This window comes from Pinus tabuliformis, chromosome 8 (assembly GCF_031772625.1).
Source record: "Pinus tabuliformis cultivar Carrire ecotype Pingquan chromosome 8, CPIR1, whole genome shotgun sequence".
NCBI lineage: Eukaryota > Viridiplantae > Streptophyta > Pinopsida > Pinales > Pinaceae > Pinus > Pinus tabuliformis.
The window spans coordinates 1,177,815,736-1,177,959,914 of NC_142294.1; the positions used below are offsets into that span (position 1 = coordinate 1,177,815,736).

The 144,179-nt window shown below is 39.1% G+C and overlaps 1 protein-coding gene across 5 annotated transcripts; it reads left to right on the top strand.

Annotated features, from left to right (window-relative positions):
* The first annotated feature begins 18,181 nt into the window (after positions 1–18,181).
* On the top strand, positions 18,182–85,502 carry LOC149239538 (cyclin-U4-1-like). Of its 5 annotated transcripts, none has more exons than XM_089373457.1 (5): positions 18,182–18,557; positions 18,667–18,815; positions 83,581–83,648; positions 83,744–84,176; positions 84,468–85,502. In XM_089373457.1, exons 4-5 carry the CDS (start codon positions 83,770–83,772, stop codon positions 84,745–84,747), a joined length of 687 nt encoding a protein of 228 aa, XP_089229583.1. In that variant the 5' UTR covers positions 18,182–18,557; positions 18,667–18,815; positions 83,581–83,648; positions 83,744–83,769; the 3' UTR covers positions 84,748–85,502. The 5 variants fall into 5 exon arrangements, with proteins under 5 accessions (XP_089229583.1, XP_089229581.1, XP_089229579.1 ...); XM_089373455.1 differs by having other exon boundaries at positions 18,182–18,452; positions 18,597–18,815; XM_089373453.1 differs by having other exon boundaries at positions 18,182–18,452.
* The last annotated feature ends 58,677 nt before the right edge of the window (positions 85,503–144,179 follow it).

Sequence of the window (144,179 nt, forward strand, 5' to 3'; positions counted from 1 at the left end):
TATTTACATTCTATGGACATAAATATATAAATAAACATCTAATAAGACAAAATAACAACAACAACAACAACAATTGAAGTGACACATTTTAACTAAAGGACATCACCTAACTAAGGGACATGACCCATCAATGTTATTGCCTCGTCAACACATATAACTAACAATTGCCCCTAAAGGTGCAAAAATACAACGAAGGAATAGAAAACTTGGGAAGATCATCTTGAAAAACAAAATCATTAAATATGAAATCTCTTATTTTTTAGTAGAATAACGAGTTATTTGGATAGTTTCAAAGTGAAAGTTCCACCATGCTTCTATATTATGTATTTAAATGAGAGTCAAACCTAGGATGGCGGTAGGTAAAAATGGGTTACAAACCCTTTCTACTCGTGATATTTTCACTAGACGGAGGAGGAAAAAATTGAGACATTGGGATTCTGTGGGATGAACAATGTTTTCCTAACCCAACCACCTTCTGTATAATTACACCTATCAATCTTGGCTTAGGTGTGCTAAATGAATTATTAAAAGTCTAACCCTTATTATTCATGAGGCCTTCGTACCACCTAAGTGATGGGCCCTATTTCTCATTTTATGATAATATTGAAAATCATGTATGATAATACAATACTTATATATAATTTATTTATTTGATTATATGAATATATTTTCACATAATTTTAAGGGTCATTTTAATTAATTATTAATACTATTATTAGATATTTGATTAAATTTATAATAATAAATTTATATATAAAAAGTTAATAAAAAATATTATTTATAAATATAAAAATGTGAAAAACAATTTTTTTATAAATTAAAATAAAAGTGAATTAATTTTAAATATAATGTGGTAGGCAAATATACAGTGAGATTCAATTTCCACGCATATAGTAGGCAAAGATTACACATTGTTTCAAAAAACCATGGCACAACCACCTATTGCTTCCCATGCTCTCCCAGTTGTTGCCAAGTAATGCCATGCAGGTTGGATGTAAACCCAGGTGGCAGCCATGCATACTGGTTGTTTGGAAACTATGCAAAAGGACATTTCATTTGTTATAACCACAGTTCAATTAAATATCCCTGAAATCAACCATGGTAAACAACACATTAATTGTGTCTATGTTCTGGAAAGTATCCACTTCTCGTGAAGATGGGAAGGGCATATTGAATACCATAGCATTAACTTTCAAGTCTAAGGTAGTTTCTGAAAATGAGAGGACGCTCGCATATGTCAATGAGAATTGAAGCTTTTCGAACTTTGCGAAGGAATTCACCAACAAGTTTTTTTCTTCTTGAAATGGATTTGAATGATAACCTTTTTATTAGCCTCGCTCGCCTCAACCTCAGAAGTCAGCCCTCCTACAAAAAATTTCTCTAAGGTGAGGCAATTATTCATCTCAGAAGAGGAGTAAATGGGAGAATAGCAAATTTCTTTGTCCATGTCTTGATCATCGACATAGAGTTCTTTCTTGTTAATATATAGAACTGAATGCATAGTCTTTTCTTGACGCTTTTCTTCGAGTGCGTTGATCCTATCTTGCAGCGGTTGCACATACTCGGTGTATTCCTTGAGTATTGAGGTGTTGTCCGTCTAGATTAATTCATCCAATGAGAACCTAATTTCCTAAAGAAACTAGGATAGCAAGTGATCCTTAAAAAATGATGAATAATGCAAAAAAAATTGTATTCCTTGAAAAAAATTGATGGTTAAAATGAGATTAATGTTTAGTTTTTTTTTTTTTTTGATAATAGGATGAATATTTTGAGTCTATAAATTTACCTACGAAAAATATCATCAACCATGAGGGAGGTTCGAATGGCCTCAAGGAAGAAAGGTCTAACCATTGAAGAGGTAAGGGTTCATTTATTTCCTTTCAATTTATTGTGTGGGTCACTTGTTTGGTTTATCGGGATTATTACCCAATGTTTCATTCGTGCCATTGATTGTAGGGTTAGGCTCTTGCTAGAGGATCGAATGAGCCAAAGGAAGCAAAACGACCTCTCAGGCTCGAAAAATTTGAAATATCCTTTCCTCCACTACCAGCTCCTGTGAGGGCAAAAGATTCTACACTTACATAACCTTCATCGTAGTTGCCAATGCATATTATGTATTTGGCATCGTTGGTTCTAGTGATGGCCAAAAAATAGACCTCGCTCACTACCTCCTTCGCCTTCTTCGCTAATATAATGCACAAAACTGGAAGTATATAATCTACTCATTAATTTATCTATTTTCTTAGGCATAATCCCCCCCTGAATCTATATGTTCGATATATCTCTCTCATTTACTCATCCATGATTGACGTTAATATGAACTAATCATTTTCATTGTCAAGACTTTGTTACATCAATGAGATTATCCCCTCTTCAATTTACTATGATTTTTTGAACTTGTGTCCGTGTGAGAGTGGGAATATCTACCATAGGCGCGGGTCTCTTCAATTAAGATGGTACACAATTTCACATGACTCTGCAGTTACTAATCACAACTCCTCATTTGGTCTCTAGATTTAGCAATTTTGACTAATGGCAGAATTAATTAAATATTGTCTGCTTGCCTATTGAATTGTTCCAGGAATTATAATTATGGAACGACGAGGTAGGACATTAGGTTCGAAGGGATTAAAAACTCGGAGTTGGTGCCGCAAGACATAACCATCTCCTTCAAGCTAGTCGTAGGGTTCTGGATGGAGAACTTACACTCTAGCATAACCCTAGGGAGGGCTTCACTGCCACAATCAGAGACAAAAAAATATGGAGCATTATCTCCACTCACTTGAGGAGCATGTTCTTGCAACCACAGAAAAATATTGCAAGGTTTCCAAAGAATTCAAGTCACAGGAACTTGCGTAGTGAAATTCATGGCACGCACAGCCCGAGCCACAGGTGGTCCATGAAACGGACAATGGATATGACGCACAACCCGAGTCGTAGGTGGTCCATGAGACAGACAATGGAGATGAGTAAACATGGAAACCACTCGCCAAATAAATGTGAAACGACAATTGCGGGTGGTCCATGAGACGAAAATGGAGATGACGCACAACCCGAGCCATAGGTGGTCCATGAGACAGGCGATGGAGATGACTAATCATGGAATCACTTGCCAAATAAATGTGAAATGAAACCTAAACATAAAATTATTGGCAAATTCGCAAAACCCTTTCCACGTGTCAATTTTTCACTTGATAAGAAGACAAAAATAGAGCTTCGGGATTGGCTGGGATGAACAATGTTTGCCCAAACAACTCCATAAAGGGACACCTTTGGAGTAAATATATAGTCAAGTAGCATTTTATCAAACAATCCAATTATTTACTATATTTATTATTTAATTTTGTTATACTAAACCAGTCCATAATCAAGTCATCATGGGATATTTGGTATAACTTTATTTTACAGAATCCAATTTCGGTCTACTTTATGGGGTTGGAAAGAAGACACAAAAAGCTACATCAGGACATAGTTTCAAGCCTTGGTAGGCTTAAATCATAGTGATATAATAGTTTCAAGATCAAGCTCCTAAAAGTAAGAAAAAAGTGTGTATTTTTTAAAATTTGCATAACTTTTGCTTGAAAAAGCAATTTGAAGTGATTCAAAGGGCATATTGAAGCATATATATCATTATTTGGCTCTAAAATTCCTTGAAACAAAAAAATGGATAAACCCAATAAGACAACATAAAGCTCTACTATGACACATGAAGAAGAGGAAGAAATGCAACATGATATATCAAAATTACGAGACCAAGTGCAACAAATTTCTCTCTTGCAAAGAGTAACCAAAAATGAATTGGAAACAACGATTAATGTTAAGCTGTATGGTTTAAAAGGGGGCATGGATGGTTTAGAAGTAATAATAAAGAGGGACACAGAAGGTTTGAAGGATGGTTTAAAAGAAAAAATGGAAGATTTGACAAAATTGCTGCAAGAAATGCTTCCTAATGGTGACAAGTTATTCCATGAAACTCATGATGAGAACAAAATGAATGTGAATCATGATTTTAGAGACTCTAACTTTGGGTCGAAGACCAACCAAATTCCAAATATAGATATGAGGAAGTTTTATGAAAAGGAATTGGTAACATGGATACTACAGATGGAACAATTCATTAATCTACATGATGTGCAACACACACAAAAGGTACACATTTCATCTTTATATTTAGATCCCAATCAATTTGTATGGTATTGATGGCTTTATTATCGTAAAACACTAGTAACTTGGACAATTTTTAAGGAGGAATTGATAGCACATTATGAGGATACAAAGAGAAATACTTTTTAGCCAAATGATAAATCTCAAACAAAAGGGCTCAGTGGGGGAGCATATTGAGGACTCCAAAGATTGAATACCAAGGTAATTGATATTTGAGAGGAGCATCTAATTGATGTCTTCATAGGGAGTTTAAAGGATAACATCCAACATGAGGTTCAACTTTGGGAACCTAAGTCATTGGAGAATGCATTCAGGGTGACAAGAAAAGTTCAAAGAAAAATTATGGCAACAAGGAGGTATACCAACTATAAATATGGAAGTATTGTTGCAACTAGCTTCCCACAACCTACAAGGTTGATACCACAAAAAATAGAGGAAAAAAAAGAAAAAGGGCTTTGTTATAGTTGTGATAGCAAATACACTAAAGGTCATAAGTGTATTGAGAAGATTTTTTTTTACATAGATTGTGAAGAGGAGGAATAAGAGGAATAAGAAACATTAAAAGATGAAGATATACACCAGGAACCAACCTCCGGGGCTAAAAAAGAAGAAATGAATCTAAGGCATATCTTGTAATGCATTGGTGGGAGTTACCATTCCTCAAACTCTCAATATAGAAGGATATATCAAGAAGAAAAAGCTAATAGTGCTGATTGATTCAGGTAGTACTCATAATTTTATTCATTATAAGATGACCAAGGCTTTTAATTTCTTTCTATATCCAACACCAGAGTGTCGAGTGATGGTTGCAAGTGGAGGAACTATAAATTGTTCAGGGAAGTTCCATAATATCATTCTAACCATGGGGGAATATGTATTGAATACACCAATGCCTTCCATTCCAATGGGTGGTGCAAATGTTGTATTAGGAGTCCAATGGTTACAACATTTGGGGATGATATGTTTTACTTTTCAAGAAATTTTCTTGAAATTTTTCTTGGAATGAAAGGAAATTGAATCAACGGGTATTACAAGGAAACCTGGGGAGATAATCAACTCTAATGGCATGACAAAGCTTTTGAATAAGTAACAATATGAGGTAATTACACAATTATGTTCACTAAATGTTCAAACATCTAAGTCTTCCATTTCTCTAGATCTCTAAAGAGTCTTGACAATCATTCCAAGGTATTTGAGACTCCCAAAGGTCTCCCACCTATTTGCGATCATGATCATGATATTCACGTGATTCCAAAAAGTGTTCCTACAAACGTTAGCCCTTACAGATAGATATCCCTGTGCCTAAAAGAGTGAAATTGAACGTATGGTTGCAGAAATGCTACAGGTAGGTATAATTCAACCTAGCCAAAGTGTTTTCTCTTCTCTAGCAGTATTGGTGCACAAGAAGGATGAACCATGACGTGTGTATCTGGATTATATAGAGCTAAACGAACTCACTCTTAAATATGAGTTTTCAATTTCTATCATTGATGAGTTGTTGGATGAACTACATGGAGCAATTTACGTCACGAAGTTGGATCTTCATTTAGGATACCATCAAATTAGAATGAAGACAAGAGACATTCTAAAAACAACATTTAGAACTCATGAAGGTCGTTATGAATTTTTGGTCATGCCTTTTGGCCTTATTAATGCACCTTTCCACATTTCAAGGTTTGATGAATTCCACTTTCAAACCCTTCCTTAGAAATTACATGTTAATATTTTTTGATCATATACTAGTGTGTAACAAGTCTTAGAAAGATCATGTTCAACATGTTGACAGGGTGCTCAAACTATTGGAGGAGAAACAATTTTATGCAAAATCCTCCAAATGATTCTTTGGGGTACAAGAAGTGGAATATTTGGGCTATATTGTATCCCATGATGGTGTTAAGGCAGTCCTAACAAAATTAAAGCCATCAAAGAATGGAAAATCCCCACAAACTTAAGGCATATTTGAGGATTTCTCGAGTTGACAAGGTATTCTCGCAAGTTTGTTAATAATTATAGGAAGATAGCAGCATCTCTAACAAAATTACTGAAGAAAGATGCATTTTTTTGGATTCCAAAAGAAACTAGGGCCTTTGAACATCTTAAAGAGGAAATGTGCCAAGCTCCAGTATTAGCAACACCGAACTTCACAAAAACCTTTATTGTGGAATGTGATGCCTCATGAAATGGCATTGGTGTTGTTGTAATGCAAGAAGGGTGACCCATTGCTTTTGAAAGTCGTCCAATCAAGGGAAAGTATTTAAAGAAACCTATTTATGAGAAGGAAATGTTAGCAATACTACATGTACTGAATAAATGGAGCCCTTACCTAATGGGAAGACACTTCGAGGTAAAACTAGATCATGATAGTCTTAAATACTTCTTGGAACAAAGATTAGCTTAATAAGAGTAGCAAAAATGGGTCACAAAGATGTTGGGTTATGACTTTGAAATCATCTACAAAAAAGGGAAGCAAAATGTTGTTGCAGATGCACTCTCAAGAAGGGAAGAGGATGTGGAAGCATCGCTCTATGCCATTTCTATTATCCAACGTAATTGGATAAGTGAAGCAAAGAGGAACGAAAGAATGATGAAGAGGTATGGGCACTCATTTAAAAGTTGCAGCAAGATCCCAATGCATCAGATTCATTTCTTTGGAAAAATGATTCACTGTGGTACAAATATCTCTTATATCTATGTAAGAAATTCCAACTTAAACAAAAGGGTATTTTTGGAATTGCACACCTCTCCTATAGAAGGGCACTTACAATTTTTAAAAAAATAGCACAGGGTCAAAAAGGAATTTTTCTGGGATAGAATTAAATCTGATAATCAGAAGTTTGTGGCAGAATGTTTGGTTTGCCAACAAAATAAAGTTGAGACAATTAAGACCCCAGGTATTTTACAACCATTAGTCATTACAAGTTAGCATTGGAAAGGGGTAACAATGGATTTTATCCCAGGTATACCCAAATCTGAAGGAAAGGGTGTCATCATGGTGGTAGTTGATAGACTTACCAAGTATGCACACTTTTGTGCACTATCTCATCCTTTCAAAGCCAATACAATCGCTATTACATTTGTGGAAATAGTTCAAAAGCTACATGGAAACCCAAATATTATTGTAAGTGATTGAGATACCCTTTTCGCTAGAAATTTTTGGACAAAATTATTTTCTTGTCTTGGTACTTAATTAGCTCATAACTAACCTTATCACCCTCAATTTGATAGGAAATTGAGATAGTGAACACATGTTTGGAAGGATATCTTTGTTTCTTTGTTTCTGATAAACAAACACAATGGGTTAAGTGGTTACTCCTAGTAGAATGGTGGTATAACACTTCCTTCTATACCACAACAAAAATAACCCCATTTATGGCGCTTTATGGATATCATCCACCATCAATCACATCATGTTTAAGAGACGATTCTAAGGTTCAAGTAGTGGAAGATCACATCAAGCATCAACAAGAAGTTCTCCAAAACTTAAAAGATAACTCGACTCTAGCGCAAAATTAAATGAAACAACAGGCAACTCAATATAGTAGTGAAAGAAGTTTTGATATTGACAATTGTGTATTTTTATGACTACAACCATAGAAACAAATGTCCTTTAATAAAGTTAAGAAGGATAATAAATTATTGCTCAAGTACTATGGGCCTTACAAGGTTTTGCAAAACATTAGTACTATGGAATGCAAATTGGAGTTGCCTGCATCTTCGCGAGTACACCCAGTTTTCCATGTTTCATGCTTAAATAAGGTTATAGGTGACAAGCTTCCCATTCAAACTATATTTCCAAAACTTGACAAGGAAGGAATAGTCATATTGGATACTGAAGCAATCACAGAAATAATAATTCGTCAGCTACATAATAGATCAATTTCAAAGTATCTCATTAAGTGGACGAACTTGCCAGTTGAAGACTCCACATGGGAGGATGAGTATTTTAGTCAGAAGCATCTATAAGTATTGAAGCATTGAGGACAACATTTTTTTGAAGGATAAGGGCATGTTATGTCCCTATAATACTAGTGTAGCCCCTATATTGTTATTGTTATGCCCCATAGAAGCCCACTATTGTTATTGTTGTGTCCTTACATTATTATTGTTATGTAGGCTCTAATTATATTTTGACCCCTTAGACTCCTATATATACCAAGGAGGTATTGTCATTTGAATCATCCAAGAATTTTTCATTTATGTGATGTAAAAGGAGGTTACCCCCTCGAAGAGGTTTATTTTCAAGTCATTGATCTATCTTTTCTTATGTTTTTGTGATTTGGTTAAATAACAAATTGGAGTGGCACAATAAGTATTACACTCTATTAAAACCAAGAAATCATCAATGATGGTCTTGAAGTTGGATCTTTCCAAGGCCTATGATAAAGAGAACTAATTATATGTGATGTTAGTGTTGTTTCCTAATAATCTCTATGTTCATATGGTGAACTATATTATGGGATGCTTATATTAATGTCACTTGTTGTATTAATTAATACTTTAACATCTAGTTTCTTCAAGACCTTCTAAATGACTAAGATAGGGCTATATATTATCCCCTTTAGTCTTTTGGTTATAGGTAGTTGAATTAGTAGGGAAATTGTGGAAGCAAAAGGGGAAGGGGACCATAAAGGAATCAAGTTAGGAAGATCTCTTTTCTGACCTTCTTGCATTTCATTGATGATACATTTTTGTTTAGTGAAGGATCTTGGAGAAATGCAAACAAACTCAAGGAAACATTCAATTTATACATTATAGCATCTAGGATGAACGTTTTATATGCGAAATTCTTATGTTTCTTTTAATGGGGTGGGATATGGCTATGCAAGACTTCTTCAAAATTTTCCCTACCATCATATTGGTCTTCAAGTAGGGTTCAAGAATTTAGGTTTCTTTTTACAACTCAATGATTATGAGAAATTGACTGGAAATGGAAATAAAAAGGGTATAAATAGATTTATTTAAAGGTGTAATAGATGGATTTCCTTGGGAGGGAGGATAACCCTAGTGAAATCTATTATGGAAGCAATTCTAGTATATTGGCACTCATTAGCCTATATCCCCATAAGAGTTATGGAAAAGGAAAGGAAGAAAAGATTTTTTTTTTATGAAATAATAAAAGGAAAAAAGATGATATACCATTAGTCGAAGGATAGGCTATAACTAAACCAAGGGATGCAGGGAATGTGGACTAAATAATATTCATCATTTTTTAAAGGCTTTGGTTGTTGAAATTTATGGAGACTCATATCAAAGGATGTTTTATGGAATCATGTCATCATTCAAAAATACATTGAACCTTGTATTGTTGAAGAGTTTATCACAAGACTCATCAAACTCATCTATAATGTCTCCTTAATATGAAAACATTTTATGTTATTCTTTCTGTTGATATAAAATTTAGTTGTTTATAGGGTAAGTAATGAAGAAAAAGAGAAAAATTTACAATAGGGGTGGACCCATGGGTGGGGTGTCGATGTGCACAAATATTATTAGAAAACCTAATCACCTCGCTCAAAGTGACAAGAATTTATAATTGAGCTGAAGTTGCTTACCCAATACTCACAAATATTTGGCAATAAGGTTGGAGAAGTGAAAATATTCTAGGTTTATAAGGAATGGAAGGTGATTGGTGGGGGGCTTATGTAGAAAACTTAAAGGTAAGTCATGTTAGAATTAGAGATGTAGAGGATGAATTAGTATGGTCTAAGAATCCAACATTTGGGGATTAGATTGCCAAATTAGGGTATAAAATAATATTTATAAAGGAAAATCGAGGAGATGATTAATGGTTGTGAAATCCTTTATAGGAGATAAAGGTACCTTTGAAGATAAGGCTATTTGTGGACGGACATTATGAATATATCTTAACTTGAGAGGGCATACAATGAAGAAATGAACAAGGCCCTAGCATATGCACCTTATGGAAAACGAAGATAGAAGCTTTAAACCAACTTTTAATATTATGTATGTATGCCCACAAAGTCTTGGTGGAGATGGATTTTATGATAGGAGTTAGGGGTGGTTGGCAAGGTGAGACTATTGCAAAAATATTGAAAAACTGGCATCAGGAAAAAGAATTAAAAGTGTTCAAGATGGTCCCTTTGGTTGTGGCATGAATGTTGACACTTCTAAAGATAGGTTCATTCCCCCTTTTTAGTGTGCATCTCAAATAAGGAAAAATATTTAAAAATTCAAGGCCACTCCAAGGATTTATATCTCGAGATAGTTGATTCATGAGCCTATTGATAAGTAAGAAGCATTAGGGTACTTCAACGGTGCTAGTCAAGGTACAACAACTTTTTGTTGTGTGTAGGGGGTATATTTTTTCTTAAATATGCTCTTTCCATAAGGTTTAAAGTAGGAATAGAATGGGGTTCAAATAATTATGATGAAGATTTGGCCCTAAAGTTGTTATTGGAACTATCAAAAGAAAAAGGTGTGTCAAAACTTTAGTTCTTTGAATATTTCTCAATGATTATAAACAAGTTGAATGGGACATTTAAAATGCATGATTTTCATTCTAAGTCCTATGTAACAACAAAACTTATTCATCTTATAAAGTTTTTGACGGATACCTATCTACTAAATTATTATCCACTTATCTACTAAATTATTATCGAGGATGATATACTATAAGCTCTTAAAACTTTCTAAGAGTTGAAATTATTGTTTTATTTTTTTTTTCTCGGTAACAAAACTATTCTATTAAATATTTACAGAGTACAAAATACATCAGGTTAGACCCGTTTGCTCTTGTCCATACCTAGACAAAACAGAGACAACACTATGACTGTCCATCGACACATAAGCCCGCGCAGGGGATACACAGAAAACTAACACCAGAGACAACACTAACAGCAATGACACGAAAGGACTATTCAGGTCATCTCGCGCAGGGGAGATACAAAAAAACCATCTGCTTGGACATTCTGAGAGCAAAAACATAGAATGAAACACAAACAAACCAGGAGACGGCGGCGTGCTTGCGCCCAAGTGAAGTAGGGGCACCGGCGAGTTAATCACTCTCATCCAGTTTCTCCTCCACAATTGGGCACCAGCCATAGTAATCTGGTTCAGCTTGAGAAGGCGAGACCGCTTCTGCTTCTCGCGCGGTGGCTGGTGGAGCATTCTGCGAGTGCTTGGTAGCATCCTCAATCTTTGCCCGGCTCTTGTCTTCCTGCTCCATCTCCGCAGTCGGAGCGTGGTCTGCATCTTCCTGGTGTTCCTGCGTCCTCTGCTCCTGAGTATCCATGGGGTCATCCGCCTCCGGAGGGGTCTCAATGAACAGAATGGAGACATGAGCACTAATTCTCGGATTTGCGGTGGAGCTGGTGAAGTTGAAAATCGTGGAACCGAATGCTGGCAAGGAGGCCGAGCTGGAAGCCTCAGCATCCACATGATGGCCTGAGAGCAGGGGAGCGGCTCCAATCGAGCTGACGAGATTACAGTGGCAGCAGTGCCTCACTTCATTCCTCACAGGCCTGCTCGAGCCCCCGCCTCTGGAGGGACCACGACGGCTCAACATCCTTTGTCTGGGCTTCACCATATTGCCTTGAGCCTCCCTGCCAACTGAAAGATGAGCCGAACCGTCACAAACCAGAACCAGCACCGTAAAATGCTCCACCGCCTGAGAGGGAACCGCTCCAACACCAGAGAGGCTAGTCCAGTTCTGAATGTCCATAATTCCTTGCGCCCTGCCGGATATAAGCTCTCCAACATTACCAACCCGCCTCGAATTTCCCTCTGCCATTACTGCATCGGTGCTTTGGGAATTCCTATCTGCAATTCCCCGTCCCTTCGAATTAAATCCGGAGTGTGCCATCCTCCGTCCTTTTGCATGGAAGGCCACGTGATGCCCATGGAGCGGCATGTGGCTGGCTTCCTTTACCTGTCCTATCACACTAAACACCCACATCCGGGGGGAAATTATTGTTTTATTATTATTATTGTTTTTTTTCTTTTCTTTTCAAAGATTTGCAAAGGATCATTTTTTATCTAGTAAGGGGTAGATATTTTCTTACTAGTTTTTTGACTAAAACGTTCTTTAATAGGATAGAGACAATGGGAAAGAAAAGTGGTTACAGGCCCCATTTTGTGTTGTTAAAAGGGATTGGATAATTGTGATCTTCTCAAATGCTATATGTAACTTTAACATAACTTGCATAGAAATTTTGAACAATTGAAAACTTCCTTTTTGGATTTTTTTTTTATAAGGGGGAAGCTTAACAATGTATTTCTACAATTTTGTCAAGAAGGCAATATAATTGAGAATGCAAATTTCCACAATTCATCATATTGATATATAAGCTTTTGGATTATATTTTGTGTTATATTTTTTAAATGTTTTAATATCTAATATAAGATACACTTTAAAAGCTTCTATACCAAGGTAATATAAGTTTATTTATTTATCTTTATTGGTTTTAATTATTTTGGCCTAATGAGTTCATTTTCCCTATCATTGGAGAGTTTAAGATTAATGCATCAATTTTAGGAAAACAACATGTGCTTCTTAGTAGAGTAATTAATGTTATATAGGCTAGGATACATATTGTTCAATGATCCATAAATTGTCGCGGATATTCCACTGGACGGTTCGTCACAACAGATCTAATAATATTATATTAAAACTCTGAAAGTTCTACACCATTACAGTTTCTTAAACTTTAATATCTGTTAACTGTAATTAGTGCATGCATGCGAATGGAAATTATGTAGAAAAGTAGAGAATGACAAAATAAGCACACACACACACACACACAAGACACAAGATATGCTCTCTGGGAAACCCTTTTAGGAGAAAACCCAACTGGAAGGTGAGGCCGCTTCACTCTCTTTCTCTGTCTGGAAATATGGCTGCAAGTACAAAGAAGTAATGCATGTGGCCTGTGGGCTACTACAGTGCACAAATCCTCTTTGTGTGCTCTACCTCCTATCTCTATTGGCTATCTTTGCTTAGCTATGGAACAAAATGCTCTCGAAAGAATGAAATGCCTCTTCCTCCTAGTGGCTTGGTTATAACACAACTCAATAGCCTACTAGTGGTTAATTTTGACTACATCAACTCTTAACTATAGTTATAATATAGAATCTTCTAGATTATTTTACATCACAAACACGTGACTAACCCCTTTTCCATGAATAATGGGGGTTGATGCGACATCCTCTCGAATTATAGGTGTGGAAATAGGGTCAACTTTTGAGTGGCATAACTTTTGCATACAAACTCTGATTGACATGCTTCTTGCGTCGTTGGAAAGGTCTCTGTGTGTAGAATAACATGAAAATGTGCTGGGATAAAGTGGAAAAATTTTACGTGCAATATATATATATATATATATATATATATATATATATATATATATATATATATATATATATATATATATATATATATATATATATATATATATATATATATATATATATATATATATATATATATAATTGTTTGATGCCTCAAAACGCTCCCAGAAGGTTTCAGACCCCATTTCGTCAAACTAGGTCCCACTGGTAAAAACAGTATCTTGAGACAATTTATCCATTTTTCCACTCCAAATGCATCAAGATGGATGAAAAATAATATAATGATCCAATTAGGATCATTCAATACGAAGTACATTGATATTAGAGAGTATATTTTCCAACTTATACAACATTAATTGCTCTAGTATGAGTTGCATATTGTTAGTCTTAGACTCACAACATTTAGATTGGTATCCTTTAATCTAGGATTCATGGATGAGGTGTATCTATTATGCTAAATTCACTCATGTTTTACCCTTGAACCTAAACACTATACAAGTATAGATGCATAGTAACACAAACATCATTGAAGAGACTTAAACTTTCATGGAACAATCATATTACTCTACTTTCACCAACCCAACAAATGACCATGAACTAAATAATATAAATGCTCGAATAATCTTGCCAAAGTAATCCATTATTCACCCTTTATCCCCATCGTTATACAAGTATAGGTGCACAAGTATAACCACATACATCATTGAGTGGAATTAAACTTTGTTGAAACTATAATTATGGATTCTCTATTTAACAACTATAATTATACCCAACTTCACCAACCCAACAAATGACTATGAACTAAAAAATGTAAGTGTTTAAATATCTATACCAAATTCATCCATAATTTTCCCTCGACTCTAATTGTTATACAAGTATAGGTGCACATCAAGCATGGGACAAAAACATCATTGAATAGATTTAGACTTTCATGAAACAATTGTATTACCCAAGTTTCGCCAACACAACAAACAACTATTAACTAAACAATATAATTGTTTAAATATTTATTTATAAAAAAAATGAAGTGTTCATATTCGACTTCATAAAATGAGGTATGCTTATGGCCCTGGAGGATGATCTAAAACTGCTTCCCCTTGTCTAAGGGCTTGTCTTTCTCGGGCATAAGGAAATAGGTTAATGACCCATGACCCAAAAAAATATGGTAGGAGTGAAAGTTTGCCTCCTTATGCACTACCAATGGGTTATTCCAGTGGGTGTGCCTTTCCTTGAATAACAATGACAAGTTAGCTTACATTTATGGATAATAGCCAATGATCGCTATCCCCACTATTGATTTAACAACTAAGTTACAATAGGTTTTCTCACTACTTAAGAGAGAAGGTGAGGTATGCTTAATCAAACCGAATTACCTTTTCTACCTTGGGAATACATATATTTTCTCCATCCAATACAATCATCCACATCCATTCGATAAACACCAATAGTTTAAATGATGGTACAGAGATGATGATGATGATAATAATAATAATAATAATAATCTATTTTTAAGGTCACAACCAAGCCAAATACCAATTTAATTTATGAGACCCTCTTGTTTGTGGAACAAAGGACCTATCTTCACGCAATGATTTGACCACTAAAATCTATGGATAGTGACCTACATCAATATATGTTTAATTTTGAAAACACTAATGATTTAAGTGATATTATAGATATAAATGATGATAGTGACTTACACCAATATGTTTTTTATTTTAATCAATAATATTCTTATCTTTATTATATTTTAGATTATTTTCATTAATAAATAATTAAACATTTAATAAAAATATATATATATATATATAATCTATTAATTTATTTAATTACTTAAATGTAATTTAAATGACAAAACATATAAACATGTTATGTAAAATATTATAAAATCTTTAATTAATTCCTCTAATTCACAATACACCTAATGATTATACTAATAATAATTAAAATCGACCTATGTCATATAAATAGGTAGGTGACCACGCCAAAAAAACAATTCCACTATTTTCTTTATACACACATAAACCATCTAAAATTTAAAAGGATTAAAAAACATTCTTAAAAATAAATAAATAACTTAAACATAATCCCACACCACCATCTAGAATTATTGAGTTACAAGTTACTACCCTACCTTTATTGAAAAAAAAACAAAAAGACCATCCATTTAACACTCTTGCATAATGTACACTACCATCGAGAATCATTGAATCACGGCTTACAACTCCACTTTTATTAAAAAAACATAAAACAACACTTGCAAATTGTACATATTAGTTATACTTACAATCGAGGGGTGGATAGTATCATGCCATAAGAATATTTTTTAGGCATTTGCATTTGTAGCGTGGATCTATGATATTATAGTTTCACCTACCTTTAATGATATTGTTAGATAGCGTGTGGGATGAAGGTGGTAGGGCCTACATTCATTTTTTTAAAAGAGACAAAAAGAAAATCGATGCGTGAACAATGCACCATAGTTGCCCCTTGATATTACATAGGTTTAATGGTCCACATGGTTGTTGTACCAAGTACACGGCTTAAAAGAGAATATCTATGGTCCACACATGGATTTGGATAAATCATTCCTTCCCCTTGTGTCCAATTTTGACATTATTACATTCATTCCATGTTACTTTTCCACATTGTATTACAATTATTACTGTGTTAATGGTCACCCATATTTATCAATAGTGTTGTGTGTTAATGGTCACCCATATTTATCAATAGTGTTGTTTTGATTTGGTAATTCTTTTATATTTTTTATAAAAGTTTATATATATTTTAATTAAAAATGATTTTATTATTATTTTAATTTATTTAATAATATATATATATATACCATATTTATTTCCAATCTTAATAATTTAAAGTTTAAGAAATTATATATAAATTAATATACTTTCTAAATTAGTGTAAAAGTATATTATATAATAAGAAATCAAAATATAAAAATAATCAATTTTTTGAATTATCACTCATTTAAAAATTCTCATAATCTTTATTTTCATTACAAAATTTAAAAGAAATGTTATTTTTTCATTAAAGAATTGATTCAATTAAAATAATTAAAATTATTTTATCTATGATTTCTTATTTGACTCATTTATTATTTAGACATTTCATGAGTAGCACATAAATATTGTAGATTTTCCAAAAAGCATGAGTACCAAATCTCATCTATGATCCATATCACACATTTTTCTTAGAGAGCATACATTATTACAAATAAATATTTTTATCAAATTTAAATGCTAAAAAAAACATTTTCCCTATACTTTTTTTAATATACATTTGGTTGAATGTAAAATTTTATTTCATATCTTTTTTCTCATAATTTCTCTTCAATGCACTTTTGATTCATATTTGCTAGTTTATAGTGCTAGATTCATTCACCAAAGCTCCCACCAACTTTTCATTGAGACATGTCACCATATTCTTTTGAATCATTATATTTGCCAAATCTTCTTCTTAGTGATTAAGCTTGAGACCCACTTTATAGTCCAATGCTCTCCCTATTATAAGATAAGAGGATGGTTCTTTTGTTTCTCCTTTATTGGTTCAATATAAACACCCATGAAATTTATAAATATTTAACCCTCTTTGTGTGGGTGATGTTTTACCTCCATTCTTCCTATGGAAGATGTTTGACCTTTATTAATGATTTCACATAGCCCATTTCCTCAAACTGACATGCACTAGGTTGATTGCTTTTTACTTCCAACCCTTTAATAATAACAGAGAAAACCTCCATAATCAACCTCTAAGCTCACATAATAATCCTATGAAAAATCATAAACCTAATAGCTACCATGGTCTCATACTCATCATATATTTCTTTGTAGTTTTGAATATTAAAAATACTTCTTCATAACTTATTTGTTATCCCTAATCTCATTACACTGATTCTCCCAATAATTTTTTTTCTTTTATACTTTTTAAATAAGTTAAAAAAATACTTACTTTTGTGCTAGTCACTCTCTAGCCTAATATGAAAGCCATGTTGTAATGTCGTGTTATGTAAACATTTTGATTCGGTAAAATTACATAAAAATAAAATAAAAGTTAAAAAAATAAAATTAATAATTAAAATAAACCTGAGGTAAAATAGTCAATTTATTGTTGGCAGTTTTTAAACTTCACAACCCATGGTTTTGCAAATGGTATTTTTATGTAAAATTAATAATTAAAATAAACCTGAAGTAAAATAGTCAATTTATTGTTGGCAGTTTTTAAACTTCACAACCCATGGTTTTGCAAATGGTATTTTTATGTAAGAAGAAATATAAATATATATATATTCTATTAGCCTATATCCATCTTAACTCTAAATCTATTAAATGTTAAAAGGGATCAAAATTCTTTTCAAACTTTGAATCTACCAAGTATTGAGAGGGATCAAATCTATTTTCAAACTCTGAATCTACCTCAATTTTTTTTTCAAATCTAAAAAAATTACCACTTAAATTTTTAACCTAAAATAAATCTTAGCGTTAACTTTTACTAATTAAAATTAAATTATAAGATGTGACATTTTGAAGTGGCTTTCAACATCCGTCTACCTTGACTCTCATTTCAACGCTCTTCTTGGAATTCTATCGCACAGAAAATTCATATCAAGTTCACTCGAGCACGTCGTTACATTCGCCCAAAGAGTGGAATAAATCTTAATTAGGAATGAAACCCCACCGTATAGATCGAGATATGCCAGTCAGGAAATACTCGGTAATAATAATTACATACAGAACAAGAAAAGTGAGGAATCGCCCACAAACAAAACGCTAATCGACGAGGACACTCTTGATTCATAAACAAAGCTGCTCCGCTGTTGTTGATGCACTCCCTGACGCGTTTTGGATTGTTTAAAGACACAAACATCGGGAATGGCGATTGACAGAGCTTTGACAATTAGTATAAGTGCGCCCCCATAAAAGTGCACCCAACTTTCCAGAGTGTACATTATCCATAATGAGATCTAGGTGCCCCTCTTCTGCTGTTGCAACAGCATTCGTCGTCCTTTTAATAATCTCTAAATCAGATGCTCCCGTTCTTGAATAGATTTGTTAAAAATTCTCGTTGCCTGTGTAGGTTTGATTTGATTTTTTACTGGGTTGCCTGTGTAGGTTTGATTTGATTTTACTGGGTATTGAAAAGCACGCTGAGATTGTTTGGCTGGGTGACTTGTGAGTGCAGTCAGAGTTTGTGGCGGGAGACTTGGAAGTGCAATGGCCCTCTGGACTCCCGTTTCACATGGCCGGTGGTGGGTTTGGAGGGAGTGAAGTGAAGTGGTGTGTTTCGAGTAGAAGTGAAGTGGATACCCGTCTAATTGCTTCCACCGGGCTGTAAGTATTTCAGTCATATTGAAAACAGATGGAATGAAATGTCAGGTGTGCGGTTTGCATATTTATATTTTCCGATACGACGGTCTGGAAATCAGATGGTCTTAACATATTACATGGTTTAGCCAGATTTGAAATGCTTAATGTAATACCACATTCAATCACAGAATAGTCTACAAAGAGTAAAATACCCCCTTTTTCTGTAGCCCTTAGTCTGAACCCCTTTGTGTTTGACATGGGTCAATCTTCATTTGCAGTTCTTACAATCCAGAAACAATGTGGGATAATGGGGACTAAGAGGGATCAAATGTAGTTAATTATAGTTGGTTCCATCTCGTTAAAATATCTTCATTTTAGGTCACCTTGAAATTAGTTTAGTTTTGGTTTGAACAAAAGGCGGATTAGTATTTCTTGCTGGGGCATCTTTTATAAATCTGTCATTTGTGTATTGGATCCTGCCTTCGGAGGTGTTGTTAGCAATATTGGATCCTTTTAATCAGATTACCCTTGAGTGGGATGTATCAGTGGCATTGCATTTTGTTCACATTGGCATTCCTATTCTGCCCAAGAAGCTTTCATCCAAAACTAATTGAATCTATCATAAGATTACTGTGATTTCTTGTTTCTGACAACTGCCAGGCAACTGGTATATGGGATGGGGCGCAACATCCTTATCTTTTGAATCTTGATTCCGCAAGATAGTTTTTAGTTTAATGTATGGATATTTGATGTATCAGTCAGTGATTAATACCTTTTTTTATGGAATGTAAATGTCGTTGTTTGGGTTTGCTGCCAAAATACCTTTTTTTATGGAATGTAAATGTCGTTGTTTGGGTTTGCTGCCAAAATATTGGTGTATTTTAAATTTTAGGTGATTTTCAAATTTTCGAGTTATTCCAGTGTTTGTTTCCTAGTTTTCCAAGTTCCCGAGTTATTCTAAAATACGAGATTAACAACCTTGCTCCTTGCTCCTAATCATAGCATAGGATGGGTTTCATGTAATAGGTGATTTCAACTCAGTTAAAGAATGACCTCATTGCAGTAAGTGTTTGCACTCATCAGCATTCTGCAAACTGTGTCAGTCTGGCTGTATGCTTTTAACCGTATCTCAGGCAGAGGTGATTACCATTGAAAAAGAGACAGAAGATGGAAATAGGTGTTTCTAGGCAATGACTGTATATTTAAAGGGTTATTCAAGAGTTTTAAGCACTTTACCTGTTCCAGAATTTGAATGGAAATCAGAATCTTTGTCAACTTACTGGAAATAATGATGTTTCTAGATGAGTTACGTATTTTTATTTTTGTTTTCTTTTGGAGATTTATTTATTCCTGGTCATCCTTTTCATCCTTCCAAGTTCAAGTCATGTGTTGGAGTAGTTGGGTGGCTTTGAATCTAACCAATTTGAGACTATTATTAAGTTTTTTTGTACAATTATTCGAATATGGACTAAAGACCACAAGGGAAATGTAACTAAAGCCATATAACTGGCTAATTGTTGATTGAATTACAGAATAGGTGCTTTGGACATAAACGAAAGGTGAAGATAAGATAGGATAATTTTATTAATATCCAACAATTGACCACAAATGTAGGTCATGGGACCCACTTGGATATCTGCACCCATATCACTAATTTGAATGACAAAACTATTGCAGGCTGGGTAGGGTAAGTGTACAAGTTCGAATGTAAGCAATTTTGAACCTTAACCATCTGTTCAAGATCAATGAGCTAAAAGTCATATTAAATCTGATTGAATACTTATTATTTGAATAATTATGCACATTGGATTTGAGAGTATGATTGATGTTTTCGATTGTCAAAATGAACATTGAATTTGAGAATAAAATTGATGTTTGTCTTATGCCAAAATATACGAACGGGATCAATGACTCTAGTATCTTCTTGATTTTCATAAAACTATTGGCTCATAGTCCAGTTGAATCTTATAGACCATAACAATTTTGCCATTCTAAGTGTAAGCATAGAGTTTTTCTCACATGATCTTCTTGGACTCATTCACTCCGTCTTAACTCCTAAGAAAAGGATTGAGAAGGCTTCCAGAGGACATATTCATGATCCTAAATCCTGGAAACATATGGCCATCAACCAAAGGTGGGACACCATTTGTGGTTTTTTATCTAGAGGGGTGTTGGGTCACTGGGCCTCACTTGACAGCTATGAAGTTTCTATTGCCTTTGTGTTCGTCCTAGCAGGGGTGATCTGATCACTTTTGTGATATTTGAACACTTGTGGGGGTGAACCAGCCACTTTTATGAAATTCAAATCCCTGTGGGCGCTTGGGCCAAAGGCAATACAACTGCTAATAAAGATACATTGAAACTATTGATCACTACTAATTGCCCATCCAAGACAAGTCTCTCTAAAATGAAAAGTAACTTAATTATTATAAAGAGTGAGGGATTAATGTGTGATGTGTTTCAGTTTCTGCGTATAGATCAGACTAGGCAGTTTTGAGAGTAAGTTAAAGCTTTTCATTTCTAGCTGTTAGGGTTCCAATATGCCGCAGTAAACTGTTAGGATGAGCTGAAGATTGTAACCATGCATTTCTGAAACCTTCCAGGAATTTGTGTACGGTAGCAGGGCTTCTATATGGGATAGGGAGTTGTCAGAAGGTTTCAGGTCTGTGATGCTCAAGATCTGTGTTTGAAAAAAGCATCGTGGACCTGTGTAGGTTGTTTTAAACTTTTAAGTTTCTGATCTGTTTTGACTTTAGCCTATTGGCTTGTTCCAGGAGCCGTATGACTACCTTTAGTCTCCCAGATACAAAGATAGGTTGGAAGGATTTTCCAACTTTGTCTCTGAAAGTGTCGGGGTGCAAATGCTTTTGGAGTAGCATGAGTTTTGGCATCTTGTGAGGAGAATGTTATACTTCTATAGATGTTGCTTTGTTAGAAGAGTATAATAAAAGAAAGTCAAGGTGAAACAGTTCATCCTTGACTCAATGAAGGATCACCTAATCCCTTACATTGTTGGAAACAAGACTAGTAAGGAGATTTCTACTGCTGTAGTCAGTTTATATCAAAGTGAGAACACCAGTTGGAAGATGCTTCCAAGGAATAACTTAATAAGTTTAGAGCCACATGGATGAGAAAGACAAATACCATAACCAGTTATTTGATGAAGATTACTGAACTTTGTGGTCAACGTGCGGCAGTTGGAGAAGAGGTCAAGAGTGAACAATGAGTACCCATAGTCTTGTGTAGGTTTTCATCTTCTAGGCAAACTTTGTGACTGGGGTGTCTATGTCTGAGACAAGCCTCCCTGCTTTGAGAAGCTATGGTATGATTTTGTCCAGAAGGAGATTTGATTGAAGACAGTTGTAGGTATAGAGGAGGAAGAGTAGAATCTAACCTTCATCTGTAGGATGAAGAAGGAAGGTAGGAGAGGAAGACCTGGGAAAGGTCAGAAGAGCAAGGAGGAGGAGTCAGATTCATCAGGCGGGGAAGAAAGTCTTGATGAGCCACTATGCATGTCAGTGTCCTGAGCGGAAGAAAGCCAAGCAGCAGCAACAGGAGTTTGCAGCAATGTTGCACGAAGCAGGGGCGAAGTGGGTGCGTTTTTGAGAAGTGAAGCATCAGAAGGGTCATTTTCCAAAACTGAAATTCTAGCAGATGTATGACATGTCGTATTATACCCTCTCTGCTAGATGCAATCATTGGAACCCTTTATTCTTCTTATCTGTTACAAGCTTACAAAGCATTTGAGATAAGACTTCTGTAATGTCCCAAACTAGATTTCACAAAAGTCTTCACAATTACCACTGAGGTATTTTTAACTAGCACTTTGCAAAAATGACATTACCAATGATTTTCTGCTAACTATTAATGTAAGGACATTTTGTCAAACATATAGCATACAATTTAACACGAAACCCTCGTTTGACAGTAAGCACAAGCAACAAACTCAACCTTATTATATTAAATATGAATCTGATTATACATGGGAACCTGTTAAGACAATGGCACAAACGGCTGAAGATATAAATGGCAGACAATGACCTCTCCAATAAATTTGTTGATGCGGTTTCACTAGCCCTATAGTGTGGTTTTTGTAATTATGAAAAAGATAGATTGTATTCTGGATCTGAGCCCAATGAAAAACCTGGCTGGCTCCTCCTTCAAGACTAGATAGGGTGGAGTCTTTCACCACTGAAGATTAGTTATTTTAATGAACTAGGGTGGGTAATTGTTCCACCAAACAAGATCATGATTTGGGTTATAAACCTTCAAGCAAGCTCCAAGAGCCAAAGTACACAATCCATCAAATATCCAGACGAATGATTTTGAGCTCCCTTTTATAATCTATGGCCACCCCAATACCATTGCCAATACCATGGGCACCAATACCATGGGCAAGTAAATACATGATACTGTGACTTTATAAAGTTCCCCCTTGTTCCCCTGACTACATTTTAATCCAATCAAATCAATCGTTTCCGAAATGGGTATGATTGGAAATGTCAACCCTGAAAAATGGAAATGCCCCTCGAAACGTCATATATGTGTGTGTGTCTATATATATATATTACAAATAAATTAGTAACACATCATCTTGCAAGAAAAGCAAGAATGAGACACCAAGATGACATTTTGGAAGGAAAAGTAAGTTTATACTAGCTCTCGTAGATGATTACATGATGCAAAAATCCAAAATTAGCCTTTATAGATGAGCCTATACATCGAAGGTTCCAAAATCAACCTTTATACAGGAGGCTGCATGTGCTAAAATTGAAATAAACATGAACTAAAGAGAAATATGGACTACGTATTAGTAATAATAACAATTTTCACCCTCATCAACAAAAATATAACAAGATGCTTGTTCGACAAAAGAGGCAATTCTACTAGTACTTCCATTTCCACTTGCATCACCACTAATATCGAGAGCAACAAGAGAGAGCTCTAAGTGTATTTTTTAAACTGAAATTAGCTTTAGGAGTGAAATAAACTTTATAAAAATGCTTAATTAAGCGTTTTGGGCCATAAAAGGGAACCATGACCTTCTTGAGCAAGCCTAGAACGACCACTTAACTTGCTGAAACATTGTAGCTTTTGGCCGAAACGACCTCAAAACGCCATTGGCCATACAGTATAGGTTTCAAAATTGCGAAACGCCATACTAGTATGACCGATGATGTTTTGGTGAAGTTTTGGTCGAGTTTTGGTGTTTTAGCATGTTTCTAGTACCAGTATGCTGCCCAGGAAAGTGTTTCGTGCAACATAGCCTCCACTGCTCCCTTTGTTTGCCTTTCGGCTAGTGGTCTTGCCACTTGTGCCACACCTCAATCTTGACTCATGTGTCCAACTGCCAACAACGGCCTAACAACCCTTGTTGTCGCTGTCGTGCCTTACACGTGTGGGCCATTTATCTCCTTAGCTTGACACGTGCCTGCCACTCGACCCCTGCTTGTTCAGATTTGATCGTGGCCTATCGACCACCTTCTGCAGTATGCACACCTATGTTTGAGCTGTGTCAACCTTGACCTTCTTGTTTCTGGTGGGTTGTTGGCTAGTTGGTACCGAGCATCACAACCGCCGACCTGTTCCTTTTCTTTTTCGTTAATTTCGTTGTTTCCTGTGGTCTGTTGGCCCCTTGATGTCTATGTATAGCTTTTTTCTTTTTTTTTGATTGAGGCTTTAACCAACTTAGCCCATCATATGACGTACGGCCTAAAAAAAGTTGCGCTTCGTACAATCGCGGCCAAACATGGCCTCGACAAACCCTGTATTGACCTGGCTTCTTGGGTGATTCAGAGATCAGTTTTCAGAGTTTCTAGCTTTGATACCATGTTAATTTTTCCTTGAACCTAACACTTGACAATTCATTAACCTGGCAGATTGCAGATCTACTTAATGGACGCATAGCTAAGTCTTTAACACAATTAGCTAAAGCAAAATTACACATAACCAATCTCAATCACAATGACATAAATAGATTTTGCCCAATCAATAGTTCTTCATTAAAATTTTTAACTTACTTGGGCTCTTGTCTTAGGATAATGGCCCAACTGAGAAAATTATCGATACAAAATGCTTTGGGTCTGATGCAATATATTAGGCCCTAGATTTGTCCTCGATCTCCTTAGCTGATTTGGATCTCCAATGCTGCCCTTTTGCACTTCCTCAGACTTGACACACTAGAGTATCACACTCTTCACTTGTGAAAATCCCTCTCAAAGGCCAGTGCCACTATATTGTGTGTTTTCTCCTCTCTTTATCCTTGCTTTTATAACTTTACGTTGAGGTAAATCCCTAACTCTAATCTCCAAAGTGATTTGATAACTGAGATTAGATCTCACCTCACTTGTGATCAACTGTTGGGATTAAAACATAATCACTAAATTTATTTACTTTACTTTTCCTAAGTTTCTTTAGGTCAATTAGCCAACATAACAATTTTGTGTTTTTCCTAAGTTAGGCTAATTTACATTAGCAACTTGCTCACACTTGAGCAAGTGTTCGAAGGATATCTTATGCAACTTCTTGCATGTCTAAACACTTAATCCTGTTGAAAATATAGCGATGGAAGGTCTTCTGGCTTGTGCCTTAGCCAGTGAAGACCACAAATTTGTCTTTCTCTAGCATGAGTGTGAGTTCATGAGATAGACTTCAGTTACGATGAGTTGATTTCCAGTTTACTAGAATGGTCATCAAGTTTTCATGCGTAGTGTTGGAGCTTCAGTTAAGTGGAGTCTTCTTCAGTTAGACTATAGGACAAGGTGGCAGTGACAAGTTCAGTTAGAGTTTAGTTAGAACAAGTTAAGACTTCAGTGTTGATTGGAAAGAGAACGAGTTAAGACTTCAATGTTGATTGGAGAGAGAATGAGTTGAGTTCTCAGTTAACTCGCAATCACAATTGAAGGAAACTCGAGTGAACTACTAATTGAACTAGGCCTCCTTGCATGGTTCAAATTCTATCTATAAAGAGAAGGACAAAGGCATAATCGAGATCATTCTTTGTGTTTGTGTAGTGCGCATTCTTGAGGAGCAAGTGCGCATAGATTTAGGAGCCACAAGTGCGCTAGGAAATAGGGGCAATTGTGCACTAGGAAATAGGAGTTTGTGCGCAAGGAAATACGGGCCAAGTGCGCAAGGATTGTGGAGTAGCGATCAAGGTTTCTCAGGGTAGGTTGAGACTATTTCTTAGAGACAGATTGCTGGTTGCAGAAGCAGTGTGAATTGTAATAGATCCAATTGCTCAAGAATAATCAATAAAATACCACAACAAAGAAAACATTTTTTCCCTTTTGGGTTTCCTGGGTAAAACAAGCGTGTCAATTTTGTGTGCATGTGTTTTTATCTTTGGTGTTTTTCCGTTGCTTATTGATTCTTAAGAAACTCTGTATCTTGGTGAAAGTAAATTTGGTTTCAGTTTTCAGTAGCCTTGTTTTTAGTAATTCATCTATGTAGTTGCAGAGTTTCGAGAAATTTAACAAAGCCTGTGCAGAAGTACTTTACTGAGCTATAAACAATGAACATCAACATAGCACTGCCATATCAATAAAATTATGGGCTGATAGCATAATGCTATGCGTGCAGGATGATTGTAGAGGAATTTCTACTTTGTGTAATGGAGGGTAGAGTTAGAAAGGCACATGACGACTTGAAAGAGTGCCACACCATCTTGATGATGTTAGTATTGATGACTTAGGAGCAGGGATTGATCAAACCTTGACATGTGGCATGGGTGACGTTAGCATAAGAGGATTGAGAAGATAGGTGGTAACTCCATAGAATCCTAGTAGGCAACAATGTGCATCTCATAGGGTAAGTCAAAGAGCTCTTTTCATTGAAAAGGATTCTAAGTATTTTTCTCTTTGATTTAGATGATGTTTCATTGGAATTCAAATTATTTTGGGTCCACCAAGCCAGGGGGATTTTTCTGAAGCGAACAAAGTTCCTTCTTCAGATTAATTACTTTAGAAGACTTGGAATATAAAGATATCCATGAGGATACAAATACTATATATTAAATGTGTGAATAAGAATGATACAATGAGAGTGAGAGGCTTGCTTATATAACAAGAGCACCACTCTCTTCAACAATGTTTGGCATTATCAAAGTCAAAGCAGTTGGTCTCTCATATTCAGGTACATGTCAAAGTATGGTTTGAGCCTAAACATGATTTTATCTGTCATCTTTTTATGCACATGGATCCACTGGAAGTATTCCTATATTTGAAAGATATTTTCTTTCTTTCAATTAGAGTAGGATAGAAGAATAAAAGGAAAAAAGGAAAAAGAGGAAAAGAAAATAAGAGAAAAAATAAAATCTCAAGTGAAAACCTCCTTTGAGGCGCCTGAGATTGGCTTATTGATTGAAAACCTCCTTGAGGCGGTCAGTGGCTTGGAAAGAGAAAAAAAGAGAAAAAGGGAAAAGATCATAGGTGAAAACCTCCTTTGAGGCTAATAGTAGGCCTAAGAAAAAAAATGAAAAGAAAAAAAATCTTTGTTCCATGTATCTCTCTCTGATGAATGTAGGTGCTCTCTTCATGGAGAGTCAAGTCTCATTTAGACATGACTCTTCAACCTAATTACTAATTAACTAATCATTATTTATGGTTATTATAATTTACATTATTTTACATTATTTCCTATATATTTATTCATAACATTGCCTTCCTCCTCAAAAAGCTTTGTCCTCAAAGCTTGTCGATGAAAAAGGCTTGATCTCTTTTTCGGTTTCGAATATCTTCTCGTCTCGGAACCATCAGCTTCATTGATACAAGTTGATATGATCTTCTAAGTGACAAACAAAACTGTCACACTGAGAAGGGATCACGACTCATCCCTTTAACCCGGTGTCAAATTTCAAATGAATTTTATAATATTTCGTGGGCTGCAAGCCAGGCAGATCTCACCTCTTCTGTTTCACAGATTGTACAAAGCCTCCCATTGACCCGATGCTTGATTTAGTGGGACTTAATAATATTTTGGGTTCGTGAAAAAAAAGGAGACTACCAGGCTTTGATGAAAAAACACTGCCCTTGCTACATGGCAATGCTTAAAGGTCCATGTGGTAAAATATCATTGGTTGCAATTACCAAGGGAAATCAGTGAAGTGACTAGTGTAGCATCATACATTCAGTACATTTAAAGTACCAATTTGAAAGGCTTTGGTTGATTTGGTATTAGAGGCTACATTATTTATATTGAAAAGCCTAAAAGCTCTAGGCTTAGTCATTTTCATAAGTCTCTTAACTTTTCTGATGCTTGCTGCTCTCTTGGAAGTTAGTACTTATTAAACCCTTGTGTGCTATTTTTGGATGCTTATTTGAAACACTATAAAGGGGGTTGTGAGTTACTGAATCACTGGAGAAAAAGTCCTTTGGTAGGGGTGCATTCTACCACCCAATGCTATGACATAGGAATCCTCAAATACTCTTATGTTGACCTTGCCTGGATGTTAGTTAAGCTCTGGTTGTAGGAAAATACCTCCAGATTCCTGACAATTTTCGTTTACATAATTCACAAATTGTAAATAAGAAGAACCCAATTACCCTTGACTGGGGAACACTTATCTAAGAATGTTGTCTACTAGAAGGACTTTGAACAGATGAACCACTTTGCAACAACCTACCTAGTAATTGTGATATACTTTTCGACTGACTATCCTGGAATCTCAAAGAAGAAGCAGGCAAATCATGAAGATCATCTAATCCCGTTTGGTACCCCACACTAAGAAAAGATAAAGGATTTAGAGACCTTTATATTGTACACTACAAATTTGTGCGTTCCGTCAGAATACTCCTCACTGGAAGGGATCCTGATAGGTTAACAGATGAAGCCAGCGAGGTCCTCAAAGGAAGAGCTGATTATTTTGTGGATTCTTCAAACACCTATATCAAATCCTATGGCTCACTTGTCCATCCATATAACCTAACTTGGTTTGTCTGTGACATATTTGTACTTGTAGAAGTAGCTAGATGGTTTGTACTTAGTCACCACAAAGCTTCTGAAAAAAATTAGTGTACTCTATCTCCATATCATTTGGATTTAAAAGAATTAGATACATTAACCAACCATCTTAAAGTTGCTGAGAGCCTGTCGAAGAGAGAAAGTCTGTATCATTATGACCTCTTACCTCTCTTTTATCTGGTGTACATATAAAAATTTCTTCACTTACATTTGTTTTTAGATGGACAGGATAGAATGAAGAGAGACATTAATATCTCCATCACATCACTGAGTTTTCTAATTTGCCTGCTTTGTCACTATCCAGTGCCAGCACTTCATGGGAAAGACTATGGAAAAACAAAAATGTGATACCCTGATTTCACAGAGACAAAATCAGGATTTGAGAAAAGATTTTTGTATCAGCAGTAAGAGGCCTTTGGCCTGTCCAGAGTCCACTACCAGTAATTTCCGCATCCTATCATTTTTCAGCAAGGCCTGGAGCTCTTACTCCTTATCTTGAGTTGCCAATGGAAAACCTGGCCAAGTTACCCTGTTTGGATACAGCAATTGCAGGAGTGGCTGCAATACTATTTTCAAGGATTGTAAGTTGGCTAATGCCAATGCTTGGAAAGAATTTGGTGTTGATAACCTCACAAAGGAATCAGAAGTATGGAATGATTCTCTTAGAGCAAATGCGGTTAAGTTCTGTCAAGAAAATGCCATGGTTGGGGATAACCATACTTTGTTTGGACAGTCTCGAGCACCTTCTTGATGAATGACTTTAATCTCTAGGCTGCAGACATAGAGTACCCTCTTGTGTTACAAATTATTTGTTTACTGGTGGAGCTTTGGCTGTAAGATCTCATAAGCCATTGCAATATTGTGGAGTTACTCACATCCTGTGCCTCTGTCCAAATGAGTCCTTCATTACATTGCTTCGCATGAGCTCCACATAACGGTTTTTGATTACAGCGCACAAGAGCTGTCATCATTGTTGAGGAGTGCCGCGGGCAGCTTCTCCTGGCTTGATTTTCCACCATGCCCATATGACTCCTAGGAATGAATTTACGGTTGAGCCTGACTAGACGTTACGAGGGTTTGACGGCTATAAAGAATTTGACCAGCCATTGCTTTATTTAATTAAGTAGCAGGACCTTTTTGATGAATGTTGGGTTATTATCTTGAGGGTTAATCCACCTTTAGTGGATGGGAATCCATTACTATAATTGTACATGTGGGTAAGCCACCCTTTATTTATTTTATGTCTATGCAATAAATTTTTAATTCTAGAAGATAGACTAGGTCTAAGAAGCTTCTTGGAAATTATTATATTGTAAAGGAAGTTCTTACCTCCTCTATATAAGGGAAGGACTTCCTCATTTGTAGTCATGGTTGGATAGTGGGAGTATTCCTCTCTCGAGGGGCTCAATAAACATTTTCTTGTTGCCACTGGTCTTTTGGGTTTGTTATGTGATGCATGTATCGACTTAGAAGTCTTTATTTTCCTGGTTCTATTTGCAGTGTTTTTTTAAGGGTTAATTTGTGGGCAATTCAAGATCATCACAAGGCTTAGTGTGATAGATCGATTGAGGGACAACGATCACGTGGAAGGAGAGATCAGAGCATTAGACGTCATCTTGTCCTTTGTTGGCATGAAGTAATAATCGAGCCTCTTTGCTAGGAAAACCCTAGAGGGGGTTCCCTTAGTAAATGCTTGGCTTATTTCATGCCATAGTTGATCCTTGGGCTGGGGAAATCCCATTGAGGAATCCTCTCTAGTGGGTTCTTGGCTTTGCAGTTTACCCTGAATGGTTCAGAAGTTACCCATCTCTCGAGATACTAATTTCTCCTCTCCGACCCATTGTTCTAAGAAATCAACCTAAGAAGGGTCATTCTTCTTCATATCCTCTCATCCTAACTGTTGTATCTTTTTAGATAGTTCTAGGATGGAGAACTGTGCCAAAGCATCTAAGTAAGGGTTTTAACTGAGTTGAATGACCAATGCATTAAACCTTTAATGCTTGTAAAATCCAAATATTCTTGAGAAGTTCGAAGGGCTAATTTTTGTTCATAACAACATAAAATCTTTTAATTGATTTTGAAAGTGGAAAATGAGAAGATATGTGATAAATTGATAATCAAACATTCATATTGAATACTTAATTAATCAAATACAGTTGATGCATGCAAAAGAATTCTACAGCCAAACAATATATATTCAAGAGATGATAGAAGGCAACAATTTAAAGATGCAAAGGAACTAATTTAAACAGATTGTTCAATTAGTTAATCTCCATAAAGATGATAACTTTGCAACGGGCTTTTAGGGAAGTTAATACTTAACTTAGCCTTACCCTAACTCCTATGTTACCTTGAATATATGATGAAAAACATAAATGAATAAACCAGAAAGACTCACATGAACACAAAAGCTGTTAAGAGTGAAGTCAGAATCCTTTGATTATCTTCAGAAAATTTTCAGAATAGTACAATAGTGTCACTGGATCATCACAAGGGTTCAACCCTTCTTACTTCAAATTACAAAATACTTATAGAGTGTAATTCAAAAATATCTAAATCTAATATAATTCTTTTACAAAATACAATATTATCCAAATTGATTTGGATTTTTACAAAAATAGAACATAAAAATAGACTTTCTGAACTGATTTTGACTAATCAACACACTATTTGAGGGTGTTGTTTGATGACTGCTGCCTCAAATTGAATTCTATGCTTTATGCTCCTGTTATCTTGTTTTCTGCTCCTTTCACTGCAACTGGTTGCTGAAATCCTGCATTCTGCTCCCTTTTTCACTGCAACTGCTTCTGAGAAATTCACCTTTCCTATTCGATAAGCTCAAGGAATTTATCCCATTCCTCTTCACTGGGGCATGAAAACTTAATGACTTTTCTGTAAGTTTCATCCACTTCAATATATTTCTCAAATGTAGGTTTAGTTAGAAAGAGGTGGTGAATTTCATGTTCAATGAATAAATCATCTTGCAGACCTTCTAAGAAAGCTTTACCACTGATCATTCCTTTCACCTTAGCAAATTTGGAATTATCCTTTGCTATCTTGTATAATCTCTCCTGGTAACTTTCTTGTGAAATTAGTTGATTATTCTGATCTATCAAAGAAGGAAGACCTCTACTAAGCAAAATAGAGAATTTTTGTAAAATTTATTTATCTGAGCTTTCAGACTTTGGCACTTATTTTCCAACTATAACATGAGATTTTTGTTTGTCAAAACTCTCCTGACCGTGAAGACTATATCAGTTCTGTCCTTGATCCCTAACTCTTCTAGCTCTTCTTTAGTTTTGGAATTCAAGAATTTTATAATCCTGGTAGCCTCTCCAGGCTTGTGCTCCAATTCTTCTTTGATTTGTGCTATGGCTTCATTTGCTTTATTAACAAGTTGCTCTTGTTCAAATATAATTTCTATTGAAGTCCATAATTCTGAAAAAGTTGAATTGATATCTACCTAGATTTTCTGCTTGGCTTCTGTTAATTTTAGAGCAGTGGCTGACTCATTCATGTATTTTTCTAGCTGTTTAGTTATTTTGAAGCTTTTCTGTACTTCAACAAGGTATGCATTGTTAGCCTTTATTTTATTGCCTTTGGGCCTTCTCTAATTGAGCTCTTAGCTTCTTAATCTCCATGTCCTTTAATGATAGGTCTCCCATAGCCTTTAACAATTGTTGTGCTGGTTTCTCACTGGTAGACTTTGTTTTTGCTGTTGATATTGCCGCTGCTGTAGATGTCCCTACTCTAGTGCTGATTTGAAGTTCTCTTTCCTTGATTAATTTCTCCATCTCTGCCTACATTTTCTGGATCTGCGCATTCTGTTCCACAATCATATGAAACATGTTTTCCTTTTCCTTTTCCAGCTGTCCCACTTCCGTGCTTGAGGGTGTTTAGTCGTTGGTAACTTCAGTTGTTTCCTTAGGTCTTGAATGCCTGCATTTCTTCTTTTTATTATTTCTTCAGCTGCTTTTACATCTTTAGGATTCAATCCTAACTTTATAACCAGATCTTCTAACCCCTTATCTTGGTATCTTTAGCTAGAGAAGACATCTTTTGTTAGCTTTAGTTGGGAGTGGATGTTGTTTAATGATGCTTGTAGTTTGGATGCTGCCATGACAGAACTTGTCAATGATGTATAGATCATTTCTCCTGCTTTGGTTGTTGAAATCCTACATTCTGCTCCCTTTTTCACTGCAACTGCTTCTGAGAAATTCACCTTTCCTATTCAATAAGCTCAAGGAATTTATCCCATTCCTCTTCATTGGGGCACAAAAACTTAATGAATTTTCTGTAAGTTTCATCCATTTCAATATATTTCTCAAATGTAGGTTTAGTTAGAAAGAGGTGAATTTCACGTTCAATGAATAAATCATCTTGCAGACCTTCTAAGAAAGCTTTACCACTGATCATTCCTTTCACCTTAGCAAATTTGGAATTATCCTTTGCTATCTTGTATAATCTCTCCTGGTAACTTTCTTGTGAAATTAGGTGATTTTTTAGATCTGTTAAAGAAGGAAGACCTCTACTAAGCAAAATAAAGAATTTTTGTAAAATTTATTTATCTGAGCTTTCAGACTTTGGCACTTATTCTCCAACTGTAACATGAGATTTTTGTTTGTCAGAACTCTCCTACTGTGAAGACTGTGTCAGTTTTGTCCTTGATCCCTAACTCTTCCAGCTCTTCTTTAGTTTTGGAATTCAAGAATTTTATAATCTTGGTAGCCTCCACAGGCTTGTGCACCAATTCTTCTTTGATTTGTGTTATGGATTCATTTGCTTTATTAACAAGCTGTTCTTGTTCAAATATAATTTCTATTGGAGTCCATAATTGTGAAAAATTTGAATTGATATCTACCCAGATTTTCTGCTTGGCTTCTGTTAATTTTAGAGCAGTGGCTGACTCATTCATGTATTTTTCTAACTGTTTAGTTAGTCTGAAGCTTTTCTGTACTTCAACAAGGTATGCATTGTCAGCCTTTATTTTATTGTCTTGGGCCTTCTCTAATTGAGCTCTTAGCTTCTCAATCTCCATGTCCTTTAATGATAGGTCTCCCATAGCCTTTAACAATTGTTGTGCTGGTTTCTCACTGGTAGACTTTGTTTTTGCTGTTGATATTGCTGTTGTTGTAGATGTCCCTACTCTAGTGCTGATTTGAAGTTCTCTTTCCTTGATTAATTTCTCCATCTCTGCCTCCATTTTCTGGATCTGCACATTCTGTTCCACAATCATATGAAACATGTTTTCCTTTTCCTTTTCCAGCTGTCCCACTTCCGTGCTTGAGGTTGTTCAATCGTTGCTAACTTCAGTTGTTTCCTTAGTTCTTGAATGTCTGCATTTCTTCTTTTTTATTATTTCTTCAGCTGCTTTTACATCTTTAGGATTCAATCCTAACTTTATAACCAGATCTTCTAACCCCTTAATCTTGGTATCTTTAGCTAGAGAAGACATCTTTTCTAGCTTTAGTTGGGAGTGAATGTTGTTTAATGATGCCTATAGTTTGGATGCTGCCATGGCAGAACTTGTTAATGATGTATAGATCATTTCTCCTGCTTGTTTGTGGAGATCAATTTGATTTGTAGGATGTATCTCTTTAGAATCAAAGTAAAATACAAGAGTTTTATAATCATCAACACGCTAGAGAAGACATCTTTTCTTAGCTTTAGTTGGGAGTGGATGTTGTTTAATGATGCTTGTAGTTTGGATGCTGCCATGACAGAACTTGTTAATGATGTATAGATCATTTCACCTGCTTGTTTGTGGAGATCAATTTGATCTATAGGATGTATTTGTTTAGTATCAAAGGAAAATACAAAAGTTTTATAATCATCAACACTTCTAGGGATAGGGACCTTTGGTTCCAGAAATGCTAGCTGGAACTGTCCTTTTTCACTATCTAAGGCAAATAGCAACTTGGTCTGAGTTGTGGAAGATTTCTTCCAGAACTCTGCATATGTTGAAGTCTTCAATGCCTCATTTTTCTTTTTCATCTCTATAAATTTTGCAAAAATACTTTGTTGTCCTGAAGAAGAAGGAGAATCTATGATGGTTTCTTCTATTTGCTGTAATGAGAATACAGGCTCTCCTGAAAGTGTGATTGTGGTAGGCTCTTCAGAAGTTTGGACTTCTAATGAATCTTCTTCAACATTGATGGACTTTCTTCTCTTAAACACTTTGAATGCCACTTTCTGGAACTCTGAACCTGCTGGGGATATCCTTTCTCTCAACCTTTTCAATTCTTTTTCCTTCAGCCTAGGAGTTTCCAATGCTGTCTGATTGGAAACTTGCTCTTCAACCTCCTGCAATGTGTTCTCTTCCCATTCCTCTAAGTTAGCATACTATTCAATTTCAGGCTTTGCAATGTGCACATATGGTGCAAACTTCTGTTCAACTCTCATGGATGATATTACTCCCAATGGGTCATATGACCAACTAAAACTTAATTTAAATTTCATTTGTTTTAACAAATCATTAACCTCATTTTCTGTAGCTCTGGTATTGACTATGAATGGGCCAACCTGTGCCTTCAGTTTAAAGTGAGCTTTCTGCTTCCTGGAAACAAAATGAGTATCATCCATATTCATCATTTGTTTGATATATTCTAATGCAAAAATCCTCATGGGGAGGAAAATTGGTAGTTTGTAAGGTGGCAACTCACAACCATAGATTCTAATCTTTGAAAAGTTCTGGTATAGATACTAGTCTCCAACTTTGGACTGCTCACTTAGGTGTAGAATCCTTTTAATCTTTGTAGAAATCCTAGGAACTGCATCATTGCTTAACAAACAAATTGCCATATGCAAGAATTGGTTGACAAAGTCACTAAAAGAGAAATCTTCAGAATTTTTCCTCACTAATGAGGTCCAATGAATTACTGACTGTGGCTTTCCTTCAACATCCAATCTCTGTAGAGGAAACTTGAACCTTTCTGATTGATGATACAAAAACAAATAAACCAAAATTGGCTAGTGCTTGAATGATCCTTCAACACTGAACTTTAGGAACTGATCATGAATTACATCTGACAAAAATTGATTGTAATTGAACATAATTGAGGGTTTCTTGCCGGATGAAAACACTGATAAGAACCCTAAGATAACCTCATCTACCCACTGATCATTTGGATATCCTAACAGACAAGAAACCATGGAAATTACCTGCCTAGACATCTCAGGAAACATTGCAGAGGGATAAGGTGGGTTTGTCCTAGGTAATTCAGAATTCTCTAGTAGGAATGACTCAAAAATATGAGCTCTCTGTGAGAAAGAAAGCTTCTGGTAAATCTCCATAAGTGCATCAGTAGAAAAAGGGTGAAGGGAGTCCTAAGGTTTTAATTGCAAGGCTTGACAAATCGATTTAGAGGTTATGGAGAAAAGAGTCTCATTATTTTGAGCAACTATAGCTCTTTGACTTGGGAGGTATCGGGCTTCACACCAGGTGACAAACTCTGGGAAATGGTGTGTTTGAGGGAAACAAAATTGAGGAAGCAAGGAATCCCAGAAGGAGAATTCGTCGCTGGCGTCCTCATACTTTTGGAATGCCCAATTGTGAAGCTCATACAAATCGAATTCATAGTTGGTTTCAGTGACCTTAAAATGGGTATCAATGAGAGGTAATTCATCTAAATTAATCACAGGATGTAACAGCGGATTCTCTACAAATACTTTGGATTTTCCTTTATGGGCAGCCATTTTGGTAATAATCAAAACACTGAGAACAATTAAGAATTTACCGAGAGTGGTGGTGATTGATAGTTGTTGGTTGCTGGAATTTGCTCGGATCATGTTCTGAGAGCTCTGGTTGCAGGATGAAGGTAAAATAATTCGGTTTAACGGGGTAATGGCTTTATTATTTTGTTCATAACGGTTTTTTGCTGAATTAACCGCTATAGGCGCAGAGGATTAAATGTTTTGAACGTTGGCGGGAGTAATTAATGCGACAACGGTTGCCTGGGTAGTTTGGCGGGAGAGATGGTTGCGACTAGAAATGGCGGAAGGTTGGTGGAGGGTAGAAATGGCAGAAATAATAGCGGAGGAGGATAAGCAGTTTGCAGGGGGGATAGTGGCAGTATATGGTTTTTAGTGAGGGCGATCGGAGAACCGCTTGCGGACAACCCCCCCCCCCCCCCCCGTCCATTAACTGTTGGGAGTGTGGGGGGTGTCGCAATTCATCTGCTGCTGTCGATCTAGGCGCGTGGCATCGTGACCGTTGGGAGCTGCGTACAAATTATGTCTTCGACGACAATCAAATCAAAAGCTTATTTTCAATATTTTATTTAAAAAAAATATAATTGCCGAATAAAAATAATACAATTAGCGACATTTAAATTTGCGCGCTTATTCTCAAACATAATAATAATAATAATATATATATATATATATATATATATATTTTTTTTTTTTTTTTTCTCTTTTTTTCTTTTATTTCTTTATTTATTTTTTCTCTTTTTTCTTTTTGATTTCTTTTCTTATTTTTATTTTTTATATTTTTTTGCAATGAAAAGAAATTTGTAAAACAATTCTAAGGGTAAAAATAAGTTACAACACTAATATTCTCTTAACTCCATTGCCCTTGAATGTTGGCATTGGTCTTCACATCCCTCTGACACCCCTCCTTTTATCCATTAAAATCCCAATTCATTAATTGTGGTTACTCACTTGTTCTATATTGTTTATGCCCCAATGAGTTTTAGGGGAGCCCCCCTTAAAGTTGGAGGAGCGTCGACCTAAAGAGGCAAGGTAGGTCATCAAGGTGATAGTGGGTGATCTAGTAAGGTTCTGCTCAGATTGTATGATGTGGGTTGGAGCTTTCATCACTTTAACGTATCATTTGAATGGCCACAACTAAAAAAAAGAAATAACATTGATGATTGGGACATTGCTTAGATAAGAAAAGATAAGATAAGATAATTTTATTAATGTCCAAAGAGTGACCATAAATAGGTCAATGGGACTGAAGGATACGACCAATATGAGTACAATGTGGGAGTGCAAATGCAACTCCTAGAAAATGCCAAAGCTAAATCTAACATAAAATGAAGTAAAAAAAATGATACAATAATAGGATAGCCTCACAAACATGTATAGAATCGGATCATGTAGAGGGCTAAGTGAATAAATCCAGGGTTGGAGTGTGAAAATTTCATCTATCACAACAACTGGAAATTATTTTTCTAATTGTTAATTTATTTAACAATTTATCTACTGTCTGCTACAACGAATATCAAATAATCACACTATGATTTTCACAAATAAATTGCAGAAGAAAATAGTACTGGAAATTGAGAAAATCTAGCACACACACACACATAAATTTTACACAGTTATTTTTGGACAAATGTCCTCGAAAAAACCCAATGTGGGAAAACCAGTGCAACAGTGAGGGTTTTTATTATTATGCAACAATGAAATTCTGAGTACAATCTGGATGCTGAAAACTGGCAATCCACAACAAGAAAATCTGGCAAAGATATTCCCTAAGCAACCTTGACACTCGCGCTGCTTGCACTCGTGCTGCCCGCACTTGCGTGTTCTTGCACTCGCGCGTTCCTACACTAGCGTGTTCTTGCACTCGCACGTTCCTGCACTGGGAATAACTCAGCCTCTTGCTGCTGCCTCTCCGGATCTGGAAATCTTCCTCTGGATCACTGTCCTTGCCCCTCACTGACACTGCGTCCCTCTCTGGCTCAAACTCTATTGTTGCTAGCTCGATCTGCACAAGGAATTGCTGCTCAAGTGTCTCATCTCCATCACCACATCGATCCCTTCTTATATCTACCTGTTGGGACTCCAATAACCAAGATTACATTTTAATTGATGGCTCAGATAATTTCTGGATTGATCCGTGTGAGTTTCTAGAGAATTCTCACCTTGACTTAATTAATTATGATTAATTAACCAGTTTTCCTAAGTTTAGACTTAGGAAACATTAAAAAAATAGGTTAATAATCTAATTAAGCCATCTCTAGGTGGAATTTCCAAAAATGATTATGGGTTATGGAGATCTCATGTATTCTAGCCTCTCCACCAAGTTTCGTGACTAGAACACATCCGATGCTACAAAAACTAACACTCCCTCTTAGCGAGGATTGTGTTCTAGTGCTGCACATCCTGCCACAACACCCTGTCTCTGTACCATCTCCTGTCATGCTGCTGATGTCTGGCCATACTGCCCACCAACCACCACGCAACTCTGATGCTGCATCTGTGCTATTGTTGACACTACCATACCGCTGCCAACTCTGCTTCTGCACCGCAACTCCCTCTCATCTGTTGCTGTTGCAACTGAGAAGCATCTGAAATACTGAATCAACTGTGTTCAGTATGATGCATTTGTCTCCTGAGTCCCGACTGCTACCAGCGTCTACACTGTCCATTGGGAATCTGCGCTGTTCCTAACTCTGTATTGAGCTTCCTGCTCTGCTGTCAACACTGCACTGTGCTCCTCAGTCCCTGATTGCTACTAGTCTGCAACTGTCACTCCGGATCTGACTGCATCATTGACATTGATCCATCCAGCTACTGAATACTGTGGGTCCCTGTAGCAAGGTAATGATCCATGAGGAGGACACCTCAAGGATCCTGCCCAAACTCTGCGACTCTAAACTCTGATCTACTTATACCGCTGCTGCTATTGCTCTACTTCTATCTCTGCATTGTTGTTGCAACTACTGCAATAGTGAATTTGATCTCCCCAAATCTTGAAGCATTAGCTTCCATAGGGATGCCCCCTCTGAAGTTAGACTCCCTCCGAGTCTCGATCTCCCTATGGGAAATCTATCTGCTCCCTCCTGGCAACTCGCATTGTCCTCTTGTATTGGAAAATGGACTGTGTAGCTTTGTGCTGGGAATTTACTAGTTGGAACTGAACCTGCATACTGCGATTGGGTAATTCGCATTGCCTGTGTAACTGTATCTAGTTCTACAACTGTCTCCCGGGTACTAACTCTAACTAGATTTGCAACTGTCTAATGACAAATTGTGTTTGCTAACAACGAACCTGCTACTATGATACTGTGGGCTCGTGTAGCAAAGGTGATGGTTCCGTAGCAACAATCTAGAATTGATCTCGCTGGTCTCCTTGTTGCAACTGCGTTGGACCTTGCCCATCTGGCACACTGGAGTTTCATACTCCTCCTGGATCTAGTGCCCAACTATCTCCTTTCAAGCCTATTCCTTGGCTGGGACCCTTTGCTTTGCAACTCTCACTAGATAACTCATACTTCCTCCAGCACTTATCACTGGCAATTGGAAGTCAATCTCCTGCCCATATTTGCATTCTAGATAACTCGTGCGGCCTTTTTGCATAGCTGCAAAATCCCACGAAACTCAAAAATTGGAGACTGTTGCCGCAAATATCCCTCTTCCCTCTTGCTCAACTGCTGCTCTGCTCCTCATACTCCCTTCTGGAATGCGCAGACCTACTAGTTGCTACTGCCAATCTGTAATGGAAAATCAAACTTCTGAAACTCGAAGTTCCCTGAGAGAAATTTTCCCTCTGTTGTGTGTGCTTTTCTCTTCCACTCGACGATGACTCTGCAACTGCAACTTGCTACAAAACCCTTTGCGTCCAACCAAGAAATTTGCTTGCGAAAATATGAGCTGCTGCTGCTCACTTTGAATGTTGGAATCACTATCTCGAGCAAATCGACTTTTCTGCCAACCTGCAACTGAAAATCAAACCCTTGCCCCAACAATTCGAACTGCCAAACTAGGTACTGCGTAGCCTCTGAGAATATTGGGCTGCTGCTCCCTCTGAACAACGAAATTCCCTTTTCTGCTTTTGAGCTTCCTAGTTGATCACTCACGCTTTGATACCATGTGAAAATTTCATTTATCACAACAACTGGAAATTATTTTTCTAATTGTTAATTTATTTAACAATTTATCTGCTGTCTGCTACGTCAAATATCAAATAATTCACACTCCGATTTTCACAAATAAACTGCAAAAGAAAATAGCGCTGGAAATAGAGAAAATCTAGCACACATATACACACATAAATTTTACACAGTTATTTTTGGACAAATGTCCCCGAAAAACCCTATTGAAGAATGTAATTAGGTTCGGTCTTCATAATTGTATAATGTAATTTATTTGTCAAATAAATTTTAGTACTAATAAAAATGACTTATTAAAGCATGGATTTCATGCTTGGGTCATCATTTTTTAGATCAGAGCCTCCATTGTAGGCTTCTAGGTTTTATATTGAGTTAATAGAGTCATTGTCAATTTTATTAGACCCTTCTTGGGCTTTTGTATCATGTAAAAAGAATTATTTTTGAGTCAAATAGGTCATTTGACACCTCCACACCAAGTTGGCCCTATCCTGATGAAGTCAGCCTACATTAGGGCAATTCGACCCACAAAAGAGGCTATATATAGAGAAGCAGTTCGATCCATTTGAATCACTCACTCAACAAGTTCGATACACAAGAAAGAGAGGCAAAAAAAGTGCGAAGTTGCTAGAGAAGGAAGAAGATTGCAGGAGAAGACAAAATCGAAGTTTTGGGCTATTTTTCTCTCACACGTGTGAAGTTACTGGGCTATTGCTGGGGCCGAAATTTTGAATTCTATTGCAGGTTGAAGTTCTGCTGTTGGGGAGGCTGAAATTCTGCTACTGCAAGGTCGAAACTCTAGGTCGAAGCTGCTGCTGGAAGACTATCACTTGGAGAAGAAGGAAGGGCTGACTTGGTGATTGGGGGAAGTCTGTGTCTAGGTCAAAAAGTCTTGGACTATCTCATCTTGTCTTTGAATCTACTGAAGGAAGAGTTCTGACTGGGTTTTCCCCTTATAGGGGTTTTGCCTTGGTTGTCCGCCTACATCTTGTGTCTCTTGTTCTTGTGATCTTCATATACACATAAATTGGTAATTGCTTGATGAAACATAATATAATAAAGAAGTAAAAGAAGCCAACATAATTCACAAGTAATTATCAAGAAGAGAAATCAAACCCTAATTACTACTAGCATTGATTTCTCAACAAAACCCAATGTGGGAAAACCAGTACACCAGTGAGAGTTTTTATTATTATGCATTTATGAAATTCTGAATACAATTTGGATGCAGAAAACTGGCAATCCACAACAGGAAAATTTGGCAAAGATATTCCCTAAGCAACCTGGCATTCACGCTGCGTTCGCTCGTGCATTTCTACACTCGCATTCCTACATTCGCGCGTCCCTGAACTTGCATGTTCTTGCACTTGCGCATTCCTCCACTTGCGCGTTCTTGCACTTGCGCGTTCCTGTTCTCGAGTTCCTGCACTGGGAATAACTCAGCCTGTTGCTGCTGCCTCTTCGGATCTAGAAATATTCCTCTGGATCACTGTCCATGCTCCTCACTGACACTGCGTCCCTCTTTCGCTCGAACTCTACTGTTGTTAGCTCAATCTGCACAAGGAACTGTTGCTCAAGTGTCTCATCTCCATCACCACATCGATCCCTTCTTATATCTTCTTGTTGGGACTCCAACAACCAAGATTAAATCTTAATCAATGGCTCAGATCATTTCTGGATTGATCTGTGTGTATTTATAGAGAATTCTCACCTTGACTTAATTAATTCTGATTAATTAACCAGTTTAGAGTTAGGAAACATTAAAAAAATAGGTTAATAATCTAATTAAGCCATCTCTAGGTGGAATTTCCAGAAATGATTTCTGGGTTATAGAGATCTCATGTATTCTAGTCTCTCCACCAAGTTTCGTGACTAGAACATATTCGATGCTACAAAAACTAACATGGAGGCCAATGATGTCAAGAATACTCAAGTCTGATAGTCCACGACGAGGGGGGTGACAATGGTGCTGGCTCGCTATCAGAGTCCCCTAGATCCAATGAGGAGTTTGGATATATGATCAGGGGGGATGTGTTGATTTTTTGTAGCATTGGGAGGTATTCCCACATGGCAAAGGGTCTCCAAGTTGGCCTAGAAAAATTAAAATAAAATTTATTTTTGGAGTGACATGTCGGTCCAACCAATGAAAGGGCGCGTCCCTTGGTTATTTTACCCCAATTTGGCAAGTATAAATAGAAGATGTGATGCCTCATTTTTTAGCGCCAACGAAGAGCAAGTTTCTTCTCTCTCATTAGCATTCTTGGACAACTGCACGTGTGGAGAAAGAGTATCTGTTTGACTGAGTTTGAATGAAGTTGACCTAGTTGATCTGTTTGACCATTGACTAGGCAAAAAGGGTTGACCGCAGTATGAATTTGACCAAGTTGATCGCAGGGCAGAGCTTGACAACAAGTCAAAGTTTGGTCATTTTGACCAACATTGACTTGTTGCTAGTTGACTAGCTTTGTCTAGTATTTGGACTTGGATTATTATTGGCACAAATTTGTAGACAAACTGCTAATTTGTAAATATTGCTGAAGAACAATTTCTCCTAAAGAAAAGTTGCTTAGTTTTCTCCCAAGGTAAAATTATAGTCTCTATTGTGCGTGGTTGCCCTTTTGTGATCTTTATTGTTTATGCTATATTGATTGTTGAGATCAGTGTTGCGAGGGAGCGCCCCCCCCTCGATCCCGCTCCTAATCCGCGCTCCGGGCGGGAGCGATTTCCGGAGCGCGCTCCCTAAAATTTTTTTCCCTCCCTTTCTTTTCAGGAGCGTTTTTGGGAGTGTTTTGCCTGTTTTGCAATTTTTTTTTTGTAGTAATGTTCGAAATGCAATTTTTTTTGAAAGAAACAAATAATTTTTGAGTGGGGCAGCTTAATGATCAAGTCTAGGCCTTAGTATTGATATGCTATTCATGGTAATGTTAAATTCTTAAAGTAAAAGTGACATTCTCCTTAATTTTCATTTTCATCCTTTTACTTAAATTTTTAACATTACCATGAAATGACTTAGGATGTTTGAGAGTGGTTCCGACCTCATTGGATTTCATATGGAGAAAGTAGAATTTTAGATTTCATTTAAAATCCAACAGACTTATCAGTTTTTCAAGATTTCAGGATTGGGGGATTGCAATGTTTCCATTGAATTTTGTCATGTATTAGGGTATGGAACTCGTATTTAATCAAGAGCACCAATCCCTCTATGTACCTTGATGTTAGTGACATTGGTTGTCGAACTCCTCTATCATGACCCTCCTAAAAATGTACACATCACTCAAACAAAATCTTGACTTGACATGCTATGCTTTTTCTATCTTATGTTAATGCTTAGAGGGTGATATTAATGACAAAGATCCCTATACAGATACAGAGGTAATGTCAAAGATACCTTTGGATATTAATGCTTAGAGGGTGATATTAATGACAAAGATCCCGATTTTCCAACAAGACTAAAAAATTAGACATTTCTCGTGGTGGCAAGAGGCCCAAGCATAAGAAATAGATAATAGATTTACTTCTCTTTTCTAGTTTCTAGTAGCTTTTATAACTATTGACTCTTTCATTTTTATTATGATATTTTTTTAAACAATATATGACGATTTAAGTTTGAAGTTGGCAATTATAACTCATTAGTAATGAATTATGAATATGATGCTTCATGAAAGTTGTTTCATTTCATTTCATTTTATAACATTTCATTTCATGTTAGATATTATTTGTTGCAATGGTTACACTTAGCTTACAAGTACAACTTTGGTGATCAATGATGATAAATGTTATATATTGAATTTTGAAAGCTTGAAACTTTAAGATTGATGAATCATGAGACTCAATATGTTGTATGTTACTATGTTACTAACTTGTGGATGTGGTTGATGAAGATTATAACTTCTAGATGATTGTTGTTATATGGTTCAATCTATGTTTTTTTATGTTTTTTTATATCTAATTCATTATTCTACATGTTTTTGTTGACATATATGTATCAAAATATAAAAAATATATATATTATATAAAAAACGCTCCGGGATTCGCTCCCAAACCGGGAGCTTCTGAAAATGTCGCTCCCGCTCCCCGCTTTCGCTCCCGCTCCCAAGTAACACTGATTGAGATGTTCTGAAGTGTAATTATTCAATTATAGCAGTGGCATAAAAACTGGTTGAAAATCATTAAGAAGTAATTACCTGACAAAAAATTATATCTACTACACTCTTGGATAGAAAATTCAACATGGTATAAGAGCTTTGTTGAAAGATCAACCATTGAAGTCAGCCTAAGAGACAACATTCAACAACTTGATTGGTTTTGGAGCTCTTGTCAAAATGGCACCAAGTTTTAGATAGGTTGGATGGTGCCACCAATTTCAGATCTTTGAAGACCAAGATACTTCTTATCTTGGAAGAAAATGAGCTTCAGGATCATGTGGAGAAAGTTATTCTAGAACCAGAGGGAGTTGAGGAGAAAGCCAAGTATAAGAAGGATGAAGCCAAGGCTAAGAGAATCTTGATAGATTCCATAAAGGATCACTTGATTCCTCATGTTGCTGGTTTGAAGACTGCCAAAGAAGTATATGATGCTTTGGTGGGATTGTACGAGAGTAGCAACACTAGCAGGAAACTAACCTTGAGGCATCAAATCCGTAGTGTCACGATGTCTAGATCAGATTTTGTTATTTCTTATGAGAGTCTCTCACTTGAGAGATGAGCTTAGAGCCATTGGAGATTCTATTGATGATACAAAACTTGTTACAGTGACTCTCATTGGATTCCCCTCCTCACGGGATCCATTTGTTCAAGGAATTTGTGCACGAGAAAATCTGCTCAAGTTTGATAAGCTATGGACTGATTGTGTCCAAGAGGAGGCCAAAATATTGTCTAAGAACAACTTGAATCCAAAGGATGAAGAAGCTCAAGCTCTTGTAGCTCATGCAAGGAAAGGAAAAGGAAAAAGAAATTTTGGGAAGTTTAATAAGAAGAATACAGGTAGAAGATCCCCTCAAGTTCCAAATCAACAGAAGAAGGATATGTCAAAGATCAAGTGCTTCAATTTCCATGATTTTGGACACTATGCATCTTGGTGTCCTAAGAGAAAAAGCAAGGGAAAGCAGCATGCATCAACAACCGATGTTGATGATGATAATGATGAGCATCCACCTCAGAAAAAGTCAAAGGAATTTTTCTTTCCTCTGCTCTTTTAGGTACCATTACCAATAATAGTGATGTTTGGCTAGTAGACAATGGTGCTTATAGGCAGATGACAAGTTTTCACGATTCTCCTATTGATTTGATGGAGGAGGATTTAGAGTGGTAGGTGGAAGTTGGAGATAATGTCGAGTATGCAGTGGAAGGAATTGGATCAACTTTGCTTTAGCGAGGGTCCAAAGATTTACTACACATGAGAGATGTATTGTTTGTAACAGGATTGAAGAAGAACTTGCTCTCTATCTCAATATTGGCGGATAAAAGTTACAAAGTTACATTTGTAGATGTCAGGCTCTTGTATGGCCTAATGGCTTGGGCATAGACTTAGGAGTAATTGGTGTTCGAGAGGGAGGACTATAAATTATTAACATGACTAGCCCAAGCCATGGCATATGACAATATCAGCTCCTGTGAGTCTCATATGGAGATTGATAATGAGGAGTAGGAGGCTCTGAAGGATGCAAGCACAGGTCCATCTATTCTAGATGTTCATCCTTCAAGAAATGTTGCTAGCACTTTGTAGGATGCAGAAGGGCATGCAACTCCCATAAGTACTTTAAGGGAGAGTAAACTACCATAGGGGTTCTTGAGCTATACAACATTGATGAGCAACATCATTGATTCTGAGCCTTCTAGTTATGAGGAGGCAACATGCCAACAAGTTTGGAAGGATGCCATGATGGAGGAGTATCAGTCCATCATGAAGAATGATGTGTGGGAGATAGTTCTGAGACCAGAGGGGAAGTCAATGGTGACTTCCAAGTGGATCTATAAGATCAAGCATGCAGCAGATGGCAACATCGAGAAGTACAAAGCGAGGTTTGTGGCGAGAGGGTTCTCCCAAAAAGAGGGAGTGGACTATGATGAGACATTTGCTCTAGTCGCCAGGTACACTTCTATCAGGACTATTGTTTCTCTTGCTTCTGTTATGGGTTGGAAGATACATCAAATGGATGTAAAGACCGCGTTCCTCAATGGTGTAATTGAGGAGAAGTGTACATAGAGCAACCTCAGGGCTTCAGGGTACATGGGAAGGAGTCCTATGTTTGTAGATTGAAGAAGGCTTTGTACGGACTCAAGCAAGTACCCAAGGCGTGGTATTCTAGGATTGATGGATACTTGATGAGCTTGGGCTTCACCAAGAGTGTTGCGGATCTTGACCTTTACTTCATGGTTGTTGATGGCGATCCTTTGATCTTGGTGCTGTATGTGGATGATCTGTTCTTTACCGGGGTAGAGAGGCTCATCGTTGGGTGTAAGAGGGAGTTGGCCTCAGAGTTCGAGATGAAGGATCTTGGCTTGATGCACTATTTCTTGGGATTAGAGATGTGGCAGAAATTTGATGAGATCTTCCTCGGACAAGGGAAGTACACTGTTCAAATATTCGGTATGATGGACTTCAAGTCCATGGCTACACCTATCGTGACCAATTTGAAGAAGCTGAGTGAGTCTGCTTCAGATTCAAATTTGGTGGATCCCACAATGTACAAGCAGTTGATCGGATCCTTGATGTACTTGGTTAACATTAGGCTTGATATTTGCTTTGCAGTGAACACCTTGAGCTAGTGTATGGTTGAGTTGAGGCAGGTACATTGGGTTGCAATGAAGCATGTGTTGGGGTACAGTTGGATATGGTTTGAGATATGTCTCAGATGGTGAAGTAAGGCTGTAGGGATATACAAATTCAAATTGGGTTGGGAATGCAGAGGACAGAAAGAGCACCTTGGGGTGCTACTTCAACTTGGGATCAACTATGATATCCTGGTTTAGCAGGAAGCATACTTCCATTGCACTCAATACAACAGAGGCAAAGTATATCGCAACTAGTGCTGCAAGTCAGGAAGCAGTGTGGCTTTAGAAGCTACTTGTAGGGCTATTTGATTAGGAGCTTGAGCTGACCTTGATATTTTGTGATAATCAAAGCTGTGTCAAGCTTTCAGAGAATCCAGTTTTCATGACAAGTCGAAGCATATTGAGATCAAATATCACTTCATCTGAGACATGGTGCAGAAGGGAGCAGTGAAGCTCCAGTACATATCCATAGATGAGTAGATTGCAAACATTCTCACCAAGCCTCTGTCTAGAGCGAAGTTTGTATACTTTAGAGACAAGCTTGGCATGATGCAAAATGTCTCCCTCATTGAGAGGGAGTGTTGATGTCTTTGCAAGATCGAGCAAACCATCTCCTGAGAAGCCATGTTGATTTGACCAGGGGAGATGGATACATTCACCTGAGTAGCCATGCTGATTTGGCTGGGCCATGTTGACTTAGCCAAGGGCGAATGGCCCAAGGGCAGACCGTCCCCTGAGAAGCCATGCTGATTTGATCAGGGGAGTTGGATACATTTACTTGAGAAGCCATGCTAATTTGGCCAGGGGTAAATATCCTAGGTTACTCACATTGCCTGCTCCAAGATGGAGTGATCTATATCTATAGACGTGCATGTGAGAGGACACTACATCAACATAGCAAGCTCATGAACTTTTCTTGAGGAAGGAGAAATTTCAGCTAAGGGGAAATTTGTTTACAACTAAGGAGAATACCTCCCTCACTAAGAGGAAATGTTGATTTTTTGTAGCATCGGGAGGTGTTCCTGCATGGCAAAAGGGGTCTCCAAGTTGGCCTAGAAAAATTAAAATAAAATTTATTTTTGGAGTGACATGTTGGCCTAGGAAGTCAAGATGGCCCAACCAATGAAAGGGTATGTCCCTTGGTTATTTCACCCGAATTCGACGAGTATAAATAGAATATGTGGTACCTCATTTTCACCACCAACAAAGAGCAAGTTTCTTCTCTCTCATTAGCATTCTTGGACAACCGCACGTGTGGAGAAAGAGTATCTGTTTGATCGAGTTTGATTGAAGTTGATCGAGTTGATCTGTTTGACTGTTGACCAAGTCGAAGGGTTGACCGCAATACAAATTTGACTGAGTTGATCGCAGGCTGAAGTTTGACTATTTGACCGTCGTTGAATTGTTGCTGTTTGACAAATTTCTAGACAAATCGCTTATTTGTATACCTTGCTGAACAATAATTTCTCCTAAAGAAGAGTTACTAGGTCTTCTCCCAAGGTTGAGTTTCCCATGGTAAAATATTGTCTCTATTGTGCAAGGCTGTCCTTCTGTGACCTTTACTGTTTCCACTATATTTACTGGTGATATTTTCTGAAGTGTAATTATTCAATGATAGCAATGGCATACATATTGGTTGATAATCATTAGGAAGTAATTACTGGCGGAAAATTATATCTATTGCTCTCTTGCATAGAAAATTCAACAGGATGTAGGGGTGAGGGATACTCTTAACATCTAAGGCCACAGGAAAGAAACTTTGGATAAGTCTCTGGTTGCTTTGTTGAGGCTGGGCTGGAACTCATCAGGGTGGGGGGTGGTGGGCTTTGTTTAGGAACCGTCTGGTACTAAACCCTCTAACGCGTTGGATGTCAGTGAACTGATGTGCTGCTCGACACCTCCACAACGATCTCGAGGGTATCGATTGGACTCCCAATGGAGGGGGGCTGAGGGGAGACCCGAGGTCTCGTTGCTCTACTATCTAAAATACCCTGGAACTCAACTTGTCGCTTGTTGCTCTGATCAACCGTATCGATGTGAAAGTATGATGTGATCATCCAAATCATCTCCGAGTGAGGTAGGGCATGTAGAATTTGAGATCTGTGTCGAAATATCTCCTTGTGAAAAGGGCTAGGCATCTTTGGTTAGGATATCTGAAGAAGGTAGAGAAGGATCCTCTAGATTCTCTATATAGGCAATGATGTCGTCCTCTAATCTCATAATGTAGGGGGCATCAAAAAATGAGGTGTATCTTAGTCTCTGACTCTTGTAGGTGGCACAACTGGAAGACCCTATAGAATTGTGGTATATGGTGATTTGTCTTCGCGCGAAGTCGATGGAAACCAAATCAAAGCTGCCCCTGTGGGATCTTGAGTGAGTGCATCCAATGCTTGTGAGTATTAAGGGGTGTAGACAATGAGGCCATCCTGCAGCTGCAAAAAATGATTTAGGTAGAAGGACATCTTTGGTCCAAGGCTGACCAAGGGGGATGCCTAAGTGACTTGAATGTATAATCTGTAGATAGCTTCTCTGATGGCTTGATTCAGTTTCTATTGAGTCGATAAGAGATGTGTTGGTCCATCAAGGGAGAAACTAAATGAAGGCGCTCTGGGGAGATGGTCATCGACTGAAGGAGCTGGGATGCCTTTGTGAACAATCCATGAGCACGACCTGAGGGGTTATCCGAAGTGATGGCCTTCGAAGAGCAAAGTGCAAGTTAGGGGTATCTCTCTCCTAGTAGCAAAGTCTTTGTAAGCCCAGACTCTATGGAGGAAAGAGACCAAGCGGAAAAGGACCTCAAGGTGAAATGGGTGGACCTCAAACTTTGCTTGAATAATGGGTTGCAGAACTATGCGTTTACAGCAGATGATATGACAAAGAAGTAGGGTTTGGACTCTCTCCATCATGGTCCAATTTGATTGTAGTAAACTGGGTCCCCAAATTTGAAAACCATAGAGGACCGTGGGTCTGATAATGGCCTCCATGAGGTGGAGCTTGGACAAGATGTCTTGGAATTGTGGCTGGAAGAACTTTGCTTGATGAGGGCTAGGGAGTTGTAGCCTTTACTAAGCCGAGTTTGGAGTGCTTGCCACATACCAAATCTGGGCCCTGTGAATTGTACCCCCAAGTAGGTGTAAGATGTGGTGATCTCAATCTTTGCCTCGCTGTAGTAGAAGTGTAGGTCTGCAATAGAGTTCTTCGAGGCATTGAAGATCAAAACCTTGGTTTTACCCAAGTTGACCTTTAGTTGTCGAAGGTCACAGAAACTGGCCAATGCGTCAATCTATCTCTGTAATCCCTTAGGAGTAGAGGCCAACAAGACCAAGTCATCAACGAAGAGGAGCAAGGAGATCAAAACATGGTGCAGTAGGTAGCCATCACTCTCTGAGAAAAAGAAATAACAACCAACCCCTAAGCATGAAGAAGAGAGATCAAGATGATGACAACAACGATGATGATGATGAGAAGGAAGATTCTAGAGGGTTAAAAATCGATAGTTGAGGAGGAGGTTAGATTCCAATGTCTATTTGCTTAGTCAATTTTTAAGTTTACTCCAACCCCTTCTAGAAATCGAGCTTTCATGTACATCGCTAGATTGTCTTAAGATGTAGTGTTTATTGGAATTTCATCCTTTACATAATCTTCTATAACAATAGTACCAACACGTGTAGGCCCAAATGGCCAAGCTTTTGTTGCTGAGAGTGTGCCTACAAAGTTTGCAGTATATACTAACTCACCTGTTCAAGAAACTGCTTCAGGAAATCAGGCAAGAATTTTGTTGCTGCAAGGGAAAGTTTAGAATCTATTGCTAAGGCAATTATTGTGCATATTGAGACAATTCCCTCCTCGCTTTTAATCTTAGTCATTCATATAGAGGCAATGAGGGTGGAGATGGGGTGAGAATCCTGGGGAAAATAAGGAGAGAGAGCATACAGTGGAGACCCTAGGTTTCATTATGAAAGTGATGATTAGCACGACCAAAGTTTAACCAACCTCAAGCCCTAGTCCCCTTGCAAAAACTTAAGTAAATGTCAATCCTTCAGATGCTCTAATATTTGAAGGGACCAATATTAAAGAGCCAGGACATGAGATTAGAGGATGGATGGTGGATACACTTAGAGAGGAAGTTAAACAAATGTTGGTTGTGCCTGTGCCACAAAAGGAATTTGGAATTAGAAATATACATAATTTGAAATATGACAACGCAAGCATAAATATATTAATCCGATCATCTAATCCAAAAGGTAAAGGCAAGTTGCAAACTATTGTTATAGGTACACAACAAATTGATGTGGTTCTTTTGGGTGTAATGTCCCCAATTGATTAGTTGCCACAGGAAGATGAAGTAGCCTATCCAACCTCGTAGGATATAGTCTTTGATAAAGGGGAAAACCCAATTATCCAATGTTTGGGGCAACATTGGGTAAATAATGGGGTAGCTGGGGCAAAAAATCCCAAATTGGGGGTTGCACATGAACCCCTCACATTTGATTAAGGAGGAGATGCCCCCATGAGGAAATTTATAAATAAAGGAGAGTTGGAATTCATTTTATCGTCATCAAATTGGAATTGAATTGTCTTTGTTTTCTTGAGCCTGAGGCTCTAAGGGTTTTAAGACCCCTTCTTCTTGAATAGTTTCGGTGGAGGTGATCCCACCCGAGCTAATCCCTCTGTCTAGTTTCAGTGGAGTTGATCCCACCATACCTAGACACCCTTTTTTCTTTGTTTCCTACATCTTACTATTTCTGGACAATTCTAGTTTGATTCAGCACATTGAGATGTGGTCCTCTGCATGATAATTTGTTTGGTCAAAACAACACAACGAAAGTCATTTTTTGTGGCATATAGATTTGAGCTGTTAAAGGTTTAAAGGTTTGAGGCTTCAATTCGTAGGGCCACAGATCAGTCTGGCCACAAGGTTGCAGACCACTCTAGCCGTAGGGCTTGAGGAAAAATAGACCAAAGCAATTTAGGAAACTAAAATCCTTGTTTTATTGTTCTGGCACATCATATTGTCTTGGAGAAGTTCAATTTTGTTCTGGCTAAAGTAGGGAAGCTAACCTCTGTGATTTCTTATTGGCCAATGAGTTCTGTTTAGACAACGAAGAATTTTGTTCGGTTAAGAAAAGTCTGAGGTGCAGTAAGACCCTCTGAGGCACCAAAGCCAAGCAAAAAGGCCTTTCCCAAACAACAAGGCTGTTTTTGTGGTATATTTCGGCTGTACTAGTTGCTGGGCAACGTATCATCATATTTGTTGAAAATGTAGTGAGTAAAGGTCTTCTGGTTTGTGCCTTAGCCAGTGAAGACCTCGAATTGTCCTTCTCCCAATATGAGTGCGAGCTCATGAGTTAGACTTTAGTTAGGATGAGTTATTTCTAGTTTAATGGAATAATCATCAAATTATCATGCATAGAGTTGGAGCTTCAGTTAAGTGGAGTCTTCATTAGTTTGACTACAGAATGAGGTGGTAGTTACAAGTTCAGTTAGAGTGAGTTAGTCTTCAGTCTTGATTGAAGGAAGAACGAGTTAAGAACTCCAGTGTTGATTGGAGAGAGAAAGAGTGTCACTCTCAGTTAACTCGTCAATCAGAACTCGAGTTCTAAAATAGAATTGGGCCTCCTTGCATGTTCGAATTGGGTCTATAAAGAGGAGGATGAAGGCACAAGAATTAATAAGTTTTGTGCACAAGGTTTGTGAGACAAGACAATTCACGAGTTTTTGAGTGTCTTTGTTTGTGGAGAGCACAGATCTTGTGTCCTGAAATAGGAGATCGCAAGTGCGCTAGAATTTAGGAGATTGATTGTGCAAAGGGTTGAGGAGTTGGTGTCTTAAGAAATAGGAGGCAGGAAGTGCGCAAGGAAATAGGATGAATTGTGCAAGGATCTAGGAGGCTTCTAGTGTGCAAAGATCAAGGAGAAGAGAGCAGGTTTTACAGAGCAAGTCAAGGAGGCAACAAAGGAACAGTTGCGTGATAGAGGGCCGAGGTCAAGCAATGATCAAGGCAACCCGAGATCAATTGTATCAGCTAAGATTTGTGAGAAGAAGCATAACGCTTTCTTAGAGAGACATATTGCTTTGTAATAGATCTAATTGCTCAAGAACAATCAATAAAATTCCACATCAAGGAAGTAGGTTTTCCTTGTTGGGTTTCCTAAGAAAACAAGTGTGTCAATTTGTGTGCATGTGTTTTTTATCTCTGGTGTTTTATTCCACTGCTTATGAATTGTTAAGAAACTTTGTATCTTGGTGAAAGTAAACTAGGTTTCAATTTTCAGTTATTCATCTAAGTAGTTGCAGAGTTTCATGGAAATTTAACATGGTATCAGAGTAGAGATCAGTATAAAGACCAACACCAAATTGACCAGTTAGTGGACAATGTAGATCAATCAGAAGGCTTGCGCTAGAGTTTGAAGAGTAGAGAAATTCTTTGGATAGTAGTATGGCATTTAGATTCCAAGGACTAAGGTCAGATCACAGTTTAGAACTTTTGCTCATTGGTGTTGGAAGATAATGGAGTGATCGAGTATATGAAGCAGGTAATAGCTCCACCTCAAGATGCCCAATAGTTGATCCAACATAACAAGAATGACACCAAGGTGAGGAGTATCATTCTTGAGGGGATCAAAGACCATATTGTCCCTAATTTCCATGAGAAGAAGACAACATATGAGATGTTTAAAGCCATCTTAGATTTGTATCAGGGTTCTTGTGATGCTAATAAGATTGCTCTCAAGGAGAAGTTAAGAAGCATCCAAATGAGCAAAGGAGGGCCCATCATCACATATCTTTCAAAGTTCACTTAGGTTCGGGATGAGCTAGGTGGTGTGGGCATCACTGTAGCAGACAATGACCTTGTGAGTCTTGCGCTTCTGGGACTTCATAAGTCTTGGGAGAATTTCTAGGATGCAGTAAGTGGTAGAGAGAATATTCCCAGTTGGGAAAGACTATGGAGTGACTACGTTCAAGAAGAGATCCGGAGAGGGATGAGAGTTGGGAGATCAACTCTGGAAGAGGACGAGGAGAACTTTGCCCTGGCAGGCAAAGGTAGCAAAGCCAAGGGCAAGAGGGGCCAAGGAGAGGCCAAGTCCAATTAGAAGGGCGGAGAAGAAGAAGGATCTGAGTAAGATCGAGTGCTTCCATTGCCTTGAGTTCAAACACTGTGCCACTAAGTGTCCTAATCGGAAGGAGTTTAGTAAGGATCATGTAGTTGCATCAGTTGAGGTAGATGCATTTTCTGCCTAGTTCGAGAAATATTTCTCATTGATAGCTTGCATGGAAAGCTCAGTAGACAATAGTGTATGGTATATTGATTCAGGAGCATCCTTCCACATGACCGGGAACAAGGAGTATTTCAGCCACCTGAAGGAGAAGGACACACAGTTTCAGATTGAGGTAGGAGATGATGGCAAGAACTGAACTAGGGAAGTTGGTACCATTAGTTTTGAGAGGGAGTCAGGTAGCTCTCTCCATCTTAGAGATGTCGTCTATGTTCTAGGCTTGAAGCAGAACCTTGTTTCAGTAGCTACCCTTGAACACAAGGGTTATGATGTCATCTTCAACAGAGGTAAGGCTTACCTCAAGCACTTAGCTTTTGGATGTAAGAAGTAGATAGGTGTGAGGAAGAAGAATCTGTACCTACTACAGGTTGAGACAAGCATAGCCTTGAGAAACAAGGCAGGAAGTACGCAGAGTAGAGACATTAGGGTTGAGGAGAGCAGGGCTTTAAGGGAGTCTTTAGAGCAAGAGCAGGTTAGAGCTCCTGAGAAGGAGCCTCAACCAGTATCACAATTTGAGTCTCGACAAGTTGGCAAGTGGGCAGACCCGTAGGATGATGAGGAGAAGAGACCAGAACAAGTGGAGGCATTCACTCAGGTAGCGACTCTTAGTACAGGGAGGAGGAGAGCAAAGTGGGATGATCAAGAGGCCCAAGAGCGAGTTGAGACTCCTAGTTCTATGTTATATACCTAGGGGGGATAATATGGGGTACCAAGGGAGGTACCCAAGGTAATAATGTAATAATGGGATGGGCCATAGTAATAAATAAGGTGGTTAACCCATGTCATGTAAGGGACCACAAGTAGTTAATAATAATGTAATGGGCCCATGGTTCCATGTCCAGGTAGAGTAAGCAACCATAGAGGTACACCAGGTATATGGCACTGATCACTGAGTTGATAGACTCGAAGCCATAGGGCAAATCAGTTGTAGGCTCAGGTGGGGTGTACAAGGTGGATCATAGGATCATGGTTGGAAGGAATAGGTCTTCAGACTAGATTCCATAGTAGAAAGCAAGGAAGTTTTCTAGTTCAGAGGGAGCAACTACAACAATGGATAATGTGGTGGTGTTGAAGACAGATCTAGGTGGACAAGGTTCTTCCAAAAGTACCTTCCTCTCTAAGAGGGAGTGTTGAAAATGTAGCGAGTAAAGGCCTTTTGGCTTGTGCCTTAGCTAGTGAAGACTTCGAATTTTCCTTCTCCTAGTATGAGTGTGAGCTCATGAGTTAGACTTTAGTTAGGATGAGTTATTTCCAGTTTACTAGAATAATCATCAAGTTAACATGCGTAGAGTTGGAGCTTCAATTTAGTGGAGTCTTCATTAGTTTGACTACAGAACAAGGTTGCAGTTACAAGTTTAGTTAGAGTGAGTTAGTCTTTAGTCTTGATTGAAGGAAGAACGAGTTAAGAACTCCAATGTTGATTGGAGAGAGAAAGAGTGTCACTCTCAGTTAACTAGGCCTCGTTGTATGTTCGAATGGGTCTATAAAGAGGAGGGCGAAGGTATAGGAATTGATAAATTTTGTGCACAATGTTTGTGAGACAAGAAATTCATGAGTTTGTGAGAGCCTTTGATTGTGGAGAGCGCAAAGTTTGTGTCCTAAGAAATAGGAGATCACAAGTGTGCTAGAATTTAAGAGATTGATTATGCACAGGGTTGAGGAGTTGGTGTCCTAAGAAATAGGAGGCAGGAAGTGTACAAGGAAATAGGAGGAATTGCACAAGGATTTAGGAGGCTGATAATGCGCAGAGATTAAGGAGAAGAGAGCAGGTTTTGTAGGGCAAGTCAAGGAAGTAGTAGAGGAACAATTGCGTGCTAGAGGGTCGAGATCAAGCAGTGATCAAGGCAAGCCAAGATCAATTGTGTCGGCTAATATTTGTGAGAAGCATAATGCCTTCTCAGAGAGACAAATTGCTTTGTAATAAATCCAATTGTTCAAGAACAATCAATAAAATTCCATATTAAGGAAGCCTGTTTTCCCTGTTGGGTTTCCTGAGAAAACAAGTGTGTCAATTTGTGTGCATGTGTTTTTTATCTTTGGTGTTTTTATTCCACTGCATATGAATTGTTAAGAAACTTTGTATCTAGGTGAAAGTAAACTAGGTTTTAGTTATTCATCCAAGTAGTTGCAGAGTTTCATGGAAATTTAACATGGTGTTAGGGCAGAGATCAATGTAAAGACCAACACTAGATTGATCGGTTAGTGGATAACGTAGATCAAGCAGAAGGCTTGCGCTAGAGTTAGAAGAGCGGAGCAGATATTTGGATAATAGTATGGTGATCCAAGGATTAAAATCAGATCACAGTTTAGAGGGAGCCTCAAACTTCTGTTGATGGAAGGAGTAGATCTTAGTGTTGTTGGAAGATAATATAGTGCTTGAGTATGTGAAGCAACAACTCCACCTCAAGATGCCCAACAATTGATCCACCATAACAAGAATGACACCAAGTCGAGGAGGATCATTCTTGAGGGGATCAGAGACCATATTATCCCTCATCTCCATAAGAAGAATACAACATATGTGATGTGTAAAGCCATCTTAGATCTATATAAGGAAGCTTGCTCTCAAGGAGAAGCTAAGAAGTATCCGAATGAGCAAAGGAGAGTCCATCATCACGTATCTTTTAAAGTTCACTTAGGTTCAGGATGAGCTAGGTGGTGTGGATGTGACTATAGCAGACAATGACCTTGTGAGTCTTGCTCTTCCGGGACTTCATAAGTCTTAGGAGAATTTCTAGGATGCAGTAAGTGGTAGAGAGAATATTCCCTGTTGAGAAAGACTATGGAGTGATTGCGTTCAAGAAGAGATCTGGAGAGGGACAAAAGTTGAGAGATCGCTCCGGAAGAGGACGGGGAGAACTTTGCCCTGGCATGCAAAGGTAGCAAAGCTAGGGGCAAGAGGGGCCAAGGAGAGGCCAAGTCCAGTTAGAAGGGCAAGAAGAAGAAGAAGGATCTGAGCAAGATCGAGTGCTTCCATTGCCATGAGTTCAGACACTATGCCGTTAAGTGTCCTAATCGAAAGGAGTCTAGTAAGGATCATGTAGCTACATTAACTGAGGTAGCTGCGTTTTCTGCTCAATTCGAGAAATATTTCTCATTGATAGCTTGCATGGCAAGTTCATTAGACAATAATGTATGGTATATTGATTCTGGAGCATACTTCCACATGTGAAATTTTTATCTATTGTAGCAACTTGAAATTATTCTTCTAACTGAAAAATTAATTATGCAGTTTATTTGCTACGGCAAACAACGAATAAAATCACAACTGCAATTTTCACCATAAAACACTGCAGAAAATAAAACACTGAAAACTGAGAAATTCTAGCACACACACATGAATTTCGACAGTTAGTTTTGGTCAATCATCCCTGGAAAAACTCAATGCAGGAAAACTAGTGCAACAGATGAGGGTTTATTATTATTCTTCAATAACAATTCTGAGTACAATAATTTAGATGCCCAACTGGTAATCTAATATGAGGAAGATATTGGCAAAATTATTGTGTGAATTTTCTCTCACCCCACAGCTAATTTCTGCACTGAAATCACCTCCCTAGCGTCTGCGATGAGCCTCTTGCGTCATCCTCTGCGCAAAGCTTATGCTGGCCCTGTGAGAATTTCGGCCTTCCTTCCTTTGCCTCTTCCCGGCACTGGAAACCTTCCTCTTGAAATGCCGCTGCCCTCCTCTTCCACTTGCTACTCACCCTCTGGCTATATCTTCTCTACTGAGCTACTGTTACTAAGAAAGTCGAACTGCAATGGTGTATTCTCCATCACCATATCGACCTCCTCTTTTAATCCACTGTTGGAGCACCAACAACCAAGATTAAAATATAATCGATGGCTAGGATCATTTTTGGATCGATCCATGTGATTTTCTAGATGATTCTCACCTTATCTCAATTAATACTGATTAATTAACCATATTCCCTAAGTTTAGACTTAGGAAATATTAAAAAAACAGTTAATAATCTAATTGAGACACTTCTAGGCAGAATTTCCAGAAACGATTTCTGGGTTTTGGAGATCTCATGTATTCTAGCCTCTCCACCAAATTTCGTGGCTAGAACACATCCAATGCTACAAAAACTAACACTCCCTCTTAGCAAGGAATGTGTTCTAGTGCTGCACTCCCTGTCACAACACCCTGTCTCTGCATCATCTCTTGTCACGTTGCTGATGTCTGGCTGCTGTTTTCCACCAACCACTGCGCAACTCTGATATATGTTGCATCGGTGCTGCTACTGACACTGCCATACTGCTGCCAACACTGCACTACCTCTCATTTGTTGTTGCTGCAACTATAACATCTGCATCTGAGAATCATCCAAAGTAACCTGTCCCTGCTACTGAAACAAGTTCTCCACCATACCCATCTGTTCCTTGAAATAGATGAACTTAGCTCTCCCTAGAGATTTCGTGAGTATATCTGCAACCTGCTCTTCTGTGGGAACATACTGTAGCTGGATTGCTCCACGTTGTACACAATCTCTGATGAAATGACACTGAATATCGATGTGCTTCGACCTGTCATGAAACATTGGATTTTCAGAGAGCTTTATGCAACTCTGATTATCACAGTAGACACTGGTCGCCTCCATCCTCTGCCTGAACAAGCTTACTAGCAGCTTTCGAAGCCATATAGCTTCGCACGTAGCTGTGCTGGCTGCCATATACTTTGCTTCTATAGAGCTCAGTGCTACTGACTTTTGCTTCTTGCTACACCAAGAAACCATCCCTGATCCAACACTGAAGCAATACTCGAAGGTACTTTTCCTGTCCATTGAATTGCCTGCCCAATCTGCATCTGTGTACCCACAAAGTCTGACGTCATCCCCTCGAGTATATCTCAACCCATACTTGACTGTGTCGCGAACATACCTCAGAATATGCCTTGCTGCTGCCCAATGTACCCTCTTCGGCTCTACCATGAACTGACTTAGGGTATTGACTGCGAAGTAGATATCTGGCCTAGTGTTGACCAAATACATGAGAGACCCAATAAGCTATCTATGCAAGGTGGGATCGACATCCTTGTCATCCAATGCATCTATCTTCTTTCGGTTGGTGATCATGGGCATAGACATGGGTTTGCAATCCTGCATTCTGAACCTCTTCAGAATATCTATAGCGTATCTTCCTTTCCCAAGGAAGATCTCCCCATCCTTTTGCCACACTTCCAATCGTAGGAAATAGTGCATCAACCCCAAATCCTTCATGTCAAACTCTGCTGCCAGGTTCCTCTTGCAGTCCTCTATGAGCCCAGATGATCCAGTCAAAAAGAGATCATCCACATACACAAATAGAATGAATGGCTCACCCTCTACCATCAAATAGTAAAGGTTGGGATCTGCGTCACTCTTAACGAATCTCTTCTGCTGCAAGTAATTGTAATCCTACCATATCATGCTCTGGAGAGTCAATCTATAATTGGTACAATCTGTTACTTCGAACTTCAATCTGTCTTACCGTTTTCTAGTTTGGGTGTTTGACATATACTTTCTTCCCTACGAAGTGAATATCATACCCCTTATGCTGTAACTGGGATATTGAAATCAGGTTCATACCCAATCCTGGCACATGCAATACATCTGTAGCGCTGGTGCTTGCTCCTGACTCCCTCTAAAAATCTATGGTACCTCTCCCTATTGGAGTACATTTTGTTCTGTTTCTCATAGTAATTTGGAATTCCATCTGCTCCTTGTAGCTAGAGAAATAATCTCTAACCCCTGTCATGTGAGCTGATACTCCACTGTCTATATACCAAACACCCTGTGAAGCTGATCCTAATAAGCAAGCAAATTTGTCGTCCAATCTGGAAGACATATCTGAAGTCTCTTGAATGTTACTTTTGTTCATGGTTATGCTGAAGAATTTACAGAGTGGTATTCTCTCTTCCACCCCAACGCTGGCTTTGCTCTAGCGAACTGCTACAAAAGCCATTGCGTCTAGCTAGAGATTTGCCCAACGAAAATTCTAAGCTGCTCCTTCTGCCACTGGAATCAGTCGATCTGAAAAGATTGAATTTTTCTGTCCCACTTAGAAAAATCGAACCTCCACAAGTAACTCGACCTCTTGGCAGAATGATTGCGTTGCCTTTGGGAATTTTAGCCTACTGCCCACGCTCAGTAGAGAAATTCCTTATTTTCGCCTTTGAGCTCTCTCATTGATCAACTGCGCTTTGATACCATGTGAAATTTTTATCTATTGCAGAAATTGGAAATTATTCTTCTAACTGAAAAATTAATTATGCGGTTTATTTGCTACGACAAATAATGAATAAAATCACCACTGCAATTTTCACCATAAAAACACTGCAGAAAATAAAATATTGAAAACTGAAAAATTCTAGCACACACACAAGAATTTTGACACAGTTAGTTTTGGAAAATTGTCCCTGGAAAAACCCAATGCGGGAAAATCGGTGCAGCAGATGAGGGTTTTATTATTATTCTTCAACAACAATTTTGAGTACAATAATTTACATGCCCAACTGGCAATCTAATTTGAGGAAAATATTGGCAAAATTATTGTGAGAATTTTCTCTCACCCCATAGCTAATTTCTGCCACCAAAATCACCTCCCTAGCCTCTGCGCTGAGCCTCCTGTGTCATCCTCTGTGCAGAGCTTACGCTAGCCCTATGTGAATTTCGACCTTCCTTCTTTTGCCTCTTCTGGGGATTGGAAATCTTCCTCCCGGAATGCTACTGCCCTCCTCTTCCACCTACTACTCACCCTCTGGCTCTATCTTCTCTGCTGAACCACTGCTACTAAGAAAGTCGAACTGCCTGGGCAAGTGAGTATCTGTACTAATGTATTCTCCATCACCACATCAGCCTCCTCTTATAATCTACTGTTGGAGAACCAACGACCAAGATTAAAATGTAATTGATGGCTAGGATCATTTCTGGATTGATCCACGTGAGTTTCTAGATGATTCTCACCTTATCTCAATTAACACTGATTAATTAACCATATTCCCTAAGTATAGACATAGGAAATATTTAAAAAACGGTTAATAATCTAATTGAGACACTTCTAGGTGGAATTTCCAGAAACGATTTCTAGGTTTTGAAGATCTCATCTATTCTAGCCTCTCCCCAAATTTCATATCTAGAACACATCCGATGCTACAAAAACTAACACCACATGACCGAGAACAAGGAGTATTTCAGCCACCTAAAGGAGAAAGACACAGTTTCAGATTGAGCTACGAAATGATGGCAAGTACTCAACTAGGGGAGTTGGTACTGTTAGTTTTGAGAGGGAGTTAGGTAGCTCTCTCCATCTTAGAGATGTCCTCTATGTTCCAAGCTTGAAGCAGAACCGTGTTTCAATAGATACCCTTGAAGACAAGGATTATGATGTCATTTTCAACGAAGGTAAGGCTTACCTCAAACACCTAGCTTTTGGATGTAAGAAGCAGATAGGTGTGAGGAAGAAGAATCTGCGCTTGCTACAGGTTGAGCCAGGCACATCCTTGAGCAAGAAGGCAACAACTGCACATAGTAGAGACATGAGGGTTGAGGTGGCTCTAAGGGAGTCCTTAGAGCAGGAGCCAGTTAGAACTCCCAAGAAGGACCCTAAGCCAATATCATAGTTTGAGTCTTGATTAGTTCGCAAGTGGGTCAATAAGTAGGATGATGAGGAGAAGAGACTAGAACGAGTGGAGGCAACCACTCAGTCACTGACTCCCAGTGCAGGGAGGAGGAGAGCTCTATGTTCATACTCCTAGCTCTATGTTCAACAAAGTAAGCAGCGATAAAGGTACACTGTGTATATGGAACTGATCACTAAGTTGATAGACTCAGAGCGAGAGGGCAAATCAATTGTAGGCTCAAATGGGGTGTACAAGGTGGATCATAGGAGCATGGTTGGAACGAATAGGTCTTCAGACCAGATTCCACTGTAGGAAGCAAGTAAGTCTTCTAGTTCAGAGGGAGTAGCTACAACAACAGATAATCTGGTGGTGTTGAAGACAGATCTAGGTGGACGAGGTTCTTCTAGAAGTATCATCCTTGCTAAGAGAGAGTGTTGAAAATATAGCGAGTAAAGGTCTTCTGGCTTGTGCCTTAGCCAGTAAAGACCTTAAATTGTCCTTCTCCCAGTGTGAGTGCGAGCTCATGAGTTAGACTTCAATTAGGATGACTTATTTCCGGTACACTGGAATAATCAAGTTAGCATGCACAGAGTTGGAGATTTAGTTTAGTGGAGTCTTCGTCAGTTTAACTACAGAACGAGGTGGCAGTTACATGTTTAGTTAGAGCGAGTTAGTCTTTAGTCTTGATTGAAGGAGGAAAGAGTTAAGAACTCCAGTGTTGATTGGAGAGAGAGAGTGTCACTTTCAGTTAACTTGTCAATCATAACTCAAGCTCTGAAATAGAACTGGGCCTCCTCGCATGTTCGAATTGGGTCTATAAAGAGGAGGACGAAGGCATAAGAATTAATAAGTTTTGTGCACAATGTTTGTGACACAAGACAATTCACGAGTTTGTGGGTCTTTGATTATGGAGAGCGCAGTGCTTGTGTCCTAAGACATAGGAGATCACAAGTATGCTAGAATTTAGGAGATTAATTGTGCACAATGTTGAGGAGCTGGTGTCCTAAGAAATAGGAGGTAGGAAGTCCACAAGGAAATAGGAGGAATTGCGCAAGGATTTAGGAGGCTATAGTGCACAAAGATGAAGGAGAAGAAAGCAGGTTTTGCATAGCAAGTCAAGGAGGCAACATAGTAACATTTGCGTGTTAGAGGGTCTAGATCAAGCAGTGATCAAGGCAAATCCAGATTAATTATATCAGCTGATATTTGTGAGAAGAAGCATAACCCTTTCTTAGAGAGACAGATTGCTTTGTAATAGATCCAATTGCTCAAGAACAAACAATAAAATTCCACATAAAGGAAGCAGGTTTTCCCTGTTGGGTTTCCTGGTGTCAATTTGTGTGCATGTGTTATTTATCTCTGGTGTTTTATTCCACTGCATATAAGTTGTTAAGAAACTCTTTATCTATTGAATTTCCACAATCTTGGGTCTAGGATAGAATCTTAGAATCTCTGATGCTACCAAACCAAGAATCTCAACAAAGCTACTTTGCATAGCAGAACAATATAAAGCTGTAAATCATACATGCACAAGTATAGACAACTTTTTACAAATTTCAACCAAACTTCGTTATATTAATCAACATATAATACATGTTAAATTAAGGTATGTTCTATGCTTATAGCAGTTTACTTCTTTTCTTCTTATTAGCCACTGATTAGCAATCACATATACATTAAGTAAAGTGCAGATAGAACATTAAACGATCGACAGAAAACAAGCCAAGACAAGAGACACAAGATGTGGCGACTAGCCAGGGACAAACTCCAATGTACGGAAACCCTTTGATCAAATCTTCTTTTATGTTCAATAGTTCAGCAGAGAGAAATAGTACAAAATCAGAATTCTGTAATTTTATATCAGCAGCAGCAAACCCTAAATCAACAAAGTCAAACTTAGTCAAACGAGATGAAATTGACCTCCAATACACTTGGTCAATTTCCTGGTCAACTAGTCTTCGAACAACCTGAAGAATCAACCCTTAAACAACCCCAAATACACAGTCAAACTGCAGTTGATTGAAGTCAACTTGCTGCCCCAAACTAGGGTAGTCAACGCTGGTCAAATTTGAGGTCAGATTGCCTCGATTTTCATGCCAAAAAAATGCGCCCTGCCTAGGAGAGGCAGCCACACCAAAACTGCACTCTTCTAAGGTCAACGCTGGTCAAAGAGACCTTCAACAGCTTTTGAATCCTTCTTGCCCTACTACGTCCTCCTTCCCACGTGTGAGTTGCTCCTTGTGTAACCCAAAGCTAAGGAGAGAGAGAAGAAATGAGTGAGATGAGATGATGAGAAAATGAATCAACCTCACTTGTATTTATATGATTCACTGGGCATGTGTGCCACACATTTAACTGTTGGCCGACCTTGACAATTTGTCAAGTAAATACAAATAAATTCATATCTCCATAAATACTTGTTGGAATCAGATGATCTTTAGATCAATCCTACACCTCTCGACAAGAGGAATCTAGGAAAAATATCAGCTGCCATAAATAAGATGACCCACATGGAGTTTGGCCCTAGTTTCCAATTTTAACACTCCCTCTCAACTAGGGAGAACTCCATCTGCTAATCTGTCTGATCGTCGGTATTGTCCTAGCCATCAAATGCACTGCCTTGCCCTGCTGGCTCTGCTCTGCTCTGCTGAACTATGAAGAAGAAGAAATGATCGAGGTTGTATCATACCATCCTCCACTGACCCAAAGTCAGTCTCAAAGTGTGCCATACCACTCTCACTGGTCCTGGATCAGTATCATTGATCCCAAATCAATGGAGGTCATCCTAGCATAGGGAGTATGGTAGATACAACGATGCGTCCATCGATAGTACTACTAATGGTCCCTAACCCCATTTCCCTACTCATTGATCAAATGAGAGGCACTTCCAATGAGTCCTAGACTACATGGGTAGGATGCTTCGAGAGGAGAACTAATCTTCCTGTCCACAGGAGAACAAATCATCTTGTCCAATAGTCGTCGCAGGAGAACTAATCATCCTATCCACAGTCGCCATGGGAGAACTAATCATCCTGTCCTAAAGTCGCCACGGGGTGTCACAGGGAAAGGTTGAACCTTTCACCCTGTACATAGTGCACCACCAGGGGATGGTGAGTTGCCCTGTGGTCGCATGTCGCTCCAAGAAGTACCCCGCGCCCCTTAGAGCTCCCAGAGCTCAATATATGCATCATACACGACCCTCATAAGAGGCTCTCTCAATGACACAAAGTCATTCTCGGAAAGTCAAGGATTTGACCTTTCCCATGGGCTTCGTCAAAATGTCGACGACTTGTTCATCTGTACCAATATGTTGGAGCCTTATTGCTCCCCGCTGTACCATATCCTGAATATAGTGGTACCTGATATCGATGTGCTTGGAGCGATCATGAAATACAAGATTCTTTGATAAATGAATCCCGCTTTGGTTGTCACACAGGATCACGGTAGTATCCAATGTGAATCCAAACAACTCACTGAAGAGCTTCCGTAACTAGACCGCCTCACAAGAGGCCATACTAGCAGCAATGTACTCTGCCTCGACGGTGCTCAAAGCCACCGACTTCTGCTTCTTGCTCATCCAGGATATCGAGGTAGATCCCAAAGAGAAACAACACCCGGAAGTGCTCTTTCGGTCCACCACACTGCCTGCCCAATCAACATCGGTATATCCAAGTAGTCTCACATCTCCGGCAGTGTATCTCAACCCATGAGTGATTGTGCCACGAAGATATCTCAATAGATTCTTGGCACCAATCCAATGTGTGTGGTGAGGCTCAACCATATGTTGACTCAACGTGTTGACTGCAAAGCATATATCCGGACGGGAGTTCACCAAGAACATCAATGCTCCTACGAGTTGACGATACTCGGTAGCATTTTGTAAAACAGGTCTGACAACACTACTGCTTAACTTCTTGAAGTCAAGCTCCATTGGGGTAGTCACGGGCTTGCAGTCCACCATACCGAATCTCTCCAATATTTTCACCACATATTTTCCTTGAGATAGGAAAATCTCCCCTAGTTTTTGTCGGACTTCTTGTCGTAGGAAATAGTGCATCAGTCCTAGGTCTTTCATATCGAACTGGAAGCCAACTCCCTCTTACATTTGAGAATGAAAGGGTCTGCACTTGTTAGAAAGAGATCGTCAACGTACAACACCAGTATGAGAGGTTTGTCATCTTCAACCTTAAAGTAAAGGTTAGGGTCGGCTTCACTACTAGTGAACCCTAGCTTCATCAGGTAGTTATCGATCCTCTCATACCACGCTCGGGATGCCTGCTTCAACCCATAGAGGGCTTTCTTCAACTTGCACACGTGAGATTCCCTATCATGAATCTCAAATCCTTCGGGTTGTTCCACATAGACTTCCTCTTTGATCGAACCATGCAAGAATGCGCTCTTGACATCCATTTGATGTAGGTTCCATCCTTGCGATGCAACAAGGGCTATGATCGAGCGGATGGTGGCATATCGGGCAACAAGTGCAAATATCTTGCCATAGTCTATACCTTCCTTCTGAGAGAAGCCACGAGCGACAAAACGAGCCTTATACTTTTCAGCACTTCCATCCACTGCATGCTTTATCTTGTAAAGCCATTTCGAAGTGACAATTGCTTTGTCCTGGGGTCTAGGGACCACATCACAGACATAATTTTTCATGATGGACTCATATTCCTCAGTCATAGCATCCTTCCATACTTGATGGTTGACAGCTTCTGCAAATGATGAAGGCTCATTTTGGATGATCGTGCTCATGATGGTCAAGTATCCTTGATACCTGGCTGGCTCCTTACTTTCCCGGAAAGTCCCTCTGGGTGCAATGTGTCCTTCAGCATCATCCAATGTCCCCTTAAGCCATGAAGGCCTCTTCCTAGAAGAGGAAGGCTCTTGAGGAGGGGGATCAATAGGATCCATAGGTTCTTCCACATCGGGCATCATCTCATCTTCCTTTTCCTTCGGTTCCCTGGTGTCAGCTTCTTTAGATCCCCTTTGGGTAGGAAGATTGTTAACTTTGCTAAGAGCCATATCTTCGTCAAAGGTGACATCATGGCTAATCTCGATTTCCCTTTGACCAGCCACATAGATTCTATAGCCCTTAGTATTTTCGCTATAGCCCACGAAGATTCCTTTCTTTCCAGATGCACCCAATTTATTCCTTTTCTCCTTCGGCACATGAAAATATACAGGACTTCCAAAAATTCTAAAATGAGATACATCAGGTTTCTTACTAGTGAACATCTCTTCGGGAGTCTTGGAACCCAATGCTTGGTGAGGGCATTAGTTTTGCACATATACGGCGGTATTCGCAGCTTCGGCCCATAGAAACTTCGGAAGCCTTTGATCATGGAGCATAGCACAAACAGCTTCCACAATCGTACGATTCTTCCTTTCCGCCACACCATTCTGCTCAGGAGTATATGGTGTTGTAGTCTCCCTCTTAATGCCAACCTCTTTGCAAAAGTCATGGAACTCATTGGATTCATACTTAGTCCCATTATTAGTCCTTAAGATCTTGATTTTCTTTTCGGTTTGATTCTCGATCAAGGCTTTGAAGTGACGAAACCAAGTGAACACTTCATCCTTCTTTTTCAAGAAGTATATCAAAGTCTTGCGAGAATAGTCATCTGTAAAAGTGAGGTAATATAAATATCCTCCCAAGGAGTTCACAGGCATCATACCAGATATGTCTGAGTGAACCAACTGCAATATATCAGAGGTCTTGCTTTGGCTTGAGGGGAATGGTCCCCTTTTGAGCTTCCCTTCGGCACATCCCGGACATACACCTTCTTGCTCTACTCGGAACTCGGGCATCCCTGTCACCATTTGTCTTGCATTGGGTAGAGCTTTATAATGAAGGTGAGCAAACCTTCGATGCCATAGTTCAGACTGAAGTGATGTGTCACAAGACATGACACCCAGCAGACTTCCTCCAACCTGATATAATGAATCGACTCGAAACCCAAGAGTGAAAGCTTCTTTAAAATTCTTTTTCCATACACGTACCTTGCTATCGATGAAGGTTACCTTATAGCCTTTGTCTTGCATTGCCGAAATAGACACCAAGTTCTTTTTGAGATCAGGTACATATAGGACTTCTTGCAAATGAATTGTATTACCCTGATTCAATTGAAGAGTGACATTCCCTACACCTTTCACGGGATATTTTGCGTTGTCCCCAAGAACAATTTCTAGGTTGGTCTCCTTCTCTATCAGATTAGAGAGAGCTTCTTTGAAACTAGTGAAGTGCCTTGAGGCACCACTATCAATAAGCCAATTTCCCAGCGAGTCCGGGGGAGCAGTAGTAGAGAGGGCCGCTGGTAGACAATATTCATCTTGCTTATTGTTAACAACGTTAGATTCATACCTGGAGTTTCTTGCCTTCTTGAAGGGTTGTCCTCTTCCTTGATTTCCGACATTTCTTTTACCTCTGCCATTGGACCTGCCATTCCTTTGATTGCCTTGAGAGTGATTTTGGTCATTGTCATGGTGTGAGTCCCTTTTATTAGGGCACTCCCTCGCATAGTGGCCCATTTTGTTGCAATTGTAACATCGTCCTTTTCTTCCACCCTTCGGTCCAACCTTTCCTTTGGATTTAGCCCCAGAATTGTTTCTTCTTTTAGCATGAGAAGAAAAGGCAGAGGGATTGCCTTTAAGTGCGGGCATTTCTTGCTCTTCCATCCTTGTTTCTTCTTGAATACATCTAGCCATCAATTCCTCAAATCCTGGGATGACATTATTGTTGAGGAGAGTAGTCCTGAATATATACCATTCAGGTGGCAGTGCACCAAAAGTTGTGATAGTCGTTTCCTTGTCAGGAACTACTTCCTCAATAGATAGGAGATCATTCTTGACCTCGGTGATCCTTAAGAAATGTGCTTGCATACTCTCATCTTTGCCCTTCTTAATTTCCTTCAACTTATTTCTAAGGAACAAAACTTGATTTGCATCATTAACTTTAAATAAACTCACCAGTCTATCGTAGATTTCCTTGGAGGTGGTTAGCTCGGAAACATAGGCCACCAGGTGCTTGTCGATAGAGTCCTGGATGATCTTCTTTGCTTTGACTTCTCCCTTGGTCCACTTGCTTTTGGCAGCAACGGATGCATTTGATGGAGGCGCAATAGTATTGCCTATCACATGGTCCAACACTTCCTGATCTTCTAAAGTCAGATCGAGAGACATCTTTCATCCGTGATAGTCAGATTTCTCATGGAGCTTGTCTTCAGCGGGGAAGAGTGTTGAGGACCCCATGTAGTTTTTAGGATAGCCTTGCCAACCTTCGGTGATTGCTCTTGCTCTTGCTTGGGCTTTGTCTTCACCTCAGCTCTGATACCATGTTAAATTATGGTATGTTCTATGCTTAGAGCAGTTTACTTCTTTTCTTCTTATTAGCCACTGATTAGCAATCACATATACATTAAGTAAAGTGTAGATAGAACATTAAACAATTGACAGAAAACAAGCCAAGACAAGAGACACAAGATGTGGCGGCTAGCCAGGGACAAACCCCAATGCGGGGAAACCCTTTGATCAAATCTTCTTTTATCTTCAATAGTTCAGCAGAGAGAAATAATACAAAATCAGAATTCTGTAATTTTATATCAGCAGTAGCAAACCCTAAATCAGCAAAGTCAAACTTAGTCAAACGAGATGAAATTGACCTCCAATATACTTGGTCAATTTCCTAGTCAACTAGTCTTTGAACAGCCTGAAGAATCAACAACCCCAAATACACAGTCAAACTGTAGTTGACTAAAGTCAACCTGCTACCCCAAACTAGGGTAGTCAATGCTGGTCAAACCTGAGGTCAGATTGCCTCGATTTTTGTGCCAAAAAATGTGGCCTGCCTAGGAGAGGCAGCCACACCAAAACCGCACTCTTCTAAGGTCAACGCTTGGTCAATGCTGGTCAAAGAGACCTTCAGCAACTTCTGCGCCCTTCTTGCCCTACTGCGTCCTCCTTCCCACGTGTGAGCTGCTCCTTGTGTAACCCAAAGCTAAGGAGAGAGAGAGAAGAAATGAGTGAGATGAGATGATGAGAAAATGAATCAACCTCACTTGTATTTATATGATTCACAGGGCATGTGTGCCACGCATTTAACTGTTGGGCGACCTTGACAATTTGTCAAGTAAATACAAATAAATTCATATCTCCATAAATACTTGTCGGAATCGGAAAATCTTTAGATCAATTCTACACCTCTCGACAAGAGTAATCTAGGAAAAGTATCAGCTGCCATAAATAAGATGACCCACATGGAGTTTGGCCCTAGTTGCCAATTTCAACAATACAACTGTCTAGGGCTCCCATACAAGGGATAATGACCTTGAATTATCCACACGTACAAGAATACAAGATACAATGACAATCTCATTGCAACCACTATGTCATATCTCGTCTCGCCAATCCTTCGCCCTCGATTTGCTCTCTAACTGCCCCTTAGTCCATCAAACGACAACACATAGAGTCTCTAGGAGGGCTGCCACCTATCACTGCTGCAAATTGCTTCTTCTACAATTAACACGGGCTGATCCAATCTGCTCTTCTAGGCTGGCCAATACTTGAGCTCCAATTTTCCAATCTAACATTCCACTAGTCCATCAATGTACTGCACATTAGGCTCATCAACTTCACACAAACTTCAACTGTCAACCTCCATTTATGACTGTTTGTCAAGGGTGACTTTGGGCTGCCAACACGCTTCTCTCCACCAGTCCAATGGCACCCAATTCTTCCACCTTAAGATCTGCTGCTAGTTAAGGTTTCTTAACACCCAAGACAACCCAAACACATGGCTCCCACCGGCTGCAACAAAACTGTCCAAACATGGACCAGCCAACTAGCATCTAGTCAACATGAAGCCATCACATACCTCTTCAATCATGGGCTGTCATACACTTCTGTAGGTCTGACTCACTAGTTAGGGCTGCAATTATACTGCAGCAACGATCTTCCCTCACGTCTAGACCTCATTTTTCTGCTGCGACCTTCCCTTGCTATCCTCTGTCCACAACCTTCTTCAAGTCTGGGCTAAATCCAACCCCAAACAAACCTTCTCGCCCCCCTGTTCCAATGAGACAAGGCCTGTGGCCTTCTTGTGGCTATAGGTAGCCTTACGACCCACCTGTTTCAATGGAAATGAGGCCTGCGGCCTACGTATTTGAGCTTTTCAGGATTGCGGCCTGAGTATAGGAGAAGGACCACACTAAAACCAAGCCAAAACTCTGCCCAGAACTCCTCTAAGGCATTCAACCTACCTCTGCTGCTTCATAGACTTGTGAAACCCAGTCAACCAAGACCAAAACAATCCCTATCCACTTTGGCATTCTTCCTTCTTGAGTTGCGACTGCCTTAGGATGATATTCTTATGAAAGATGCACTTTTGGATGAGGAAATAACATCACCCTGTATCATCTTGGTGGACTTCAACTTATCCTCCAATACCAGTACCCAGTTCTCGTTCTTATTCTGGAACAAATTCTGAAGAGCCATCCACATCTCATGTGCAATGTTCTTCCCAGACAAATGAGGTATTAGGGGATCCTTCACACCATCAAGGATGATCAATATCGCCCTCGTATCTAAATCCTTGTACACTTCCAGCTCCTTTGGGTCAGTTGGCTTCTTGATGGCTTTCTCGATGAACTCCCAGATCCTGTTGACCTGCAAGACCAACTTGATCCTTTCCTTCCATGGACTATAGTTGGACAACCCCTCCAACCTGTCCTCATACCGGAGACCAGCCTGCAACTTTGACATTGTAGTGAGCCCTTCACCTACAATGTGACCAACTCCCTCTTAAGCTGTACTTCGCTGTGCACTCTGATGATTCACTGTCTTCCAAAGTAGCTCAAACATGCTCTGATACCATGTTGAATTTCCACGATCTTGGGTCTAGGATAGAATCTTAGAATCTCTGACGCTACCAAACCAAGAATCTCAACAAAGCTACTTTGCACAGTGGAACAATATAAAGCAGTAAATCACACATGCACAAGTATAGACAACTTTTTACAAATTTCAACCCAACTTCGTTATATTAATCAACATATAATACAACTGTCTAGGGCTCCCATACAAGGGATAATGGCCCTCAATTATCTACAAGTACAAGAATACAAGATACAATGACAATCTCGTTGCAGTCTCTATGTCGTATCTCGTCCTGTCAGTCCTTCACTCCCGTTATGCTCTCTAGCTGCCCCTTAGTCCATCAAAGGACAACACATAGAGTCTCCAGGAGGGCTACCACCTATCACTGTTGCAAGTCGCTTCTGCTACAATGAACACGGGCTGATCCAATCTGCTCTTCTAGGCTGGCCAATACCTGAGCTCCAATCTGCCAATCTAGCAGTCCACTAGTCCATCAATGTACTGCACATTAGGCTCATCAACTTCACCCAAACTTCAGCTGTCAACCTCCCTTTATGACTGCTTGTCAAGGGCTACTTTGGGCTGCCAACATGTTGCCCTCCACCAGTCCAATGGCACCCAATCCTTCCACTGTAAGATATGCTCCTAGTTAAGGTTTCTTAACACCCAAGACAACCTTAACACATGGCTCCCACAGGCTGCAACAAAACTGTCCAAACATGGACCATCCAACTAGCATCTAGTCAACATGAAACCATCACATACCTCTTCAATCATGGGCTGTCATACACTGCTGTAGGTCTGTCCCATTGGTTAGGGTTGCAACTATACTGCAACAACTACCTTCCCTCGCGTCCAGACCCCCTTTTTCTGCTGTGACCTTCTCTTGCTATCTTTTTTCCACTTCCTTCTTCAAGTCTGGGCTAAATCCAACCCCAAACAAACCTTCTCGGCCCCTTGTTCCAATGAGACAAGGCCTGCAGCCTTCCTGTGGCTACAGGCAGCCTTACGGCCCACCTGTTTCAAGGGAAATGAGGCCTGCGGCCTACTTGTTTGAGCTTTCCAAGATTGCGGCCTGAGTATAGGAGGACCACACTAAAACCAAGCCAAAACTCTGCCCATCTCCTCTAAGGCATGCGGCCTACCTTTGTTGCTCCACAGACTTGTGAAACCCAATCAACCAAGACCAAAACAATCCCTATCCACTTCGGCCTTCTTCCTTCTTGAGCTACGGCTGCCTTAGGATGGTATTCCTATGAAAGATGCACTTTTGGATGAGGAAATAACATCACATCACCTTGTATTTATATCCATACAAGGGCTCCACGAATAGACATGTCTTTTGGCACATTCACACCAAGCCTACATGACTTATGTGCCAAAAACCCATCATCAACCTTCAAAAATTCATAACTCATCAAGGACATCTTAGATTTCATTGATTCTCAAAGCGTTGGATTCTCCTCGCCATCCTCTATCATCTCCATCCATCACATGTCCAAGATGCCTCATGGCTTTGGCCCAAACATCGATGGGTGAAAAACCCCAACTTTGGGTTCCAAGCCCACAATGACCTATTGTGGTGCTCCATCCTCCAAACCCCGAACCCTAGGAGTTGGAGTAGCTCCGAGGCTACTAAAAAATCAATGGTATCTTGGTGAAAGTAAACTAGGTTTCAGTTTTTAGCTATTCATCTATGTAGTTGTAGAGTTTCATGGAAATGAAACATGGTATCAGAGTAGATACCATGTTTTCAGTTATTCATCTAAGTAGTTGCAGAGTTTCATGGAAATTTAACATGGTATCAGAGTGGATATTAGCATAAAGACTAGCACCAAATTGATCAGTTAGTGAAGAGCGTAGATTAAGCAGAAGGCTTGTGCCAGAGTTTTGAAGAGCAGTGTATTTGGATAGTCATATGGCGTTCCAAGGACTAGGGGTAGATCACAGTTTAGAGGGAGCCTCGAACTATTGCTCATGGAAGGAGAAAATCACAGTTTAGAGGGAGCCTCGAACTATTGATCATGGAAGGAGCATATCTCAATAGTGTTGGAGGATAATGCGGTGCTAGAATTTGTGGTGAATCAAATAGTTCCACCTCAAGATGCCTAACAGTTGATTCAATATAACAAGAATGACACCAAGGTGAGGAGGATCATTCTTGAGGGGGTCAAAGATCATATTATACCTCATCTCCATGGGAAGAAGAGAACATATGAGATGTAGAAAGCCATCTTAGATTTGTATCAGGGTTCTAGTGATGCCAAAAAGCTTGCTCTGAAGGAGAAGCTAAGAAATATCTAGATGAGTAAAGGAGAGCCCATCATCATGTATCTTTCAAGTTCACTCAGGTTCGGGATGAGCTAGGTGGAGTGGGCATGACTGTAGCAAACAATGACCTTGTGAGTCTTGTGCTTCTGGGACTTCATAAGTCTTGGGAGAATTTCCAAGATGCAGTAAGTGGCAGAGAGAATATTCCCAGTTGGGAAAGGCTATGGAGTGACTGCGTTCAAGAAGAAATCCGGAGAGGGACGAGAGCTGGGAGATCAACTCCGATAGAGGACGAGGAGAACTTTGCCTTGGCAGGCAAAGGTAGCAAAGCCAAGGGCAAGAAGGGCCAAGGAGAGGTCAAGTTCAGTTAGAAGGCAAGAAGAAGAGGAAGGATCTGAGCAAGATCAAGTTCTTCCATTGCCATGAGTATGGACACTATGCCACTGAGTGTCCTAATTGGTAGGAGGAGTCCGACAAGGATCATTTAGCTGCATCAACTGAGGTAGATGCTTTTTTTTCTCAGTTCGAGAAATATTTCTCTTTGATAGCTTGCATGGAAATCTAAGTAGGCAACAAAGTATGGTATATTAATTATGGAGCATCCTTCCATATGACCGGGAACAAGGAATACTTCAGCCACCTGAAGGAGAAGGATATGCAGTTTCACATTGGGTAGGAGATGATGGCAAGTACGCAACTGGGGGAGTTGGTACTGTCAATTTTGAGAGGGAGTCAGGTAGCTCTCTCCATCTCAGAGATGTCCTCTATGTTCCAGGCTTGAAGAAGAATCTTGTTTCAGTGGCCACCCTAGAGGACAAGGGCTATGATGTCATCTTCAACAGAGGTAAGGCTTACCTCAAGCACTTAACTTCTGGATGTAAGAAGCGAATAGATGTGAGGATGAAGAATATGTACCTACTACATGTTGAGTTAGGCACAACCTTGAGCAACATGACAGGAAGTGCACAAAGTAGAGACATGAGGGTTGAGGAGAGCAGAGCTTTGAGGGAGTTCTTTGAGTGAGAGTAGGTTAGAACTCCAAAGAAGGAGCCTCAACTAATATCACAGTTTGAGTCTTGGCAAGTTGGCAAGTGGGCCAACTAGCAGGATGATGAGGAGAAGGGTCTAGGCTGAGTGGAGGCAGTCACTCAGTCAACGACTCCCAGCACAAGGAGGAGTGCCAAGTGGGCTAATCAGGAGTCCCCGGAATGAGTTGAGACTCCTAGTTCTATGTTTAGGCAGAGTAAGCAACCATAGAGGTACACCGAGTATATGGCATTGATGACTGAGTTGATAGACTCAAAGCCAAAGGGAAAATCGGTAGCAGGATCAGATGGGGTGTACAAGGTGGATCATAGGAGTATGGTTGGAAGGAACATGTCTTTAGATCAGATTCTGCTGTAGGAAGCAGGCAAGTTTTCTAGTTCAGAGGGAGCAACTATAATAACGGATAACGTGGTGGTGTTGGAGCCAGATCCAGGTGGAGGAGGTTCTTCCAGAAGTACATTCCTTGTTAAAAGCGAGTGTTGAAAATGTTGCGAGTAAAGGTCTTTTGGCTTGTGCCTTAGCCAGTGAAGACCTCAATTTGTTTTTTTCTCAATATGGGTGCGAGCTCATGAGTTAGACTTCAGTCAGGATGAGTTTATTTCCAATTTATTGGAATGATCATCAAGATAACTTGCGTAGAGTTGGAACTTCGGTTAAGTGGAGTCTTCATCAGTTTGACTATAAAATAAGGTGGTAGTTATGAGTTCAGTTAGAGTGAGTTAGTCTTTAGTCTTAATTGAAGGGAGAACGAGTTAATACTCCAAGTGTTGATTGGAGAGAGAATCAATTGTAGTTAAATTGTTAATTAGAACTCGAGTTTCTAAATTGAGCTAGGCCCTTTGCATGCTCGAATTGGGTCTATAAAGAGGAGGACGAAGGCATAGGAAACCATAAGTTTTGTACGAAAGGTTTATGAGACAAGACAATTCACGGGTTTGTGAGATCATCTTTGATTGTGGAGAGCACAAAATTGAGAGCTTGTGTCCTAAGAAATAGGAGATCACAAGTGCGCAAGGATTTAGGAGATTGTGTGCAGTTTTGAGGAGCTTGTGTCCTAAGAAATAGAAGGCATAAGTGCGCAAGGAAAGAAGAGGACTTGCACTAGGAAATAGGAGCCAGACTTGCGCTAGGAAATAAGGGATTTACACAAGGAACTAGCGCTGCCAAGTGCGCAAGAGAATAGGAGTAGGATCCTTGGATTAGCAAAGCATGTCAAGGTATTCAACAGGGGAACAATTGCGTGCTAGAGGGCCGAGATTGAGCACTGATCAAGGCAGGCTGAGATCAGTTGTATCAGTTGAGGTTTGTGAGAAGAAGCATAACGCTTTCTCAGAGACAAATTGTTTTGTAATAGATCTAGTTGCTCAAGAACAATCAATAAAATACCACAACAAAGATAGTGTGAAAAATCGGTGACCCGATTCCTACTGCAACAAACTGAGGATATTTCTCCTATTTGTTAAATTACTTGCAGTTTTCTACACTGCAGCCTACACAAAATAAAATATTACGGAAACTAAATACTGCACTGGAGAGAAATAAACACACACATATACATTGTTGTTTTTGGACAAATGTCCCCGGAAAAACCCAATGTGGGAAAACTGGTGCAACAGTTGAGGGTTTTATTTATTATGTAGTAGTAATCTAAGTACAAATCGTTAGATGCCCAAACTAGCAATCTGATACAGAGAAATACTGACAAGGAGATAGTGAGAAAAATCTCACACTGTCACTGGCGATCCAAATTTGATCCAGACTCTGGATGGTTGGCCCCACATTGCCTCTGCATCAGCCTACGCAGATCTGTGTCACAGTCTCTGGGCTCTGCGTCACCTCCTCCTCTGATCTCCTGCTGGTTAGAACTTCGATCCTCTGGCCCTCTGGTCTCACACCCCGACTTCTGGCTCTGGAATTCGACTTTCCCAGCTGAATCTCAGACTCCCTCTGAAGCTCTGCACTACTTCTGTGTGGTAGTGCGCTGCCTCTTTGAACCTCTCTTTGTCTTCTCTGCCTTGCACTCCCCGGATCTGGAAAACTCTCCTCCGGTCTACTATCCCTGCCCCTCTCTCACTGCTTCGACTTTACTAAGTCACTTCTGGCAACTCACAACTGCTACTCAGGAAATCGACTTCCCAGCAAAATCGAACTGCACAAGTGTGTTCTCCAAGTGCCCATCGAACTCCTTATAATCTCTCGTTGGAGCACCAACGACCAAGATTAAAACATAATCAAGGGCTAAGATTAATTGGGAGTTGATCCTCATCTTCTTCTAGAAGATTCACACCTGATTTAATTAATACCCTTTAATTAATCACATTTCCTAAGTTTAGACTTAGGAACTTAGGAATACATTAAAAATGATTAATTATTTTAATTAAACTATCTCTAGGTGGAATTTTCCCAAACGATTTCTGGGTCTTGGAGAATGCATGTGTCTTAGCCTCTCTGCAAAATCTCGAGGCTAGAGCACATCCGATGCTACAGTAATCAACAGATAGCAGGTTTTCCCTTTTGGGTTTCCTGGGTAAACAAGTGTGTCAATTTGTGATTTTATCTCTGGTGTTTATTTCGCTGCTTATAAGTTGTTAAGAAACTCTGTATCTTGGTGAAAGTAAATTTGGTTTCTGTTTTCAGTTGCCTTGTTTTCAGTTATTCATCAAAGTAGTTGCAGAGTTTCATGAAAATTTAACAACTCTGAAGTATGCTCAAATACATCATTTTTCACTGAAGTTTTGGGTCATTCCAATGTAGAAAATTCTGTTATGGCAATTCAAAAGCACAGAACTTTAGATGATGATAGGAAAACTATTGACAAGAGTAATGATCATAAACTAGATGTTTTTAATGAAAATTCATCGAGCAGAAGCAATTTTGTTCCATTGCTCTGTGCCAAGTAAGATACAAACTTGCAGAATCAAATTTTTGAGAAGCAGGTACCACCAACTGCGGACACTATTGACCGCCTGGAATCAGATACGATGGCTACTATGGAATCATTTGAAATTGGGGATGTGGGGAGAAAGCTTGGTTTGAAAGAGGACGTTGGACCTGACATATGCATGATCATGAGAGATTGGGGAGCTCACCTCTTAGTGGAGTACTCCAAAAATATGTTTGCCTCCGAATTATTGTTCTCTTCCACGATGACAGGTACAAGGTAGAAGATGGGATCATTTTCTATGAAGACCAGATGTATTTTGTCCCTGAATCTACACTCAAGAAAAGGCTCTTTAGGACCACACATGACAAACCAGCTGAAGTTACATTGAAGTCTCACCCTCCAATCAGGGACTGCACAAATATGGAGCAGACATTTAGCGGAAGCAGGTTAAGGACCAGTGAGTAAGGAGAATTAACGACTGTCCTGTGCGATATGAATGGAAACTGAACACGAATAACCTCAAAATTTTAAAGGCCCGACTTGTAAGATGATTTGATGAGCGATCCAAACACCTACGCAGTGAAATAATTAAAATTCCGTGCCATCTGTGTAGGTAGGAGGAGGGGCAAGTAAATGAAAACCATAGTCGGACAGAGAACTGGAAGTTTAATCAACCACTGGTGATGCCAAAAATTGCTTTCTCCATAGTTCCTTATGCCTGAGTGGCCGTTGAGGCTCTTCATTATTTTATTAATGGCTATTAAAGGTCATGGCAAATAGTTATTTAAATAAATTCGGTTATTCAACTCCAGCGTCTCTTGATCCAAATTTGTACCTTCGTTGGCAAATGAATTTGTTGACGAATTCAAATGATGGAGAACATGAAAGAGTTCTATCTTGTCAAACTTCTGAAGCTGGATGGATAAAGACGGCTATTTTGGGATCCTTTCGACTTCCAGACTTGCCCAATTACAATTTGAGAATTCCAAAGACCATTAGATTTGAAATTTTCTTTTCTATCACAAGGTCCAATCTTTTCCAAAGAGCTAAGAACTCATCTTGATGGTTGGTAGCAGAGCCCAACCCCCAAGTGTATTGAATCTCAATTTTTTCATCGGGGCTAAGGATCACCCTTCCCACTCCTGCCACCCCTAATACAGTACTACATAAAGTTTAAACGATTAAAAATAAAATTAATGGTCAAGAATATAATAAATTATTGAAATTAATAAAGAGTCAAAAATATAAAATTATTTTGAGAAGAGTTTTCGACAGAAATCACATTATAATTCATTTGTCGACGTGTTTCAAACCAACATGTGTGGTTCAGCGTCCTAACGATGAACCACACTTGTTGGTTTGAAACGCGTCGACAAATGAATTATAATGTGATTTCTGCCGAAAACTCTTCTCAAAATATTGATATGGATCACAGAAGCCTAAATTCAACAATATAAAATTAATAAGGTGGGGGTTACATTAAAGTTCAAATAAAAATAAATAAATTAATAAATGAATTAATAAGGGGGGAAGGGGAATCATGAAGGGGGGGGGGAATAACAAAGAAATGTGATATAATTTGGATAAAAGGGGGTAAATTAATGTTATATATATATATATATATATATATATATATATATATATATATATATAATAAAATAAAATAAAATGGAGGGAGGAGGAAAATAGAGAAATAAACAAGGAAGGAGGAATGAAGATTGAAGAGGGGGTTAGGGGCGAACGGGTGGTTACAAATATATAAGCAATGGTAAAACAGCTAAGAAATTTTGAATAAAGAGAAAAGGGAGGCTAAAGTTAAAGATAAGGGCAATGGATTAGAAAGGGATCCAACCAAGGAGGGGGTGGTTACAAATATATAAGTAATGGAAAAGCAGCTAAGAAATTTTGAATAAGGGGCAAAGGGAGGCTAAAGTTAAAGATAAAGGCAATGGATTATAAAGGGATCCTACAGAGGGGTTGTCTTGGGGAAGAAAGGAGGAGAAAATGGAACAAGTATTAGACCGACAAAAAATAATGAGAAGAGGGAAAGAAAAAGGGGGGGTGGGGTGGAGGTTAATGAGAGGAGGAGTTATAGAGTAAGTTGATGAATTATTGGTTTACAGGAGGGGCTAAGTTTATAGCCATCTTCCCTGTTGAAGTTATTTGCCAGATCTCTCTCCCCTCCCTGTGGCCAGACCTCTCTCCCTTACATAAAAGGAACCACATATATTATTCCTAAGATTTTGGCCAAAAAGAACATAAAGATCATATTTAAACCCCGTAAAACCCTTCCACAGTTATTCCAGTCAACTAAACATAAGTCTGGACTCTGACCTCATGCAAGGATCAGGGGTCTACCAAATTCCTTGTTCATGCAAGAAGTCTTACATTGGCTAGACATGTTGACCCTTCACAACCTACCTTAAAGAGCACATAGCTGATACCAACCATCACTAGGTGTCGAAATCTGCCATTGCCAAGCACTCCTTCAACACCAAACACCTTATTTGTTTTGACCAGTCCAAAATCCTAGCTTGTGTCCCATTTTATAATTCTCGAATCATCAGGGAAGCTCTTGAGATCGAGAAGCACCCCAATAAATTCAATAGGGAAGATGGCTATAAACTTAGCCCCTCCTGGAAACCGATAATCCATCAACTTACTCTATAACTCCCCCCTTTCTTTCCCTCTTGTCAGTGTAATTCTTGTTCTATTTTCTCCTCCTTTCTTCCTCTTCAACCCCCCCATTGGATCCCTTTCTAATCAATTGCCTTTATATTTTTTTGCCCCTTATTCAAATTTTCTTAGCTGCTTTTCCTCCTTTCTTCCTCTTCAACCCGCCCCCCCACCCCCCTGGATCCCTTTCTAATCAATTGCCTTTATCTTTTTTTGCCCCTTGTTCAAATTTTCTTAGCTGCTTTTCCATTGCTTATATATTTGTAACCACCTCCTGCCCCCTTCTTCAATCTTCATTCCTCCTTGCTTGATTCCCCTTCTCCCACTTAGTAAGTCATTTATTTATTAATTTATTTTTATTTTACCTTTAATCTAACTCCCCGTCTTATTGATTTTACATTTTTGACTATTTATTAATTTGTTCAATAATTTTTTATATTCTTGCCTATTAATTTTTATTTTTGATCATTTATTAGTTTATGTAATAATTTATTATACTCTTGACATTAATCTAATCTCTTGACCTATACCTATTTAAGGACTGATCAGCACTCACTCTCATCATCCTTTAGCTTTCTAGTTCCTGATGATGGGTGGAGTGTCCATCTGAAACGTCGGACAGGGTTAATCCACTACACAGTTTGCTTCCGGAAATTTTGACAATATTAATAACTGTGGAAATCTCCATTCTAGAAATATGGATTATTCAGCTTATGAGGACAGACATCAGGGAAATTACCAGTGAGAATTTCATATGGCATTTTTTCTTGCTATTTCCATTAATTTATTTATTTATTTGGGTAGTAAAGTATCTAGAGAATTATATTCGAAATACATTATTGGTACAAAATAGGAAGAGAAAATCTCCCCCCTTTAATGTTTGGTACCTGGCCAGCTTATGTGTCCAGCAGGTACTCTGGTCTTGCACTTATATTGAAGAAAATGAAGTTTATTATCCCTTAATACAAAAACGCTTGCGACATTTTGGAGTCAAATTTTCCCTCTAACAGCCTGTATCCTTTTTAACCACTCACATGACTGACCCCAATAGTAAGACAGGAAGTAAGTGGCCTACTTTGTATACCTATCTCATGGTATATGTTGATGAGAGTTACATAGTTTTCTGTTTCATTTTGTTCTTTAGGTTCTCTAGAGCAGCCATTTTTTTTTTTTTTCTCCATATTGCAGACTTGTGCTGTGTCTTATTAGATGTGCTTATCATGAACTATGGCAATTAAAATTTTTTCGGCAGCAGTAGAATTGGTGCTAAATGACACTGTCTGATTAAACATCACGAGAAACAGTACGCCAGAACATCTTCTTTTGGTTAACTTTTGTTTTCATTTGATTGTGCAAAGCAACTGAGGTTTATTTAGCTCTTGTGGTTGTTTCACAGAAATGTATTTACTTGCTCATAGGACAGTCTAACAAGAAAATAACTGTGTATCTAGATCATCTACGAAGGATATATGACGTACCTTAGTCAATTGGGTTACAATCTCGTTGGTATTTTCTTAATTGGGTTGTTTGCAAGTAACTAAATCAGATATCTCCATGAAGCTTGTTTTACTTGTAGATGTTAAAGGGGAATGATCTTGACATTGATGCCAAGAATAAGACGATCCATTAGTTAGATTCTAAAACTGTCTAGCATTGCCTTCTGGACTTTGAGGGACTTTAACATGACTGTTGCTTTCAGCAAAAGTGTAGCAATCATGAAGGAGGCTCTTAGTATAGCTCTCACGCTTTTGGCCAAGTTAACTATCATACTGTTTTTCAGATCCTCAAGAATTGTTCAGTTGTTGTAGTAGGAAAATTTAATACGGGCAGTCTTGCATGCTTAATGTTCTCTATGTTGAATCCAACAACTGAACTGTTCTTAATTAGCACATTTCAAAAGAGAATAATTTGTTTGATCACAAGTTGCAGCAAGGAAAAGCAGTTGAGATTGTGAACATAGTATTCAGGGTAAATTTTATTTTATTTTGATACCTGTATAAAATTCAAATGATGAGGAGGCAAGTCAATCTGTATCAATAAATAGAACATTTTATCTGAGCAAGTCAATCTTTCCCTTTAAAAATTGGCCTGCGTGCCCTCTAGATTCTTATCATTAATTTTTTGACTCTTAGCTAGACGTCAGGCAAGCTTATACATTTACAACCAGTTCTCATCTAGTTTGCACACAAGTGGAAGGCACACATATCTGGGCGCACAAAGAAACCTATTTTTGATAACATCTCATGATGAGATCAGATGTGTAGAGAATTCAATAATCCGGCTCATTTAACTGCACTTGTTGTTTTAAATGGTCCATATGTTTTGATTTTCCTGAGTGCACGCATGTAGGAGCCAGCCTTAAATTGTGCTAGCTGGTAATGAAGCTTATCCTGGATTTCATCAAGGATTCATATTACTTCAGTGATGAATTTTAAACACATGTAATGCAGTGTTTGCTTGAGGGGACTTCTGTAAACTTTTAACTTGTTTCTCCTAGAGTCTTACCTTTCATGCTTGGCCTCGTAAAGTTAACTTCTATTACTAGAACTGTCCACTGATTTGAATTAAATTTGGATATGTTACAGAGAATGCTTGGATAAGGTCTGGTGGTAGTTATTGGTTGCTTTTATTAGAAGTGCCTAAAAAGTATCAGGTAAATTAATATGGTAAGTTTGCTGCTTTGTAGTTATATATAATGACAGTTGTATCATTTTTTTTCTTACTGTGAAGGTGTGGCATGGAATACAGGGTTCTTGAACGTGCATATTATTTACATGGATTCTTCAGTTCACATGGTTGAGGAAGGTTCCAATGCAGATTTATATTCAGCACTGGACCTGAGTGAGTCTGAAGTAGGATTCTGTGAAAGTCCCCATGTGTTGCCTATTTTGGCCTCTCTTCTAGATAGAGTTGTACAAAGAAATGAAAAGTTACTAGAGGCTACTAAGAAGCAAGAAAAAATAACAGTTTTTCATGGCCTCCGAGCACCCAACTTAAGCATTCGAAGTTACATTGATAGAATTTTCAAGTACTCAAACTGCAGCCCATCATGCTTTACTCTTGCTTATGTGTACATTGATAGATTCATCCATCAACAACCAGAGGTTCCTATCACCTCCTTGAATGTTCATCGTCTTTTGATCACAAGTGTAATGGTTGCAGCAAAGTTTGTTGATGATGCGTAAGTGTGGGTTTCAACTCAATGCTGTTTGGGTTGTCATCACGAATAATTTATTGCCTTTTGTTGCATTGAATGCTTGCAATTATTTCAACTTTTTAACATTTACTTTGTAGAATCTTATATCTTATTTACATTTCATTGCCTTTTACTATTTAATTTATCAATGTATGTAATTTACTCAATTTTCCACCCTTCAACGAAAGTGAAAAATGATCTTTGTTCTGAAATAAATTATCCGTTCTATTTTGTTCTTGCTGCTTCTTGATATCATTTTTCCTGTTTAACCTGCAGATTCTTTAACAATGCTTATTATGCAAAAGTTGGGGGTGTCAGCACGTTGGAGATGAATAGATTGGAACTTGAATTTTTATTTAATCTGGACTTCAAATTGCAAGTAACAGTCAGTACATTTGAAAGCTATTGCTTGAAGTTAGAGAAAGAAGTTGCTGTTGGTGGTGGCTACCAAATCGAGCGACCTCTCCAGTTTGTTTGTGGTCGCAATGGCTTAAATAATAAAGAGGAAACAAAAGGACAATCAGTGGTGCCAAGGTTCACCTATGGTGCTGTATAAGGAGCAGCTTTCTTGTAGTCAAGAATATCAGTGTTGGTTGAGGAGAAGCTGCCCTTGAGGAACTATTCTGATAACTTGCTACAAGGCTGTTTGTTTATTTCATCCAGCAGTTTAATCTTGACTGACCTTCCATGAATATGGGGTGAGGTAGCTTGCTTAGGCACTAAACTAAAATAGTATGAGTTTGAGCCTGGCATCTTTAGATCATGTCGGAGCATCATGTTCACAAGAGTCATGATTTTGTGTCTAAGTGTAGAAAAATCATGACTTGTGAGTGCAGAAATAATGCTTAAATCATGTCAGAATTCTAGGCTGTTCTCGTATCAGCAGCTTTTCTCAGTCGGATGCATTGATTTGTGGCTTGATTATGACTTGTTTTTAACTAAACCAGATCATCTTTAGTTTGCAGGTTTTGGGTACCATCAAGAAGTAATAAAAACCTCTACCTCAGAAGGCATGTTTGCAAGTAAATCAATATGAACTATGGGTTTAGTGAGGAAGAAGTTCTGGAGCTTCTTGTTTAGATGCTTGTGGGCAAATATTTTGTGCCCCTTTTGTATATCAACGTGAAAAATCAGCTCTACCGTTCATGTTGGTGGAAGGATCTTAAAGAATCTTTATGTTTTCAGGTACGATGTGGTACTATGGATTTGTACGGAAATCAATCATATGCTATGTAGCATAGTTTGTGACCATAAAACTGTTTTAGTTTAGTTTCACATCATAATATTCAATCTTTATATTTTATTTTTTCATGTTGGTAGGTTGTTTGAACTTCTCCAGCTATCTTTGCTTCTGCCATTGCATGGTTTTTTTTTTTTTTTGTGTGTGTGTGTGTATGCCATAGGTCACTCTTTCAAATATTTAGCTTGCCTTTCGAATCTCCAATTAGTAAGTAAAACAACGTTTTTGTCTGACAATGTTTTGTGTTTTGATTACACATTGTTTTGCAGTTTGAGCTTTTATTCAAAGGAATTGAGTCCTTACATTTGTTTAAACTTTCAATGCACTGTGCAAATGTTGCTGTTTTGGTCCAGAGTTGGTGGTTAAATTGCATATTTGTTCCATTCTATGATGTGTTTATTTCGATCTTATTATAATCACAATTTTTTTGAGGAGCATCATTATACTAATGGAATCACTGTTAGACAGCAGAAGACATTTTGTACAGTAAGAGTGTAGTTTTCAACCAGTGAGAATCAGTAGGGGGATTTTAAGTTGTTCATTGTTTCCGTGAATTGGTTTCCAAAAAAGTTGTGCATGTGCATCAATGCGTGTTCAATGTTTTTTGTGGCATGTCTGTGCGTGTGTGCACATGGATCATGTGTCAAAATCCATGCATTGTGATTGGGTGTGTGACGATTGTGCAGTCACTCTCACATTACCATGTGTACATAACTGTTCTTGGAATTTGAATAGACACCTATATAATTCACTACGCAAATTCTTATGCTCTCCTGGTCTTCTGTATTCTGTGTCTGCAAGCTTCTACAATGACCCATTCCTTGAACATTCTCAAACATTAACAACTGAGTGCAAATTTACACCTTTCACATTCACATCTAGAAGCTTCTGCTTCTTCAAGCTTTAACAATAGCACGTTCATCAAACATCCACAAAATGACACCTTAAAATTTTGTGTTTGTCTTGAAAGATTTCACGTCTTCGTCGACAAGCTTCTGCAAATGCATTTGTAAACATGCCAATACTTTATGTAGTCGTAGCTTGTCTTTGCAGGTTAGTTGCAATTTGCAATCTACAAGATTTCCTTGTAGAACTTGCAAATTTCTTGTTTGTGCAATTCAGAATCCTTGGTCCATGAGTAGTTTGTTATTTGCCAGAACAAAGACTAAAGCAGTTCCGTACAGTTGCCTCTGGCTTCTAAATAGGAGATAGAAGAAGAGAGGGAAAAGTAGCCAATGATGCAATCCTCTTGTTGTAGAATCCACAAGCCACTCCTTTCAAAACCTGCAAGCCTTTAGTTACAGAACCTGCAAATTTGTCTTGTGGAACCATGAACTATAACATACTTGCCCACAACTTTACAAACACTTAGATTGCTCTATTTACAAAATTCCCACTTAGTATAAATTTACATTAAATTAAATAACATCAAACTCCGCCTGAATCTGTCCTCTCAATATTGGAACTCATTTTTGATAAGGTTTTTCGTTAATGCATGGTTTCACATAATTGGAATTCTGAAATCTGCTTTCTTATTCAATGAATTGTTCTTGCATAAAAGCTGGGATTTTTTTGTCACACTATACAGCTGACTTGCATCCAAAAATAGTGAGTTTTGTTTGATTTATAGCAACATCTTCAAGAGGTCTCCTCAACCTCAACATTTCCTTTTGTCACGTAACAGGCTTTTACATACTCAGCTTTGTTCCCAAAGAGATATGGCTGTTTGTTGACCCATTAGATGATTCTATTAGCCTATTTGAAATGGCATCTCAATGTCAATATTTGTTCATCTACATCTCTTCCTAATTTGCATCACATCAATCAACAAGTTGCATTGCATCTTGCAAACTCTAATTAAATGCGTGTAATGGGGCTAAGGCCTGAATACTGATGTGTTCCCTTAGAGCCAATAAGGTTGCAGACTTCACAGTGCCAAGGAGCATCGAAACAATAATGATTGTGAAGGTAGAACAATAGTTGATTTGCATTCACTTTCAATGTACCTAAGATATCAGTTTATTGTTGGAGTTGAGAATCAACCCATCAATCCTTTACCAAATCTCCTCGCCAAAATCTCAGCAAAATCTTCATTGGACAACAACTGTATCCAACCTTAGTTACCTCACAAATTGGCCAAAACTCTTCACAGCAGATGCACACAAATTTCACAATCCAAAATTGAACTCTTGGAGAGCCTCAACCTGTTTATATGGACTGCACAGTGAAATCGAATAATTTATTATCCAAACAACCTTGAACCTGTTTAAAGCCCTCATTAACTGCCATCATTAATCTAAACTACGAGCACTATTCTTCATTATAGCCTTTGCAACTAACATTTTGCATTAATAGCATTATCTTAGATAACAACATCTTTATTTGAAGCCTTCATAACAAACATTGTGGGCTAACAGCTGTAACCTAACTAACAACATCATTCTTATTGGAAGCCTAACATTGTCATTGGACTCCTGATTGCCTCACCAGTTAAAGCTGCTACTGGACCTGTTGACTAATAATATCACTAGCAATTGGACCTGTTGACTAATCACATCACTAGCAATTGAACCTGTTAGACTAATCATCTCACTAGCAATAAAATAAGTTTAATGCAATTCCCCCCTTCTCCAAAAGCTTTATCTTGAAGCTTCAGAAACAAATGGGTTGTGAATGAGTATCTTCTCATTTTTGCAAGGAGCTACATTTTTAGGGAGTCGCTTCCATTTTATGAAGTGTTTCTCTGACTACTTTGTTGCAGAACCTTTTTTTTGCTTTCATCAATGGTGGTTGGTTCACAGAGAAGTGAGCCAAATTTATATGAAGGTGGCAACTTGGAAGTAGTAACATCGAGATCTCTTATTGACATCTTCAACTTCAAGGCGTGAAAGGCATTGTCATCGTTAGCTATCTCTGAGAATTCTAACTTATATGCCACTTGTTCTACCCTTTGTAATATCTAGTAGGGCCCATAACCCCATGGTTTAAACTTCTGTTGGCCTCGTGCCTTGAATATACCTTGTTTATAAGGATGTAATGGGACATAATGTTGAAAAATGTGTAACTAGGTTCGGTCTTCATAAGTATGAAATGTACTCTTGTAAATAATAAAATGAAAATAAATTATTATTGGAGCATGGGTTTCATGCTCAAGTTCTTTTATTTTATAGGTCAAGCACCCATTGAGTGCTTCTAGGGTTTGTCCTAGGTTAAAGAGTCATTGTCATATATTGAAGACCCTATGGGCACATTGTATCTTGTAAAGAAAAAAATATTTTGTCTTTAAAGTGTTGAAATACCTCCAAGATCAAGTTGGCCTAAGGAGCTGTCAAGTCGGCCTACATGAAGAGCCATGTCTACCCTTGGAAGAGCCTATATATAGAGAGGAACTCGTCCTCCATTAGACACTCACTCATCTCATTCTATGCGAAGAAGAGGAAGAAGAGAGGTCAAAGAAGGTACAAAGAGGAAGTCAAAAAAGTCGAAGTGCTTGGGCTAGTTCTCTCTCTTGTGTGAAAGTCGAAGTTAGGGTTTTTGCACTGGGACTATCTCTAGTTCGATCTTGAAGGAAAGAGAGAAGGAAAGGCAAGCGAAGGTCACTTAGGGCATCTCATTAGCCCTAAGTCTCAAGGAAAGGCAAGCAAAGGGAAGAGAAGGCTATACGAGGGAGATCGAAGTCTCTAAGAGGAGCAACAACAGTTGTAGCAATTGCCGAGAGACAAAATTTCAGATCTACAGTGGGAGGTCGAAGTCATTGCAGCAGGAGGTTGAGTTGATCTTGATTTTGGAGGGTGTTTGTCTGAGTCACCAGGTCATGGTATTCATCAATTGAAGAATCTATAAGAAGAGAAGAGATTTTAGGGTTTTCCCCTCAAGAGGAGGGGCTTTGGCCCTGGCTTGTAACCTATATACTGTGTCACTGTTCTTGTTGTTTTGGTAGTTGTTTGATGTATCTCACACTGTAATAATAAGGAACAAAGCTAATAAGGAAAAAGGTAACACAAATAGTTATAAAGTTAAAGAGAATTAACATATTTACTGCCCTATTGAATTATCAACATGGTATCAAAGCTAAGGTTATCTAAGGGCATCATGAAGATCTCCTCTACTGTGAAGAAGTTCATCAAGAAAATTGCAAGCCATCTCAAGCAAGGTATTAAGGAAGCATGGAATTTCTTCTAGACTCTCTCTGATACATTTCAAGATGAATACATTTGGGTAATTGACAGTGGTGCATCAAGGCACATGACTGGTCATTCCAATCGATTGAAGACCTTATCAAAAGGAAAATCCGCTTATTCAATGGAACTTGGAGATAACAAGAGCTATCCCGTGAAAGGTATTGGATCAACCTCCATAAAGCTGGAAGACGGAAGCAACATTCACCTCAACAACATTCTATTTGTTCCAGGTTTGCACAAGAATTTACTTTCTATTTCAAGTCTAGAAGATAAGGGTGATAGAATAACCTTCATTGATGGAAAGGTCGTTGTTTGGGGAAAAGACTCAAGTATAGATCAAGCCAAAGTTATTGGCATTCGAGAAGGAAGACTCTACAAATTGATATCTCCTATGGCCCAAGCCCTAGTTCACATTGAAATTAGCCCATGTGAACTTTGGCATCGAAGATTTGGTCATCTACATTTCAAAATCCTTCCAACTCTAAGTTCCATAGTAGATGGAATTCCTAATCTGAAGGAGGATCATGAAGGTGTCTGTAAGGGATGTGCATTGGGTAAGAATACCAAGAGACCATTTGGAAGCAATGCTTCATGGTCAAAAGAAATCTTGGATCTCATTCACTCTGATGTATGTGGTCCTATGACTCCTAAATCACTTGGAGGTCATCTATATTATGTCACATTTATAGATGATCATTCAAGAAAGACCTGGGTTTTCTTGATGAAACCCAAGGACAAAGTATTTACAAAATTTCAAGAATTCAAAGCTGAAGTGGAGAACCTTACAAAAAGAAGAATCAAGATACTAAGATTTGATAATGGAGGAGAATATACATCCAAAGAGATTATAGCATTCTGTAAGGAGTTTGGGATTAAGAGGGAGTTGATAGTCCCATATAATCCCGAACAAAATGGAGTTGCAAAAAGAAAGAATATATCCATTGAAGAAAGTGTAAAAGCAATGTTACATGATCAGGATCTACCTAAGTTTCTGTGGGGAGAAGCCACGAAGACAACTGTATACATTCATAATCGAAGTCCCCACAGATCTCTAGAAAACAAAACTCCGGAAGAAGTGTTCACTAGAAAGAAGCCATTTGTAGATCATCTTTGGATTTTTGGGTGTCTTGTGTATATCCATATACCAAAGGACAAAATAAAGAAGCTGGATCCTTTCGGCATGAAGGGAACATTTGTTGGATATAGCAACTCATCAAAAGCTTATAGGATCTACATGAAAGATGGACATCACATAGAAGTCAGTTGTGATGTCATATTTGATGAAAGCATAACATTCAAGAAATCAAAGGAACTTTCCATAGACTCTGATGATGAAGAACTTCTGATATTTGAGGAGGAAGTTGACCAAGGGAAAGAAGAATCACACCATGAAGAAGAAGGTCCTTGTGAACCTGTTCAACCTGTGGTCATCCCTGAAACAAGGAAAATACCTAATTGGTTGAAATCTACACTACTTGATGTAGAAGGTCATGGAGTAGCGACATACTCATTTAGAGAAAGCAAGAAACCCAAGAGATATTTTGGATATGCTGCATACATGACAAAACTGATAGAAGTAGAACCATCCTCCTTTGAAGAGGCTGTAAATAATCGAGAATGGAAGGATGCCATGAATGAAGAGTATCAATCTATAATGAAGAATGGAGTCTGGGAGATCATACCTAGGCCCAAAGACAAATCTGTGGTTACTTCCAAGTGGATCTATAAGATCAAACATGCAGTTGATGGAAATATAGATAAGTATAAAGCAAGATTTGTGGCTAGAGGCTTCTCTCAACTTGAAGGCATTGACTATGAAGAGACATTTGCTCCAACAACAAGATATACAACGATTCAATCATTAGTCTCTCTGGCAGCATCGATGGGATGGAACATCCACCAAATGGATGTCAAGACTGCGTTTCTGAATGGCATAATAGATGAAGAAGTCTACATAGAGAAACCCTTGGGATTCGAAGTTAAAGATAGAAAGGCATATGTTTGCAGACTGAAGAAAGCATTATATGGCCTCAAGCAAGCACCAAGGGCATGGTATGCTAGAATGGATGCATACCTTCAAAGAATAGGCTTCACAAAAAGCTTTGCTGATTCAAACCTTTACATTAAGGTTGTAGATGGTGAACCTGTAATCATTCTTCTGTATGTAGATGATCTTCTCTTGACAGGTGTAGAAGGTTGAATTGAAGAATGTAAGAAGCAACTATGCATTACTATTTGGGACTAGAAGTCTAGCAAGGACCTAATGAAGTTTATTTGGGTCAAGGAAAGTACATGATCAAGATACTGAAAAGGTTTGACATGATGGATTGCAAACCTATGACTACTCCGATGATCACAAACTTGAAGAGACTAAGGGGTTCCGAATCTAACCCTGTGGATCCTTCCAAGTATAGGAAACAAATTGGCTCATTGATGTACTTGGTGAATACTCGACCATACATATGCTTTACAATGAATGTTCTTAGTCAATTCCAAGTGGAGCCGAAGCATGATCATTGGTAGCAGCAAAACATATTCTGAGATATCTACAAGAAACCATCCAATGCTGTCTAAAGTATGATAGAAGGAATGATGTCCAATTAATTGGATATATAGATTCCGATTAGGGAGGTAGTGAGCAAGATGGAAGGAACACTACGGGAGGATGTTTTAGTTTGGGATCCTCCATGGTCTCATGGATGAACAGAACGCAAGGCTCAGTTGCTTTGAGTAGTGCTGAAGTTGAATATGTTGCAGCCTGTGAAGTAAGCAGAGAAGTAGTATGGTTGAGGAAGTTACTATCCGATCTGTTTGAAGGACTGATGAACCCTACAATGATACTTTGTGATAACACCAGTTGTATACGTTTGTCTAAAGATCCAATGTTTCATGGAAAGACAAAGCATATAAACAACAAGTAGTACTATATCCGAGAGCTAGTACAAAATGTGATGTAGCTACAATACATCTCCACTAATGAGTAGGTAGCTGACATATTGACAAAATCACTTCCAAACAAGAAGCTTGTATATTTGAGGGACAAGCTTGGTTTGGTCGATGTATCCTCCCTAATTGAGAGGGAGAGATAGACACTACATTCTTGTCTTCACTTGGGAAGAAAGAATGGAGGATTGGGTAACCATTTGACATTCGATACTCTTTGAGAATGTGGTAGGGCATTCAAGACAAGAGTAGTCATGGACCGATATTCTTTGAGGACTAGCTATCCAAGATAAGAATAGTCCAATGGAAGGTCATACTCTGAACACCCGGGTGGAGTATGTACCTTGAGATACAATGATTATGGTGTCTATGAATCATTGGTCTCACCAACATTGTGCTTTGATCATGTGGATAAAGCTGTTAGTCAAGGCCTTGTTATGTGACAATGCTGGTTGATATGATGCTAGATAGATGGGTTACCAATCTGACTCTTTTTATGAGATCTCTTTAGATTGAGAATGACCATGTACCTCTTATGAATACCTCCCTAGTTAAGAAGGATTGTTAAAAAATGTGTAACTAGGTTCGGTCTTCATAAGTGTGAAATGTACTCTTGTAAATAATAAAATGAAAATAAATTATTATTGGAGCATGGGTTTCATGCTCAAGTTATTTTATTTTATAGGTCAAGCACCCATTGAGTGCTTCTAGGGTTTTTCCTAGGTTAAAGAGTCATTGTCATATATTGAAGACCCTATGGGCACATTGTATCTTGTAAAGAAAAAATTATTTTGTCTTTAAAGTGTCGAAATACCTCCAAGATCAAGTCAGCCTAAGGAGCTGTCAAGTCAGCCTACATGAAGAGCCACGTCTACCCTTGGAAGAGCCTATATATAGAGAGGAACTTGTCCTCCATTAGACACACTCACTCATCTCATTCTATGCAAAGAAGAGGAAGAAGAAAGGTCGAAGAAGAAGGTACGAAGAGGAAGTCGAAAAAGTCGAAGTGCTTGGGCTAGTTCTCTCTCTCTTGTGAAAGTCAAAGTTAGGGTTTCTGCACTAGGATTATCTCTGGTTCGATCTTGAAGGAAAGAGAGAAGGAAAGGAAAACAAAGGTCAGTTAGGGCATCTCATTAGCCCTAAGTCTCAAGGGAAGGAAAGCGAAGGGAAGAGAAGGCTATACAAGGGAGTTCAAAGTCTCAAGAGTAGCAACATCAGTTGCTGGGAGACAAAATTTCGAATCTAAAGTGGGAGGTCGAAGTCATTGCAGCAGGAGGCCGAGTTGATCTTGATCTTGGAGGGTATTTGTATGGGTCTCTAGGTCATGGTATTCGTCATTTGAAGAATCCATAAGAAAAGAAGAGATTTAAGGGTTTTCCCCTCAAGAGGGGGGGTTTTGGCCCTGGCTTGCAGCCTATATATTGTGTCATTGTTCTTGTTGTTTTGGTAGCTGTTTGATGCATCTCACACTGTAATAATAAGGAAAAAGGTAACACAAACAGTTATCAATTTAAAGAGAATTAACATATTTACTACCCTATTGAATTCTCAACACATAGAACACGTCATCCACTGAAAATTCTTTGTGATCTCTTCTTGTTATCAGATATTTCATGCTATCCTTGTTGCTTGTAAATGCTTCTTTAGTTGAACCATAACATGCCCATGATCTTCTTATGATCATTCAGGGTACATGACATTCATGTTTTTTCCAAGTAATCATTAGTGGAACTTCATACCCATACAAAGCTTGAAAATGGGATGTTCCTATGGATACCGTAAATGTTTACTTTGCCAAAACTCAGCTAGGTGAAGACAACTTACCCATATGCTTAAAGATACGCTAGTACAAATGGGGCCAAAATCTGACGGCTATTAGTCGAATATGTGACTTATTGGTGTCGGCTATTCGACACATCGATGCTTATCAAATTGTCGCTAGAATTTTGTCAAATAGTTGGCAATTTAGTAACCGTCGGATATTTGACAGTACAAATGTCGATTTTATGACACATAAAAAGGCTGAAATGGTCATTAAAAAACCGACATTTAGAAGTCAATTTTGTGATGCTAAAAATTGTCAGATATTGGACAGACCCAACGTCAAATATCTCGCAGGTCTTGCGTTAGTCCGCTGTCGGATATTCGACACATAGGTTGTTTTGTCCGACGGGAATAACTGATTTTTAGGCATCGAGTAATTCATGATATAGGTAAATTGTGCGACAAGAGTGTTATTACTCCGATGCTCGTAGGCCGACGGTGAGGCGTCAGATATGCGATAGGTGAGAGTTCTATTCGACGAGAGTGTTAAACCATTGATGCTTCTATCTGTTAATTCAGGTGTTAATTGCCGTTGAATATTCAACGAAGGTTTGCGTTTAAAAAATAAATATAATACAGTCTTGACATCGATTATTTATATGGAAGAAACTATATGTTACTCACTTTAAAGATTTTGGTTCATGGGCATGGGCTAGGATTCCCTTTAATAGGAGGAAGGCCATCGATCCTCAAAGTAGGAAGTGCATATTCGTGGGATATCTAGATGGAGTTAAGATATACCAATTATTAGACTCTTCATGAAATACTTTTTTCATCCATAGAAGTGGCAGATTTGAAGAAGGTCCTTACAATAACTTCCATTGTACCCTACTTCATCCTCTCCACCACTACTTGTGATGAATATTAGTGATATTTCATCATATCACAATTTGATCAAATTTTGGATCGTAATATTTCAAAATAGTAGAAATAAATTGTAGATATATAGCAAAGGCCTTAAAGGGTATAACAAACAATTTAGGTAGTTGGTGATCTAGCAGTTGATCCTACCAATCCATAGAGACCCAAGTTGTAGTTTGTGGAGCCCCTGTAAGATATAGCCATCATGGATCTTTAATGTGATATCCATTGTTATTTTATTTTTTGATCAAAACTTCAAACCTATGTAGAGGTTCAGGGGAACCCCTCTTGTGAAGCAACTACGAGAGAGGAGTACAACTACTTAATGGAGATCAACACTTGGGAATTAGCACCTCTTCCTACAGATAGGTCCACCATGACTAATATGGGATTTTTGTCATTGTTTCTTTGTTTGGAGATCATCCAATATGATTATAGGATCAATTTGATTCATTCCATAAATGCTAGTGACATTTTTGACATATTTTAGATGATTAGTTGCAAGGAGGTTCCCACTTTTCTTTTGAGAGTTAATCTAGAGGATGAGAGTGGTACAATATTAGTGTTCTCTAACAGATATCAATAATTGATTAGGAGTATTTTATACCTTACACATTCTATAATAATCATCTCCTACGTAGTTGGAACACTTTCTGGATACATGCATGAGCAATATGAGCTAAACTAGAAAGAAGCTAAGACGATTCTTAGACATGTGACTACAAGTTATGGTTTACACTATGCAATAGGGTCTTCCTTGGATATTGTTGGTTACGTAGATTCATGTTAGGATAGTGATAGAACATATTGCAAATCCACATTAAGATATGTTCTCTACCTTGGTTTCAATCCCATGTATTGGTCAAGCAAGAAGCATACAACTACTGCTCTTTCATTAGTAGAGGAAGACTATAGGGGTGTAATGAACATTTTTATTCAAGCCATTGCTTCTAAGAAATTTTGGTAGATATTAGTGTACAAGTTCAACTTCCTATAGTGATATGATGCGTTAACCAAAATACACTCAATTTTTATAGAGACCGAGTTTAGAGACAATAGACCAAGCACATTAAGGTTCACATGCACTACATCAGAGAGAAGATGAATAAATGAGTAATTGATATGAAGTATTTCCATTCTTTTGAGTATTATATAGACATATTCACCAATATTTTTTTTTTTTTTTTTTTACAATGTCGGCTACTCATATATTAAAAAAAACTTTCTGAAAGGAGAACTATTACATGATGGGGGAGAGTATGAGAGCTGAGGCACAAAATCGGGTACGCAGACCCGCAATCCTCGTAGCTTCTCTTAATTGAAAGCAACACTGAAAATAAATGGCTATACTGCCTTACATAGGATCCTCCTAACCAAGCAAATTTGCAATGCATAAAATCACGGAAAGTGTGGAGTGGCCGAATCTTCCTTCTGGGCGCTGGCTCTAGTCGATGCTTCTGCCTGATTGTTTTCGGTGAGAGTGCGAATATGGTCTATTACCGCCTCCATGTGGATGCAGCGGTCCTTCAAGTCTTCAATCTCCTTTTTTCTTTTTCCCAGCTTCTTTCGTTTGGATTCTCTATCAGCATGGTAGTCCTTTGTTAACTCCTTCAGCTGTTTTTTCACACTGTTGATCATAATGGTATGTGCCATGCACATATTGCATTCTTTGCTGTTGAAGAGATTCCCCAAAGGGTCTCTGTTTGGGCCCTGGTTGGATGGCTGGCCTTGCTTGTCCTCCATCGAAGTGGCCTGAGGATTGGTGACAGAGAGCGCGCTGCTGTTTAGAGAGCCTGAAACCACTTTGAATGGAGCGAGATTGAAGAAGTGCTGGGGCTTTAAACGGTGGGAAGGAGCTCTCAGAATGAAACCAGAGAGCTTGCTGATGATGAGGGAGCCTAGGATCGATTTGGATGGATCGGGGTCTCTGAAGAGCTGTGTCTTTAGGAGAAAGCGGGCGGGCCTCACCAGCTTCGGGAGAGCGCTGCTAAATGAACAAGAGCCACTGTTAATTAGCAACAGAATCAAATGAAATAGAGAGAGCCTTACCCTGGGATCAGGACTGAAGAACAGAGACTTTGGAGGAGGAAGAGCATCTGAGTTGCGCCAAGAGTTTAAGAGAGCTCTTAAGGCTTGATCACTGTCTGGCGAGGAGATGGGGAGCTGTCCGCTATTTGTAGAGGGACGAAGGTCCATAGCGCAGATGGAGAGGGGCTGAGAATGCCCGAGGGTAAGGAGAACACGGTCAAGGGCGATGATTACCCTGATGTCCATACTCATGTGAGAAGTATGGGCTTTTCTGATAACGCAGAGAGTGTCTGCCTCGGAGGGACGAGAGATCACACAATTTCTGAGAACGATGATTGCATTTGAAGCCCGAGGTTGAGAAGATCTGATTGGGAACCCGATTGTGCTGCTTTGTAATCTTGGGGAAGATACGGAAAGATATCCTGGCTGCCTGGAGTGACTTGGGACGGCGGGAGGCTTATACTTACGGAATATCCCTGACATAGATGGAGCTGTTCTCTCTAACCTGACCCAGTTCCCTTCTGACCGCTTGATTTGCTTGCTGGTCTGCATCTTTATTGAAGGTCCTGAGGATGTGTTTGAAGGTCACCTCGCCTAAAGCTCTGACATTCTCCATGATTCGGTTCTTGATGTTGTTGAGGGCCAGTTGATTAAAATCTCTCCCTGTGGACATGGCAGCGATTATTATGGCTGAATCTCCTAGGATGAGGGGGTTTTGAAGGCCGAGATTCTTTAAGATAATCGTGCCCAGGAGGAGGCCATAGGCCTCTGCTTTGTTATTAGACATTTGGCCTAATCCCCATTCGAATGAAACCATAGTATTCCCCTGCGAGTCCTTTATGATCCCACCGGCCCCTGCTTGTCCCGGGTTCTTTTTTGAGGCCCCATCGAAATACAGGATAGGCCTCTTTTGGCTTTTTAACCAGTTATTGATTTCCTCTTCGGTGCCACGAAGCTTCCAATTCTGGCTGCCATTCCTTTCTCTGATATAGACATATGGACTTGGTTTGATGTTGAATTTTCTCATCCATTCCTTGAGCCTCTCATCCACGACCTCCATGTCTTTCTGATTAACCCCTGTTGCTTCGAAAGACTCAGCAATGAGGGCAATTGTTTTAGCTACAATGCCTGTTATGGAAGGTTTTTCATTATTGAAAATGCACTTATTACGTGCAATCCAGATTTGCCAACTCAGATTAGCAGGGATGCTGTTCCAGATCCTGTGCACTATGAGATTTCCTTTTTTGGGTTGATGGAGTCTTTTGACCCAGTTTTTATGGAGGGTCGAAATCTGAGGGGGAAGGATTTCTGAGGAGATTGTGCCTGAGAGGAGATGCCAACAGGTTTTAGAAATCGGGCACTCAATGAAAAGATGAGTAATGGTTTCTTCAGCTAGCCTGCACAAACAACACATGGAAGGTCCCTGGATACCTCGCTTTCTGAGGTTCTCAGCTGTTAAAATTTTGCCATGCATAAGAGTCCAATTGAATAATTTAACCTTGGGGAGGCATTCAGGGCGCCAAACAGCCTTGTACAAGGGCCAATTATTAACTTCTGAGATGTCCTGGAGGGCTTTGTAACCTTCTTTGACTGAGTAATTACCTCCATTAGGATCCCAAACGAACTTATCTTCCTTCCTTTTGTTGATGGGGGCTGAGCCACTGAGGGAGCTCTTGAGCTCGTTCCAAAGCTTGGCTAAGTCCATGGGGAGATTGAGAGGGATCCAGCCTGCCCAGCAGTCCTGATCCCATGAAGAAATGTCGAAGAGAGAGTTGTAATTCGCTTCAGCCATCCACCGTTGGAGGGGATACAGGTGACGGAAAGTGTCTCTGGCCTGAGACCCCATAATTCTATCTTTCCAGATATTTATCTCCCTACCATTCCCTGGAGCGCTCGAGATGAAGGGTTTGCAGAGGGGGAGCGATTTCTTAATCAGATTCCAGGTTGGGGTGCCTTGTCTTTCAATAATATTTTCTGTTAGGATATTACTGTTTGGGCCGTTCAGGTATTTCTTCTTTATTATGGTAGTCCACCATGCTTCTTTTTCGTTTAGAATCCGCCATATAAGCTTGAAGCCCAGTGCTAGATTTGCTAGCCTTGGAACCCTTATTCCAAGCCCTCCTTTTTCCACAGGGAGGATTACTTTATCCCACTTAACCAAACTGAACTTCTTGGTGTTCTGCTTGCCTCCTTGCCACAGGAAGCTCCGGATTATTAACTCCATGTGTTTGTGAATACTGGCAGGAGCTAGTGCAATAGCGAACTCATAGATGGGGAGAGAGGTGAGGATGGACTTGATTAGAATCGATCTACCTGCTAAGTTTAACCAGTGCACTCCCCACCTTTGCAATTTGCCTCTGAGTTTTTCAATGATCTTGACCCAAATCCCTGATTTGATTGTCTCTTTAGCCAAAGGAAGCCCCAGATACATGAAGTGGGACCAATTTGACTGAGCTGGAATTTCCATGATGAGAGATATACGCTGAATGATGTGGTTGGGGACGTTCCAAGCGTATAACATGCATTTATTATTGTTAAGCTTGCCACCAGAGGCAAGAAGGAAAAGATCCAAGACTTTTTTGAATCTCCTCGCCATTATGCAAGAGGCACCTCCTATGAGGAGGGTATCATCCGCGAACAGAGAGTGATTTATTCCTTTCGACCCTCTGACAATTTCAATCCCTGTTATTTCTTTTTTCCTTCTCAAGTTTTCCAACTTCGAGCTAAGAGCTTCCGCCATGAGTATGTAAAGGAAGGGAGAGAGCGGGCACCCTTGTCTCAGACCCCTTGAGCTTTTGAAGGCAATGCTGGGTCTTCCATTTATGAGGGGAGCAGTCCAATTGCCTGAGATGCACTCCCTCACCCTGCTTATGAAGAGCTCAGATATGCCAAGCTTTTTGAGGACGGCCTGAAGAAAGGAGTGGTTGACTCGATCGAAAGCATTGGCCATGTCCAACTTCATTATCATGCCCTTCTCTTTCCTGGAGATACTGCTTTGAATAGCCTCTTGGATGAGGATTACATTGTCGGCGATTTGCCTCCTTGGGACAAAACCACCTTGGTTCTCAGAGATGAGAGAGGGGAGAATAGATTTGAGTCTGTTGGCAAGGATCTTAGTTATGATTTTGTAGGAGACATTACAGAGGGAGATAGGGCGAAAGCGGTTGAAGGAGAGAGGGTTAGGCTCTTTGGGGATTAGGGCTAGGTAGGAGGATTTCATTCCGCCTCCCATCTTGCCTTTTTGGAAAAAGTTTCTAACAGCTCTGATATAATCCTTTTTGATGATGTCCCAATGATTCTTGTAGAAATCCACAGTGAAGCCATCGGGTCCCGGGGCCTTGTCTGAGGCCATGTTGCGGATTGTTTGCTCTATCTCTTCGACAGTGATCTCTTTGTCCAGCTCAGAATTTTGTTCCTCAGAGATTTTGCTTTCCATTGTGTTCAGGATTTCCATACCATCACTGCCTTGCTGGTCCGCGGTAAGGAGATCTTGGAAATGAGCGGACGCAGCCTCCATTATTTCCTTGTGCTCCTTTATTTCAACGCCCTCCACTGTTATTTTGTCAATATTGTTGCCAGCTCTCCTCATTTTCAGATTGTTGTGGAAAAAGGAGGTATTCCTATCTCCCGACTTTAGCCATAGACACCTTGACTTTTGCCTTTGTTCCTCTTCCTCTTTTCTGTTCAGCTTATACAGTTCCTTTTGGAGTTCCATCTCTTTGATTTGCTCCTCTTCCGTATCTTGTCTGCTGTCTTTCTCTTGGTCCCACTGCGTGAGCTTATCAAGGAGAGCTGATTTAGCTCTATTCTCTTCTATTGATTTGATTTTGGCCCATTGTTTTATGGCTGAACGCAGAATTTTTATTTTGGATTCCCAAACGTAGTGCGGGGATCCTTTAATCTCTGTTGACCACTGTTCTTTTATCAGAGCTCGGAATTCCTCCTGGTTATCCCATGCTCTGTTATATCTGAATGGAAGCGGTCCCAAGTTTGCTCCTTTGTCCAATTTTAGTGCTACAGGCTTATGATCTGAAAAGCATCCTTGGATGATGAGGCTTTTAATGCATGCAAAATTGGCCACTATTCTGTCTTGGATCAAGATACGATCCAATCTTTCCTTTATATTGTTTCGACCTGCTCTCTTATTGGACCAGGTAAAGCGCCCATTCTGAGGAGGGAAATCCACCAGGTTGTGGTTTAGAATGATTTCTTCAAGAGCTTCCCTTGAGGAATCTGCCAAGAAATTTCCCCCCATTTTTTCTTCGGCATTTCTTATAAGATTCAAGTCCCCCCCTAGGATAATGCTTCTGCCTTGTGTCTCCAGGAGGTCTGCCGCAATTGACTTCCAACAAGCATCCTTGTCCCGGAAGTGAGGAGGTGCGTAAACATTGTAGATTGTGTAGTCTTCTGTCTTTTCTGTATTTTGGATGTCTAAGCGGATCCACCAGCTGCTTTGCCTTTGATTTAAAAGGTTCCATTTTTGTTTGTCCCAGATGGACCCTATGCCACCTGAGGCGCCAGATGCGCTAACTGCAATTCCTTCATAAGTTCTGCTATTTTTTAAGTAGTTCTTGAAATCCTGCTCACTTATTTTGGTCTCCTGGATGAGGAGGATGTCAGGGTGTTCTGATTTAAGGAGATCGCGGACTGCATTAACTTTGAGGGAGGAGCCCATCCCCCTACAGTTCCAAGAGACCAGATTCATCATTTAATTATCTTGACGTGGGAACCCCCTTTCTCTTTCCCTTTTTCTCCGTTTCCTTTCGTCTTGTCCAGATAGGTATCCATTGGTTGTTGAATCCCTGTGGTCATTTCTTTTGCTGCAGTCTCGTCCCTTAACTCCTTGTTTGATTTCCTTCCGACTTTTCTTGGGGGATCTGCGGATGTGTTGCTTTCCTTGGACTTGTTCCTGGTTAGAATTCTCTCTACTGTGTGGGGAGGGGAGGAAGGCGGGGGGGAGGAAGGCGGGGGGGAGGCGGGGGTAACAGGGGGGGCTCTCGGGGAAGGAGGGGGGGAAGGAGGATCAACCTCAGATAGGGTTTCGAAAAGGTTGGAGGATGAAGGGATGGTCGGGCCTGACTGAGAAGGGGGGAGGGGGGCGACTGGAGGGTTCTTGTTATTTCCGTGTGGGGGGTTGGGCCTCTTTTTCTTAACCGTTTCCCAGACTTCCTCTGCTGTTTCAGTGTTAGATTCAGAAAGATTTGCCTTTGCTTTACTGCATCTATTAGCGAAATGGCCATACTCATGACATACCTTGCATTTGAAGGGAAGCTGTTCGTAGTCAACTTGCTGAAGGTGCGTCCATTGGTCGACTCTGATTTTGATGGCTTCTGGCAGTCCCTTTCCCAGGTCCACTTCGACACAAATTCTTGCGCATGCATGCATGTTCTCCTTAGGCTCCGATCTGTCGATATACTTCCCTATTCCGTTTCCAATTGCTTTCACTGACTCATCTCCCCAGCAGTGAAGGGGCAGGTGCGGGAGCCGGACCCAAACAGGAACAGCATTGGGGACGTCCATCTCCGGGTCGAAGTCAGGGGTCCATTTGTTCAGGTAGAGGCCTCTTGTGTCCATAAAGTATGGGCCATTCCTGAAAATTAAGTTTCGGTCTTCCACTGATTCGAAAAGGAAGGTGAAGAACCCTCTTCCACAAAAACGGATCGCAATCTTGCCTTGAACCATCGAATTCCAATTTCTTTCCACCCATCGCTGGACAGTGCGAGGGGAGGGCCATAAACCCGTGAATTGACCAACTAGGCCTCTATCTGCAAGAGCCACCGCCGCTCTCCTTGGAAGGGCAGGGGGGAGCGGGATTTCTGGGACCTCATCCATTTTTTTAACGAAGCGAGAAGTAACGGGCCTGATCCTTTCCGAAGAGTTTTCCTGGGTGAGGGAGGCAAAGGATTTCATGAGTTCATCCTGATCCGGTCCAGAAGGGCCCATGGCCGCCATGATCGGGGATCTGAGAGAGCCTGAGCGACCTAGCAGCAGCGCTGCTAGGCGCAGAAACGGAGCGGGACAAGGGCTTGATCAGAAGAGGCAGAGGGAAGCGGGAGAGGGGCAGGGGATACGGGGAAGGGAAGAAAACAGGAGGGAGCGAGCACGAGGGCAGGAGGCCCGACAGCAAGGGGCGCAGAGCCTTGCAGCAGAGCTGCAAGGCGCGGGGCAGCGGGGAGGTCAATGGGCTGCCATGGCCAGAGGGAGGCGCGTGCAGCGGCTTTTCAATTTCCGAAAACTCGATCTTCTATTGATATCTGAAATTTCTAATCAATTTCCTCACCAATATTTTCATGCAACAAAGATTCACATATTTGTGGGAGCTCTTGGGGGTGAAGGACACAGGTTCTTAGTAGTTGAACTTTTTGATAGAAGCACTCTTATTTTGAGTGGGGGGGTTATTCCCAATAAATTTTTCCTCTTTTCCTAACATTATATTTGATTTATGTTGTATATTGGTACCTAATATGGTTGATAATTTCCAAGAGTCATTAACTAGGATACTCCTCAATTGTGCTTAAAGGGCGGTCATTGGCATCATTTCGACTACCATCAAGCTCATCAAATTTGGTTGTGCAATTGCAATTTTTTTTGGTCTTCTGTTATAGGGTATATATACAAGTGTTGAGAAGCTTAAGAAGTTTATAATAGATGCAATTTGGTTCTCCTCAAGGGTTTGTTGATACAATGACTTGGATTGCTTATATATCTGTTTGTGTTGATACTTTGGCCAAGAATTGCAGAGAGCTTCACTCTCCCTTTTGTGATCACTTCTGAAGTTGACTGAGTACATTTTCTGGGTAGTTAGTTGGTTATTACAGTGGTGACTTCAACCCTCCTTGATAGTGACTTCAGGATTTCAATTTGGCCCTCTTATTCAAACTATTCTTGGTGGACAAAAGTGACATCTAAGCCAACAAATATGAAGTCGGCCTAGACAGGCCTAGTCAATCCCTTGGAATACCATATAGAGAGGAAGACTTCGACCTCCTAGAAGAGAATGCCACAAAGAGTGCAATATCACGATATATATATACTACAGGATCATTGTGAGATGGTCACAAACCTTAGAGAGTGAACCTTAGAAATAGAAATACAAAGTGTGAGCCTCAAATCATTAGTGCGAACCATACTATTCAGGAAATGAGAGCAAGAGGCATAAACAAGTGCGAACAATACTGTAAATGTGAACTATGACTAATCATAGATAAAAACTACACCAATAATGGAAATTAGAGAATAAACACCAATAAAACTCTGAGTTGATCAAGAGGTCCCTATGAGCTTTTATTTTATGATTGAGTCAACATGGATCAAACAAAGCCATAAATGACTTCACATAGATAAGTTGATTCATTCAAGTGAAATGAATTCAAGTCTTGGACATCAAATGATCATAAATGTTTGAATACCATGTCAAATGCAACACATAAAGGTACTAGAAATGCAACATATAAACTAACCTTATATTTAATTATTAGGGTATTTTACAATTAGCATGGGAATATTTCTCTAACTGGTGGGGTTATACGCTTTTACTCTCTGTTTCCTATCAACTTCAAGGGACTAACTAACGACCTGGTTTTGTGTAAATTCTAATAGGCTCTATGTCTATAGCTATCCATAGCTTTCCCCCTGAATTTCCCCTAGGAGCATGTGCTTATTCCAGATACTTATTTTGAGATCATTGCTCCACATTTCATTCATGGTACCTCAAGGGTGGTTCTGGTCAATCCAATAAGAATTCATTCATGCAAAGAAATTACACATGATAACATTCTAAGAGATATGTGGTCATCATCTAAATCTCTATATTGCTTTACAACTTTCCAAGCTTTTGCTTTATCTTTAAGTTCATTATGAATTTTTTCTTCAACATTGATTAAAAGATTAATAAAGAAATCTTTTGGAACCTCTCCATAAGTAAGCAATGTGATCAAACATATTGAAAGGGATGTTGTGCTCTATTTATAGCTCATTCCATAGATTTCCAAGGAGTTGATACTTAGGTAACAAACATAGTTTTCATCTCTTTCAACTTTTATCATCGACTCTCGAAAATGGACCACTTTACATGGAAATCTGTTGTTAACAAGAAATATTCCTTTGACTGCATAACCATTATAGAAAAGACAACATTGAATGATCAAGGGGCATACCTCTGAAATCTAATTTCCTAAATATTTGCCTTCAAATAAATTTTTTGGGCATTGTGAAGCCAATTTTTTTTGAGTCAAAGTCAAAGTCATTTTTGTAAGAGACCCTTCTTGGGCGCCTTAAGGTCAAGAAAGGAAAAATGTTTGTGTCTAAATATATTCTCCACCAAATCAATTCCTTCTCCCAAAAGAATTACCATGCATCCTTCAAAGCTGGCCTCCAAACATAAGATAATCAAGTTGGCCTTCATTACAAGCCTACAAGTCGCCTTCAAGTCAAATTGTTCATGTCGGCTCAAATGCACAGTGACCAATAAGTATAAATAACCTACTATTTCACCATTTGAAGGAGAGAAGTGAAGCATTCGCTCAAGAAGTAAGAGAAACTATTACATGACCGAGAAATGGAGAGGAAACCAAGAATCTTAGAAGACTATTATGAAGAGGACGCTGAAAATGTGAATTGCAAAAACAATTACAAGGAGGCCGAAGTTTCTTGTTGCAGAGATGATTACAGAAGGGGCCGAGACTATTGGAGAAGGAAGGCCGATATTTCTGAAGTAGGAGGGCCGAGACTATTACAGGATGGTCAAAATTTTGAAGTTGAAATAGAAGGAGCCAAGAACCATGATTGCAGAGACAATTGCAGGAGGAACTAGTCTGGTGGTTGGAGTAAGTCTATTTCTTTAGTCAAAGGGTCAAGTGTGTCTCAACTTGATTTAATCTACTAGAGAAAGAGTTGATTGGGTTTTCTCCTTCATAGGGGTTTTTCCTTGGTTGTGCGCCTACATCTTGTGTTCTTGTCTTTGTGATCTTCATGTTGGCATTTATTTGATGAAAGGAACACTAACATAATCAACATATAATTTCACAAGTAAATGTCAAGATAAGAGAAATAAAATTGAAGAATCTAACTCACATAATGCCTTAGATTTCTCAACAAAGGAGAGGTATTGGACCTCATTTGAGTCACACAAGTAATTCAGTCTCTTCAAGAAGTCTGAGGAAAATTCAGAGTGAGAAAGAGGTGAAGGATAGCGAGGAAATCAAGAAGGTCTATTTGTTTGGCTTGTGCATCAATTCTTTGTTTGGAAAGATCATATGTATGGGAATAAAGCTATCTCTGTTCAGATTTTGAGCTAGAGAAGAGAAATAGACTAAGTTACAGAGAGAAACATTGTTGTTTGGGTGGTTGGTATATCACTTGGTAAGTTGTCTTAATCAAAGGTCTTGTAAGTCTTCCTTGAATTTCTATAGGAAGAGAAGTTTTTGGGATTTTCCCCAGTGGAGGGGTTTTGCCCTTGCCTGGAGACTATTTCAGGTGTTTTTATTTGCCTTGTGATCTTCTTTATTGGCATTGTCTTGATGATGAACACAAAATAACAATGATGATGATGAAATAACATTATATCACAAGAATTGTCAATATAACAAGAGAGAACATTATAAAAGAAACCCTAATTCTATTTTCCCTAGTTTTTTCTCAACATCTATGGTCTTGGAAGATTTGCAATGCAGAAATAAAAATTTGCTTGAAATCAAAGAAACACAAAGCTAAATCACACACTTGGTAGCCAATCACTTGGTGGGCTAAAATTGAGTAGTACTTTGATGAGTTTTTTTTCGCGTATATGACTCCAACAATAGTTAATCTTTCAAAAGCAGATATGCGAAAGAAAGTACATGCAAAACAAAGGAAGGAGGAGAAGTTAGATGTGATAAATAATTAATAAAATAGAATAAAAATCATATTAGTGGCTTATGCCCAATTAATAGAGTAAGAGTTTCTCCTACTGCCCTGCATGAAAAATGATAGTTTATGGTCTTTCACTCAAATACAAACACAATTATCAAAGAAACACAAATACCACATGAATTTCTTTCATGAAAAGTTTGTTATTTTTCTAAAACTTTATGTAACTCTGTTGATGGGAAAAGTGTCTACTCAGAACGGCCCTATCCCACTAAGGTGTGACAGTACCTTAGCAACAAACAAGGAAAACTACTTTCGTATTCTTCTTTATGAACTATAAACGAAGAGGAATAGGATGAACCAACCTGTGTCTTGCGCTAGTCCTTTGATCCAATCTCTCTCCTCTTTGACAGCTTCCAGCTACCTGCTCCCTTACTTTCCCAGCTTCACCAAGTTCCTGCAAGATCACAGAAGAGGAAAACTACACAAAGACATGGATTTACATTCATAAATAGCTTAGGATAAGATTTAAGCTAAACATGCAAATATAACAAAACATCATTGATACACAAGCATGTAGGAGAAACTCAAATAGTTTTATTGATATAACAAGAAGGTCCAGGAGGAGTTACAACCGATGATTCCTGATCCAACATCAACCCCCCAGTAAAGGAATCCCCTCTTCACCTCCAACAAAGCATAAATCACCCAATGCACTGATCTCTATCTCAAAACCAACAATAATTCTCTGCAAAGTACAAAATTCCAGCCTCTGGATCTCTGGGATGAGGGATCCATATATATATGTATGCAAAGAGGATGAGTCAGCTTATGATTTGACTTGTGGCTTCTCTCTGTCAGTTCTTGCTTCCACTTGGAGACTGAGAGCCTCTTACTCATCCTTGGTCGAACTCAGTGAGGCAAGTGTCATTGGGGAAGATTCTGGAAGCTTCCATTGTCTGTCCACCTTGCGGAATGACACTGCCATTTGTCATTTCCCGCTCATCGCACCCTGGTAGTGCATTTAGGTGCGTTGCAACGCACCTAGCTAGTGTACTGGGGTGCTATGCAACGCAGCTAGCTAGTGGAGCAGCTGAAATGATCCTGATTTGACTGATTCTGAGCAGTTTCTGGTGGAGAACTTCTGGGAGAAGCTGTAATTGGTTGACCTTGTTCCTCTAGGGGTAGGAACAACACTTTTAGGGACTTAGGATCCCTTGGTTTATGGACATTTCATGCTCAGAGCTGTAAGGCACAAAAATGTCTATAACAGTTGCCCCCTAAAGTATGAGGCCGTTTATCGGGTGAAATGCTTTATTAGGAGGATCCGAAGTTCTTTCAATGTTGGGAGGAGACCTGTAATAAGATACAATACAATACATTATCTTCATACTGTTTTCATGATCTAGCTGAGGCAGGCATTCCCATGCTCAGCTTTATAAATTCATTTTTATGTACACAGGACAGACAATCGTCTAATGGTAGACTGATGATTTTGATGAAGTCATCATCCTTTTGGTAGGATGATTATCTGTGCTGCAATGCTGTACATGTCAATGTCTTTATTTTTCCTGAATATATATCGCAGCCCGGATGGATGAAACTAGATCCGGGGTCTTCAATCTCGTCCGATCTTCACTCGAAGTACAAGTCAATCCATGTGAGAAATGTTTTGAAGTCGAACATGGAAAGACATCGCTTGATTACCAGTCGATGATGTAAACTGTTAACAAGCGCGAGAGGAATCACCGATAATGATGATGACCCTCAAGGTACTACAGTACAATTCACGTGGTGTGAATAAAGGACTTGGCGTCGAACACCACGCAAAATCTTTCGGTCGAAGGTCATTGATGTATACCTGTCGCCGGAAGTGAGAAACTTGCCGTTGAGGCATGCAAGCTTCAAAGTACTGAATGGGGTGTTCCTAGATCAACTTCTTGGATAATGAGCTGGTGTCGACAAGAAGCGATCCGTCAAAGGAGGGCCTTGATGAATCCCACATCAATGACACGGAACGGAGCAAATGATTTTGATGGAGGTGAAAACGGTCTGATGATACATGGTTCAGGATGGCGGTCATGAAGGAATGAAGTATAATGTATGGTAGTGGATGGGACACGGGTGACTTCTCTGGATGACTTCTCTTGAACATGTCGGCGACACTTATGTGATGGATTAGTAGCATTTACCCCAAATGTGGATGGTATGGCGTGACCATGGTGATGTGACCGGTGAATGAAACAACCCAACCCGACTCAGGCACGGAGTGGAAGTGTCATGTTCAAGAGCGACTTGCTACCAATAAAGATTCTTTGAGTTTCTTCCCAATTTTTCCCCAGTCATTGCTGACCAGTACCTCTTTATTTTTGTCAAGCTTGAGGAGGATAACATATGCTTGTTCTATAATTTTCCCTTCGGGCAAACCCATCGCTATGTTTTAATGAGCCTAGCGATAGTGAAACTCGTTCTCGTTTAAAGACAAGTTTGTCGCTATTAATCTTTTTAACGAGTTTAACGACAAAGATAACTCGGTCCTTTTCATTTTTAGAGAGTCTGAAAAGGTACGTAAAGGTAACTCCAAAATTCCTTTTTCGTCATCTAATCCCTTAAGTCTGAAAAAGTATAAAACAATACAGAAGGGATGAATTTTCGATAGTTTTATCGAGCCGAACAAAACAAGCGCTCGATCTTTTTGTGTAATAATCCCTCAGGTCCAAAAAGATTAAAATCTAGAGGAGGGATAACACTTCTGGTCGCTTTAACGAGATGGAAGGCCAAAACTCGACAATCTTTTCATATTTTACGAGTCAGTTGAAAAGAGCTTAAAGAAGACTCGTCTTTTGAGGAACGAGTGATAAAATGGGTAGCAACTAATTCCAGGTAAGGGTTGGAATTTTCAAATCACGGCAGTGTCACAAGGATGGCTAGTGAAATCACTCTTCGCAGCTGTTCCTCAAAATGGGTAAACAATCAAATGGAGGTGAATGATCGGCCAATGGAAAAGTGGAGGTGACGGTGCAAACACGACCAAGGCTTTAATGGCTGAAATTTTCATTCACGGTGGTTATTTACCGGGGAATAGTTCATTTTTTAATGAGCTTAAACGCGGGTGGATACACTTGCTCATGTCTTATGTTTATTTTTTAACGAGCTTGAACTATGTGCTAAAACTGCTCGATTAATCTAGTCATATGATAAGAATGTCTCATATAAAACGGTAACTTTTAGATTTTTGCCCCACATCCCTTCTTTATGCAAGTTTGGTGACGACTAATCCTACAAGTTTAAAGGGTTAGAGGTCCTAAAAATTTTAAAAAATAAATAGCCGCCCCTCGCTTGCACTCCAAAAGGTTTGCATGCCCCCAGGTATAAAATATGGTTTCAAGGTTACCCCTCAATTTGCAGACAAAACATTTGTTCTATCAGGAAAGGCCTACCTCTTACAGGTTACCCAAATATTGTTCTATTCGCGGTGCAAACAAAACACTTCTTCGGCGGTGTCTACCGAGATAAACAAGGGTGAGTGACTCAGTTCTGTCAACTCACATAACTTTGACAAGAGAATATTGTTCCAGAATAACCCCTTTTCCACCGACGGACGGGGTACAGACTAGCCATATTCTTCTGCGGAAACCTGCCCTATACCCGAAGTTTTCCTATCGAAGCAGACCAGGACGCATGCTCCCTGGGTTTCAGTCATATCCCTCCGAATTACTCGCGCTCATCGGGAGGACGGACTGGAGATTGAGACATTTCTTGCGTGAAGAGACCATTCAAGAATGGTATATGACTATTTGCTATGCGTGATCCGAGAAATGAAAGCTGGTCCACGAGCTTGACCACTCTTCCTTCGTGCGGAAAACACATTACTCTAAAGAGTGAGGAGACGATGGCTCCCATGCAATAAATATAGTCTCGTCCAAGGAGTAGGTTATAATCCAAGGGTCCTTGAACTACCATTACGTTCATTTGAACTGTCTTCCCTCTCAATGTTATGGGCACATTGGGAAGGATCCGTAAAGGTCGACTGGTTCCTTTATCAAAGCCTGTCAGATTTCTCATCTCAGGCAACAGCGATGGCGAATCAAGCGCTTTCCAAGCAATAGAGGAAATGATACTCACAAAAGCCCCCTCATCTATGATGGTACCAGCCATGAACATTCTATATATTTGAACGATAATTCGGAATGGTATGCTTGCTGGTAAACGGGGTCTGCCTAGTTGATTCCAGTCGAAGGAGACAACTAGGTTGCTTGGAGGTGGGACCGAGTAGACGGTTGGGTATGGTTCTGACGAACTTCCCTCCTGCGGTAAGGGAATGGGTAGATTGCCCCCATGTTCGTCGGAGTCTGTGTTGATGAAGAGAATTTGGACGGTGTCATCCTTGTTCTCTTCAGTGACTGTATCATCCGAAGATAAAACCTCTGAAGGCAAGACCGGGTCAACTGCCGCCTTGACCCTTCGACTTTCGTCTGGTATGGATTCATATGGTTTATCTTCGATGATAGGCACTTCAGCCGACCACTTGAGTGGGCCAGCTGGATTCTCAGCTAGCGATGGACTCGGCAAGAGTTTTTTTATATCCAGGAGGAAGTCGTAACGGTGAAACCGGATGATCATCCAAAACTCTCTTCGCTTCGTCTAAGAAGGGACAACGGTGGACAGCATGATTGCCTTCGCACAGTTTACAGGGAAATCTAGCTTTCCCTTTTTTTCATGGGGCTTCACTTTCGCTAGTTGATGGTGTGCTTTCAACATGATCATTAGAGGTTGATGACACCGGATTGTGCAAACGAGGAGACCAGTCCCTTAGTATCCGAGGGATACAAGGACAATCTATGTGAAAGTGGTCTCCTCTGCAAATGACACATGGCGATTTAGGCCTGGTCGGTGCAGTGTGTGGATTTTCGTTAGACGACACTCGTTTTCCCCCATTCGCCTTTGGCTCCTTCTTCTTCTTCTCTTTCTTCCTCTTCTCCTTCTTCTCCTTAGGAACTTGACTTTTGGCTTTGCCAGCCCCATCAAGCGAAGAGGAAGGGGGAGAGGAAGAATTAGAGGAAGTAGAAGGTTGGTGGGCAACTCTGGACTCGTCTGGTTGCTGATTCGATTGTTCAGGAATAGTGGTGTTCTGAACGACATTGGTTGAGAAGAGCCAGACCGGCAAGCCAATTGTCAGTCCTGGAAGCGACAATGTGGCCATATGGGGTGCACCAATATCTCCCCAAGAGGAGAAGGGACTAGGATTTCCACCAAGGGGAATTCCTTGGTTGGTAGACTCCATTTTCTCAACCTAAGATCAACGTAGGAGAAGGGTATGAATATTCCGTTTAAAATAAATTTTAAGACGCTTGGACACAACTTGTTTTTTCAGTTTTAAAGAGTCGAGAAAAAACAAAAGATGACTCTAGTCTCCTTCGATTTTTAATGAGCCTGAAGTGACAAGTGCTCAGATGGACCTTTTCCGTTAAGGAGTTTGAAAAGGAACGAAAGGGACTACTCTGGAGATCTAGGTAGAAGGAGTACCAAACTAATCGCAAAACTGCAGAATAATTTTTACGGTACGACAGTCAATCTTCCCGAATGCTGTGTTCGGTGCATTGCGATCAGTAGGGCGGCCGACACGGCTTCCTATGGATAAAAGGTTTTAAGCCTATAGGGATTTCCCAATATATACTCGACGGTACCTAGGAGCACAAGTCCGTACTGGCACTTATCGTCTCAAAGTGGAGGAATCACCCAACCATCAGTGAGGACAACAGTTACCAGGCTTTACGACGCCGGAATACGTCTCTAGCCTAGACCTCTAAATGTTGTGTGTTAAGTTCCAAAGCGTTGTTAGATTCATTCAGTTTATTTTAATTTGATCTTTCTTAGAAGTTTGCCTTTTGGGATCACCACGAGATGTAGATGTAATTCCTAAAATGCAATCTAAAGATGATAAGCAAGCTTTTATCTCTTTCAGCAATGAAAATCCTAGCTACAAGGGGAAAAGAAAGACACAATCTTTTCTCAAAGAGCAAAGAGCACACTGTAGATGCACTTTTCCTAAATCAAGCCAAACAGACTATCAATATGCAAATGCACATATGCATGTATTTGTTTTCACTTTCTTAATATTGATGCCTAAAAAGAAAGTTGATGTACAAATCTGAATTCGCTTTCAAGTGAAAAACACAAACAAGCTTCTTTTCGAAATCAAAGGGTAGAGAATATTACGACACTTTATGATTTTGAAATAAACACTCGTTTCGACACTAGAAAGTGACAAATTCAAACCAAAGGTAAAAGTAAAAGTATAATCAACTGTCAACAACAAACAAGCTTTCTCCTAAGATCAAAATCGACTCTTACGACATATCTAAATCCAAGGATGACAGTATGACTATTCTACTCTTTCAATGGAAAACTGTAAATGATGTAACAAACACACAAAGAACATCTACAGTCTTTTTGTACAAAGGAGGTGGAATTAAGGCAAAGAAAAGGGGTTTTTAAACAGATACACACTGATCACAGGTTGCAAAATCAGAGACAAAACTGAAAAAATGAAGCAAAGAACCTCAGCTGCACAGGGCTAGGCTGATCAGCGCACCTGTTACACAGAGAAACTGAATTGCAGCGTAGGTAGCCCTCTCGGGAACTGCATTGAAATGCAGAGTCTCTTCACAGTGCCTGCGCTGGGGCAGAAACGAGACTTCTATCCGGGTTCTGGGTCACGGTTTGCAGTTTAATCTATGGATTTTGGCTGAGTAAAAGCAATCAGTAATGCACAATCAGAGGGTGGATTTAAAGGAGGTCTAAGAGCTATCACAAAGGGTAATCAGATCATTTGTGAATCAACTGTTCAAATCATAAACAAATCTAGTGAGTGGATTGAAGTAGCAGGTGTCTACTTTTCATTTGATAATGGCAAATGCAGTTCGATTGCTACTTCTGTGTTTATGAAACAAACAACAAGAGAAACACAAACAAACTAACTAGACACGATCCCCAGCGGAGTCGCCATTTTGTTGACGGGAAAAGTGTCTACTCAGAACGCCCCTATCCCACTAAGGTGTGATAGTACCTTAGCAACAAACAAGGAAAACTACTTTCGTATTCTTCTTTATGAACTGTAAACGAAGAGAAATAGGATGAACCAACCCGTGTCTTGTGCTAGTCCTTTGATCCAATCTCTCTCCTCTTTGACAGCTTCCAGCTACCTGCTCCCTTACTTTCCCAGGTTCACCAAGTTCCTGCAAGATCACAGAAGAGGAAAACTACACAAAGACATGGATTTACATTCATAAATAGCTTAGGATCAGATTTAAGCTAAACATGCAAATATAACAAAACATCATTGATACACAAGCATGTAGGAGAAACTCAAATAGTTTTATTGATATAACAAGAAGGTCCAGGAGGAGTTACAACCGATGATTCCTGATCCAGCATCAACCCCCCAGCAAAGGAATCCCCTCTTCACCTCCAACAAAGCTTAAATCACCCAATGCACTAATCTCTATCTCAAAACCAACAACAATTCTCTGCAAAGTACAAAATTCCAGCCTCTGGATCTCTGGGATGAGGGATCCATATATAGATGTATGCAAAGAGGATGAGTCAGCTTATGATTTGACTTGTGGCTTCTCTCTGTCATTTCTTGCTTCCACTTGGAGACTGAGAGCCTCTTACTCATCCTTGGTCGAATTCAGTGAGGCAAGTGTCATTGGGGAAGATTCTGGAAGCTTCCATTGTCTGTCCACCTCACGGAATGACACTGCCATTTGTCATTTCCCGCTCATCGCACCCTGGTAGTGCATTTAGGTGTGTTGCAACGCACCTAGCTAGTGTACTGGGGTGCTATGCAATGCAACTAGCTAGTGGAGCAGCTGAAATGATCCTGATTTGACTGATTCTGAGCAATTTCTGGTGGAGAACTTCTGGGAGAAGCTGTAATTGGTTGACCTTGTTCCTCTAGGGGTAGGAACAACACTTTTAGGGACTTAGGATCCCTTGGTTTATGGACATTTCATGCTTAGAGCTGTAAGGCACAAAAATGTCTACAACAAACTCCCACTCGGCCAAGACATACAACACAGATTTCAAACAATTTGTTGTCTCACCTAAACCCTAACCATTTTGAGCTATTTGCTTTAGATAGTTGTTCCACTTCAACATCCGAATTGAAACTAGTTGTCCTTCACATATTCATGAGACCAATGAGGTAAACTTAGATTAAATTTGACCAAATATTAAATTTAATTGCACGAATAAATAGTAATTAAAAATACTTGTGTGCATGAATACCTAAATGATCTCCTCTTGGTTTCGAGAATAAATTGTTGGAGTAGTTTAGTCTTGGAGCAAACCTCCATCCACTTGACGAAGAGTAGCGAAGTCAACACTGACTTTGTTGTTTCTCTGTTGGATTGAGGGTGTTTTGCTCCAAGACTATCTAAATGCTAATTTATTCTCCACTGAATAGGGCTAACCACGTGAAGGTGGAATTTCTCATGCCCCCTCCCCTTTTACATCACTCTCAATTCCCCAGTACCGAATCTATCTACTATATAGGAAATAGCTGAAAGTAAGACATTAAGACACATAAAAAATATTTAATCTCAATAAACTTTATCATAAAAATATGTTTATATAATATGAAACAATGTTATGTACATAAAAAGACATAACAATTATTCATTAACATATAACATTCATTCATTAATCATAGACAAAATATTTCATCTCAAATTTATTTATTTATTTTTATTATTTTTTTTTATCATAAAAAATATGTTTACATAATATGAAACAACGTCATGTACATAAAGAGACATATAACAATTATTAATCAACATATAACATTCATTCATCCTTTCATTCATTAATCATAGACACAAAATATTTCATCTCAAAATTTTTTATCATAAAAAATATGTTTTCATAATATGGTACGTGAGGTTTCTAATGATATAACTATTACAATCAATTCTTTTCCTTTTTATTTATTTTTTATGTCCTGGTCGACACTGTTGAAATGACTTCTATATTTTCTACTATATTTATTGTAACTAATCTATATATTGGTTGCATTTTCTAATCTACATTAGCCTAACAACATTATAACATATATTATTTGTCAATTCAAAACAATTTGATGATGACAATTTAAGTACACATGAGTGTAGTTTCCATGACGGGATGTATAACTTATTCTCTGCACATTTCCCATCAATGATTATAACCTTGAATGGGTTGGCACTGGTCTCTCATCACCATCTCAAAATGACTTGGCAGATGAAAATTTACCATGTCTATCATCGTCACTTCACATTGTTTCATATATGTCCCCTTCTACAGATTATATGCATGAATATTTGACATACCATCCCTTCTACCTAACCTATGATTGATTGTGAGAACATGTGAAAAAAGTACAATTTATAAGTAGGGGATCTTGTGAACAAAGATTCACCAATTGTCCTTTATTCACTTCATGTCACAATCAATCATAGGATAGGTAGAGGGGATGGACTTCCATAAATTCATGCATATAATCTGTAGAAAGGGTAATTCATTAGATAATGTGAAGTGATGATGATATAAATTGTAAATTTTCATCTGCCGGGTCATTTTGAGATGATGAGATAGATCAATGCTAGCCCATTTAAGGTTATAATCATTGACGGGCAATTTGGAGACGACAATTCATACGTTCCATCATGGACATAACACACATATGTACTTAAATTGTCACCATAATCACAAATTATTGTGATTAGGCATTGAAGCAGGAGTAGCTAGCACCTAAATTAGGAGTGTGGTAGTGTATGGTGGAGTGGGATAGGTATACAAATTAGTATATGGTTGACTTACTATGGGCACAGATTGTGTAAAGGCTTAGTTTAACACATGAACTGATTATAGGTTCTTGTTGTTCATAACGAATTTAATTGGCTTATACCATGAATTTATCAAATATATGGTATTCTATACCCTCCTTGTATCACAAAAATATGTTTATGCAATATGAAACAAAATTGTTCTAATTTTTTGCAATGGAAAAATCACAATTTTTTATTAAGATAGTCTAAAGTTACATGTGCACATGCGATGAGGCATTCAACCTCTCAGTAAAAAATGTGGTACTCAAAAAACCACACTCTAAATAAACAATTCCAATCTTTTTTATCAAATTTCTCTCTTTCTTAATATGTAATTAACCAAGATGGTTTGATCTTGGCTCCCTTCAGTTGTTGTGGTCTTTAGTCTATTATGTCTTGTTGCTAACTTAGTCCTATGACTACGCTGCTGCAAGTGGGGACGAGCATCAACTGCAATAAGAAAGAAATGTTAAATTCATATTTATATTTATTATTATTACAAATGTTTTATTAATAAAAAATGTAGTATAGTGTTCTTTACCTGCTTTGGTAATGGAGGGAAGCAAAATACTTTTTGATGTGGCCATATGTTCCTCCTCTTCTTTGGCCACATCTTGTACATGCTTTGGTGTCGAAACAAGAAAGGTTATAATTAATACACCATTTTCATTTAAATATTTTTAATTGCATTCCATACTACAATTTTTTTATGACACATGAATACCTCTAGTACTGCACTGAACATCAGTCTCAAGTTTAGGCACTCCACCGTCAGTAGGCTCATGTATTGTTTTTATATTGTTTGCTTGCTTTTTACAATCAAGCACATTACTTTATGGATACAAATAATAACCAATAGATTATACAAGTAATGAATTATAAATGTTATGCGTTGCTTTTATTTGCTTGCATGTTATGTTAGGTGGTGGAAGACTGTGAAGACGCCAAGCTTGTGCAATGTTCAACCATGGCTTGATAGCCTTACTTGAAAGCAAGATTTAGGTATTCCTCCATGGGAGCCTCTTTGAATTGTGTCACTTGAAATTTTCCATTAGAACATGAATTTTTTTCTTCTATGATATTAAATTAAAATTGTTAATCATTTGTAATTGGATGCAAATTATTTTTTTATATACTTACAATTTTTGTGGCTAGTTTTGAGTAACCACTCAAGTCAAGATGTTGATGCCCATGTTTGGCTATTATAGCCTGTGTGGATTTGGAAGTATCTGGGAGCCTATATTTAAAACATTGAAAAACTTAATTAGATGTTGCAATGATGATAAAGCATCATAATTACATTATTAAAAGTGCCTCATACCTTCCTAGTCCGGGTGGAGTCTTCCTTGATTTTCGAAGTACCTTCTTGTGTGCATCTTCCATGAGTGCTCTCCACTCCATCTCTAGAATCGATGGAGGGTGCTCATGTAACCTGACCCTTTCCAATTGAGACCTATACTGGTCCCACAAATATTTTAAATGTAGGTCTGCCTTTGAGGTAACTCCAGATTTGTTGAAGGTACTGTCACTGAACATGCGAACCATCCTGTTAATAAGTTCCTCTTTTAACTTGGAACTTTGGGATTTCTAGTTTGTGCAAATGGTTGGCCCAAATATTTCCAAGGTTATGTCATACAAACACCTATAAAATACATCATTTCTTGCAAAATGATATTATCATTAGTTTAAAATAATCACAAATTATATTCTAATTTCATTTAGGTTGTACTTAATATTTAAAAACTTCTTAAATACCTAGAAGTTTATCTATTTTTATAGGGACATTGTTATCATCTACCAAAAACGTGATCGATAGTGATCCTGTGCTAGTAACACGGGAAGATCTAGGAAATCTCATTTCAAATTGTGCAATTGTATCATGCTCTGCATCCACAACATCATGTGTAGATCCTGACGTACGTTGTTTAGGGGGTGCAGATCTTGCTGTGGGTGGTTGAGCGGTTGTGCTGGTTTCAATGACTGGTGATTCACTCACATGTGGAGCATCGACACTCCTACCAATGGCGACCCGACCCATAGTCGTAGCATGAGGATTGTGCTCTGCTAAAAACTCCTTTAAAATAAATAGCTTTTTTATAAAGGATGGGATAACTAAATCATAAACAAATAATTGGGATAATTAAAGGAGTTCCTCACCCCATATAGAAGAACTTGTTGCAACAAGGTTTTGATTCCACCTTTTATCTCATTTGTCTGAGGCTCAATCAAAACTACATAATTAAGTTTCTTGTTTGCTTTGATTTTAAGCTTCCTTATTGCTTGGATTGGATCAATAGACATAAAAATTGCATCACCAGTAACCTATTCCTCAGGAGCATCTATGGACTGCTTTAAGGATGGTTTCTTCCCCTTATCACCCTATTTATCAAATAAGTGTAATTTGCAATTCATCCATAATTAATCATCATTACATTAATAAGAAAACCACTATAGAAGTCTAAATTTATATAGAAACTTCACGTAGTAAATGACAATCATAACTTACAATAGACATTACTTACAAGTTGGGAAAAATTTAATATATACCACCCCCATAATAGCAATATTTGTATTTATTCTATTAAAATTGTAATCAATGGGCAACTCTTCTTGCACAACTATTGATTTAATGGCAGATACAAATATACGATTTCCTTCACGTCCCTCGAATATGGAATTGGTTTTCTTATTTATGATGACAAGCCGTGTACTATTTATAAACCTTGCAATATTCCCTGTTGCTTTTGGCATTCCATCAATATACATAGTTGCGTCTTTATTTTCATCATTGTCTTTTAGTTGTATATAATTTGTGGCCACTCCATATCTTCGCATACTTTTGGTATATTGGAATAGCCGTACCCAATCATTGTAGTTGTAATAGGGCCTGACATACTCCACCAATTCAGTTAATACTCCGTCACATACCTTTATGCCATCCATGGAAAATATCCCCAAACCATGTAATGACGATGGGGAAATGTGGTATATCCTTTCATTGACAGAAAAATCAGTGTTTATTTCAGGAAGATTCTTGGGTGCCCATTGTTTCACTAGATGTTTGCACCTCAAGGGAACCTTGATGTCATCTATGCTCTCATTATCATAAGAGCATGACCCTCTTTAGTGAGAAAAATTTCCATGCATCTATGGGTTTTTCTTTTAATATTTTCACCTCTAGTTGATCTTCCCCTGCTAGATGATGTAGTAGATATTTGGTCAATATCTTCCATCTTACTAGAACTTCCCTTACTTGATGAAGATAGATCTAACAAATACCTTTTTGGTTGAACGTCCTATAACACTCCATCAAATGAGAGAAAATGTTAGCAAGTAGCATAAGGGATTTTGAGAAACGTCTTGACGAAACCACAAGAACATTATATTAGTACAAGTGAGTTATAAGGAATTTCTTTGCGTTTAAAATATTCAAGTATGTTAAACACACATGGGAAACAAGAACAATATGAAAGATAAAACATGACAATACAATTTTTATTAACAACTGATATACATTTATAGTACATTGTTTGACCGTTGGGTTCCACATCCCAAGGTCTCTTAGACTCCTTTTGTCCATTCGGCTTCCACACTAAACCATTGAGGATTAGGTGTCCAACATTCCCCCCCTTAATCCGAAGGGTTATGTATGAGTCCAAGAAGAGAACTGTAATACAAAATGTGCAAAAATGCATGGCAGCATTAGGCTGAATGTGCTCTCTGAAATGTTGGTATAAAGAGCGGTGGTTTAAGGATGACCACCAACACTGGAACGCTTAGTGCAGTTCCCGGAACTCTTCCAAAACTGGCAAGAAGCTGAAGTCTTCTGCTAGAGGAAATGCTCCTATTGTTTTGAAGAGGGAAACCTTAAACCAATAAAGGGAGGTCTCACCCCGCATAAAAGGGAGAACTTCAACCTAAAAAGGGAAGTCTCAACCTGTGATGGTTTAAGGATGACCAAAAACTCTGGAATGCTTAATGCAATTCCTGGAACTCTTCCAAATCTGGCAAGAAGCTGGTGTCTTCTGCTAGAGGAAGTGTTCTCAATTGTGTTCCTGGAATTCTTACAAAACTGGCAAGAAGCTGAAGTCTTCTGCTAGAGGAAGTGTCCCAGATTTCCAACTGAAGGCATGTTCACGGGCATCTTTGTATCTAGCTACAACTCTGAAACTGGTGTGGCAGGTTGTGGCTCAGGCTCGCTTGATGTGGCTTTGAAGCTTGTAGATGACCATCATTTCCCCCCCTGTCAGATACAAGGTGAGATGATGGAGAAAACTCAACTGCAATACTGTTCAATGCTCTGGAACAAGTTCTGACATGTGATTGGAATATCTTCTTGGCTGTTGATGCCCATTTCCTAGAAGCGATCCATCCAAGATGAATCTTTGTTCTTGCAGAATGTTTGTTTCTGAAGCATCTATGTGAAGAATGGCTGGTTTTATGACAGTGCTTACATGGATGAAGATCAAAACAATGATCTTTCAAATGGCCAACTCGGTCACAATGTTGGCATTTCACAATCTGTTGTTGTTGTTGTTGTTGTGGAAGAGGGGCAGAGTCTGGGACAACTGGAGGTGAACTGTCATGAGGAGCAGGTGAACTGTCATGAATGAATCCAGCACTCTGAAATTGAATGGGCTTGGCATAGTCTGGAATATGAAAGGACAAGTCCTTGTCATATCCAAGACCAGTTCTGTGATTGTTGTGGACAAGCTATTCCCAAGGTCTGATAATGGGCTTAGGAATCACAGACTGAGTTTCTGCATCTGCATGTACAACTGCTGCTTTATGGGGTACTAAATCTGAATGAACTGTAACATTATTGTCTTGCTGTTTATGGGAGTCTGTTTCAATCTTTTGAAAAAAAACAGGTTCAGAATGATGACTCCACTGCTGTAATTCTTCCTTCTGTAGCTTTGTCTCAAGCTGCAAAAACTCAATATTCTCTTGTACATTATGCAAACAGGTTCTAATGTCAACAAGAGAAGCTTTGCTTATTCTTACTATACCATGATCAGAGGAATGTATCAGAGTTTTTAAGAACTCCAATACTTCACCAATTCTGGCTATTTTATTCATTGTCAAAATTACACTGATCACAACTATGAACTCAATGCAAAAAAATAATACCCACTCACAGTACACAGCAATATCCTTTATAAATGTGCAGCAAATGAATCAAGGAAGCAAGGCAAAGAAGTGTTGTATTGATAAAGGAACCTGGAACAATCGCGAGTTTGCACAGTAATAAGGATAAGTTTGTTCCTGGAAATTCGTCCTCAACACACAACAGGCAACTATGACTGATCTGCAAATGTCTCTGAAACCAACTCAGCTCCTTTAAGATAAGCTGCTACAGGTATCCATAGGCACGGTCCCAAGGAAGTGTCCAAATCGGAAGTATGCATATAACAATGGCCCTATTTTCTGAATTCTGTCTTCTCTTTGACACCTAGAACACCAACTGATAGAACTTGATTTGAAGATGCTTTGAAACCAACTTTTCCTCTTTGGATAAGCTACAACCAACTCAACCTCTTGAAATAGGCTCCTCTTTGTCTAGAGTTGGCACCACTAACAAGTGCTACTCGACCCCTTTGAAATGATAAGTCTACTATTAATTCTGGAACATATGATCAGTGGCTCCTTGGCCTACTGTGAAATTCCTCTTGGAAAAGTTCCAAAATAGCTCTGAGTTTTTATGAGTTTGATGGGATTTTTTTAGTGAGGAGTTTAGTTAAACACTTTGATAACAGACAGCTGTAAATATATTTATTGAGTTTTACTCCAAATTGAGATGCACAGTGAGAGTATAATGCCTCCAGAAACCTCTCAATCAGCAATATGATATATTCAATGATTTCACCATTAAATTAAATCACCGCTGAGCACATTACATCAGTCACTGGGAGTAATTTACTCACTGGAAACAACACAGAAGATACTAGCCATGCATCTCTACTGATTTCTGAACTTACAAATAAGAGTTTACAGTATGCCCAACATCAAATCTGGAAATGACTGTGGCAGTTTAATGTCTTCAGCAGCAGAACACCCACGAAGGCTGGACTTGAGGACCCTCAGGAAGAATTGCACCGGATAAAACACATTTATTTATTGCAGACGACTGCGCCACCATGGATAATGAACGATGAACTCATCATCTCATTCTGGATGCAGATTCTACGGGTCTTTATGGAACAGAAAACTTGTTTTCCGCATGGAAACCCGAGCAACTGATAATAATAATAACCGTTCGAAAACTCAGCACCAACTAACGGCTAGAGGACACGACGAAATTCTCTGCGAGTCTTTGAGAAACTGCAAAGTTTTGATTACGGTAACCAGATACTATAAAACACATTTATTTATTGCAGACGACTGTGATAACCAGAGGAATAGTCACTCGTTCGAATCTCATAGCGAACGAACTCCAGCGTTCAAACCAAGTGGCGAAGGAAATGCAGGTCCAGAACAGCGAAATGGGTCTCCTTTAAATCCTCCCTCAGATGTTCGTTTTCGCGCCTGTGGAACCGACCTGAACACGTTCGGTGCAAGACTTGAAAAGACAGCCTCTGCTCCTCGAACTCTGTAGTGAGTCTACGCCCTCAAAGAATAGGATTCAGTCAAATATGTTTCTGCTTCAAGGTTGTTATTACCAAGGAGCTACAGACCTGATGCTCGCATATATGCTACTCTAATGAAGGGGTATATGCAGAATCGTAGATTGAGAGATGTTATAAAAATGCTGAGGGCAATGCGGAATGACGATGACCCTAACAACCACCCGAACGAAGTAATCTACACAACGACCATTTCTGATTTTTCTAAAATGGGTTCAATGGATGAAGAATTTTAGCGTAGACAATGTCTGAGGTGAACATTAACTGAGTAAGTGCAGTCTCGCAAACCAGACTGCCCTAGTTCTGTCAACCATGACCGCATTTCTTTCAATCCCCATGATATATGTTGCATAAAAGATAATTGCAAGATCTGCGATTGGAGGTTTCTGTTTAAAATCACAAACAGAAAACATACATTGATTTCCCATGGGAAATGCCGGGGTGGTTAGGTAACATTCAACTAAAAAAGAATTTCATAATGGAAAAGCTAGACGTGCCAGAGTGCTCAGGGAACGTTCAACTAACAAAGAATTTCATAATGGAAAAGCTGGACGTGCCGGAGTGCTCAGGTAACGTTCAACTAACAAAGAATTTCATAATGGAAAATCTGGATGTGCCGGAGTGCTCAGGTAACGTTCAACTAACAAAGAATTTCATAATGGAAAAGTTGCCAGAGGACAGTCCAACGTTCAATCGAATATAGGCCGAGGAGGCGGTATAGGTCGGGCGTTAACCAAACAGCTCAAGTCATAAAAATTTCGACATTCCACACTCAATCATGCCATTCTCGCAGCAATGCACGCAGTCTGATGCGCTCAGCTTCAATGTTTTAGGTTGTCAGGGGCGTTAGGTAGTCAGGAAAGTTACAGGTAATGAAGACCAGGCCAGCGCTATTCAAGGCAGCTCAGACCAGCTGCTCAGGGAATAACAACATGTCATTTTTTTTAACTAAGGGATAAACCGTGAGGAGGAAAACTACACAGGCCACACATCATGGCTCTGATACCATGTTAAACACACATGGGCAGCAAGAACAATATGAAAGATAAAACATGACAATACAATTTTTATTAACAACTGATATACATTTATAGTATATTGTTTGACCGTTGGGTTCCACATCCCAAGGTCTCTTGGACTCCTTTTGTCCATTCGGCTTCAACACTAACCCATTGAGGATTAGGTGTCCAACAAAGTAATATTTAAAAACTTGAGAACTTGAGAACTTGAGAACCTATTCATCCTAACCAATGAACTCACTCTATAACTTGAGAACTCAACATAATTTGATAGCATTTAATCTTCCATTACAAAAAATTACCCACATAATTCAATATGTTGAAGAATGTAACTAGTTGCGATCTTCATAATTGTCATTTGACTCATGTCATGATGTAATTCTTATGTATCTATCAAAAGAAGAAAGAAAATGATTTTTTTAAAGCATGGGTTTCATGCTCAAGTCACTTTGTCATTAGGTCAAGCATCCATTGAATGCTCCTAGGGTTTGTCATGAGTCAAGAGTCCTTGTCATATTGTAAAAGACCCTTTTGGGAATTTGTATCAAGGAAAGAAAAAATATTTTGAAATTAGAAATGTCTAGAAGGCTCCCAAGACCAAGTTGGCTAGCCAAGGAAAAGTTGGCCTAGAGAGGGATAATGGAGCCTCTTGGAAAGGATATATAAATATGGATCTTCAACCTATTGAGAGACACATCAAGATTTCAAAAGTTTGTAATTTGTCTTCTAATGTTCACACATGCGAATACCCTAGGGCTTCAGAGTTTCCTCAGGTCTGAAATTATTGGATGTGTTGCAAGTTTCCTTGGTGAGCACAAAGGGCTAGAAGAGCCATCATCTTGAAGAGATCTGGTTTCTCTGCCCTTGGAGATACTGTTTAATTGTACTTGCAGTATTGTACAATCTCATCATGAAACATATATCATGAACCATGGTTCTCTTGTTGTCATTGTGTATCAAACGAAAATGTGTCCCAAACTATGCGAGAAACTCAAAATGGCAACATAATTGGTGTTGCTCCTATGACTTAGTTGAATCAACATGCTCCTGTTTGTTGGGATATGTAACTAGTTTCAGTCTTCATAACTGTTATTTGTCTCATGTCATGATGTAATTATTATATATTGATCAAAAGAAGAAAGAAAATTGTAATTTTTTTTTTTTTTTTTGTTTTGTTTTGTTTTTTTTTTAAATCATGGGTTTCATGCTTGGGTATTTGGTTAATATTTCAAGCATCCATTACATTCCTATAGGATTGTATTGAGTCAAAATGTCATTGGAATTATGTAAAGACCCATTTGGGAACTTATATCAAAAAAATAAAATCATTTTGTATTTTGGAAAAATGTTTATAGTGCTCCCAAGAACAGGTCAACTAGCTAGCTTAAGTTGGCCTCCCATTGGGCTTAAAGAGTCCTTGGAAAGCTATATAAAGTAGAAATTCGAACTCATTTGAGACACATCACACATGCAATTCATTCAAGAGCAAGTCTGGGATAAGAAGAAATGTGAAGTACAAAAGAAGGAGAGACGAGTTTAGTTTAGGAGTAATTTTCCCTGGAAGGTATTGAAGGTTTGTAACATGCAAAGTTTCTATTGAAATTTGTAACTAGTATTGGTTCTCATAATTGTATTTGTCTCATGACATGATGTATCTCTTATGTACTTATCAAAAGAAAAAGAAAATTATTGTAAAAGAAAATTTATTTACTAAAGCATGGGTTTCATGCTCAAAGTTTTTTGTTCCTAGGTCTAAGCACCCACTGAGTACTCTAGGGTTTTTGTCTTGAGTCAAATTTTATGTCATGATGTAATAGATCCGATTGGGATCTTGTATCAAGAAATAAAATATTATTTTGATGTTTATAAAGTTCTGGAAAGACCCCATGACCAAGTCGGCTATCCATGATAGACTCGACCTAGATAGGCCCACTCTAGCCCTTGTGAAGACTATAAATAAGATGACTTCAACCTCCTCTAGTGATAAACATCTTGGCATTTGATATGTGATAGAAAAGCAGTGTGAGGAGGCTAGAAGACAAGAAATCACCCTAGTGAAGAAAAGAAGAATCTCAAAAGAAGAATCTCAAAAGAAGAATCTCAAAAGAAGAAAGAAGTATGATCTCCTACTATCATTAGCACACTCGTGCGAGTTTATGTGATTCTTGGGTTATTGCAGGTTCGAGTTTGTGGAAGCCGAAGTTGCAAACTTGATTGATGAAGCCTAAATTTAGAGAAGTTACATTCTTGGTAAGGTCAAACTCATTGACTCGTTAGAGATCTTGTTTTTGTTCAAGGAAGATTGTTTGGTGGTTGGTTTGGTCTTGGGAAGTCTTTGTCTGGATTTTGTGGTGGCATTATTTTTATGAATACTTGGTATAGAAATTCAAGCATTTTTAAATTTTGTTTTGTTGGAATGAAATTTTGTTTTTCCAAAATTAAATGCTCCTTTTACAAACATTCAGGTATTGTAAAATTAACCTGTTGTTTATGTGCAACCTAACAAAGCGTAAGATGATATTCAAGTATAACCCATCAATTTTTATAACCATCACATAGCAAGTAACTTATACCTCAGACACAAATTTTTAGATTGAAACTTTAGAATATGACTTGGTCAAAGACACGAAAAGAACTATAGCTAATATTCTTTGTATGAACCATCAAAACTTACTTAACAGAAAGGGGAAAAAATCATTTAAAGCCTTAGAAGCTAGCACAACTAATATTCATATAGGAATACTAAAAATAATTCATCCAAAAAAGAAGGTTACATTGACATAACATTCATAAGAGACAAGTACGCTTCACATACTCCTCCCTTTAACCTCCACACGTGCTCTATTAAAGAACATTGTCGTCACTGTAAGTTTTATAATTTGGTTGAATTATAGTTTTGAGGATTTTTTCTAGGTTATGGAAAAAGAACATTGTTAGGGTTTGAAGTAAGCTTTGTTGAAGAAGTAACTAGTGTCGGCCTTCATAATTATAATGATGTCATGACTAGATGTAATTATTGTACTTGTCAAAAGAAAGAAAATAAAATATTTATTTTTAAAAAGAAAATTATATTATTATGAAATGGGTTTCTTTCCCATTGGTTATTTGTCCTAGGTTAGAGCACCCATTGAGTGCTCTAGGGTTGTGAAGAAGATTCAAAGTCAAGGTCATGATGTAAAGTCCCTTAAAGAACTCATGTATCAAAGAAAGGAAATATATTTTATGTAAAAAGATTGGTCTAGAATCTACCAAAAGGAAAAGTTGGCCTAGAAGAGACCTAATTTATCCCTAAAGAAGCCTATTTATTTCAATGGTTCTCAAAACACATTGTTACTAACAATTTTTAAACTCCACGCAAATTTTCATAAATTGGAACTTTATTTCAATGGCTCTCAAAACACACTGTAACAAACAATTTCTAAACTCCACACAAATATTCATTATAAAGAAAAGCAAGTCTCTTAGGACAAACAAATAATTAGCAAGCAAGTTTAAAATCAAGAACCAATTATTAGCACCTATGTTGATCAAAATTATCATATTTACACGGACTGAAGTATGTCAAAATTTAATCTAACGCAGAACCAAATTTGACATCATACCACAATTAAAAATAATAATATTGTTAGATCAATATGTTTCCTTCATGAAATCTTCTAGCAAGGCTTAAATCTCCTTTTCAATACAAATAAAGCCCTAGGTCAATGCAGTAATACCATTAGTAATAATGTACACTGTAATTATCAACCACCATTGGAAGTATGATGTGTTTCATGAACAAATGTTATATAACTGTACAAATCTACAATAGAAAATGCCAAATTCCCTCCCCCCCCCGACTTATGATACAAGTGATTCCTATGTAAAATCAGTTGTTCAAGTAAGTAGGACATGCTAGTCCTAACACCACCCTCTACTAAGTTTTGCGAGGGTTTCAAATGACAGAGGTACAATACATAACCAGGGTAGGGAAGTCGGGCCACTAGAATCATCCATGACAAGTGACTCTTCAACGTTTCAAAGACCTTGAAGAAAATACAATGTCAGACTATGGTTGATGTCTACGGGTGGGACTCTACCACACTTTTTTTTCTTCTAGAAAACTCCGGGCCTCCTCACAGTACTATCTATTATAGCATAGTATGGATCAAAGTTCTTTATTCGAGGTGAAAGAGGTGCTTTCCATAGGTTTCAGTTAGGGCTAGGTAAAGGTTAAAAAGGCTGCTGCTATATCATATTATACCTTGAGCGTAGCATAAATTTATATTCTGTGTTTGAAATTAGTAAAAAGTTTCAATTTTATGCTGTGGTAGATTGTAAAACTAACACACGAAATAACGACAGAACATAATAATCTTGTGGGGTTGGAGTCGTCGACACTTACTGAAGAAATTTCTTCCTCTTTCTCTAATCTTCCTTAGTCCCTTGAGTTGGATTTCCCTCAGGTCCTGTCACGATGGTAGAGGCTCTTCCTCTTGGAACTCAAAGGTGGGTGGAAGCTCTTCCTCTTGGAACTCAGAGGTGGGCGGAATCTCTTCCTATTGCAGCTCTGAGGTGGTTTGAGGTAGGCGATGGGAGATGGTGACTGAGTTGGAAGGCATAGAGAGAGAGAGAGAGAGAGAGAGAGAGAGAGAGAGAGAGAGAGAGAGAGAGAGAGAGAGGTGGGGCAGAAAGGGAGAGAGAGAAAGGAGGAGAGATAATGAGAGAGGGAGGGCGAGAAAGAGATGGAGTTGGAGGAGGGGAGAGAGGGTCGAGGTAAAAATAAAGACATAGAGAGAGAAAGGTGGAAACGTAATTTAAGTAGTTGCTAGTAAGAAAAAAAATGTAAATATATTATATTTATGTATGTCTATAAAGAAAGTATTAAGATACAAATCCAATAATCCAAAATGTGTTTATGCATTTTTCCATCATATTTGGATATGGAAATTTTAGTATCAAGTTTGAAGTTAGGGTGGAAATCCCAAGTTATTAATGTAGAGCTTAATCAATGTATTGAACAATAAATAAATTATAGTAAAGAGGATACAATATTCCTCATTTGGCAAGTCATCACTGCAAAAAAGCATGAAGAAATAGAAAATCATGATAATTTCATAGACATATAAAAATTAAATATTAGGTGGGGAAATGGATAGGGTAAATGTTGAAAAGTAAATCCTAGGTGGAGGAATCGCTAGGGTAAATGTTAAAGATCATTTTAAACCCAAATATAGAATTGTTGATATTAGAGGGTGAAGTGTATGGGAGGTAGAGAAGGTGGTGTGACATAAGAGAGTTGGGAGCGAGAGTTCCAAATCATAAAGTGCATGTGTGTTTGGGTGGGCATTAAGCCTATGGAACTCAATCTATAAAAATGTATGAGGAATATAAGTTTTCTAGGTTTACCCAATGACTAAGAGAACCAAGAGAGGATAAAATATATAAGGGTGGAAGATAGACATCAAAGAACCTATTGAGTTAAAAAAATGTCCAAGTGGGCATGAAACCAAAAGAAGTAGAAACAAAGAATATGATATATGGGGTTGAAGAGAACCTTCAAAAATACTTAACACCATGATGAATGGAATGAAACATGTTTGGACTAATTGTTTAAAATATAACAAGAAAATAATAATAACTCAAAACATATTGTTCATTTTATCCACTGGATGAAAAATCGTTTTAGAAAATAATAATAATTTAAAACATATTACTAACTTATACACTTTTCCAAACCCTCCCATATTCGTATATGAGTATTCAAACCCTCCCATAACGTCAATGCATGTATCTACTATAACCATGTCAAATTTCAATGCATACAAGCACAAACTGAAAACATTTCCACATTGGCCCCTTTCACAGGTCACTCTGTGTTGGCTCAATTAATTAAAGCATAATTTCAACTAATTGGTAAAAGTTAAGTGCTAGATTGGTACTTAGGGGTAGGCCCACAACAAGTAACAATAAGTTTGACACCAAGATCATAAGAGAGACATATAATAAATTATGTGTGATTCATTGAAGTATCATTCCTTTTCATATAAATGATGTTGATGATGATGATGACGACGACAACGACGATGTTGATGATGATGATGATGACAACGACGACGATGATGATGAAGGATAAGAAATTTTCTCAAATGGAAGGGTAAGGAGTTTTCTCAACCTCTGGACTATGAAGTACATTATAATCCCACAACTAGTAAACATTAATAAATAATTTCATCTCCTTGATTTATATATATGTTATAATTTTGTCATTTGATTGTAAAATTCTTTCTGTGAGTCGTATTTGAGTCTCCAAACCCTCCCATATAGTCAACGCATGTATCTACCATATCCATGTCAAATTTCAATGCATACAATCACAAACTGAAAAAAAATTTAACGTTGACTCCATTCTCAAGTCATGAGCAGTCATGGGCCCATCAATCAATTATAAACCAAATTTTAACACCCAAACATTAATTTAGTTAATTTTATGAGACCCCCTTGTGGGAACTCAAGGGCAGTGATGGGTCGAAATTATTTCTTTTTTGTGGTCACCCCTTGCCAAGTTGGGCCGACCCACCAACTCATCGCACGGGCACCATTTTCGGGTGGGTGCCTTGGCATGCTTAGCACACGTCAAACCTGTTGGGATGAGGTCCCCTGGGTTAGTTTTGGGGTTAAGATAACCCAAGTTTTGATGTATTTTTTGTAAGTAATGTAAAGTCTCCGTGATTTGTGGATGCGAAGTGTGTAGGTGATTAGGAGTCAAAGGGGTTTTAGCCCCTTGTTTATGTAAAGTTTGAGTCAGATTTGAGACCCACCCATGGTTCGCGGACCATGGGATTGTATGTAAAAGGATATAAATAGATATGTCTTAGAGAGTCTAAGGTATGTTAGAGATAATCTTGGATGTAATGGGTCAACATAAGAAAAATATTAGCGCAGAAAAGTGGGTTAGATAGGAGAGAAAGGCTCTATAACTGAGTGCGTAGAGGCTGAGGTAGAGTTCGCAGTTGAGTGCGCGGATCCCTGCAGCTGATTACGCAGGGTAGTTTTGAGTCTGTAAAGTTGAATTGAATATAAATAAATAAATTTATTGAAGAAAATCTGTGTATATCTGTTTACCTTTGTTTATGATATATGCTATGGATGAATAATGTGTTTATAAAATATCAATCTAATGATGTGCGATTCTCTTGAATAAATCTTAATAGATGTACGCAATGCATGTTAAGTACTTTCACGAAGACTGTGATAAATTCTGCTATGTTTACTAGATAACTTAAGTAGATCTGCGCGAACACTAATTTAGAGTTGTTCTCTAATGCACGTAAGCTGATAAATCAACTGTTAAGTGTCCGTAAAGGCTGATCGTAGACCTTCGCGAAGGTCTGGAGAATGTTTAAATAGAGTTGTAGTACTGAGCCCTAAGGGATTATCGATTTGCGCCAAGCTAGAAATGAGGCACTAAAAGACATCACACTCGTCCTTGGATGCAGAAACTTGGTTCTTGCATCCTCCCATACTGCTTTGGGTGAGATTGTAGCTTGCGCTACGTGGGTTGTTGCTAAAAGGGCTAGAAGTGTAGGGATTTTTTTGGTTGGTGAAACTAACTCTGAACCTAGGTCAGGACACCCTAAGCAAACAAATGGTTTTGTTGCAAGGACCGGGATCTACTTGAAGGAGATGTGTGATGTCGCATCACTGGAGCCTGACCAAGAAAGAAATTGAAAAGTGGTTGGATTGGAAAATTCACGAATTCGCAACACAAGAAAATAGGAATCCATACTTTTCAAAGGAGCAGTGGTTGGATAGGTATTTGTATACAGAGATACACAAAATTTTCTTCTACACCTTCCTGATCGAATTATACAAGTGGTTAGCTAAGTTGGTAGACGGTCAAGGGAGGTGGAAGCTTGACAGTCCAATAGTGTGGACTTCAGAACTGGTACGACGATTAGAAGCCTCTGAAGACAAGATCACGTGGGTTGTCAATCACTGGCTTGATCGAATTATAGGAGGATTTGTTACAAAATTCGTAGTTGATACCTTAGTCAGCTACAATGAAGCAGAGTGACGATTTTTCAAGGGACTGTGAGGTAAGTATTTAAGATCTTTAAATACCTGGATTAAAATGATGTTATGTGAAAAATGGGTTATGCCTACATGAAGTGGAAAACTCTTTAGAGATCGAGAGAGATCAAGTCCAGAATAAAGCCCGCTAATCGGACCTCCTTCAAGCAACGACGAGGGAGCGGTATAGGCCTCACTACAGAGTGCTGTTCAGCTGATACCATAGGGTTTTCCATGAACACATCATCCATCCACTCCACCTCCACCTCCACCTCCACCTCCAGTGCATACACCTTCGTCCACATCTCCACCACCACCACCACCATTCCACATGTCGAACACAATGAAGCTGCCGATTTTCAAGGGCACAGGGAGCGGAGATATAGAGCAATTCTGGTTTGTTGCGAATCCTATTTGGACAACACACCAGATTATTTATGAAAATATAAAGAAGGCACAATTGGTCACCTCTCTCCAGGATCACGAACTGACGTGGTATATTAAGTACTGTTCTGATAATCCTATGGCATCACTAGTAGAGACGAAGGCCGCTTTAAGCAAGGAGTTTAGTAATCCTAAGTCTGACTTGCAGTCTCTATTTGGATTTAAGGAAATCACAATGAGGGTTTATGAGACACCTTGGGAATTATATCAAAGTTTGAAATGTGTAATTCGAGAAGCTAACATGTAGCTCACAAATGGTCAGCATCGCGAGTGGTTTATAGCTTCACTTCTGCCTCACCTAAGGACTGCTCTATCACAATAGAAGATAGGAACTCAAGAAGAAGCCCCAGAAATCATGATGAGGTTGCATGCAACACCCATTCAGGATGTGACCTTGGGGGTACAACAAATTCACTCCCAATTACAGAGACTCTTCTTGTAATTGCAGAGCTTGAAGAAAGACAAGGAGACTAAACCAGAGGTGCGGGCATTAGTTTGGTGTCTGAAGTGTAAGAGCCAGGGGTACAATAAAGACCACTATCCCGTATTCATGAATTATATTACAGGAGGGGGACCAATTCCCTTGAGGCTAGAAGCTCTAGCAGGACCGAGCATGGGGGCTGCACTATGGTGCACTATTTGTCAAGTTGTTGGACAACATGCGACAAATAACTATCATTTGCTCCAAAATTTCACCCAGACACCTGAGCAGTTGTTCTGCAACTTCTGCAAATGAGTGGGCCACGATTATCACCACTATCACAGTTATGAGTTGATGATGGAAATAATGCCTACATACCGGATGCACGCAAAAAATCAGCCCTCTGAGCAGGGCATCGGAGGAGCGCGCAGAGGATATCAAGGACAAGGATGAGGCTGAGGACGAGGACCTGGTAGAGGCTAGGGTTAGGTTATCTGTTACAACTACGAAACACCTGGGAGCTATACGCGGGAGTGTTAGAATTAGACATGCCCATCATGTCAATACTGTAGCCAGTTTGACCACACTATAGAAGAGTGCTTGGTGTTGATAGCTAAGATGCAGCAAAAGAAGGTGCAGCCCCAACAACCTATGTAGAAGTTACAGATGATGAGAGCTGAGCCCCGCGAATAGGATCAGAGTGTGAATATAGTGCTGAGAAGCGGAATAATGACTAGTGATGATAAAGGAAAACAACCTGAAGAGGATGGATGGGTCTGTAAGGCCCCAGAAAAGGAAGTTGGTTTTGATCTGAAGTAGGCTAAGGAAACTTTTATGGAAGCCCAGAAGAGCTTCGTTGAGGCCTCCACGTCAGGACACCAAAACAAAGTGCAAGAAACCAGCGCGCCCACAAAGGTTGATCCCTTTGTCCTTACCACGTTCTTGGAGACCTGCATGAAACTACTGCGTGATAGAAAAGCTTTGAAAGGAATGCAGGAGTTAATAAACATATGCGCCATCAAATAAAATGTTGTTGATGGACACTGCGTAGTTAGAAAAATTGGCAAACATAAAGCAAGAAAGAGGTGCGAGATGAGGCTCACCGCGTAGGTAGGAGATTATGAAATGGATTAGGTCATCTTGGGTTTGGGGTCTCATGCGAATGTTTTTCCAAAACAAACATGGGAAAGAATGGGGAGACCTGCGCCACAGTGTTCTCCAATTCATCTCAGAATGGAAAACCAGTAGAAGATCATCCCTATGGGATGATTATATGGAGTAACTGTTGATATCGAAGGTGCGAGCGTAATGGCTAAATTTGAAGTGATAGAGATCGTTGATGACAATAATCAATACCCTGTGCTCCTGGGAATTGACTGGGCCATTGACATGAATGTGGTCATCAACTTGAAAAATAGGACAATGTCATTTGAAAGGAAATCACTTCGGGTTGTAGTGCCATTGGACCCTGCAGAAGGGATGCGCTACACTGAACCAGTCCGCGACTATTAAGAAAGCGAGGATGAACTGGATCAGATCTACAAAATAAAAACGCGCGACAAGTCCTAGATCAATCAGACGATAGATGGAAGGATTGCATGGGACTGGAAGAGTTTCCGCACCTCTGATTCAGATGAAGAGTTGGAGCATTGGAAAAATTGGCTGCATGAAGTATCTACACTGCGCTACAACATGATGACTGAACTTTTGTGCTGCGTTTCGTTGGAGGTAAGAAAATTACCTTATTATGATGGCTTAATTGACGGGGATAAGTTTTTGTATGCGTTTGAGCGTGAATCCCCTGAGCATCACCGCTTCCAAGCACTAGATTTGGCACTGCGCGCTACACCTGCACGATGGTGGGGTACGCATAAGGATAGATTTGATGGATGGAGGGATTACAGAAGAATGATGAGACTATGGTTTGGGTCTCCTAACAATATATTGACTGAGAAATATAGTGGGAAGGATGATCCGTGTGATCACCTGGAAAATTGGACTAAAGCTTATGGAACGGAGCCGCAGCCAGAGTGGGTACACTTATTTTTCCATACTTTGGACACAATCCCCATGAAATTGTATTTGGAAATGGAGCTCCACCATGGCACCACAGAGTGGGATATATTAAGAGAAGGATTCTTATTAACCTTCAATTTTGAAGATGGCTTCGCGAGCATCGATGAAGCCCTACAAGAGATTAAGGCAGTTATCTTCAGAACGCTGCAAGTGTCCAACCAGATTGGAGCACCCAGCTGCACCATGTGATGGAATGTTATAATGTGACCGCTGAAGAGGAGGACGAAGATCCAAGAAATATTAACATTCCAGAGGCTAAAGGACATCGCGAAGTCGAGGGTGTGCAAATAGACAACTCGGACATCACCGCACCATTGAAAACAAAGCAAGTAAACATTGGAACTGAAACAGAAATGAAGTTTGCAAAGATTGGAGATTACTACGACGACACTACTGTGGATAAAGTTGCTGAGTTACTCCGTGAGTATCAGGATATTTTCCTACCAAGTTTTCAGATTTGAATGGCATAGCGGGAGATTTGGGTGTTATGAAAATCACTCTGATACCGGATGTGAAGCCTGTTAAACAGAGGCCATATTGTCTTAATCCTAAATACAAGGAAAACGTTCGCCTAGAGCTGGATGATATGATAGAAGCAGGAATCAAAGAACCAATTGAAGGATCTGATTGGGTGAGCCCGATGGTGGTTCAGGAAAAGAAGTAGAAGGGTGAGATAAGGATATGCGTAGACCTGTGAAAGTTTAATAATGTTTGTGTCGATGATCCATTCCTGACGCCGTTTACCGATGAAGTATTAGACAATGTTGGAGGGCAAGAGGCCTACTCATTCACTGATGGGTTCTTTGGATATCATCAGATTAAGATTGCGCCAGAGGATAGGAGAAAAACGACCTTTGAAATAGAGTGGGTTTTTTTTCAATACACTGTAATGCCATTTGGACTCAAGAATGCGCCTGTGATATTTTCTCGCGTAGTCATTACAACATTTAAGGAGTTCATTCATAAGTTCTTGGAAGTATACTTTGATGACTAGATATTGTTCATACCAGTAAAGCGTCATGTAGCAAGTCTCTGCCTGATGTTGGATATGTGCCACAGATACCAGATCGCACTGAATTTGAAGAAATGCATCTTTTATGTCCCCTTTGGAATATTTCTGGGTCACGTGGTGTGCAAGCAAGGGCTGATGGTGCACCCTGAAAAAAATGTAGTCATTGTGAGTTTGGAGGCCCCAAGAAATGTTAAGCAGTTGCACAAGACTCTAGGACATACGGGACATTACAAAAAATTTATCAAATCATATGCTCAAATTACCACGCCTATGGAGAAACTACTGAAGAAGGACGCGAGGTTCCTCTGGGATGAAGATTGTCAGCGCAACTTAGATGTATTGAAAGAAAAGATGGCCACCGCGCCAATCTTGGTATTACTTGATTGGAAGAAGGAATTTCACGTACATGTGGATGCCTCTTGCATTGCGTTGGGTGCAATGTTAACACAAGCCAGTGAAGGAGAAATGGACCATCCTATAGCCTTCATGAATAGGAAATTGTCGAAGTCCGAGAATAATTATTCAACGAATAAGCGCGAAGGATTGGCCATGGTGTATGCGCTGCAAAAATTTAGGCACTATCTGTTAGGAGGGCATTTCAAGATGTACACGGATCATTCTGCCTTGAAATACCTGGTTAATAAGCCTGTGTTGGGGGGGAAGATCTGCAGATGGTTGCTACTATTCCAGGAGTATGAATTTGAAGTAATTGTAAAACCAAGAAGGTTAAATGCAGGGCCTGACCATCTGTTGTGGATCGAAACATGAGAGGAGACCAATAATATGGAGGAAGGGTTGCCATATGCATATCTCTTCGCGGTGCACGTAGTGGATAATCATTTTTCAGATATTATTCACTTTTTGACTATAGGGATGGCACCAGAAGGGTATACAAGTTAGCAAAAGAAGGAACTCATAGGACGTGCAAAAGATTTCTCGCGGGACATATGTATAAGATGGGTGAAGATGAAATATTGCAAAGATATGTGCCATATTTTGAGAGAGATAGCATTCTCGCTGAAGCTCATGGAGGAGCTATCGGAGGACATTATGTAGGAAAGGCAACTACGCAAAAGATTTTGTGCGCAGGTTTATGGTGGCCAATGCTACACAAGGATTCCAAGGCATATTGTAAGGCATGTGATGCATGTCAGAGAATAGGCAGACCATCACGGAAGGATGAATTTCCATTACAAACTCAAGTATATTTGAAACCATTTGAAAAATGGGCGTTTGACTTTGTTGGACCAATTCAGCCCCCAGGGAAGAAAACTGGTGCGCGCTATATCATCACCGCTACGGAATATCTAACCATATGTGTAGAAGCACAATCGTTAAGGATTGTACAGGGGCTACAACAACCAAATTTTTGTTTGAGTATGTCTTAACTAGATCTGGCTACCTGAAAATGTTGATGAGTGACAGAGGTAAGCACTTTCTGAATGAAACAATCAACGCGTTAACAGAGGACTTCCAGGTCTACCATCAGAAGAGTACACTGTATCACCCATAGGCCAATGGAACTGTTGAAGTCTTCAACAAGATTTTTGAGAATCTGTTGACGAAGATCTGCAACACGCAGCGAAATGATTGGGATGTGCGCGTAACTCTAGTACATGAGCTTATAGGACTACTTGCAAGAAGCGAACATGACAAACATCGTTGAGATTGGTCTATGGTGTAGAAGCTGCGATGCCAATGGAGTATATTGTGCCTACTTTGCGCATAGCAACTGTCATAGGTATGATAGATCGCGAAGCCGTGGAGGAACGGCTCACACACCTGATGGAGCTTGAAATGGACCGATTCTTGGCAGGGTTCCATCAACAAGTATAGAAGGAACGTGAAAAAGCATGACATGATCGCTACATCAAGCTTCACACGTTTAAGATAAATGATATGGTCTTGTTATATGATAGAAAATTCACTAAGTTTCCAGGGAAATTTCAGATGCATTGGCTAGGGCCATATAATATCAAAGAAATTACAAATGGAGGCATAGTTCAGCTTGCGAAGCTGAATGGAGAACCTTTTTCGGGAAGAGTGAACGGGAGCCGATTGAAGCTGTATATAGGGGACCCTGCGCAATGAATATATGGCGACAGGACAATCTTAGTGCTCCAGGAAGTTGCAAGGGAGTGCGAGACTATAAACTACACTGGCAGGGTTGGAGGACTACGCAGCAGGCGGGCTGCGTAGAAGATGATGAAGATGCAACCTATGAAGCTGCGTGCAGGAAGCTGCGCTATGGAGGGAAGTGCTGCGCAACACAACAGAAAAGTGACCGTTGGAGTTACTGTTCATGACTTGATGGCCAGAAGGTGGTTAAGAGGAGTAGGTTGGCGGCATTTAAGGCAACACAACATTAATTTTTAGAATTTGGTGGGAACGGTTGGATTCAAGTTCAAAAACCCCTATAAATTACGCATGCCAGTCCAACAAAGAACACTTTGCGCCATTAGAGTTTTTGTTGAGCTTTGCTGTTTGTAGCCTATGAACCGATTGTATTGGGAGGATTTAGTTGCGAGCCCTGTGTTTGCTATGATGTTTTAGTTGAATCAGAAGTTCATTCTCGAAAAGATGATTGGACCAAGCCCTGCAAAAACCGTGAGTACTGGTGGTGATGTTGCTTCTGAGGGAGCCACCCCGAAAGTGGTGAGTATGGAAGCTCCGAATCCTATTCCTACGATGCTGAGGTCACCTAGGCTGAAGCCTACCCCTGAAAGAGAAACCTAAATAGTTAAACCAAAGAAGAATAAGCAAAAAAAGCCAGTACCGGTGCGCGAATCCCCCAAGAAGCATTCTGCAGCGTAGAAACAAAAGAAGGACAAGCAACATGAGAAAGTAGTTGACCTAGATGCCAAAGAAGGCTAGGGTACATAAGACATAGATGTTGAGGGAGTGAAGCCCATCACGAAGCTACCTGACTATATCTCTCCGTGGAAAGGGAAGACGAAGGTCACAAAGAAACCATATTCAGAGAAGTTTTCCATTTCTATGCCCTTGCTACCTTTGAAGGTCCACGTCTTGCACAGATCCTAATGATAAAGATGGAGGATTGGGACATCGCAGATCATGTTAGGTTTCAACACTTAGCAATTGATAAAAACAGTCTACTACGCGGAGTCAGGTGTTACCGCACTAGAGACAGTGGAATGGGTCCATGGTGTGGAGAACTCGAGGTTACTGAATCTATTGTGGGTGCCCAATTATCACCGCACCCTTATAAACACAATTTGTGTGCGCCAACTGCTCACTCTGGTACACGATGGGTGTTTATGGCTAGGAGGTCCTATCCCCATCATTGACATGCTTATATACAGAACCTCGTAGTTGTCACACGAAGGACTGAATCCAGCCAAGGAGTTTGGCGGAAAGATGGGGGAAAAGGACCTGGCAGAAAGAATGAAGAAAGAATTCGACCTTGTGAAGAAGGCACGAGGATATTCCATCACCTCAATAATAGACCCAACAGTGAAAATTTCCACCCAAATTTTAGCATGGAAGGTGATGAGAAAGTGCTGTGCAGATGAAGTTCCGACGCTCAGAGTATCCATGGCTACTCAGTGCATGAAAGGCATATATTTCAACTGGTTGAGGTACCTGTGCCAAGAATTCCTCACGAATTTCCGCGAGGCCCAGGATGAAACCAAGCCATTTCATTATGCTTGGTTACTGCTATCTATTGTGTTGGTTGCATGGGAACTGCTGGAGGATAGCCAGTTTCCTCCACTTGAAGAAGGATTACTAGAAATAGCACAATTTGCATCTATATGGGTTACAAAGGACCCCGTGCGGATCACAAAGACAAAGATCTTTTGGGTCCTGATGGAATCAAGTCTCCGCATGGATATTAAACAACGTCCAATGTTGTTCTCGACCTTGTACACACAACTATCAGCTTATGCAACATTCAAGGATGACTTCCATAGAGTATATATTCAGGCGTGAAAGGATCCACAACAGAAATGACATGACTTGCCATATTTGGTGACAGAGACAGATGTGCAGGAGGTGATCACGCGATGGCCTGCAGATGCGCCGCATTAGATTTAGATGTTGGTACAAGCAAGGGCGTAGGAAATTCTGCAGCACAAAAGAGAAATGAGACAACTAAGAAATCTGTGTGCACACTCACAGAGCATAAAAAGAAGGAAGCAACAGAGAAGGCTTGGGTGGAGCAAGAGCTTGTTGCTAAGGAGTAGGCAGAGTAGGAGCAACGTGAGTCACAAAGAAGTGGCAAGTCACCTTCGCCACAGACCGAGGAAGAAGAAATTTCAGAGCAAGGAGGCGGAGGAGACGAGGGGCAGAGCACCCCATTTATTCTAAAGAGACATGACAAAGAGTAGCAGGAAGGCACAAGGAAGAAACAAAAATCAGACAAGTCATAGGGTGATCCCATGGTCTTGATGGAGAGTGATCTTGATGAGATTGGAGATAAGATATGGGATACCACAACTGAAGTGTTGCAACAGTTCAAGCAACAATATATGAAGACGCTTAGGAGATTCCAAAAGGATCTTCGTGAGTTGCAGATCTGGGAAAACATAATACAGGTGGGCACCGGTCAAGCGAGCACAAAACAAGCGATCCTAGCACCTGGGACGAGTCAAGAAGTTGAGTTGGTAAGGACCCTAGACCTTAGAAATATTGCATTACTAGATGGGTCCTGTTATCACTCAAGAAAAAATATTTTAAATCCTGAAAATCAATTTTTTAAATTTCTCAAAGGGTTGGTGTTAGTTTTGGGTCTAGTCTTTTCATCTTGTTTTAGAGTCTTGTTAGTATGTCAAATGGGGTCAATTCTCTGTTTTAGTCTATCATTGGTCTCATATCTCACATGAATATCATATGTCGAAACTCATTTCAAAGTTCGTATGTGCTACGAAACTGTCTAGGTGATTTCGTAGCGCAGAAACCTCGTCTAGGTGATTTCGTAGCGCAAAACACTGATTTTGCACTGGCTGCGCTACGAAATCGGGGATTTGTTCAGATCCATAGCCAATCTCACCCAGCTGTCATACCCATCAAAATCCGTTATGTTTACATCAACAGTTGTCAGCTTATACACCTCGCCTATCTCTTGGTCTTAATTTATGATTTCTGGACTGAATTGAGTTGGTTTACATCTCATTCAATACCCGATGCTTTTCTTCTGCTAGCTGATCACAGATTTCATTTGGGAAGAAGTGTATGTTTATTCTGGGCGGTTTTATCTTATTGCACTACAGTCTTCTAGATGATCAATATTTTTTCAGTCAGCTGCATGATACCTGAAACTGGCTACAATATTTTCATTATCAATAGATTGGTATCGAAACCATATTATTGAAAATGATAATGGACACCAGAAGGTTATGGTTGGTTATTCTGATTCAGGAAAAGATGCAGGGCCTTTCACTGCTGCATGGGAATTATATAAAGCACAGGGAGATGTTGTAGCTGCTTGTAAAGAATTTGGCATTAGAGTTACCCTATTCCATGGCTGTGGAGGAAGTATGGGGCCTGGTGGTGGACTTACATATCTTGCCATTCAATCTCAACCGCCTGGTTCTGTCATGGGAACTCTACGATCGACAAAGCAGGGAGAAATGGTACTTGCAAAGTCAGATTTATCCATTGCAGCACTCCTAGCAGAAGGGAAAGTACCTAGTAGAATTGGGAAGAACACAAAAATAAGGAATTGTATCATTGACAAAAATGCAAGGATTGGAAAGAATGTTACGATTTCAAACACTGATGTGGCAATGCCTGAGAAGCCTTCTGCAGACCCTAAAACAGTACTTGCTATCATACTAGGCGGTGGAGCAGGAACACGGTTTTTTCCTCTTACAGGAAGAAGAACCAAACCGGCAGTACCAATTGGAGGCACATACAGACTCATTAATGTACCAATAAGCAATTGCATTAACAGTGGGATCAATAAGATATTCATCTTAACACAGTTTAATTCTCAGTCTCTAAATTGTCACAGTTCCAAGGCATATGGTTTTGGAAATGGTGTGAACTTCTGTGACTAGGCATTTAAGAAGGTTACAAGAGGCAGAGCCAGAGGTAAGTGAGATAGATTGAGGATCTACCTTGAAAGAAAAAGAAGATTATTTTGAAAGGGATGTTGCTGCAGAGGTGTAATAAGATCACTTGAGAAGGTTTGAGCCCTAATCAAAAGGAAAATTCAAGAAATGAAGACATATACACATGCTAAACCTTGCGCTACGAAATCACTGAAGCAGCCTTTTTCAGGAGAAAAACTGTTTTAGGTAGTCAACTTCCAGGAGGTCTCTAGAGAAACTGAAAGAATATTTTGGGAAATTAAAAGAGGTTTTTGTTCCTAACATACTGAACTATAAAAACCTCTTTCAGTTTCTTCAAATTAATTATGATCTGGGAGAAATGGGTGACTAAACTTGCGCTACGAAACTGCTGTAGGTGCAAGTTTTTCACAGGCATATTTCTCTGTTTTACACCTGTTTTTCAAAGACACATTCTGGGAGGTAGGGAAGGTGTTTAAAAAAAAAAGAGAGGTTTTTGTTTAGCATGGATTGGTTCACAAAAGTCTCCTTCGGTTTTTCCAAATACGTTTTTTGTGAGAAGTTATGAGCTCTGTCCCAAGACCCATTTTTCAGCCAGAACAGAGCAAGGAATAGCCTCCTAGTTTCCAGGAGCAGTAAAAGGATGAGTCATCAAGGGCCAGCTGGAGGGTTATGAACACTATCAAATTCGAATTCATGGGGTTATAGGTTTCATAGGGAGTGTTTAATTCCTAGATAAGGTTGTTTTAAGCATGATGTAGAATTAGAATCCTAATTGTTTTAGGTTTCTAGAGCTGTCAATTGGTAGTAAGTTGCTTTTAATAGTTAGTTGAATATGTCAATAGGTGTCATGATAAGGAGAATTTGAGTTCCCCTCATGCTTGAGGAGGAATCTCAGTTAGGTAGAAGAGCTTTATTTATAGGAGAAAGAGCAATGTAATATGGGTTGGAAATTTATAAGTAAAAGCTCTGATATTTGGCTTATGTAAAGACTCTGTTTTTTGGTAATACAGTACTGGCTTCTGCTTCTCAAGAATCATAAAGAATTCAATATATGAGTTTACTTTGTTGTCTTTTCATGTTATTTACAATGTTATGAGTATCTGATTACTTAGAAATCGCTTACAGTGTTCTAATTTCCTTCATATACTCATAAACTGCCTTCTATGTGTTTGGTGTGTTGAAATCTGAATGTCTTGACTTCTATGCAAAGCCAATCCTGCTGTTAATAATAAATCATATATGACTCCATAAGCCCAATGGATACTTGTTAGTTTTGTTTCCACCATTTGTATTTCTTAGTTGTTTTACAAGAGTTGGCCATCTTGATCATAATCAAAAACCTTTAAATCCTTTGAGAGAGCCCTCTCAAGTTGGGGAGGCTAAACCTCAGCCTAAAGTAGGTTTGAAACAGTTACTTGAAGTCTTCCTGGTCTACAGCCTTCCAGGGCCTGATTTTGAGATAACAGGGCCCTTCGTGTGGAGATATCCGATGATCACGTCATCCTAAGCACAAT

What these genes read in the sequence shown, in the direction of transcription:
- LOC149239538 (XM_089373457.1), top strand. Translation starts at nt 83,770, where the DNA reads ATGGATTCTTCAGTTCACATGGTTGAGGAAGGTTCCAATGCAGATTTA. An exon ending in GCAAAGTTTGTTGATGATGC is followed by an intron (nt 84,177 to 84,467) that starts GTAAGTGTGGGT and finishes TTTAACCTGCAG; the next exon opens with ATTCTTTAACAATGCTTATT.